This window comes from Diorhabda sublineata, chromosome X, assembly GCF_026230105.1.
Source record: "Diorhabda sublineata isolate icDioSubl1.1 chromosome X, icDioSubl1.1, whole genome shotgun sequence".
NCBI classification, from domain to species: Eukaryota; Metazoa; Arthropoda; class Insecta; order Coleoptera; family Chrysomelidae; genus Diorhabda; species Diorhabda sublineata.
In genome coordinates, this window is record NC_079485.1 from 12686490 (window position 1) to 12816325 (window position 129836).

At 30.6% G+C, this 129836-nt stretch overlaps 1 protein-coding gene across 1 annotated transcript; it reads left to right on the plus strand.

The window, feature by feature from the left end:
- The first annotated feature begins 256 nt into the window (after positions 1 to 256).
- On the plus strand, positions 257 to 111109 carry LOC130451133 (small conductance calcium-activated potassium channel protein). Its single transcript, XM_056789951.1, has 15 exons — positions 257 to 341; positions 4577 to 4843; positions 18346 to 18574; positions 53116 to 53340; positions 72291 to 72398; positions 84732 to 84859; positions 88603 to 88816; positions 90334 to 90429; positions 91264 to 91685; positions 97161 to 97296; positions 104553 to 104663; positions 105509 to 105636; positions 108104 to 108173; positions 108253 to 108405; positions 109177 to 111109. The coding sequence occupies exons 1-15, from the start codon at positions 262 to 264 to the stop codon at positions 109330 to 109332; spliced, it is 2523 nt and encodes an 840-aa protein (XP_056645929.1). The 5' UTR covers positions 257 to 261; the 3' UTR covers positions 109333 to 111109.
- Positions 111110 to 129836: the final 18727 nt, after the last annotated feature.

Genomic DNA, 129836 nt, shown 5'->3' on the forward strand with positions numbered 1-129836 from the left:
AAATAAAATTGTTCAAATTACAATACAATCCTATTGGCTATAAGACAGTTTTTAGAGGTCTGAAAATAAGAGCTTACATCAATATAAAAGTAATCAAAGAACGAATAATCATTGGAAGTTTTCCAATAGAGAAAATAGATGTTTCTTTGGAATGGAGAGTTTTCATTAATTTATTGGGTAGTTTTTTCAGATATTGGATCGAGCAGCTTTAGGATTTATTTCCTCTGCAATATAGAGTGTCTTGGTACACGCAGTGTTGATATGTACATGAATGGCTCGTTAGTGTACTCAAATTCCGTTGCAAATTTGATGAGCATTTGGATTAAACATGAAGATATCGGGTATGTACAGCTGCGGTTGTATTGTCCCCTACCATCAGTTATTTAATAGGTAAATAAGTCCAAGTTTCATAAAAATCACAACAAACCTGGAAACAGCGACATGTGGAAAATTATTAAAGGTCTTGAATAGGTTGTAGTATGGTAGTTACCTGATAAGAATAAGGGATTTATAATGCTAGACCATTATTTTTATGGATTATCTTTTTTGGCTGCTGTTAGTAAACAAAGTGGGAGTAGGATAATTTTCATTTTGCTCCACCGTGAAACTTTTTCAAGAATATTCTACCAAGTTACATTCGTATATATATATATATATATATATATATATATATATATATATATATATATATATATAAAATGCATCTAAATGTTCTTGATTTTAGGTCTCTTCTGTTTCAAAATTAGTTGTTTTGATACTTTTTAAAAGAAAGATAAATTTTGACGTTTCGACTTTTCTTTAAGTCCTTAACAAAATATGATATTGACACTGACAATTTGCTTATTTATATTGATCTATAGATCACCTCATGAATATCAAAATAAGAATAAAATCAACTTTCCTCCAATAAGAAAAATTAATTTTTTCTTTGGTTTCCACATCTCAAATATATAGCGGTAATAAATTAAATTTATTAGAATTCATAAAATAGAGCTATAAATTTGACTTAAATTATTCAGATCTTTTTTATCATTTATAGCTTTTTCGTTCTTATGTGAACCATTTCTAAAAATGCCCTTTTTCGTGTATTAGATTCCGTTTCAAGAATTTTTGAATCTTTATAATTGAATTTATGTTTTTTTGATATCTCATGGTTCGTCAAGGCAGTTCTATTTTTTTTATCATATTCATGATCTTTTAGTCTATTTTCTAAATACTGAGATGTTTGCCCTATGTAGGCAGCGTCACAATCATTACAAGGTACTTTATATATAGTACTTCTTTTGTTTTTTGGTGTTTTAGATTTTAATTTAGTGAAATGTTTGGATAATGTATTATGTCCTCTATGACCTATACTAATGTCATGTAAGGAAAATTTTTTATGTTTTGATGTTTCGTTTCTGTTTTGTTTTTAAATTGATTGTAGTATCTGCTCATCCTTTTCTTGAAAGTACAAAAGACAAAGAAACATTTTTGTTGTCAATTGGATGTCAATCACGACCTTATATGATTAGAATTAATTATGATTGGAAAAGTGAAAAAATAAGAGGCCATAAGCAGTTCACAACAAAACGTATAGTATTGTGCATTTTATGAGGCTCCCGCGAAAAATGTCACGAAACAAGATATATATTTTTTGATAGTGTAGTGTATGACGAATCTAACGCTATCCTTCTTCATAAGTATTATCGATCAAAATCTAAAGAAATTTGAGTTCAACGTTTGCCTCTTTAAAATGGATTCCTATGAGAGCCATAGTTAAATTCTTTGATTAAAAATTAAATCAAAACTGCCGTGATATATGAGTATATAAGTAAATTTGATTACTAAGAAATTAATCTCTCTAATGGTGTTAGACGTTATAATGGTTATCAAACAAAAATAAGAGTTATTAGCCAAACATTGTTATAATTCAACACATATCCAGTAACTGAGCGGAAATTAAGAAAACGGCCATATTACTTTTGTCACTCAAGGAAAGTGCACGAAATTTAACCACATTTTTATAGTTTCTTTTTGATTTTGGCTCATTACAATCACAAACTAAATATATTTCCCTGTAACAAACAACTATAATAACCGATGCCATTATAGACTGGTCGTTATTCATATACATACATACTGCATATACTATTAAAGTATATGCAGTCGAGCAATACTCGACGCTTATTGGCTGTTTGGATGAAATCAAACGAGCGACTATTTACTCTTAATAGAATGTTACCGTTCATTTTTTATGCTTAATAATTCATAATTAATTAATCTAAGATTTTTAAGCATAAATACATGCGGAATTAAAAAGAATAAATTTTAATATTAACGAATGGGTACTGAACAGAAAGCGCGAATGGGACAAACACATAAATAGAATGAGCGAGGAAAGAATAGTTAGGATAGCACGAGAAACCACCACCAAGTATGGGAAGGCCGCGAAAAAGTGATAATCTTACGAAGGTAATAGGCATGCTGCGAAGAATGAACAGGCAATTTGCCTAAAATGGAGTAGAAAGAAGAAATTTTAATTTCAATATGACTAGTTTGGTAAACGCAGGAGTTTCCTTAAAGCGGCGTCATCCTCTGAGACCCTTTTACTTTGTAATATTCACTGGCAATTTATTTTACGATTTTTAGCTGTAGTGAAACTAATAACAATTTTCACATAAGTAAAAGGTTTCTTTTCCGTGCAACTTACATATTTTCTTCCATCCAAAAATCAGTCCAATTATGAAATTTGATGTGTCTAGTTACATCCTGCAATCATAAACTTCGCTTTAGGGCCAGCAAGTCATTAAGAAAATGTTACGTAGAAACTGCTACCATACTACTCCTGTACCCAAGATAGTCAGTCGACTTTTTTATTTGGAATTTCATACATCTTGAATGTCACATTAATGTGGAAGAGCCATATGATGTCTATGTTTATGTTTTCAAATTATATAGCAAAAGAAATAATATTTACAATAACAAATCCCTTAATTAAGTTTCATCTATAAAGCGATAAACTTATTTTCAATTACATCCGGATAGAAACGTGGATTGGAACATTAGTGAGTCTGCAGTTTAAAAAAATATATATATTTGATATTATTGTTAAATTGATATTGTGATACTATATACGAGTATAATAAATAATAACCAATTTTTTGTCAAAAATAATTTAGAATAGTTATGGAATACAATACACAATGAATTTCAGTATTCTTACAAAGTAGTTTTGTTTATTGATGTTGAGATTTGAACCGTTATGAAATGAATTTAGTTCAAAATAAAATCTATCTCCTCCAGTTATCAGTCATACAAAGTTTGTACTATAAATTAATATATAAAAGAGTATTTGAAATCCATTCAACGTTGTTATAATACGGTTAACTGGAGCTCTCAACAACTCATACTGATTACTCTTTTTACTCAAATCATCTCATTTCATTCAAATCAAGTCCGAATGAAGTAAGAAACTGCGTACTACAGTTCGGTTGAATCGAAGTTAGTAAGTAAGGTAGGGCAGCGGCAAAGCAAGGCACCATCGTGTTTATTATTCAATAAATACATTGATCCAATTCCTGTTCCAGTGCCCATTCCCAAGCGTTTCATTGTTTTCAATGAAAAATATATAGTAATATACTTGCGTGTTGAAATTACGAAGAGAATTTAATTATGAAAAAATGATAATTAGTAAACAGACATTTTGTCGATAGGAGTGAATTTAATGAAAAGTGAGTTCCTAAAATGTACAATGTTTATTTTTATGGTTTAATGAATAATAAAAAGTTATCATGACCAAAATTTCACTACCATATGATCAATATAGCGCTTTAACTATAAATAACTCTAATTTCAATAATTCATTATACCAGTTTTCAGAAAATACTCATACCCACTAATAACTGATTAAATAACGCAAGTTTAGGATCTTTTTAGAGGTATCCTGAGGATTAACCTCAAAATTCAAGACAAGCAACAAACAGCATATCCTTTACTACTTCTGGCTAAAATAGCGAGATTGGAAAATTTGAGATCTAGAAGTAAGTTCATTTAGTACGTCAATTTTAGGACCGACATAAATATTTCATATATCGTTATGAAACAAATTACTGTGCAAGAATCTTATCAATGGCTAAAAACTATAGAACAACAATCAATTTCTCCTATTTCTTCTTGATTCTGCAGGTTTCTGGGATAACAATCAGTTTGTTCAACTAGGTTAAAAAATTTCCTCTATTCCAATAATCGAGAAATTGTAAAAATAAACTTAATGTTATATAGTTTAGTTTCTTTTGAGTATCTTCGTAAATGCGCCACTCTGTATTTAATTTTCTGAAGAGGTGTTTTCATATAGTGATTTTGCAATTGCCATTTCATATCTATACTGATTTACTTTTAGAAAAATGAATCAAACTATTCATAAGGACTATGGCGTAATATGATATTTACCATACAATATGTAAAATCACACGACTTCTCTTTAATAAATAAATCACTAATTGTTATTATATTATCGTGGTCATTTAGGTAAATACTGTAAACTCATATTTCATTATAGAAATATTCATAATAGCATTTAAATTATTTGTTACAGATATGAAAGCCCAATAGGGCCCAAAGGGCACAGCATGAGTAGTCAAGATGAAACCGCAAGCCTTTTAGTAGGCCAGCCGTCGTTGACGAGTGCTTCTTCTCCGGCCAACTGCTCTAAACCAGTGCTGATGCGTCAAGAATGTACAACGTTTTTAGTGTCTTCTCATCATCCTCAGTTGTCTGTTTTTTCTGACAGCGAGGAAGACGGTTCACTGTGCTTGGAAGAAAATAGCACTAGATCTGTTCCTGACATTGAGTTACATTGCAGGTAAAATAAAAATACTTTTGATAGGAGTTGACAAACCATATAAAAATACCCCTAAGAAAGATTTAAATATTTAAACGTGACCAAATTAAATATTTATCACTTAATAAGTGCTGATTACATGTTTCTGGGACAGCCTATGTCTATAAAGAACAGTTTTACTAGACATATCTTGAAAAGAGTTTAGAATATAAAGTGTGCAATATCTTTCTGGATTTTTATTGTTAAAATTAATGCATAAGAGGCCATAGTCATAGGTATATGGACATATAATATTTGTTATTAAAACTAAGCTATTACATTAATATGTACCAAGCATTTTTAATTGGAGAAAGAAGAACCTTATGTATTGAACCAGTTAATTTGTTATTGATAGTTAGCAGCAGGTATTGGAGCATCCTTCAACTTATTTATAAGAAGCATATTATTTCACTATTGGAGCATACGCCCGCTTATTCATAAGAAGCATATTATTCCAATATTCACGTCAGGGTCATATATTCAAAATACGTAGTAATTAACCGAGTAGTTCCTGAAATTTTGTCTTGACATTTTTTAATGAATAATGTCACGACAGCAATACCGAATAAAATGCTTCCAAGGTGAAGTTATGTTATTTATAGATACTTTGTTTATAATGTTGATAGGTGTGTATACTCATTAAAATCCTTTCACAAAACTACTATTTTCGATCCTTGTGAAAGTGATAACAATTCAGAAGAGATCGATTGGAAATGAAACTCATACTACCAGTGTTGTTTAATAGTCCTGTCAACATAGTTAGAAATGAGTTATTACCTCCTTAGGAGTACACCGATCCATATTAAAATTTTGCTCACGTGCTCATTTCACTTTACTGAACAATATGAAATTTGGGATTGTGTGTAATCCATTATTTCAAGTGATATACAATAAATTGTGAATGTAAGCCTCTTTCATACTTCAATATTGTTTGAATATTGATCTTGATGGGTAAGAGGGCGAAAGGTGGTCACTGAAGCATTGATCCATTTTTCAATTTATTTTAGGGACTTACGGCATAGGTAATCATTTATTTATAGAGTCTATATCCAAAATATTTTTTACATTTTCACCAAAATTAACTACCAAAATATGAAAACAGTTTCTTTTGTTTGTCACGAAAAACATGAATAAGTTTCACAAAATCTAACAAGCACATGGGATACGATAGTAAATGTATTTTACTAACTTATATAAAAATATATTCAATAATATAAATCACTTTAAGCTTATCTTTAACTAAGTTTTTGATTTTATAACCACAAAATATGTGAGTTTACGATTTTAACGTGACCGGCATTGCCCACTGACCATCATTCCCCCATCCCTACCCTTAAAAGCCACCCCTTTTAAGAAAGTATGTTTAAAAGTTTTAATTGGTATTATCATATCTATCAATATAAATTTCACTATCAGATTATATTCTCATAAAAATTAATATTAAGTAACATCTAAAATATCATCTACTGAAAAAGCAATTAATTGTCAAGACGATTTATCAGCAAAAAAATATAAAATTGATTCATTGGAGCTAGTTTCGTTGGCCTTCAATTTCCTAGTCGGTGAAATAATGTGGATATAATGTACAAATCCACGTTCCAGCTGGAGAATATAAGATAAGAGCAACACTCCAATATACATGCAGGTATATTTTCTCTGTATTTCTTTATCATTCAAATGGAAAATGAACCATTATCCATTTCGTATTTGTCAAGTTCCATAATTATAGATATTTTAAAAAGATGTGATGGATAATAGACGTGATAGGTATTTGTTAAAAAATTAAATGAATAGACATATCTTAAGTAATAAATTGAAATCAGCTTGGCTAGTTTATATATAAATATATGATCTTAATCATAAAAATCACCTACATAATAATACTTATATTTTATCGAGATAATATATATTGTAGAGAAGGTATACACACCAAAAATAAACAGTCGTCTTAAGAAATGTAGAATATTGATGATATTTTTACATTCACTTTGATTTGTTAAAGCTATCGAATCACAAAAAATTTTTAAGTAAAAAATAGGACAGTCTTCACAGGAACAAGAAGAAATCACAATTAGTAATCCCGATACTATTATTACCAAAACGGATATAACCTATCAGACAGATATAAACAGCCATTTACTAAAGTTCCAGATTACATAGATATAATGTTAATTAGTATCCTAATCAACTCTTTTGAATAAAATTTTGGAGAAGATAGATGACAAATTTACAATACTCTTATATTTTCAAGTTACTTTGAGCAAATTAATGAAATCATCGGATTTATCATTAAATAGGAATTGATTAGTTCTCATAACATTAGCTGGTTCTAAAATTTCACATACAACACAAATTTTCTGATACAACTGCGACTTGGGTTACATTCGTCCAATTCTGTTTCGTTTTAAATAAAAATTTATTATGTCAGAGAGCCTCTCTTGAGAGAACGTATTTCTTTCAAAAACAATAAATTTAGAAAACAATTCGTTTGGTAGCTTACTTTCTAATACAAAACAATAACTGGATCAAATGAATTATCACAATAACAGATATAATGATGAAATAATAGCTATTGTTTGAAAATATGTCATACAATGACAATGATTTCAATTTTTAGATGAATCGAATGTTTTGCAAAGTACAGATAATATTAGGTGTATAAACGTTTGTACTTATTAGAGTTAAAATAAATAATTTTAAAATGTTCCAATTTTCAAATGGTAACAAACAAATGCGATTCAAGGCTCTTTCTGTTTAACTACGCACTTTTACTATCACTACTTGGGTCCATCGGCGCCTGGATGAAATGCTCTCACTCGTCCTATGGGCCAATGAACAGGAGAAATTTTATCGTCCTCCAAAGAAACCAATGAGCCAAGTTTTAGCAGCAGATGGCAATTTGTCCTCCATTTTTTACGCAGTTGCTTCAGATACTCAACTCTCTATTGGAATCACAATTGCTGATCCATAGATTGCAATTTCTGCCATTTATCAAAGTGATGTCCCATAATATCAGAAAGATCAAATTCAGGTCATAGTCAAAGTTCGTCCGATTAGAAAATGGGCAGGTGTCAGTGCTGTGTTATCATCGGGATCACATTGCGCACTGTTGACGGGATTTCAATATACCTTCAAAAAAATCTGAAATTCTTATAAGTTGAAGATGTGTTACGCAAAACCCGATTCAAATGAGGTTTTACACTCTTTATCCCCGCTTCCCAGAGACCCCCAAATATAAGGGGGTTAGTCGGAACGAAACGATATTTTATTTTTTCTATAATTAAAACTTCTTCCCCTTCTACTAATGAATCTGTTAAAATCCATTAAAAAGGCTGCAGTCGTAAGCTCTGACACTATACGGGGTTATGCAAATGAAAAGTAAGAAGGCCCTCCATAAACAACATTTTCAAAAACGGAAAAGCTGTTCACTTCATTATCAGGTAATTTGCCTTTATAAAGTTCAGAGATAAGGACCTAGTTAAGTGGCAGCTAACGCATTGATTAATTATATATTTGCAAGAATTCCGTGCTGAAAGAGACCAGTATTTTTGTATAATTTATTATTTGGCAAAATATGTTTATAATAAACCATCTATTAGAGAAGGATTGTATGAAAAAATTTTACTTTTGTGTGAAATTTCTTTTATTTTGAAAATTTATAGGGAAAACTTCCATTTGCACGCAATTTAATCGCAACATTCAAGGTGGTTCGAGAGAACTAAAATTTCTTTGCAAAACTTTCCAAGTTGTCTTTTCATCCAATCAGTCAATCTGGACATATCCTCCATAATTTGTTGTTCAGTAAGTTCTCTAGACAGTAGATCAGCTGGATGATGTACTGAACGGACATGATTTCACATATTCCCAGTTTTCCGTCAAGTTTTGAATTTTCTGCTTCCTATTCGCTACAAACTGCTTACATCGACTGGCATATTTTTTAATTTAAAGAAATAGTCGAATCAGTCTAATAATAAATACTGTTGAATTTCATATTCAACTAAACTGTGACCTTTTTCAAAAAGTAAGTAATCCAGCTCCCCAAAGTTTTAAACGTGGTTGGGTTAATGGAGCTACCTTTGATTTTGGGCATAATAATTGACTTATATTTTCCAGAGGATGGTGAGCATCTCATAAAAATACACCAACCTTATGCCTTTATGGAGTCATGACTGAGCCCATGAAGTTAGGTACTAATATACTTTGATGTTGTTGTATGATGTGGTGTTATAAACTCATTTCATTCACCAATACAACATAAAGTTTTGGCTAGTTTTCAGTGACATCAACTGGTAATTCCTTATTCAAATCCACTGTTCTTCTTTAAATAGTTTGCATTATTAATTTGGCGTTTATAATCAGTGGACCAAGAAGTCCTTAAGGATCATATATTTGACATATATAAAGAATACTACGTTTAGTCCATTGAGATTTCTAACTAGTTATTTCCATAGTAATATTGTATTGTACAATATTCCTTGAAGGTTCCCATTATAGACCTACAGTCTTATTTTGTACTCCTTTTTGAAGAACAGCTACATAGAAATTATCATTCATATAGAAATGCTTTGAAACGTTGACATCATTGCATATCCATTTTTATAGTTCAAAACCAGATGATGCTGAAACTTGATAAATATTTCTTTGCATTTCAATGATTTCTGATTTTGAATAAGATGATTTGAAATCACGTCACGTCTTATTAGTTCTGCAATATTAAAAATATATCTTGTAAGGATGGGCTAACATATTGCACTCATTTATGGATCAACCTGAACTTTGGGTCGAACCGTCAAAAACCACACGATATTTTATCATCAGCCTAGATTGTTTGATTGAAGCATAAAGTAAAAAAAAATTCCTTCTTCGTTAGTCCGATCAATTGCAGACATATGATTTAATATTTGATTTGGATTAATTTGTTATCTAATAAGGCAAATCTCTGAAGTGCCATCGTTTCGAGTCTCCTAATTCATGGAGCGAATCGTTGAAAGATATCTTTACTATAGACTTTCCGGAAGAATAATTTTCAATGTTTCCTTAAATCTTAAAATATTCTTCAAATATTTTTGTTTTTTTGAAAGCAAGTAAACGACTCATTCCACATTCCAAACGGTTTAAGAACAAATATCCTGTTATCACCCAACCAAATTTTGTATTTTGTTAGATAAGCATGTCTGGACCAAACTTTTTCGCATAGAAAGTAAAATGAACCAAAAAATATTAGATCCTACAAGTAAATCAATATCTTTTAAAAAATGAAAATTTGTATCCGCCCTTGAAATATTTGAAGGAATTTTAGAATATTTTTATTGAATGAGTTTTTAGGTATTTTTCCGATATTTTGCGGAATCACATGAATTAATCGTCAACTTTATTGAATTGTTATTTTTTTGCTAAAGCTTGTCCTACTCCTTTTTCTTGATTAATTTTATTGAGCGGTGAATTCAAAATTTCACACAGTCTCTCAGTGACAAAATTGCTTTGAGAAAGAGGGACCAAAAGTGGACAACAAGAATCGTTTTGTTCTTATTTATTAAACGAACAAGAGAAATAGATAACAAAATCTCCGTAGTATAATTCTTAGTGGTAACACCGCTACTCGCTTCTCTGGCGTAATTGTGCAATGTGGTACTTGGATAGGAGTCGGCTGTTCTTCCAGCTCACAGCTAATATCTGATGTATTGCAGGCGCCACTATTGTACCTAACACCGTCGGGCTGGTGAGAATTTGCACCAGCAGAGAATTGTGTAGTTTTCGATATTTGATACACTTCTGTAATTTACATTTTCAAGTATGAGATGAGAGTTCAAGTATAGTTTTAATTTATTTGTTGCCAGTATTCTATTTAATTTCCAAAATTCTCCACATCTATAGATTGGATAATCTTTTCGACAGAAATAACATTTCAGTTTATTCTCATTAATAGTAGTAGCGCAACGATTTTGACTCGTACGGAACATTCCTTTAATAACCATATCAGCTCTTAATCTTATATCTAATTTTACACTTCTCTTTCAAGAAGCTATCAAATTTCGAGTTTATTATATAAACCAACCAACTGTCAGTTTCTGAACCTAAACAATTCAACGAACGAAAATATTTTGTTACATTATCAAATAAATCAAATAATATATCAAAAATAATAAATCTGTGTACGATTTTTTTGTAATCGATGGATGATCAAAAATAGCTTTTAGATGATTCTGAATTATGAAATTTTTATTTTGAACCGCTCTTCCACATCTGCCAAGCAATTGTATAGTTGCATGTAGAGACCTCTATAGATTTCATTACTTGTATTTCTAAACTAGAGCAGGGTTCGGCAGACTGCGGTTCTTTAGTTCTATTAGAGAATATTATTGATATTAAAAAAATATTTAGAAATCGTTCTGAATCTATTAATAAAGATCACGCATCGATTCTACCTCTCAGCGACTACTCGCTTTTTTTCGCCTACTCCCCCGTGACACACGCTTCATACGTGCATCTTAAGAACTATTTGGTGATTTTCAAAAATTTGAAAGAGATTGCCATTGTCCACAGTACAGATAAAATTTCTTATAATGTGACATATTTGCAGGTGGAAGTTATTCAACTTATTCAATTTTGCCTGATCACTTGATATTGACAAGTGATGCGACATAAAAAACACGACACAAGTTACTCTTTTTGTCAGATATATGTCTACCCAAAGTCCAAAAGAAGAACATCTAGGATTTTTACCGCTCTAGGAACAAACCAGATGGGAAGATACAGCGAATGATGTGCAAAAATGCAGAAGACAATGACATCAATTTATATAAAATCGTTTCAATAGCAACTGATGGCGCCAGAATATATTATGTCCTCTATGAACTATACTAATGTCATATTTATTGAAATAGTTCGATAATTATTGGGAAAGTGCTTTTACATATAGTATGATTCATTTTGTCAGGATTAATGTATTTTCTGAATTTTTTTATAACCACTTGCTTCATCTTCGAAGGATTCAAGATGTTACAAATAAGTTCCGAAAATTCCAGAAGCATAAGTTTCGAACTAGTACCAACGAACTGTATAGTAACTTCGTTATCGACGAATTAGATTAGTGGGAAGTAAACGTGGAGTAACTGCGAAATCTTGAAATACTCTTAAAATATAAAAAAGACCAATGGTATTGTTACATATTTTCAATAAGTATATTCAAAACTGAATGATAAAATTATATAAGCATTGTGTTAGCTGTTTTTGTATGACAACTATTATGAAATACTGCCTTTTTCTAAAACCATTTTTCATATGATCGATCACCTCGATTACTTAAGATATAGTCCAAATCACAAACTATTCAAAAAGAAGTATTTTATATTTAACAAAGTATTGTTTGATGAATGGGTCTATAACTATTTTGATAGCGTGTTTCTGTTAATGATGGGATTAAATATAGCAGTTTTAAGCACATTCAAAATAAGCATTAGTTTTCATTATATGAATGACGTACGTTTTTAATATAAATATGATTTCCATTCAATTATGGATCGATTCCTCAACTATCTAAGACATACTCGTATGTATAAGTATTCAGAATTTCATTCCGTTCACTATTTTTATCTTGCATCTTTACCAATATTTTTTGTATATTTTCAAGATAAATTTTGTCTTCTTCTGTTGTGTCTGAAGATGGAAAACTTTTTTGTTAGCTTCACTCAGTTCTGAGAGTATTCAATATTCTAGATCGTTCAATTCTGATTTGTATGGTACTCTTGAACTTTTCCGGGTGCTTCTTTTCCTGCAAATTTTTTATAATTGTTACATTGGGAATATCTGAACAGCTCAGTACATCGAAAATGGCAATAGCAACTCAATGGTTTGCAAAACATGGAGAGGTCGTTGGAAAACGAAATGTTCATACTTTCATACTTCCATATCGACTACAGTTGGTGTTAACTCCAAGTCTATAACATGAAAAAAATCAACTTCGGCAGTACCACTATTGACTAGCTTGGAATCAGGAATGCTATCGTCTTTGATGAATAAGGAGAAGATCAAGATGAACATTGCATTCCTCGATTTTTGTTAAATAACATGATCCCCGAATTTCTCCCCAATTGAACAAAATCTAGACAATGTTAAGAATTTCACAGCGTCCTTCTCAAACTCTGACGTACCTTCGACATGATGATGGGGTGTAATGAAATACCCCTGTAGAAGATTGATCACCTTATAAGTATACATAAGGAATATTGGAGCTTAAACACATTATTAAAGATGGTCAGCGAAACTTACATTAGTCTCACCTGATTGGATTAAAATCTTGATAATTTTCATACAACGAACTCGCTGATACGTACACCAAAATACCGAAATAGAAAAATTTTGAATTGAATATCAGATTTCTATGTTATAAAATTACGTTTTAATGTTAGAAATAAATATGCTCTGAAAGCACTTTATATGCAAATTTTTTATATTATTATTACAAATGTCAAATTACTATAATGGTATTTTTGTTTGTATACTTAAAATGTTTCAATAGAGACAAGTAAAAATCATAAGAAATTTGTTGTACAATGCTTCGACATCCGTTGAAATAAAAGGCCGTGGTAGAAATCAATAATGTGTTAAATATTCAAGTGACAACTTAAGCCCACCTTAAATTGAAAGTAGGGATTACTTTCATGGTGAAATATAAGCGTATATGTATAAAGTTATTCCCCTAAAGTATTAATCTCGTTGTCTAGACAAGAAATTAAATCCAAAAATTAGTGATCGTTAGTTGAGGATTCAATTTTTTTTAAACTTTTCCAACGTAACATTAACAACAAAAGTTGATTATAAATTTACAACTACCATCTTATTATTATTCTTAGTTTTGTATGTGACCTTCCACCATAAAAGAAAAATCTCATTTTGAATATCATATATTAGAAGAGTTATTGAATAGTCTAAACAACAAACACCTTTGTATGTTTTAAAATATTATCAAATATAAACTCAGTATTTTACGGGAGAAATAGTTCCCTCAAAAACCGTGACGGTAATAGTTCTTTATTTGCACTGTTGGCTTGTAATAACCAGGAGAAATATAACCTCTCGACCGTAATTTCAACCTTTGGGTTTCGTTAACAGAGGGTCATGCTCTCATAGGATATTTCATTTAATATTCATCGTAGCTGAAGGAAAAATGTGCATCGTTGGAATACGATAATATTTTGTTGATTATTTTAATCAGTAGTCACCTATTCGAAATTATTTCAGAAGAAGTCGAAATTCATGATAATATTTATCATCACTATATTTCCATATATTGAATTAAACAATTAATATTCCAAAACTAATTACTGTTCATTATTGTCTTTTAATAAGTTTCCATGGAAAACTTTTACTTCCTGTGCTAAATTATAGAACTGGTTTTCTAATTCCATTCCATTTCCTTTTCCCAAATTGTTTTTTAATACTTGTAACCTAAAAACCTAAAAGTAAAATCTTCTCTATATTTTCTTAAACCAATTCTTGGCTTGCTCTGATCTGATAATCAATTTTCCTCTCTATCATTTTCTTGCATTTCCGATAGATGTAAGCTATATCTTTTGGTTTAGTAAATTCACTGGAAGTAGTTTGTCCTCAACTATTTCCTGCTTGAGCTATTATTACTTGTTCTTTATACTCTTTTGATTGATTACTGCCCGCCATATAATATTTTTCCATTATTTGTTTTGTTTTTCTATTGAAAACAAATGTATATCCTTCGATCACCATGTCATAACCTAGGGTTTTTAATAAACTTATGTTGGGGAAATTACGTGTTTTTTTTTTTTGGAAAGCTAAGTTTAATTAAGTTGAAAACCTTAAGTTTTCATGCGCGTCATGACAACGACAACTGAATTTTTTTGAATATTAAATTAAGCTGAGCAAATATTTATATAAGCTGACCAAATATCAGCGAATTCTTCTCGATCGCGAATAGGTGGAATTTTTAATTTTTTTCGTATATTTGGTGGTGAAATATCTGAATGACCTTCAAAAACTTTAATCCTAAATAAAAAATTTTCTATCGGTGACCAATTAATAAGTCCAACTGACCTGTTATGACCAATTTCTGATCTTTTGGTATAATTGGTCAATTTCACTCATAAATTGATACAAATTTTAATTTTTGATAATGGTTCTTACTTTTATTACTGCACATCAGTATCAAAAGAATTTCGAAAAATTCTTATTTATTACGCAATGGCATCAAATTTTGAGAAACTGCTATCAAAAACTCAAAGCGGAAACTGCCACAGTCGCTGGATATTTCACATGTTTGAAATGTGTGACATAACAATTTTCCCGCAGTTTCCATTATTACAGTATTACAGAAATCAGTATTTTTTGATAATCTAAAACTTAGTTGTCTCATATATTTTGGGTCATTTTTAAATTTTTCCAAAAAACTCTTCAATTTATTGTATGTTGTGGTTCATTGCAGTGAAGTCCTTGGAATAAGGTCTGATCTCCTAATAATGTTGTCTGCATTATTAGGCTGCTTGCCTGTCACGAATGGCTCTATCTCCATTCTAGTAGTAGTTTCCTTCCGGTAATACATAGCAGTCCCTGGATGATGGTCGGAAGAAGTCTGTTCTGTGTCTTTTAACTCTGACCGGTACAGGGATTTCCCTCCCCTGCACCGTAAACTTATTTGAAGTATTGGACATCTTCATAACTCTTGCAAGAGCCCTGTTGGACGTTAATAGTTATTAGGAATCAACTTTATTCGCTTCGCGTGGTGGATCTAGGGTTGGTCTTTGTGATTCTTTGAAATTTTCTTGATTTTAGGTCTTTTCTGTTCTAGAATTAGTTTTTTTTAATAATTTTTTAATAGAAAGATAAAAAATGACGTTTCGACTTATTTCAGTATTTTTCAAAATATTTCGAATGACTGAAGATAGACTTATTTCTGATCCAAGTTACTGAAATTTAACTTTTAATTTGTTCAAGTATTGCCTGTAATTTATATTAAGGAGCTCAATCCAAATTCCTTCTCATGGGAAACTTCGGACTTTTCATTATTAAATAGCAAATTTTCGGGAGATCCATCTTAGATATTCATTTCTAATTATTACATCTGAATAGACTGAATCTGATTCATAATGATGCGTACTATGGAGCAATTTTACAATAAAATCTTATTTACAAGGGCGGTTTAACAGGAGTGTGACTTCTATTTGAAAAATTACTCTATTGCAAAATAGTATTTTATTTTCCAGCTCTGCACACATAGTCCAGGGAGCTTTCAGTTTAAATAACCCCCTTCGCCTGAAATCACTCTCCATCAAGCTATTTTCATGAGTTTGGAAACATATCACACAATTCGGCAAATTTTTTTCCAACAATGGTGGACGATCGGGCAAGCATATTGATGTAATAAAACAACATTTTTCTTCAACGGATGCGGTCATTGACCAGTTATCATTACTCATTTTATAAATAATCATTTAAGATTAACAGTGGGATTCCAAAACACTGATGCCAAAATCGCATATACTAAAAAATGGTTTTTGCTTCATTGTTTTGACTGAATTTTTCTCGACGAAAACAATTCACTATCTGGCACCTGACAGCATATTCACAAATAACTGTTACAAAATACTGCAAACCCGTTTGGTTCAATTATTGATTTCATTATATCATGTGCTTTTTTTATTTGACGATCGACAATGACATAGGGCATAGGGAAGATCTTCGATGACTATTGATTATTTCCAAAACTTATATTACTACTATTCGAAAAATGTGCTGAGAATTTATTGAAGGAATAAATTGAATGCGGTATTCAGATTGGAATAACGAACGAAAATCGACCAGTTATCTGCAGAGCTGAACCAAGTAACATTAGAAGGAATAAATTCAATATACTAAAGTCTAAATGAAAACTAACACACATATGGGGCAAAAACACCGAATTGTGGCTTAATTATGATTTTAAGAAAAACTTTTTGTATATTATATATACTATATAATGAATTTTTTTAGATTTGACGTTATTGATTAATATTTTAAATGCATCACTATGTATGTATAATCTTTTTATTATATATGATAATTCTGAATTTACTGATACCAGTTTTTGGGGATCTGTGGCTTCCGAATTACGGTTTAAAAACACCAAATTCATTTGTAAGTACTATTATTAATGTTTGTCAGTTTTGATATTTTTGTCAAATCACATTTATTTCCAATTTATAATTGGAATAGCTTCATTCGAACAATTAATTTCGAAACTCAAGTTTGTTTCACTTGTTTTATCAGATTTGATTTCACAAGATATTTCAAATTAATACATTATTTATCGTGTCGGAACTAGGTGGCCATAAATTAAATAATTTATTGATGATTCTTGGGCTTAGAAATAGAGAGAGATCGTTACAAGAAGCCGCTGATTTGTTTAATGATACATGTCCTGACAGAATTTGCCATATTATTAAGTCTAAAATGTCTCGAAACAAAAGGAAATTAAATGAAACTGGGATTGCCAACTTGTGTACAGGAAGAATCTAACAATTCAATATCAGAACTTGCAATAAATTACCATATTAGTAAGACATCTGTAAGATATTAAAAAATATGAATTTCTTGCTTATAAAGTTTAATTACACTAAGCATTAAATGAAGATGATCCCGATAAACGACTACAGTTTTGTGAAACAATTATGAATGGAATATGAATTCGACATTTATAAGTACCACTGTGTTTTCTAATGAAGCATCATATTGCCTGAACGGATTTGTTAATCGACATAATTGCTGGTAATGGTCGGATAATAATTCATAAATCGCATAGAATGGAAGGAGTTCATAAATTTTATCCCCAAAAGATAAACATTGGTGTGGAATAGTTAGATGAATAACCCTTTTTATGAAAGCATATTAAACGCTGATAGATATTAATTCGTTCTCTTTTCCATCGTATTAATCATTCACAGTTATTGGAAGAAATTTGGTTCCAGTACGATGGTGCTCCAACTCATTATGCTACTGGGGCTAGGTGATTTTAGTAAGATTCAATTCAAACTCTCCAAGAACTGGGAGAATCAGAGACGCGGTACAAAATATAACTCTTGAAATGATTCATAATTGGCCAAGTCATAGATTAAGATAGGTAGGTAGCCGTTTTCACTTTGAACATCTATTATAAATGAATAATGAGTTTCAAATTATTGTTGGTTCCGTGGTATTTGATTATATTAAACCGTAAGCCGGAAATCAGAGACTCGCCAAACATGGTATTATTAAATTTAGAAATATCATATCTACTAAAAAAGTATAAATACATATGCTACGGAAAAACATAATATTCTGACTATTGATTTTTCGTTTCCTATTCTATATGTTTTATTCCAGAAACGTTTTTGCTCTTTAATAACTTTATATTTTATTTCATGAAGATCTTCTAGAGATATGAAGTACTCGTATATGAGCGAGGAAAAATTAAAAAAAAAACTTTTTCCATTATTTTTCAGGTTAGACGTGAAAGGGTGCAAGCAGAACCTCTCGTCGAACGTACCAACAAGAAATAGAAGTTCCTCCAATGCATTTCAACTAGCGCCTTATACGTCAACATCTCCTAGGGGAAACCTTGAACGCAGAACCTCCCAAACACTTGCATCGAACCTGAAAATTGTTCGGTCGGTGTCTCGGGAGAGCATTCGCTCCATTCATCATTGCACCTGTCCTTGCCTTAGCGCGCCGGTAAGCTAGATACTATCACATACTCTTCTTGTATAAATTCTTGCTAGAGTATTATATTTACTTTGATATAATTTTGGAATTTACAAACCATTCTTTAATAATCGATACAAAATCAGAAAGTTATTGACAACTATCCCTAAAAAGGGATTAGAATATATTTTTTTCTCTTCTTCGAGTTTAAAATTCGGAATTATCAACTCCAGTTCATTCCAATACGTTGGTCTAGACTTGTATATCAACTACATTCTCTGGTGTCATATCCGTAAAAATCAATATTTTTCATTATTTATATTCTGCGAAATTTTTTATACTCCAATATCTAAAATATTTTATTATTTCCAAATATTTCCCATGGAACAATTGAATAAAATCCATAAAAAGTGGAGTTTATTTTCTTTTGTTATTGTATTGCGCTCTAGAAATTATTTTAAGACATTCAGATAGTGCAAGATAGTGGAGCAATAGAACACTTGTATTTTGCACTTCAAAACCGCACCATATTATACAGTTTTGCTATTCTTCTGATATAGCCTTGGCCCAATTTATCTTCTTACAAAAACTGGAAGATTCACTTCAAAGCACCAGGATTTTGTAACGAAATCTAAAGTCGAATCCTCAAAATACGATTCAAAAGGTGGATGGATAATTTATAATGTTATTCAAAGGAATGGCTTATGTTGGAGGCGATATAATAACGTAGGATAATAAAAGTTTTGTGGCTGTAACCGTTGGAGCCAAATATTTTTATCACGAGCATACTTTTCTCAGATAGACCTGAGCAATTTCAATTGTAATTTGAAGCATTCTCTAGGTGAAATAGTTGTTTTGTGCTTAGCTATGTCACCCAATGTATCTAATATCGCTAATGATTATAAGGCTGCTTTCATCCCTATCCCTTGACACAATTTTTATAGTAAATACATTCTTCATTTTACCACTTTGTTAATGACCAATTTTATCACAATTGAGAGTAAATACAATACTTATGCAAAATATTCGTATTGCATGATGCTATGAAAACTTCTTCGCAACAATGCTTGTGTTTATGAACTACCCAAAACTTGCTTCGTAGCATGCGCATAATTAAATTATTGAATCTTTATAAAAAATGTATAAGTTTTTCAAATAGAACAGCCAAAAACACTTCATCCAAAGTACTCCTCCTTAACTACTTTCATTATTCCCATTTTCCACCATAGTTCCAATTTCTTATCTACATGATACATGTACACCAATAAATTTTAGTATTTAATTAGATGCAAGGAAACCGGCTATAATACCTGACTCTCATTGATATTTCACTGAAAATTATTATTTTGTACTAAATTTTCATAACTGAGTATTGTGCTACACAAATTTTATTACAGCGATAAAATGAACATTGTTGGCTAACGAGAACATGTTTCAACATGATATATAGGTAGAGCAAATAAAGTATGTGGTATTTTACTTAAATAATTTATTTGAGGCATTTTGAACTGATAACATAGATGTACAACAAAAGTAACCCTAATAAAGACGATCTTTGGCGTGGGGAGCACGTAGGTAGTGAATAATGAAGTTATACAAAAAGAAATCTGAAACCACTTTGTGGTCGGTTCCCGAATGACAACTGAATCATTTATAGCATTTCTCCTTGTTCCCAATCTTCTTTTCCTTGATTTTATTCCAAGTTTAAGCTGACTTTAATCTAATGGTTAAGAACATGGGACGCTATTGCATTATTGTTTATCACTTTACTTTGTTAATACATTTTAGTTTTAATCGAGGTGTTCTACTGAGTGGTGTTGGGAAATATATAATATATAACATGAATAGAAATGTTCTTAAAAAGATGTTAACTTTATTATAACACCTCTTGAATAGATGAAAGAGGTTGAAAAGGACCGCTGTTGTTTTTTCCATCTCAGAATATCAATCAAATTCACAACAAACTCCTCTGCTCGTTAATTAAGCTGTTTCCTAGCCATTTTCTGTAAATAACTGTTGGTTAATATAAAATGTTGAAAATTTACATGTTGTTGATGTATTGCATTCGTACTTACCGATTTAATATTAAATACAAAGTCAAATTAGTTTTTAAAAGAACTGATTTTAACAATACATACATGTTCAATCCAAAAATTGGCTCAAAACAACACAGTAAGCAAAACTCACATCAAAATCAACCTTTAATATGGTCAGTTATTCACGTTGCGTCAATTATATCGTTGTCTTTTACGATTACTACTATCAATTTAAAGAAACTATTACGTATATCTTGTAGTTGGTCTTTTGAACAAGATAATCGTTCGTATATGGTTATGTTTGATTTCTATTGATAAAGGAATATAATATGTAGTAGTATGTAGAATAGTAGTAGTATAATAGTATGTAGAAAATACATCGTAGATTGAGTAATGTGATGGAAGACGTCCACCGATTCCACTATATAAACTTTTAATTGAAATTATGTTAAGCCCAACTGTATGTTGGCATCAAAGATTGTCGATACCAGATGCAAAGTTATAATTGAGATCAAAAAGGAGAAAATTTGTTACTCTACAATGTATGTATATTAATATCCTGAATATTATAAAACAGGAGCTAGTACCTATAATTTTTTTTCCGCAATTTCAGCGGAAAAGAACTACACACAGAACTTGATTTAAGGACACAAAATGGTGAACGAGATTTTTCTATAAAATATATACAAGGGGTCCCAAAGATTGTAAAATTTCGTCGATGTTATTGCAGAGTCCTGTTATACTCTTATACACGAATCTGGCTACTCTTAACTCTAAATTTAATAAATTGTTATGTATTACACAAGTTTTAAAACCCTTATCTCCGAAACTTGGTTAACATCAAAAGATCCTGATTCAATGTACGATATAATAGATTACTCTCTGTATAGATGTAATCGAAAGAATCGTCGTGGAAGGGATGTATGTATTTACTTGTCTTCAGATATAACAAAGCATTTTGCTGTTAATCCTCTTGATGTCTCTGTCAGTAATATGGAACTATTAAGTTTAAAAATTTCGTTTGTGCTCCACATAGTTTGTGTTTATCGACCTGGAGACTCTCAACTAGCTGATGACATATCATTCAGTATTTGTCTACTCTCGAAAATGTTCTCATCATCGGCGACTTTAATTTTCGAGAAATTACTTGGACAATTACTGTGGCACCTGGGGATTGCTTAAATTCTAAGAACCGGTTCATAGACTTTGTCCTAAATTCTAATCTTAACCAGCTGATAATAGAACCAACACGTTTCAGAATCAATAATATACCATCTACCCTAGGTTTATTATTTACAAATGACGAACAACTACTGACTGAGCCCGTGATAGGCTCACCAATAGATATTTCTAATCATGCAGTCATTACAAGCCAAATACAATTTAATGTTGACTTGCCATCTAAAAACAATAATGCTACAACTTTTGAAATAACCGATTTTGAGAAACTGAAATGCCACCTAGTTAGTATTGATTGGGGACAAAATTTAGATGTCTCACTGGATCCCACTATAGTATAGGATACATTTACAACTACTGTTGCGGACCTTAAAAACAAGTATTCTACCAGGAAAGTGGTGTACATAAATAAAGTAAAACCATGGATCAATGGTGAGATAATCTCCTTGATTAGATATAAAAGCAAATTGTGGCGGAAGTACACGCGCACGGTCAATCAAGCTGATTTTGAAATTCACAAAAATTTCGCCAAAGATTCAAAAAAGTCTATAAAGGAAGCCCGAGAAGTGTACGAAGAGTTTATAGTATGCAGCGACAACCCTAAAAAATTATACAAATACATTCGATCATCATTGTCAAAGATGACGGCATGGTTTGTCAAAATGACACTGACAGTGCCGAAGTTTTGACAAACACTACTGAAAATATCAAAAATAATTTACCCGACATTCTGCTCACAAGAATAATTTCATCCTTAGAGCAACTTCATTTTACTCCTGAAACTGTCAAATATCACCTTCAAAAATTATAAAAACAACTCTTCTCCCCGTCTTAATCTAATCTCTCCTCTATTTCTAAAAAGATGTTGTAATGCTCTCGCTCATCCTCTGTCTATAATAATGTCCTTGTCATTTAATACACACATACTACCTCCTATCTGGAAAACAGCCTTGGTAACACCAATTTTCAAGAAAGGCAATAAACTTGACCCCAATAACTATCGCTCCATTAGCCCCACACCAATCCTCTGTAAGGTTATGGAATTTATAATTTCAGAATATGTCAGTAAATTTGTTTTGATCGACAAAATAATACCTGAACAACAACAGGGATTTGTAAAAGGACGTTCAACAATGACGAATCTACTTTAGTGTGTTAATAAATGTTCGAAAATATTCGCTGATTCATCTCTTCATATGAATTTTCAAGAAGACTTGGATTCGATGTCTAAATGGTGCTCAGACTGGATGTTGCCTCTTAGTGCAGATAAGTGTGTAGCTCTTTACTTAGGCAAAAACAATCCGAGACATACATACTTAAACGGTCACGCCTTAAATGAAGTGAAACAAAGCAAAAAGTAAGCTGTATGTCCTCCGCAAGTCTTTCGGAAGGATATCATTACATAATTCAACTCGTTTATATAAAACTTATATTCACCCAATTATGGAGTATTGTGGAACTGTGTGGTGTGTCCAGAAATAGAAGATCTTCTCGAAAAAGTTCAGCGTCGATTTACCGACCTTTGAACAACGTCGTCTTCGTGACGATATGATAATCACCTATCGTATTTTAAATTTCAATTATGGTAACTTAAGAAACATATTTAATGTGGTCACTGATAATCGGCTTCGAGGACACAGATGGAAATTGGAAAAAGAAAGATTCACTTGTCGGACAAGGCAACATTTTTTGTGTAATCGTGTCAATATGTTGACTTTGTAGAGAAAATATTACAAGATTATCAACATGTCTATAAGTCTTAAAAATACATTTCTTTAACTAGCATTTTTCCTAAGACTTATAAAAATAAATATAAATATATCGTAAAATTGGGACATAAACTTAATTTGCATTCAATGTTATTTTGAACACATTGAATGCATCTATATAAAATAAAATAAATAAAATTTTTTATAACTATTCTAATGTAACGTAACTGCCAAAATCAGTTCGTTTGCAATCTCAGCATATTGTTCATTTACTGGAAATATTAAACATTAAAATACATTTTCAAAAATATGGGGACATATTTTAGCAATGGAAATTTATCCAAATTTTTTCTATCTCATTTAACATACCGATTTCCAAAATATTAAAATGTAAGAACTACCTTATATTCTCGATTTGTTTCTATTCTTCAATTTATAAATCATAATAATTTATTCTCTACTCTTTACTCTCTAAATTCTTTGGAAAAGTAGGAAGGTGTCAAACTCATGATTGTCATTTGTTGTGATGAGAATATCACGAACGATTTCAACGTCTCTCCGAATAATATTGGATTATTTGCCTTGATTAATAATATCCTTTTAAATCAAATCTTCCATTGGATAAAAAGTCACCTCTCATGTTAAATTGTCTACAAAGCTTGTGAATAACAAGATATTGGAGCAAGGTGTCATAAAGCGTCAATGCTTATAAAAAACATTCCATTTTATATGAAATGGGAGTTTTTCAGATACTCACTTGATTTAACACAAAAATTTATTGTTCAAAGCAAGAACCTAAGAATAAAGAAAAATGTAAAGAACCGAACAAGGAATAAAAAGTTGCCGCTTCTTTTCACCGCCATCAAAGTGTTTTTTATTATTCTACTTTCCTGGTTAGTATTAGGTTTCAAAATATAACTATATGAATTAATATCAGGTAGATAACATCTATAAAATATCTTTTATTATAATTAAAGACAGGAGGAAAATATGTTGTATATTGATAGCAATATATTTCAAAGTCAGATGAGAATAAATTTACATGGAATACAGGAAACTTAAACTCTTATCTGCAAACCCATATGACAATGTGAACTTTTAGGAAAGGAATTTACAAAATAGTGAAATGATTGTAACTACATCCACAGAGCCGTGTGTCTGTAGAGATATTCTCCTTCTATAATTCAATGTCTCTTTAATGTATTAATGAAGTACACAGTTGTGAAAAATTGTTAGTCTGCATTCTGAATATGACACGTTTATCAGGTTCTATACTTCCATTGAAATCTCGTCATCTACTGCTTATGATTGAACAAATTTATACTTTCAGTCTGATAAAAATCTAATGAAAAATGAAATATATTGATAAGCTGAGAGCTACCCAAAATAAGTGCATGTGATCCGTTTGTACGCTGGAATGTGCAAATAATGATATTGCACTTGAAGGTAAAAATGATTTCTCATTATATGGGAGGAAAGGCCATACATTTGGACACTAAAAATCGTTGCACCGTAACATCTTTTCTACGACGTATCTAATTCATTCCAAAAATTTTTTTCATCGTCGGCAGAACCGCGAGAGTATGAATCAGCTCACAAATGGAAGCAAATATTTTTGACAGAGCTTTTATAAATTTTCTCAATTCCAACCTTGTGGGTGGTGGGAAGCTTAATTGAAACTCATGAACAATTTAAAGACCACCGATCAATTGTGTTCGATACACTTCATTTTAATTCTTATATGTCTTCTTCAAATGAATTTAATGTGCCACAGGAACAGAGCTGAGCCCACTTTTTTTCAATACAATTAAAAGCATTCAGTTTGGGTAAACTAGTAGAAATAAATTGAGTCCGGCTCTAGTGAAAATTAAATGGGAAATCTTAGAAGTGTTTGCTTGAAATAGAAATTTCGTGGTGAGATTAGAATTCGTCAGTAAAAAAAACAATACAAGGAAGAATGCTATGCTCTCCGAAATTAAAAGAATCAACTGTACGCTCATTTTTATCAAGTTGTAAGCACTCTACTTCCAATTAATATCTAGCTTTCTTAATAGGTAATTTTTTATTTATTTTCCTATAGCTTGATGAATTATAGAGTGTTAGTAATATTGGTTACAAAGATAATCACTGAAACGATAAAACTAATGGCCAATTAGTCGATGGAAATTATTTATTCTGTGAAGATATATGAAGTAACGCACCAATGGAGCTAATATTTTCACATGTTGATTGGTTGTCTGTAATGCAACCATCGTTTCGGTAATGTAATATTGAATTACATTTTCCTACAAACATTCATTGGATTGTTTTCAATTCCAAATATAGTCAACGAATTTAATTCAGGGTATCATTTCATTGAATGTAAGCATATTTTTAGAAGTATCAGTTTACTTTGATGTATTTTTTCTTTTCTTTCTCAATAAATACAATGTACATCAATGTAATACTAAATTATATCATGTAAAATTTACGAAACAAAGAATACACAATAATTCGAATATAAAGTATTATGTAATATAATAAGGTTATAATCCGGTTAATTTAGACAATAGACCTTACATAAATTACCACCAAGTTGAAAATCAGTAAAATCATTCGTCCGAGTCGTAAATTTCAATTTTTTCTTCTTCTTCATCTTCATTCTGAGTGCATGTAAATAACGTGAATAGAGATGTATCGCATATCACCCCGTTGGAATCAAACAGATCCTCCATTTTTGGTGATTCAGTATTAGAGTTCTACTTTTTTGCAACCATATTTAGCACTGCATTCCTTTTTGCATATGCAAAAAATTGTGTTCAGCAGTTTTTCCGGCTCAGGAGTAAAGTTTGAACGGGTTCTAATGTATTGTTGACCAACTTTGAACTCCGACTTGAACTTGGTAATATACCCCAAAAAAAGATGTTGATGAGTAGCAACTGTGGTTGAAGGAAGACATGCCAATTGAACTTGTCCTTTACTTTTAGCATTTTGAACGAAACGCATATCAATACTTATTTAAGCAGGTAGTTTTTTAGGAGCTCCGGACATAGAAAGAAGAAAGCTAATGCCGAGTTATTGTTTTTAAAAACTTCAGCACATTTTCAAACATTTTGAAAAATGTTATTTTACCCCTAACTAACTTTTTGATGAATAGATCTCCGATTGATATTGAGCTATTACAACTCTAGAGATGTATATACATAGCGTATTCATGCATATTATGACGATTACAACTTTCACATCTTTTAGAATTGTTATATCTCAGAAACGGTGGCTTATAGGAAAAAATATTAATACGTTTTTTGTAGATAATTTCATGATTATATTTCTTCCAAATTTTTTTTTAATTATATTTTAAACAATTTTACTGATTTAGCTAGGTGAGAATTTGTGTAGCTTCATTCTTATTTTTTGGTCTAATTTGACTAATAAATCCGTTTTGGTTTTCAAAATCAAATACCACTTAACAGCTACAGTGATTGTTTTGGAAAAGATAGTCTATTAATTCAATCATTGTTATATTTATACATGTTATGGTAAGAGTACATTCTATAGTGGCCTCCTTGCTGTTAAATTTGAGAAATGTAATCTCTCTCTGAAACTCCGAAGTCATACTTATTGCCTACATTTAATGTGTTTTTCAAATTGGATGTAATAAATATACTTTAGTATATCTTAAGTTTAATTGTTGCTTTTATAATTTGAAAGAATCTAGAGAATGGGTTTCCTTAAAGTGAAACAGTCTTTTTATGTACATCTAAGAAAGAAATTTTCATTGTGAGTACAAACCTGTTTCACACATGATTCGAGGGATACACTTATTGTGACTTGGAAAATTTACGATTGATCCCACTGGTATTTTCTCATTATTGAACTCAGTAATAGCTTACGAAGCCTACAGAATATAATATTTTCACTTTATTTCATGAATTGCTCACGATTTCGAAGAAAATATCTAACTAAAGATGCAGCATGTAGAAAAGAATAATACCTCAAGCCCTCCATCCGAAAATATGTATGATAAGAAATTATCTTGATACAATTCAAATGAAATAGGCCACTGCTTCTTCACAGATATATCGCTTTTTCCGCACCACTACTTTTTAACTCTTATCTATGAATTTTTAGTATGCAATGAAATATATCGTTGAATAACAAAAAGTAACTGCAGCTTATGAGGAACACTCGATATCAAGTCTCAAACTTTTTTGGTTCACATTCATAAGTTATAACTGTATTTCAATATCCATTAATCTGTTCTTTTTTTGGTTGTATGAAATCCTATGCGGCGAACAAGAAGGAATGGTATTGGTGTACTTAAACCTATATATTATGTCGACAAATTTATACATTAGATATTTCACTTTTTAATTGTAACATTTTGCTTCTCGATAACTCTATTATCATCTGTAGAACTAAAGTAAAAGGACTTAATAAACATACTTTGAGGTACATGCATATGAACAATGACAAATGATCAAAATAAATTTGAAAACAGAATCTATATACTTATACAAGTTTTGTTTAAAGGCTAATATTTCAGAAATTTTCATTCAATCTTTCGAAATAGTTATACAATCAAAGCAGTATTATCATCAGTATGGCAAATTATTGTATTGAAAAATATATCATTACAGGTATTGAAGCTGAATATTATAGAAAAATTTGGAAAATTACAATATATCTTATGCTTAATCATTCGCTAGGAAATATAATATGGAAGTAAAATAAAAATAATTGAATCTGTTGTATTACAGAATGATTCACAGTAACAAACTTGTATCAAATCTCTGAAAAGAATATTTAAACAATGACTCAGTGTTATCAAAATGAAGATTGAATGTATAAAACTCCAAACAGTGTGTGTATTTACAATAATATTATGTAGCAATTAGATATCCAAGGATATTGTAATGCCACATTTTCAAATCATAGGAGAGAATAAAAATCAACAAGATCACCAAAACCGACGATTTAAATTGTTTATTTAAAAAAAAATTGATTTTGAGCACATCTAACGACAATTTAGGATTTTTCAAATAGTCCAAATGCTAATACTTTCGAATGGAGAAAGTTTACCTATGATTTGTTACCTAAATAGACAATCTTCCTTACTGGTTATACTTCTTTCACTAAAATTAAGCAGAAACAAATCATGAATATATTGAAATACAGCTCTGAATTGCATGTATGTTTGTTGGAATGACTAAGAGATATATTGAGGTCTGATTCAAAAAACACATGTATGAACGAACCCAAAAATGTGTAGTTTGGTAGATGAGGAATCCAAGTTTCCTGCCGAAAAAGTTTTCCCGCTGCAATTATTTTTCGCGAGAAGGCTCATTGATGGGAAAATTCAGTATAAAACAGGTGTGTCGAGTTATTAGATTTTAGTTCAGTCTCTGAAGACAATAACTTGGTTATCGAAACGCGCGTCAGACAGTGTAATTGTGAGTGTTGGTATATTGGTATTGTAAACAGTGTGTTCAGAATGAATGACTTCAGTCAGGAAGTACTTTGTATTCAAAAAACGCAATTATATTCTGTAAAGGAGATATTACATCACTTAGATAAAAATTCCAGAATAAAACAAATTATTGATACATATATTTTCCAGATATATAATTTCAGCATGTCATCCCCTTCTAATCTCATTTTCTCAGTAGTGTATCATCATTTTTAAAGAATATTCATTTGCATTTATTCAGTGACCTGAATATAACTCCTCTTTTTAATATCCTCATAGGATTTTGCCTTTTCTCGAGCATACCTCTTGTTTTATTATTGTGCTCCAAACTTTAATGATAAGACTACGTGCCCTTTTTTAATTTCATCATAATTGCTATGGCTGCTGTGCACAGTAAACGTAACGTATAACTAAAATTTACGTTCATATTTTAACATATATTTCATATTTAGATTTTCACATTTCTTTTAAATTTATTTAAAAAATATTTTTCTGTCCAAGTTTCCGATTTATTTTTCACTAGGGGAGGTGTATAAATTATTTCTCATCATTCTAACGTGAGAAAAAATAATAATGAATAATATTTTATACTATAGAATACCTAGTTGCACCAATATCTTTACTATTTTCTATGGTGTAATGTAAGGTATATGTATAGTTCTCCTTGAAATTTTTGTAATAATGTTAAATGATAGGTACTATTTCTTTAGGCACCTATTAATAATGAGTGAAGCAAAACTCCTGCTATAATAAAACTGAATTTCTGTAGAGTTCCGTAAAGTATCGATGATACTTGTGAGGTTTCTACGACTGCTAATTAAAACGAGAGCTAATACATATTGCTTGTTGAATGTTTTTCATGAGGGAACTGTTGAATTAACTGAAAATCACAATAATTAATTTCTGTACAGCTCGAATCTATTTCTATTTAGTACCCATATAACTAGAGAATGGCAGTTTTTGGTCTGCGTAGTTGATATGTCTTATTTTAGTATTTCATCGACTAGAAACTGCTGCCTTGATGTGATAATTTTGGTAAGTGTCAGCCGGATCCTATATCAGTATAAATCTGTTGAATTGTTGATCAGAAATGTATCGCGATGTTTGGAGTGGTCAAATACCCAAATATAGTTCAAAATACAACCAACAGAAATCGAACCGTTATTTTTGAACATTAACGACGATTTGATACTATTATCTCTACTAGTATTCTACCAGTATTCGATCCGAAGTATCCAAAATTTGTTGACAGAACCTCTCAAATTTTGATCGATACGTTTGAATCCTCTCTCCTTTCGTTCATGACGGTTTCAGTTCAATGCCAATAAGATAACCACGCTATCTACAGAGGTTTAAAATTCCATTTTATTTTATAACCTGTTCCGATACTAGTACAATGATACAAACAGATAAGTCCTATTCTCTTTTCATCTATGCAGAAATTATGGAATGTTTATATTTCCCCTTTTCCTCGACCTAGTTATTTTAACATTCTAGAAAGCAATTGATTCAGAACCCTTCCTGCGGATGTAAACGGAAAATAAAGAATTTTTCCGCAGTATAAACTTACACACTTAAAATTGGTTATCAACTCTTCTTTCTGGAGTAGTTAATAATATTTCCTCCATGGGGCAATTATTAATTATTCGCAATAACAATCATATTATAATTTCCATATGTCTCATTGAATTTGTCTTCGAAGAAAACACAGAGATGACAAATCCAAGATGATCTATTCTAAAATATTTCTTTTTTATATTCGATAACCCAATTACTTTTCTCATTTAAAATTGGCCCTGGAGAGAGACGTATCTACCTAGCTTCACAAGATTATTGTAATTAACTTTAGGTTAGTTTGGAAGTATGATCGATATTAACAAAGAGCGTCGTATTATTTTGTTTATAATGATGTCTCAGTTATTTATCCTCAGTCATTTAAACACGGGGTTATTCGTTTATAAGTAAAACGATTTTCTTCCTAAAGCGGCCAAAAACTTTCTAATCACATTGAAGTGTAAATATGGAACAAGAGAACTGTTGTTGTGAACTTTCTTAACAAGAAACATTGTTTTGTCTTCAGTTTTTGTGTTAATAAAAACTGAAATTTGTTGGTCTAACAAAAGTGGCTATGTTTTATTAAAATGGAAAGAAAACACAGAATCTTTCTGCTTATATAATTTTTCATTTTACATTTCATGTACATTTAAAGTAAAAATTGAAAAATGTATAATTTCTTATTAACTGACAGAAGGTGTGTAAGCATAAATGAGTGTACGGTTGCGTACAAAATAGAAAACACAGGATGGCCCCTTGCCGACAATCATAAATTATCAAGTCTTGTAATCCTTAATGTTATTTTCCAATAAATTGTTGAACTAATTTATTTAAATAAAACATAACTCTATCTCTATTTTGTTTCCATCCACTTGTGCCCAACACTCATGTAGCGAAACATTCTCGCTTTTGAAGCACTCTTTCATCATTGAAGTGTTTTCCAATAAAACCATTTTGTCAGGAGTAAAACAAGCGATGATCAGAAGGGCAATATCTGGTAAATATGCAAGTTTTGGAAGTCTTGCCAACCCCACTAGCGTATTTTCCGTTATTCTTGTAGAATGCGATCGTTCGTTAACGTGATGAAAAATTACTCCGTTCCGATTAATCAGCATGACTCTCTTTGTTTCAAAGCTGGGTCGGACTTTTCAATTGTGCACTATACATCCTCATAATTTATAATGGGATAGTTCATTGGTTAGTAATCATTTAAAAGTATTCTTTTTTATTACGACTAAATAAACATACATTACATTTTTCGCATGCTAATCAGACTTTACCATGGGTTGCAGAGCTTTGCTTCCGTCCAACCATTATGTCCTTTGGTTACAACTAGAAAGAAGTCAGCTCAGATTGTAACACTTTGATTTTAGTTGTTTTGGATTATTTCATGTATAACAGAGTTTAAGACTATCGTAACCTTTTGTTGAGTTCTTGGAGGATTTTTAACCTGATTAACCTAAACACTAAAAAATGATTTTTCCTCAATCCTTACATCTCAATATGTTGCAGTTATAATTAAATTTATGTTTTTTTGATATTTCATAGTTCGTTAATGCAGTTCTATCTTTTTATCGTATTGATAACCTCTCATCACCAATCAATTGATGGATTTCAATGCTGCAAGCGTTTTATCACAAAAAAACACACATAAATCATCTCAGAGAGATTTATTCCTTCTTACTTTCATTAGATTCGCAGCAATCTTTTAGACTGAATCATAGTAAAATAACTTCAATAAACCTAACATAATATAAATTCTCTAGATAAACCAAGTAGAACTTACATCTCCATAAAGGTAAACATTTACTGGTCACCCGATCACTTGATCGTTCAATAAGGTTACAAGGGTCGTTCCCCCAACATACCCTTCCCCCAGAACCTCTTATGCTCTGAACCAGATTGAAGTGACCCACGGGCGTAGACCACAGAGAGCTTACAAATACCTCAAATTCTATACTATATTTTACATATTCGAATTATTATTATTTTCATATATTTACAAAATTGTATTTAGGTTGATTTTATTATGTCTAAATGGATCAGTAATTAATGGTGTTAACAAGATATACTAGTGCATATTAGCAGATAATGCTATCTAACCCTTAATTGTTGTGCCCTAATTAAAACTCAAAACTGGAATATAGATCAAAAGCTAGCTGAAGGAAGATTTTATATCATAAGTTCAAAACAATGTTGTTTATCCCATTTGAATGATCGGATGTAACTTTTATATAAAAAATCATATTTTCTTTTATAATTTCTTTGTAGCGTTCCGTACTACAAAATTTGTGTTTGTTTGTTGGAAGCAATCATATAATCTGCTACTTTTTTTAGAAAAGATTTATAATAAAATAAAGAGGTCTTCGTTGAAATGGATCGTTCTGGCTTATTAGACTAAGCAGCTGCAAAACGCTTATTTTTATAGTAGATAGATTGGCGGCAGGGCAGCTTCGAATAGTTAGATAAAGTAATTGATGGTTTGAAGTTACATGCATGATATTTATGTTTTAAAACCTGGTTTTCAGGGCTACAAAATATTTTTTGTATGTTTCTGAAACACTCCAGAATATTCGTTAAACGCATAATCATATAGGTAAAGACAAGTTGAAAAGGAAAATTGAACATCATATCTAGCCTCGTTATAATCAATTCATATATGTATGTAGATAAAATGTTACCCAAAATAACACAATATAACGTATTTCCAAAATCAGAGCTGTATTCTGTGCATGCATTGAGCTGCGTTTGCACCCTAAAGTACAAGTTTTGAATGAAAGTTATAAATACCAGTTTCAAAACTCGGTTATGAAAGGGAGTGGTAAATGAAATTAAAAATAAGCATTATAATATTAAGTCAGGGATGAATAAACTTGGAATACTACAGGATCAAAAATATTGTGCGTAGAGTTACCAATTCAATCAACCAGATTTCAATATATCAATAGCCAATGTAAAAGGTACAATGAAGATACAAAACAATAATAATACCTGGGTACTTATGATTATATCTATTCCAATTTTTATCAATTATGTATGAGAATGGAGCAGAGAGTAAAGTACTGGGAAAAAGGGGGATTAATATGCTATTAATTGCATAACTTTTCAATTATTTCATTTATACTTTGTCCATTTCTACTTTTGATATATGATTTAAATTTTTCTTTAATAGTTTCCATGAATTTGAATATAATAGTAGGTTTCTCATATTCAGTGAGAGATAAGCTTTGGGTTGTAAGTAAGTGTAGCAGCGCTGACTTTTCGTTTTTTTTGGACAAGATGGTCCTGACAGTTAGATTTTGTTTTTGTCTAGTTGAATATCTATGTTCAAGAAAATGTTCTGTTCTGGAATACCGTGATAACGATATTGTCGAAAAATAATTGTCTAAGATCAAGGCACCCAGACTCTTTATACTTATAAAGTTGTTCTGGCTGGTACATACGATTTTTTGTAAATAATTTCTGTAGTACAGTAAGTTCTCAATTGACTTTTTGCCACACCACCCCATCTAAGTATTCCATATGTTAGTTGAGATTCAATAAGTGGATGATATAGAGTTTTTAGACTATTTATATTAAAGGTTTTGTTAAAGAACTTGAATTTATATACCATTCGTCGCAGATAACTTTACCATCATTTGAGATATTCAATTCTGTATAGTTAGGTAAGTTATTTTTATATATTGTAAACGGTATTGCTTTATCATAGTTCACAGTTAGGCATTTCTGATCGAACCAATTCAGAATGTTTTGGAAATCTAATTCGGCTTTTATTCTCAACGTGTTCCAACAGGTGTCTTTATAAAACACCACAGTGTCATCTGCAAGATGAAGAGCTCTCTTTGGCTATCCAGGGTAAAGTAACCTTATCAAATATGTGTGCCCTGTGGAACGCCGCAAGTAACAATTTTTTTATTGCTGACTTTTCCTTTTGTATGGACAGACTGTTTTCTGTCGTTCAAATAGCTTTCCTCTCACTCCTGTGTCCTCTAATGTATCTAGTAATATAGAATGGTTTATAGTATCAGATGCCTTCGATAGAATATACATAGGGTTGGCAATCGCACCTGAGTTGACATGCAATGCGGAATCCACATTGTTTATTAGAAATTCAACGGGCATATGCCAGATTCAAAAATTTTATTTATTGTTATAGAGAAAAGTGTGGAAATTTCTTCTCCGGTTTTTTTAAAGGTTTCAGCGCTAATACCATTATATCCGGAAGATTTTCCTGTGTTTAGGATTTGTATAGTACTTATTATTTCTCCAGGTGTAGTAGGTCTGAGGAAAGAGGATTAAGTGTGTTGCTTTCTTTCCGAGAAATAATTGTTGAAGATTTCTGCTTTATGTTGGTCATCTCTTATTGATATGAATTCATCTATTAATAGGTCCTCAATGTCATCTGTTGATTTTTTCCAGTTTTGAGAGATTTTTTAAGGTGCTCCACAAGGGGATGATTGTCATCAATTTTTTTTTATATAATAGTTTAGTTTTTGTTTCTTGTTTAAGTCGGCTTGAGAGTTTTAAGTAGTTTCTAATTCTGCTTTATGCAGTTCAGAATTTTGTTTTCTATTTAATCTATAGGTCCTTTTTGTGTGAATTGCTTTTACTAACCCATCTATCGTCCAGAATTTTCTTTTTACCTGCTCCCGTTTAATTTTTGTTTTCTTCGTATGTTTTTGAACAATCTCTATGAAATGTTGCTGCTTCTTGCGAGCTCAATTCTTGGAGGCTATTAATTTCTATATTCTCCAGTACAGAGATAAAGATTTTCATCTGAATGTATTTTTAGAAATATATGATCAACACAGCTACCGTTTCTTCCCTGGACTCGCGTACATTTGTTTATTATTGAGACTTAGTTGTGTTCACTAAGGATGTTTGTATAGTTATTGACATTTATAGCTTCTAAAAAAATAAGGAGATGTGCTCTATTGTTTTTCATACGTTCAAACTTAGTCGCAAGGTTTTGTATAAAAGTTTCTGAGTTTATATGATATAAATTATTCTCACAAGTGATGATTGAATATTAACTCCGAATTTTAGCGCTATAATAAGAGGTCAATGAATACAATACTTCAACCTACAAAATTATCGATATATACTCTTTGTACTTTCATTGAGAGATTATCACAACTATTCTACATGTTTTCCAAAGGTATGTAGAACCTGTGAAACGACATGTCATGAGAAAAATAAACATAATGAAAAATGATAGATATTACATAATACATTGTTGGAAAGAAACCATCGTTTTTTGTACTTTCCGTATCTCTGATATTTTTCTGTAAAAAAATTTAAACTTAAAGGGGAGAAAACTGTTTGAATTAGTTTGTCATTCATTTTGGAATTCCAGTGACAATGATATTATTTCATGTTCAATTAAACGATTTGTTACAATTGTTCTAAGAAATTTAATACTATTGTTGAGATTGGCTCCACTTAGTACAAAACATCAAAAATCCTGTGAAGAAATTTAAGCTCTGTAATAAGTAAATTTACTTCAATAATTAGAGCTTCTGTCATTTTGTATCACCTTCAACAGTCTTTTGGGGACACTTCGTACTAAATTAATTAAAGTGCTTTCATTATAGCGTGATGTATCAATTGACGCGTTATCCTGTTGAAAATTTATTTGCTCTTCTTCCAACAATGTAATAAACGGCAACGGGAAACTCTCCAATACATTTTGAGACATAGTAGCATTCATTTTGCCGGAAATGTGATTTGTCACAAACAAAAATATTGTCACTTGACGATATTTTCTATTATCTAAGGTCATGCAAGTGATAATTTAAACTATCTGGATCATCATTGTCAAATGTTTTTTATCTTGAAAATAACGTTTAACTACTTTTGGCTATTTTGGATATGATTTTCAGTGAAATTCAGTCGCTACAAATGGTGTCTTTATGTTACGACATTCGAATCACCTTACAATATTTGGAGATTTATAATTTCATTATCCACTTCCTGGCTAAGCTAGTATCACAACCTGAATTCAATCTCTGTGCGGAGCACGGCAATTCTTCCACAGCGAAATTTCTATCGTGGAAACAAACATTTAACCTCTAATACTGCCTTGGATTCAGTTGCCTCAGTGAAACTAGCGTTTCTTGATATATTGTCACAAACAATATCCACAGTAAAAATCGGAAATACTTAGTCTTGACTGAAAAATGAACCAAAAATATTTACCTAGTAAATCTGCAGAGCCATCAGCAAACAAACCAAGATTCTTTCAGTACGTCATCCACAATGCTAATTGAACTTCTACGGGGCCTATGGTCATATTTCTCTAATAATTGTTCAAATTTTTCAGTGTATGGAATGTATTAACTCTAATTTCAAAATTTTTTGTAATGAGAACTGTGCAAAAGCGTGCATAATAATAATACCTAAAGTTTATCTGTGAGAAATTATATAAAAACTGCGGTATATACTCGACAATTTCAGACCTCGCACAGTTTCTCCAAATAATTTCTCCTATTAAAATTCAATAACAAGTCCTTCCAACTATTCTGGAATACTTGTTATTTGTTCCCTATAATAGATAATCCCCGAATATATATTCTGCAGCAAGCGACATGTCTCTATAGATATAAGAATGATAATAGCATTAAATTATTCAATGTTCAAAAATGGTTATTGAAATATTGAAACAACTGACTTGTTGTTCAAATATAGAAGATAGTTACAAATAAACATGAGCATCAGAATTATTTTTGGTGTTTTGTGTTAGAATTAATTGAATACATACATAAAGTGCAGTGATAAAATAGAGTGAATTAATTTTTATATTTAATTTCTTGATTTCGAGAATTGTTTGCTTCAAAAAATTTGATTGACCAGGATTTTTCGTGAAGTATAAATTAATTTGAAAGAACTAACGTATTTAAAATAGGAGTAATAGTAATGTCAGTACAGTAACTTATTATAGAAAATTATACAAAAAGAAGTGGACCTTCAACGACAGACTGCTAAAATGTGAGCCGTTTTTTCATTTTTCCTTACGCTTTCCAATATAGTAATGTTATCAATTCCAATTTGAGACACACATATGTGTATATATGTGAGATGAAGGTTTATGAGCTCAAGTACACATATATAGTTTCTATATTTCTTGTGGAGTAAATTTCTACTATGTGTATATCTTTCCTTGAAACTCATTATGGTGTTTGGTATAAAAATACGCTTAAAAAGATCCGTTCTCTAAGGTACTCTGTTATTATTCGAATTTTTCATTGTCATTTCTAGGCAAATATCCAAGCCTCCCGAATAAAACTTCTATTGAGAATAATATTCTTATATTAATTAACATACACAAGGATAATTATTATCAATCTCTTTGCAAAAGTGTTTCGGCTATTTTTAAATTGATATATTTTAGAATTCACACACTCCGCGACTAAATCTTTGTATTCAGTTACTACATATATACTATATACTACGCATAATTTAATTGATGGCTACATATATTTAAATTATAGAAAAAGAAAAATTATTTGCTGTTGTTGAAACAGATTTTTGTTTCCATTTTGATATTCATGTTGTAGATGATCTGTTGATTTTTATAATAATGCAAACCAACAAGAGCCGAAGTAGGTCGAAACTTTAATTTTTACGTGTTTTTTGGAATTAATTCTCTACCAAAAGGCCTAAAATCAAGACCCTCAATCATTGAAGAAATTTATACTAATATATTCATAATACAAATTGATCACCCGTTTCATATAATGAAAATAGTCATAAAAGCGAAAAAAATATTCTGGTTGCTGGGAAGAAAATTACGGATTATATTAGGGAAGAGAATTTTATTTTACAGAAGGTACAACCAAAATCAAACTATTCGTTTACGGTACCACATGAGGATTCAATATAACAAATGAAACTAAAAATTATAAGATTATTATATTATTATTATAAATACGCAGTATCCAAGTCCAAAATAAATAATAAAAGAGATCCAAAAGCATCATAAAAAATTTATTTCAACCTATCGCTCAGCTTATTATAGCACTTCTTCATTTTGTAGATTGAGGCTGAACCAGCTCTTATGATCTCTCTTCAATTAATTACTTATGTTGAATTCTTCCTACAATATGGAAATTTCTAGATAAAATTAGGCCAACCCTGTAACTCTAACTATGTATCAATATTTTATGACCTCGTATAAGTATAAATTGAATTGAACATTATTATTTTTAATCAGCATATTTTATGAATTCAATTATCCAATTACCATAAACCGCAGAATGATGGAATTTTACCACTAATTCTTCGTTTAACATTATTATCTTATTCCGAAATCTATGTCATTTGAATTTCGTATTTTGTGAAACAATTGAGTTGCGCAGATAAAATAATGATATATTAATTGAATTTTTTTATAATTTAAAATTCAATTGTACTCCTTATTTGTTTAATAAATTAAGTAGAAAAGTAATACAACCTGAATTATCGATATTATTACCTGTTAAATTTAAGTTGTACGATTGGGACTGAATGTTGATAAAATGATACTAAAGTTACGGTCTAGTATTTTCGAAAATATATTTGTTTCAAATGAGATTGTATTTATCACTAATATATCTCCTGATTTATTTTAAAAATATGATGTAGGAAAAATTAATGAATTGACCTGTAATAAAATAAATAGAAACAAGGTGTTACTAATAAAAAGATAAAAAGACAAATATATATATATATATATATATATATATATATATATATATATATATATAAATAAAATATATAGATAAAAATATTGCTTAATTAATCAACATTTCCATGAATTTAAAAATTCTTACAAGAATTAATACAATTCAAAATCACCGAAAATCTTATTTAATTTAATTATTTACCAGACGATGAATACATGAGTATTCGAAAGCTCGGAAAATATTTTAAAGTTGGTCTTCTTTGGTGTTTCATTGCCACGCTCCCAATAAGAAACCGCTCATTAATCTTCAATGCTTCGTGTTGCCACAATTAAAGTGCAAATATGTATTTTGTTGACGTGTTGCCTACTTACAATCACAATTTGGCAGTACAAACCATTGAAAGTTTCTGTAGATTCAAAAAAATATACTCTACTCTTTTTAGTCGTCATGATATTGTAGTTTTGAAATGTTTTCTAAAAACTTGGTTTCAATTTTTTCATTCCATTTTTTAAATTTCCAATCCATTTCCAACAATGAATTCATTTGTCAATTCTTGTGAGCTTCTTCCAGGGATACTCTTTCTTTGCAAAGCTATTTCAGGGATAGGCATTTATAAACAACATGGTGTGCAAATATGAAAATTCAATTAGCTTCCCTCCTTTCATTTTCACAACTTTGTCTATTCAAAAACCACTAACTGGACACTTATTCCACTCACTACTTCCTCAATGATCCTTATAATCTTGCTTATTATTCCTTATTTGTGTATTTGAAACAAACCAATAGATATTTTGTAAAAAATGAAGATTTGTATAATTTGAGAAAATCTCTTTATTCTTCGGTATTAAAATTCTGATCCACCTCACTTAATTACAACAAATTTTTGATCATTTTTTTAATTTTTAATTTATGTATTTTTTGATCTAATATTTTTATTGGTAGCATAAAATATATTGACTCATTACACTTTCCAATGTAAATATTTACAATTTATATTAATTCAATCTAATACATCCACCAATGTCAAATTTTGAACCAAACAAAGAGACAGATACAAGAATAACCTAATAAAAACGTAAACAAAATGTTGATGATTAACAATGACATTTGTTTGAAGATATCATTAAAATTATTCATAATAGAGAAACCCAAATATTCACAATATCATCGATATTATATATTATTAGTTTGCTTGTATAGCTCTTTTTTTTCACTAGTTTGTCTCAATAATAAATCATTGATAATTTCGTCATACTAGAGAAAATTCCTGAGCCCTTATCAAGATCATCGGGGGAATTGCAGAATTAATTAAACCACCAGGTTTAATATTTGCTACAAATATTCATTGATATGATTTTGAAATTTAGTAAGGAAGCGGATAACTATTTCGTTATCACTAAAAACCAATATGGTGGACAAATCACACAACATACTACGAAGTGGTCTTAGCAACATATTAACGCCAGCTTCTTCAATAAATAATAGCCCTTCAAACTATTACTCTAATACTAATACTTACTCTTCATGACGATGTTTTACCCTTCTACGGTCACCATACATACTTTAACAGAATTTCGATTTGTTGGTGGAGAGCATTATACAGCATTCTGCCGCCTCCTAATGTTGCTCTGAACCAAATCAAAGTATTATCGACCGCGGTTCATAGTTAAAAAAACATTAATCGTAGACGGTATAAAAGAAGATAAAGGGCTACATTGCATCAGTATACATAGTTAGTTCTACTTCTCTCTCTAAACCCTTTAAGCTCTGGGTGGTATGTCTCAGTTGACTGTTGCTTTTTTTCGTGCTCCTTCGTGCTACCTTCTTCTGCCACAAACTCATTACAGTACAGTTAACACGACGGGAATCTTCGCAATAGGATAAAACCACATCTCGATAAACACCAATTGTACTCCTGTGAAAATCGCCAGCATAATGATAATTTTGACGTTTGTGAATTTAAGACTTTTTGTTACGTTTAAGACAAGTATGCAAGTCGCAATAAACAGTAACATATATATTATTTGGATTTCCTAAACAAATTCCTTCTGAACTAAAGTACAAGAAAAAATTAGTTTTTGTAAACATGGTCAAAGTTGAAAAGTTGCTATTATCATTATACTCAAGCCTAAATATGGTTTTGATGCTGCCAAATAATATTAATCCAGAGATTATTTTTTCTGTGTGTAACGCTTATAATACCACATGGTAATGGACAAAATAACTTCCCAAACTATTCAATGCATATCGTAAATCTGTCATAAGATAAAAAGAATAGAAAGTAACTATCACGTATTCGCTGTGAGGGAAGGCATGAAAGGGGAAATTAAATCGACTGAAGCGTTCGCAGGGGTCACTTTTAGCATTACGGGAGGCTATTATACCGAAATTATAAACAAATCCGCGTTAAAATTTTTTGTTTGTTTTAATTATAATAAAGTAAATAAAAATGGGTCACCAGAGTTATTGTGTAGTGAATTGTAAAAATAATAGCAGAAAAAGTAAGTGCAAATTTTATAAATTTTCCACCGCTACATTGAAAATAAATCAACGGAATCGGTGGATAGCTGCAGTTAAAAGGTTTAAGTAAGTAGTTACATAACCTTATCATTATCAAAAATTATAATTCGGAGTATTGTAAATCTTTGTAAAATTGTTAAGTTTAGTATAAGTACACCATTTTTCTGGAATTCTGTTATAAAAAAGTAAAACTAAAATTTATACATTAATAAATTTTAATACTATAAAATGAATTACAGTGAAAATTTTGCAAACAGTATAATTAATACTGTGATAAAATTAATAAAAAATATGATTTTTAGCGTTATGGATCACCGTGGGTTCCCAAGCCATATGATTATATTTGTAGTGATCATTTTATTGGAGATAAAACAATCAGATAAGAAGTTTAGTCCTAGCTACATTCCAACAATATTTCCTCCAATATACAGGTCTCCAAAAATAAATGAATCTTCGTCCGTGAACAGGTAAAAATGATATGATAAAACTAGATATATACATTTATAACATAATAATAATAATAATAATAATAATTTCAGATACAAGCGTTTATTTAATCGAAGGATGAAAATAACATCTCCTTCAAACACACAGCCTCCCGTAGTTCATATTCACTGTGGCGCTTCAGTTACATTCGGAGCAAATATGGCGGATTGCACCTTTCACAATACACATGTTGAACCTTTTATTTACAAAGTTATTTGCAAATGTTGACAGATGAAAGTATATTGCACGAAAACTCTAATATCTTTACTATTCACATACGTAGAATTGGAGTTGTAACCACCCTTATATGGATAAATTGTCCACCCCAGACGTTCTGACATTTTATTCCATTCAGAGTGGTATAAGAAAATATTGCTTGATCATCGCTCTCAAACAACTTTTGAAGTATAACGATTAGCTTAATCTTATGTTCGTATTTCAACTTATTTTTATCGGTATTGGTAGTTATGTGAAAAAAAATTCAGAACATTCTAAAAAGTAAAACGCATAAAGATCAAATTACGTAAACAACTGTCAGCATTTTATTAGTATAAATATGAATATTGTAATACTGTGTTTTTTGTAACTATAAAGTTTTTAAAAATAGATTTTCAAAAGTAAAATCTTTTTTTTCTGTTTTCTTTTCTTTTTCTGTTGTTTTTTTCTTTTTGCCATTCGACTTTTTTTAAAACTTTTACGATATTTTCGAACACTGTCAATTCAGTATTCTGTATGCGATGCACGATTAACATTCCTTCCCAATGTCGAACCTTTTGTTTTCAAAGATAAATTCTGCTGCTTCTATATTATGATCCACAGTTCGGGCACTTATTGGTAGCTTATTATTTTATACATCAGTTTAGCATTTCTACACATAATTCTCATAAATCTCATGGTCAAAAAAATTTCAAGTAACATGTACATAAATCACAATATTAAATTATGGTAAAAGCATAAAAGAATATACTTTCCGAATTTTTTTGGTATTTTTTCGAAGGATAAATCATATATCCCAATCCTGTTTTTATTTATAAAAAAGAGACGCAATGTTTTATAATTGAGTAATTTACCTAATCTAATCATAGAATTATGAAAGTGAACTGTCATAATAACCTTAAAATAAAAAGAGTTTATTGGTCTTGTCCTATCGTACAGTCAGGATTTTGATAGATTTTGTTATAGAAACAGGCAAAAAAAAGGAATGAAATTTAGAATTTAAATTGTAGAAATTCAGTTATTAGAATAAATATGGACTGATATCATAGACTTTAAATCAATTAAAATTCGGAAAAATTTAATTTCAAAATTTTGAAAAATCTGAAGAAATATCGGGGTAAAGCGTATAATGAGAAAGTATTTCAATAGTGGAATACAAAATTTATCAGTTTATTCCTGAAATAGGAGTGGTTCGTGGTGATAAAGTTTGCTAGTACCCTGGGGGAGAAAATGGGAAATTTACAGATATGGAGCACCAAAATATAAACTAAAGGTTGATACATAAATGCATGTTCTTGATTTTGATATTATAGATATGCCTCGCCCCTTGAAATATATGGTTTATCAAAGCTGCACAATCCTGATATTCCCCTTCGACCGATTGTTTCGAGTATTCAAATTCCGCTTACCCCATTATCTAATTCTTTGAAAAATATTTTGAAAAAAATTTTATATCAAAACAAGTACTATATCGGAAACACATGGGATTTCAAAGAGAAAATTAAAAATGTAAAAATTCCTAACGAATATGTATTTATTCCGTTAGATGTGGTTTCTTCATATACAAATATTCCTATCACCATTATGAAAAGTATATTGATAAAAAAATGGGACAAAATTAAAGAATATACAGAAATACCTCGAAACAAATTTATAAAAGCTATAGAACTCACACTAACAACAACGGAGTTTAAATATGAAAATGAAATTATACAAACAAATTGATGGTTGTGCTATGGGAGCTTCCATTTCAATTTCCACAATTAGTATTAGTATTCCATTCTGTTTCCGATATGTAGCTGATTGCAATACTGCCGTACCAAAGAATCAAATTGAAAACATAAATAAAAAATTCAATTCTTATCATAAAAAACTTCAATTTACAATCGAAATCGAAGAAAATAATAAAATCAATTTTCTTGATGTCATGTAAAATTAACAATAAGATAAAAACAGAATGCTATACGAAACCAACTTGGTCATCAAGATATTTAAACTTCAATTCCTGTCATCCTATGTCACAAAAAAGATGAGTGATAATAAGTTTGGCTGATAGATCTATCCAAAGATCAGATCCTGATTTTAAATTCTTAGCTATTCAAAAAGCAAAAACTACATTGAAAGAAAATAATTATCTGGAAAAAATGATAAACAACATGTTCAGGAAAAGGATATCAATTAAAAAAAGAACTGAAACGAAACATCAAAACAAAACATTTTTCCCTACGATATGTACAAGGACTTTCCCAGTAACTATCAAACTATTTTAATAAATATGATATTAGTATAAGTCATACAGGACATAAAACGTTATCCAAATATTTCACTACATTGAAATCTAAAACATCAAAAAACAAAAGAAGTAATATTATATATCAAGTGCTTTGTAGTAATTGTGACGCTGTCTACATAGGGCAAACATCTCAGTATTTAGAAAATAGACTAAAAGGTCATGACGCGCGCCAAAGCCCCAAAACCCGCCAACAGGTACTAAAATCCAAGGAGTAGTATTCAGACTCGGAGTATATTCTAGACTAACAATAAAAACTAAACAACTAAAAAGGTTAAAAATACTATATAAGCTAAAACTCGTTCTAACTGAAATAACAATGTCTGGTGATTACAAAATATAATGATTCAGTAGTATACTGTATATCAAGGTATTTAAATTATATATCACCTTCCTCATAAGATCGAGGGATCCCCTGGAAGTTGAATTTTATTTACTTGTAGTTGCACTTGAGTTTTTTCAGGTTTAAAAGTGTCTAAATGTATTATTTGAAACGGTTGTATAATAGTTAGATTGATATTGAAAAGTAGTTCCACTAGTTTCCTATCATATTTTGTTATTTGCCATATTTCACATTCACATTTTGGACTCAGATAATAATATCGAGATTTTATATTATTTTCTGTTTCATCTAGTCCTTCATGATTTTTTCGTGATATTGTTTTTATAACTTCTCCGATTTCATTTAGAGGGTTTCAATCAATTTTCTATTACACTATATGAAATTTGTGGGTTTTTGAAATATGTTTGTATAACGGAGCTGAATTTTTCATATAAGAGATCTTTAAAACAGATATAATATTTAACTGCTGGTACTATAAAACATATTCTTTTACAAAATTTTTCAAACCTTGTTCGAAATTATGTTCAGAAAATTGTACTACAATTCTTGGATCAGTTTCATATAATTTAGTAATGGTAGGTGTAGCTGGTTCAAAATTAACTTCAGAGATTATAATTTCATTTTTCCTATATTTACTGCAGATTACGAATTTGGTATTCCTGTAATAGAATTTTCTATATTGATATGAATAGTATTATCATCATCATCAATTTCGTCATTTAATTCTTCAGATTCAACAATAAGTGACTTGGTTTCTATATTTTCATTTTTAGTATTATTTAAGAGTGTCATAAAATTATTCCATTAATCAAATTTAGGGAGGTTCATCCGGAGGATTCACCTCATTCATATTAAACTGAATCTGCGATAGTCTGTTACTATTAATGTTAATTTACTTTTTCAATGTAAAATTGAACGTTTCTATATTTCCTCTAAAATACAATTTTCAGCAATAGATACAAAAAATAAAACATTTGTTCGTAAATTAAGATATTTTCTTAATCTTCTTATGATACTTCTTTCGAATCGAATAAATTCCTCAATTTATCCCATAAGTATCAGAAACATTGGTCCTGTTGAGGAAGTGAGAGCCTTATAAATTGGTACATAATCCCAAATATTTATAGATTTTCAGAACGAACAAGAAGGTTCTTTACAAAGTTTTCACGTTCAGAATACTTTCCGTGGCTACTGCAATTAAAGCAAAAATATGGGGTATTTTATAACCCTCTACTCTCTTATTGGCTCACAAACATATTTCACTATATTCAAATCGCCGTGAATGGTTGAACATATTTAAAAGATTAAAAGTTATATCTCTCTATTTTTACCTATTTTACCTATTTTTATAAACAAAGTTTTTCAAGAAGTAATGGATATTTCAGCATCAACTTCATTTATTACATTGTTTTTAAAGATACATCATTACAGACTGATTTCTCTAATTTCAATCCGAAGTGTTTCATTGGAAGCTTGTAAATAAATGAATTATGTGTGTAAAGACTAAATCTCAACAGAACGTTCTTTTTATAGTACAAATTTATAAATAGAGGATGATTACACTCTTTTGTTTGTATCCAAATAAGTTCTATTGCGTTAAGCTCGCAATGATATGATAGAACTCATAAAACTGTAATACCGGGTTTACGAGCTTTTTCATCCACAACGTATAGAATGTAATTGACTCGATTTAGTTCGAGAGCTCCACTAACTCTGCTTTAATTGCACTATCATAATATTCAACACCTTTTCCACGTAGCCATTTCTATTTCATCTTGTCGACTGTTGAAGTGGCAATGTGTGTGGTCAGACGTTATCAATTATAATAATAAACTGATTTTTGTCACGTTTCAGGACGTTTTCAAACAATAATTGGAAGCGATATGCGTTCATGCCCTCTTGATAGTTGCAAGTTTTTTTAAACAATGTGAAAGTGAGTCTAATTTTCAGAAAATGCAACTTTATTTAGTGTTATTGTACGTTGAAAATATCAATACCCAATCCAAATTTGACGTAATTCAAAATTTCAGTATTATGAACACCACACACATACTGTTCAAATTGTTCTTTCAGGTTGTGTTGAAAATTCAAAAAGTTTATCAAGAATGTGAAAAAATTTCTTAAAAAAAGGTTTATTGCTCCACAATTCTGTAATCAGCCCGATTATCATTGATTGAATGGAGTGATGTGAACTCACGTTAACATCTGGTTTTCATATTTTTAATTTAAATATTTTGGAAATTTCTTCTTGTCGTATCGCGAACACATCAATTTATCGCATTTAAAAAAAATTAAGTTAACGTACTCAAGCCCACATTCTTCTTAAATAGGTCTCATAATGAAATAATTATTATCAATCGTATGAGAAAAAATCATGAAATTCTAGTTGCAACGTTGATGAATTTATAATGTACGAGGTATGGCTATTCAATAACGAAACTAGTGATTTAAAATATTTGTTATATTATATATATTTATTTATTATCACCTTCAATATGTACCCCTGCTCTATCCCTACATCGCTCCAAGCGGAACAGTTCGAAACTGTGCAGGAAGACATCACACATCCACACTTCATCGTGAATCATGCTTAACATCTCGGACATTTTTAAAACGCTTAAACCACTCAAAAACACGTAAACGCCACAATCATTCATTGCCACACTTTTTTCAATAAATTATAAGTTTCAGTTTTTTAAGTTTCATGTGAAATTTCACAACAACCCGTCTCTCATTTTTACGGCAAAACTAAAAAGTTTCTTTACAAACAAAGGCTACACTGGTTTGTTTATAGACACGGTAGACATCATTTAAACAAGTAGGGGTTTCAGGCTTAACGCCTAACCTTTGGTTAGGTTAGGGTTAGTGCTAGTATCGTTACTTAATAGCCATGTATATATTTTAGAAAGTAAGATTTAGAGTAGAAGTAAAACTCAATGATTCACAAAAGTAGTACTTCGAGAAACTATTATCAATTTTGTTTCTAATTTTACAGAAATATCAGTTTATTAATATGAAATAAGTTTTAAAAAAAACTATTGTGTATTCGGAATGTGAACAAATCTCGATAAAATTTAAGTTACGTAATATCCTGAATTAAACACAATTGAGCTATAAAGCTATATATATAAAGTTATGGTAGAATTACTTCTTTAATTCACTCGTTTTCTCAGTCTGCCAGCCTAGTGGTTAAGTTAAATAAGCACAACTCGTATACTTACTGGGCATAAACTAAAAGTTAAATTTAGGTGAACGAGTAGGTATTTCAGTAGTAGATCTTTCTGAAAAATTGAGCTCTAACCTCAGTATTGTTGAAACCATATTCGGAGGTCAATTGGAATTTTTGAAATCGCTGGTGATATTCTTACTGCACATACTGTCTAAGGACCACCACACCAATACTCACAATTACACTGTCAAGGTGCGTTTCGATAACCAAGTTATCGTTTTCAGAGATTGAAGACAGTTTACCTTCAGTCTCTTAAAACGATAACTTGGTCATCGAAACGCGTGTCAGTCAGTGTCATTGTGGGTCTGGGTGTAGTAGTAGTGTAAACAGTGTATTTTGTACATATCTGAAGGATTCATAGTACTTAGTATCTCTTTGTATGTACTCTTGAGAAACTTCTTTCAATGAAAAACATCTTCACTATAACAGATCAAATATCGATTTTTTACTATGGTTTCCACGCATCACTTTTGTATTTACCTTAATTTTGAATCTGAATTATGGAAATTCACATTTCCAAATCTAATCTACAATCGAAATATTCTTCCTTTATTTATTGTAGTTGATACCATCCCTATTCATTATTATTACACATAATCTGAAGAAAAATTCCCACATACGAGTATACTATTCGTGAAAATATATTATTCAGTATTTCCCTACTCTGGTAAACTAAATGGTTTTCATTAAACTTTCATAATTATGAAAATATTTAAACAGAATATTGCAATTTTATTATGGGCGATTATAAGTGTAGGAATGATATATGCTGTAATTTAAATACACATCCCGAATTTAAAGTATTTTATGGTATTAGAAATTGATAAGTTTTTGAAAGAAGTTTCTGTCGTCTTTCTAAAATGTAGATTAGATTACTAAAGAAAATAGGTGAAATAGTTGTAAGCGTGAATAGTAATCTCTCTCCTAATAGTAATGTGAAATAAATAGTTTCGAACAAGCAGGCTGCACAAATTGAGCTGACTTATGTGTTGAGGGTTAGTCACAATATTAATATTTCATAGCCCCAGCACACCCATTGGGCATTTTTTGGAGAACTAGAGAGGTTAGGAACAGTACATGGTAATGAAAATATTACGAGTATTGTGTAACATGTTCAGTTTCGAATACTAAAACAGAAGTGCGAAGAAATTAGCCACTGTGTTATTTGATATTACAAGGTGAATCAGTAGAAGTGATATATCCATAATTCTATACTTCTGATATTTTTTTCATTAGAAAAAAAACTTCATAACGAGATTAATGGCAAACGTAATAGGGAAAATAAATTAAAAACTTTAATCAAATTGCATACAGGAAGATTGTATTTTGTTCAAGTTATCAAGCGAACATTTCCGCAAGAATTCAGTTGAATTTTTTATTTGCCGGTACATGTAGTAGGGTAGCCCCACTATTTGTTTTTTACTGGTTATAAATAATTGAGAAGCTTTTTGTGCATACTACTGAATAAACTATCTACGAGTACATTTTGGATACCGAGAAGTTCTTGAAATGTTAATCAGTATTCACGGAAATTTATTAATAGGTTGATTATTCAAGGACTGCAGCCGCCTACGTTTCGAAAATTTTTAGCATATACTTACAAAAAAACATCGCAATTTTTTGTTAGATGAGGTAATTTGAGTTAATATCATATGATCGTGGTTTTTCTGTTCTTATTGTTGAAACCATTTTTCTAAATCACCAATTACTAGGTGGAAGGAAAATATTGTTTCATTCTGTCAGTTTCAAGAAAATGTTGCAATGCATACAACCAAATAAAAAATAAAAATCTATAAATAATATAGTTTAATTCAAGGATCGGAAAATAATTTACTACTGTTACAACAGCCTTATTACAATAAACGGTTAATTTCAAAATTTCTGAAAGTCTCAACTGTTTAAAGAGAAGTCAAATATGCAAATAGAATGATACTATTTGGTTTTTTCTTGATTTCAGTAGATACAAAACTCATATATTTTATTTTAGTATAATCAATTTTTTCTTATGAATTGGTATATTATTTTTTGGAAAACGATTTTATACAAGTTATTGTTTAAATTGTTCCCAGCTATTTGAGAGAACATTGTGGCATTAGCACATAACCACATTTTTTCAATTTACTAAGTGAGGGAATTTATTTGTATTGGCACCAAGGGCAGACAAAATTTTTAAGTCAACATTTTTTGGTTACATAGTTTGTCGCGGTTTGCTGATTAATAAACGAAAAAAGTGACAACATATAATTACACTCCTTTTCAAAATTGTATGCCTTCACGACATTGCAGGTTCACGACAGAGTGGATGAAAGCTATTCCGAAGGAAACCTGTTATATGTTTATGGGATAAATAGATAGTTAGCCAAGCGCAGCACTTTGAACTAGACTTATTCAAACTTTTTGTTACCTCTGCACTTTCTTATTAGTAAAATAATTCACTGTCTTAATCAGGGCTTGTATATTGATGGCAGAAGCTATGAAATAAAGAAAAGCAGAATAGCAATATTTCTGACTATGCATTTGATTAACTAATTGAAGCCCCTTCACTACATTTGGAATAATCACTTAAAACTTGTAAGTGATTAGAATTATATTTGAAATCATAACTAGAGGTAGATAATTCACAACACTCATGGCTTTTTGAATTGAACTTATATTCATGAAAATCGATCCAGAAAATTAGATATAATTGTTCTTAGGTCATTGTAGAAAGTCCATCATACCACCAAAGAAAAGGTTGTAGATAAAAATTTAAACGAGTTTCTATCTCCGTGAATTATAGATTGTTGTAAAAATACAAAAACTATTCAAAAAAACAGTCTCAAACCCAAATTTCGATACTTTCATCGTAACTCCAAGTAATTCTTGAGAACAGCTCAACAAAACTCTGAATGTTTGCACTATTTTAAAACATAAAAATTGAGGCAAGTGAAAGAAAAAATACTACTTCCAAAAAAGAATGATTTTTACTTCCATAGCCCAGAAAATTACAATCAATAATATTTATTGATAAGGTATAAAATTAATTTTTCTATCCATTACGATATTCTTTGAGGAAAATAAATATCACCTAGAGCCATCACTTTATTAATTTTATTCTTTTGTGTGATATAGAGCTCGTCCCTTCAGTATTCTCCCCTACTTGCTCATTCTTGAAAACACATTATTCCTTATTACTATATTTAATAATGAGTTTGGCCTCCCCCAAATTATTCATAATTCTATGCAGCTTCTAGTCATAGAGGATTTTCAATTTTCGATAATTGAATACTAATTTACATTAATGTAATCATTACAGTATATATTCAATTATAAAAATTGTTATTCATATCCTAGGTCATCTACAGTTCGAAATGATATGAGATTTGTTAATGTCAAATTATATTTTGATAAAAAACGAAACGTTAAAAACATTTTCTATAAAAATTAATTAAATGAGACCTGAAACTAACGTCATTTATTCATGAGAGAACAATCCAGAAGTAGTTATTTTATATTGAATATTATAATATTTTTGTTTGTGCTGATATGTGAAAGCTCGCATTGTCGTGGAGGAAAATGATTCTGTAATTGGTTTCCCTGATTTTTGCGAACACTTCTGACAAACAAATGCTGGAGTACCATTCAAAATTGAGCACTGCTCTACTGGAATAGTAGCGACAGTTGTTCAAAAAATAGGCAACCATCTTCTTCGAAGCGCTTCGTGCGCGAATAACCTGTTGGATTTGGCTCGTCTTGAAAGATCCATAAAGGCGATTGGTTTTTATTTCACGTTCATATTCCATGATTCTTCGCCTGTCAAGATCTTAATTTTTGAAGCGCCGCGATTGAATCTTTTCAATTGTCTGGCACAACAGCCGATTTTTGATGACCTTCGCGAAATTCATCCTCTAGCAAAGTACGACCACGATTGCATTCGGAATACCAGCGAAACACGGTAGCTCGAGATGGTGCTTCATTACCAAAAGACGAAGTGAGTTGATCAGCACATTGCTGTTGGTTTAATCCACGTCGAGGCATAGAGAATGATCACATGAAAATGTTCGCGATTTACATACACATTTACTTCATTGTTACCATATCTCAAAACTTAAGTAGTAGCCCTTGTATTCTCATAGTGAAAAATTAATTAAGGATTAATTCTGCAATTTGGGGTCTCCAATTTTCTCATACCCACTATAGCTCAACCAAATTGAATGATGTGACGTACTGAGCAAAACTCATTTATTTTCCAATCTTATCAAGTAAAACCTCAAAATTACCTACATTTTTTTGAAAAACTGTTAAATAGAATCAGAATGCGAGGATCAACAAGTTGTTGGAACTTAATTTTATTGTTGGTTTTTGGTTTTTAACTAAGAGTTTTGAACAAAGTTCCTAATTAAGATATATTATTGTAAAGGAGAATTCTATAGTAACAATGTAGGAAATTTCAACGATGCAAAAATCTACATCAAACAACAGAATATGTACTATGTTAAATTTGGATTTCCTCTAGTTATTCCCCAGTATTCAACGAAATATTGTTTTCTAATTATTTATATAAACCTTATTGTTCTTTCAAGTTTTAAACATTACTTTAGCGTTCCATCCTAATGTATCAATAATTTGTAATAAAATTGTATAGTAATTTTTAGTCATCAAGTAATAGTAGATCACAAGTTAGAGATTAGTAGGTGGTATATATGTCTGGAATTCACCTATTAGAAAAATACACAATGGCAAAATAATTGTAAGTGTACTGCTTGAACTAACGTTATCTATCTTCTTTCTTCACTTTAACTACTTCTGCACTATCTTTCTATCTTTACTCACACTTTACCAATTCCAAGCAACGAATTTGGTGTAAAAAATTAGCCATATAACTGGTTTCACTGCACTTGGTTGATTGTATTTCCAGGTATCATGCAGTTCCTGTCCAGTAACAACGCCATCTGTAGTTACTACAAGAATAATTCGGCAAAGTTCACAGCCTGAGGCATCTGGTCCGTGCTGTAGCTCAAATTGCGTACACGGTACATCAGCATCGACATCTTTGAGACAACTAAGGGACCACAGTGACGGTATCGCTGGCATTGCAGCTGATTCCCTAAGAATCAATGGTGCTATGCGGAATTTCCGCCAGGTATGAGACGATGGATAAAGTCACACCGATAATAAAATTGTTATATAGGGATCTCACATATAAAAATTGGGCCATCTTGTGGCCCGCCGTAAAACTAACTGGATATTCAATTATAATTCAGAAATTAGTCCTTGAATGTTTGGATACATCAATTAGGGATTTTTAGAATGGATTTTTATTTTTATTACTGGATGATATCCATCATATTTTGATATAGTGTAAAAATAGAACAGAACAACAGATAAGAATATATAATTAGAAAAATATTCTACTGAAAATCTTAATGCACACTTAATCCACAATCATATATATTATTTGAATATTATTCTATCTTAAATGGAAAACATTTTAAAAATTATTACAATACTAATGATTATATTGGTTATATATATATATATATATATATATATATATATATATATATATATATATATATATATATATCATTTAATATTTGCCAAAATAACAAATATAGCCGTTATAGAATACATTAGCCCAGCTGAGAAATCAGATAAATTGTCGAAATGTCTTTCTCCATTATAGATCTGGAGCAAATTAACGTCTTTATACTCTAAACTCTAAACTAAATGATGAACCAGTCACTCAAAGGCTACTGATAATTTCTACATTACATCTTCCAAGTTATGAAACGTTTACTAAACGACATCTTCGTTTATAGGCAACTTGTGCGTGAGAATATTTTTTTTAAATTAAATATTAAATGTTTTTTACAACGTACTCAGCAGCCTAGGAACCTTCGAGCAGATTTTTTAAATTCAGTTGGAGGTGGATATTTTGAAATTTGCTACAAATTATATTATTTTTTGTTTATATTTATCGTAAACTTACTATAAGTATCAAATTATTAGGAACCACAAGAACTTTGTACCTCATTGATCGTATGAACATAAGAACAATTGAAAGAAGACTACAATAGATTACTTTGAAAAAATACTGTATACAATGAATGATACCTAGAAGACATTTTCGTAATTGACGTAGTTGATTTATCAACACGTCTTCCGATTTGTATTAGAATCAAATGGCTCATACTAAATTTTGTGTAGTTATTCTGGAATAAGGATTTGACCAAATGAATACCCAAAATGTTATAAACTCCAATACGCAAAAGTTTTGGCGATCATCACATAATAAAGGATATGTGACAACCTATTTTCTATAAAATCATAAATCATAAACAGCTTCAACGTGCTAATGAAACCCTTAAAAAAGTCAAGCTAAATTAATAATTGCTATAGAAACCGTCTAGTAGATTACCTCTGCGTTTAAGCCTGTAAATACTTTGATATAGTAAGAAAACCATTTATGCAATAATTTTTTTCTGTCTTTGTTTTGGTAAATTATAATAAAACGTTGAAACTTTTAAATTTGAAATCTTACTATTTTCATTCAGATGTACAGATATACGCAGGTCTATAATAGTCTATATATTCTATATATTTCAAATCAAGCACCCTGTATATTTTCACATTTTAGCAGCCTGACTCGTATCTATGAAATGTTTAATAAAACTTCTCCAACACGTTCTAAGCAATACTATTCGTTTCTTCAAATTGAAATAATATTTTCAGCAAATTTCCGAAGTAAGTCTTAGCATAAAGAAATTTGTAAAATAAATAAAATATATAATATAACTAAATAATGCCCGTTACTATCATTGATCTTGATTTTGTGGGAAATGTTTTTTTAATAGCTAAACCTATCCAGAAAGACCAGCAATTAAAAAAAATTGTTGAATGAGGAATGTTTACAGATTTGTTCATGTATTAAATGTGAGTGTTAAATAGTAAATTCCAAATTGAAATACAAATACATTGGCACATTTCATTTGATGTGTATATATTTCTATAAATTATTAAGAGTATTTGACGCATCGAGAAATTTTTTACATTGATCCCCTTTCTGTTAACTACTATCAAGTGTTCTGTAAGAATATCGACCTTATACTTTTTAATATTAATGCTATCTTGACAGAAATTATTCTGAGAATAATTTAATTTTAGATCAACATAAATTTTAAATTGAAATACAAAATACGTGTATATCCTTACCATGAACTCTTCTCGGTATTTATTTGGATACTAGGCCCCTGCATGCTGAAGAATATGATAGCTTGCTTCTATTTATGAAATAGTATACAAAGAAACATACCTGTACTTTTCAAATTTGATTTCAGTTAATGATATCATAATAGGACTCAGTTGCAGGCAAACTTTTTTTCATTAAAGACATTTTAGTTATCTGTAAACAGGTAAAAGTCAAAATATAGATGTCTTCGGATGCTTTAGCCTAGCTTTCTCCTCTTTCCAAGAAGACGTTATGAATTCATGTTTATTATTTTATTATGATTCATTGATATAAAAAAACTTTGTATGCCACGTAAGGGTTCCACACAATTTGTTGTTGATTTATAGTCATGGTACGTTTTGTTATTAGCTGTTTTTGAAACCTCAATTCACAATCGAACATATTCTAATATTAGTTAACTATAGTTCATTTATAAAACCAGCTGAGCAATAAATTAATCATTCGACAAAAATCCGTAAGGTTACTTAATAAGACTTGATTTTCTATTCATTTTTTATTGTTAATTTTTTAGATTGAATATTAGAATGAAAATTCTGCACATTGTTTGCATAAAATAAGCCAAAACAGAAACTACAAACTACCTTCAAATTATGATATTCAGATTTATTGATTATATTCAAAACATTTATTTCATTCACAGCTTACGGAACTGACTACCATAGATAATAATTTCATTTTAGTCTCGTGATAAAGTAGATATATAGGTTTTGTAAGAGTGTCAAAAGTATCAATTATTTTCTGTCACCTGAAAAAGGGGGCAAAAAGTAAAATGCTACTATTGCATTGAAACAACAAGAGTAACTTCCATTTCTGAACGCAGTTGTCTAATGCCAAACAGAATGCTTAATTATTATTTATAAAAAACCAGTGTTATTACTCTATTATAGTAAAGATGGGAGCAAAAAACAATAAAGCAAAAATTCTGAATTGTAATGTCTATCCAGTTAGGTAAATGTCCTTTTGGGATACCGGTAATTGAAGAGCAGATCCCATGGAAACATGACAACTCTCAACAAAAACAGTAATTAGCATATTTATACAGAAAATTCTAGTCCTTCACTTAGATATTTTACACAAATAATATGATAATTCGAATATGCAATTTGGTCATGGCTTTTCTCACATTCAGTATTTTAATATTGATTTTATTTATATAGGCAAAAGTTTAAATACGTCATTATTTCTATATGTATTGAAATTGGTAAAATATTAAAATTGAGAAAATACTTTTAGAAAGATATTCATAAATTAGCGGAAGTTCATCCCGCTATAAATAACTTGAAATTATTCGACCAACTCTTTCAATTGTGCAGTTTCGAACAATTAATTCTATTTCACAAAAACAGTTTAGGAAGCTCTTAATACAATGTCCTCCTCTTCAATGTTCATATTCAATAATCTGGAGTATGATTGTAAGTGATAGATATGATTAAGTGTTGCTGAGTACGAATTATATTAACTTTATATTTATTTACTTAAATTATGCAGTATAATGTATAAACGGTATTTTTTATTTCTGTTACACTGTTCACGTTCAAGAGTTGTTCACTACGTTTGGTTCTCTACAAGTTTTCTTGATTTCACAAGACAGGTACCTACGACGTAATTTGGCTGTATTATGGTACCAGGGGCGCTGAATAATTAGCATATACTAGGACAGCTGGCACACAAAGTACACACATTATTCAGTCAATAACTCAAAAAATAATGCTACTTTTGCAACAAAAACTCTGTTTTTCCCTATGCACTCTTTAGTTGAAACATTTATTATTATTCTCACCTTTTCAAGGGCAGCAAAGTTTATTAGCAATTTTCCTTCTTGAAGCTGAACAAATTTGATGTAAATCTTCATAATTCCACCAGACACACAACAATACTTTCCTTTTAAATTGACCTCTCTGTGCGACGGGTTCTGGTGATTGTCTTTTGTATAACCAGAGATTTTCCATGTTCAGATTGTTTCGATAAATACGTTATCCATTTTTCATCCCAAGTAACAACTTTTAAAAATTTTACCTAATAATTTTAAATGGCGATGTATGGTATCTTTGGAAAGTACAAGGAAATCCAATAATCAGCAAATGCTGGAAATTTGGTTTTCTTCTGATTCCCTTGTAACATCATTATCCCAGGTGGACGACCTGAGCGCGAACCATCTTAAGCGTCAATCCCACTATTAAAATGATTGACCAACACTGTGCCGTTCGCTCATTAACTGTTTCCCCTTGATTTCACATATTTTTCTTTCTGCCACGACTGCTCTGAACTTTTGCTTCCAATAATAGCTAAACAATTTCACATTTATAGCACTTCATACTATTTTTTATAAGAACGTACTGTGTCGTCAATAAACAAAGAGAGAATTACTATAAGGAAGTCAAACAATGGTACTCTTCATAGAATTATACACTAGTCTTAACAACTTGCGACATGTTTAAGTTGACACGTAGGAATTTTCACACATGAAAATTGACATTACTTATGAGAAACTCTCTGTATATATGTGGAATTTATACGGTGCGGTCAGCTAAACTTGTTTTCCACCTAACTCTAAGACAAAAATATGATTTACTTACAAATACACTTTAAGTCTTGTTTGTAGTTCATTCTAACACATTTTGTCTTGGCTCAAATAAATTTCGAGGTATTTATTTGAAATAAACACCAATGGTAGTTGACAATCTCAAAAAATAGTACATTTAAGTAATTATATAATCTTTACATACGCATACATTATTAATTCAAAACGATAATTCGAGTTGTTATTAAAATTTTTTATTATATCATTACAGTATATAATCTAGAGTAAGATATTAAAATATTTCACTTATATCAAAAAAGAAACATTAGTTAATATTTCAACTTATTAAACTGGAAAACAATCATTTAAATATGTAATTAAATGGTATTCAACCTAAAAGTGGATGGCAATGAAACCGAAATATTTACCAATATTTTTATAAATAGGAACCCACTATGCAATTGTTCACATCAATTTTTCAATTTGACAATTCTATATTTAAATTCTCATCCAATTCATTACACAATAATTAACTAGAATATTTAATTTTTCATGTGATATACTCATTTTATTATGGATACTATAGAAAGACTAAATAAATTTATGTATTAGGTATGACCCTTATTCGCAATGTACAGCTTTCCGAGTTTATTATTAGTTTGCCAGTAGTGAGCCTAGACGAAATATTTTGGAACGAACTTTAGATACAATCTAATTGGAATGTGAAAACGAACCCAACAACCACCAAATGCGTTGAATATTGATCTCGTTTATAAAAAATAGGGTCGAGCCATCGTATAATATAAAGTAAATTTAAAAAATAAAATCACGTGGTAATAATATTTTAGTTTCAACCGTGCGGTTGGTTTGATAGTTACGAAACGGCATCGGTATTTTTCTGAAATTCATATGGTCACGTAAATTTTATCAATCCCAGACACACCTGATATTTATTTGAAACTTCTTTGTTTTTCAAAGCCACAAAAATATTTAGGAATACAATTAAATGGATCCTATCGCGTTATAATTCAAGCTTTCGTGATTGTTTATTCATATACGGTGTCCAACTAAAAGAATCCACGCTAATGAGCTGCAGAAGTTATATCTAACTAAAAAAAATAATGGAATAGGTCGACCTTGATTTTGAGGGGAGACGTTCTATGATAATATTTTTACCTCTCTACTCTACACAGATTAAAAGGGGCAGTCCTGTTTTGAAAAATCTTCACAGCCTTCTCATTATTTAAGTTGTCAATTGGTTTGTGAATATTACTGTTTCAATAAACTAAATTTAGATGATATTTCTTTGAAAAATGATTGTTGGAATTTTTCAAATTCATGAGACTTCGGATAGCACACCTGCTGTTTGTCTTAATGTCTTCAGAATATTAATTCATCTTTCTTAATGTATTGTATTTATGTTTGGTAAGATTTCTAAATTATTTTGGGCCATCTGAATTTGATGAAATCCAAAGACCAAATCCAATTTGGATAGAATTGGTATTGTTCTATTTTATTTAAAGGGGTAACTATATTTGGAGAGGGATATCTATATCGCGAAGTTTTATCGTTGAGATTGCATACATTTAGGAGGACTCTAAACTAAAACGAAAATGAAGGCTCTGAAGTTTACGAGTATATTTGCTTTTTTCCTGTAAGATTTGTAGTACATATTCGATGTTTAATCTTACTTGTAAGGTTTTCGTGGGAATATGAATATTATTTTAGATAAGAGTATGATAAGCCACCCCACGACGATCATCATGAAACTCTATACATAGACTATGGATGATACGAGAAATCGATTCATCATATCTATGCGGAAACATTTACTTCCGGAGATAGCGAAAGTGGCCCTTATCTCAGGAAGGCTAACAGATATCGAGCCATGGATAAATTTGTTCGATAGATATCATCAAGATCTATCTGTATGTGAAAAGTTATTATGATTGACACATGTGCAGAAGAGTTTCTGTCAAAAAAGTATGCTATCAAAAAACCTCACCTAACCTTACAAAACTTACTAAAATTTCATTTTATTCATTAATTTTTATTATACAGGATAATTTTCATCGAAATATATAATAATAGAATTATTTTATATTTGTAAAATATCTAAATGAAGGTTCTTACGTAACATTCTATATGTTTTCTGTTGAATTTCAGGTCATACTTGAACAAATTTATAGTATTGACTGAAATTTGAACAATATTTAACGACTAAGTGTTCCTATATACAAAACATGATCCCTGTCGAAAATATATGGTACATTTTTATGGATCACGATGAAGTTCTAGTTATTATTCGTTTGATGGTTGAATTTTACGTTACTGCCTATTATGAGATGATCAGTATAAAACAGTAAATTTTTATGTTTCTTTTGTGAGTTTACCTGAAATATGTATAAAACGTTACTATCATGAACAAAGCAGACATAAACAAGAAGCGTTATTACTTTTATCGCGCAGTCCATGAATTTAACTGATATATTAAAGAATTTTTCCTTTTTTCGTTTGATTTTTATTTCAGATTCTGTCACTATGATCAAATCTTTGCACTGATTATTTTTGCAATTAATTCCGTTCGTGTAATTCTTATAAATTCAGTCGCAGTAGCATGGTAGATTGAAACTATTCTATACGGACTAGAATAGAAGTTCAGCCATGCATAAGTATGAAAAAAATGGATTATATCAGCTATTCAAAACTGGGGAAAAATTTATATAGAAATATATAATAGAAACATTCCAAATATGTTGTTAAGAAATTCCATCACTTTTCATGAATCTATGATAGAGATTCATCGTTAAACCGTTGTTCAGCGCCCCAGCGAAGTCTTTAAGTTTCTCATATAAAATGATTTAGAATTCAAATCGGGTGGAAAGGGAGGCTATTCAATATAACCTTTTGTACCAATGTCACATCTGAATAACCTCGAAACATTCATATTAAATTGAGTTAGCATTGAGAAATCCTTAAAGGTCTCAATGATTTTTTTGTAAAAATGTAATTTGATTATTAAGCAGCATTTTATACGTAAATCTTTCGGTTCAGTGAGGTACATGAATTATGGTTAGATCTTCTCAACTACATTATATATTTGAAAACCAATTTATGAATGTATGGGTGCTAGTTTTAGGGTCGAGGATGGTGAAGATGTAACACAATAAACAAAATTTGATAACTACTTAAACTTACTATATATACATCAGCAAATCAATATACAAAAAAATAAATACAAAACGTAAAACTAAACTAAGTCGCGCGTGCCGAACTTCTAGGAGCTGTGAGACTCAGCAGAGATCAAGGGAGTTCGTGAACTGCTCGCTGCGATGTCCCGTTTCAAAACGTCTCGCCTGGGTCCGTGTTATTGTGTTAGTTTTTCATAAAACGTGTACCAGGTATATAAGGTTATAAAAGAAATTAGACTAGGAATTCCTCAAAAGAAAGTAACTTGAAATTTCCTGGGTCAGGTATCGGTCAGACAGGGGAGGAAGGATTGTTGTTTTAATAAGGTATGTGTTCGGAGAAACGTGTACTTGTATCAAGTATTTGTGCGAGGGCACATGGCGTGATTGTAACAAATGAAGGGTCGGAGGGAAGAAGGGGAAAAGTCACATTGATCAAATTTGTCAAGAGAGACAATTTAAGGTTAATTTTAGGATATACTTATTAATAAAACATGAAATTATAAATTGTGTTTATTGAATAAGCTACCTTAATAATTTTAGAATCTTAATATATTATTTATATTAATTGTATTCACTCCTTTGCATGACAGATTACGTAATTGAAAAATGGTAACAATCTGGAAGAGGGAAAAAGGGGCAATGTGCAGGACTTGTCCCCTTTTTCCTCCTTCAAGTTAACTTTTAATGTGTCATAGGATGGTATTATAGGTAAAATTATGAAAAATCCATTAAAATCAAGAACATTATTTATTGAATGGGTAAAAAACAGTTTTGCTTCACTTAAAAATGAAAGACTCATTCTATATTGGCTGCATTTTTCTTCTTGTCCCTCTTTTTTCCCTTTTTTGTCTTGCTTCGTCGTTGTGTGGCAGGTATATATAGTAATCCTTTGCTTGCATTTCACTGCAGAATCTAGAAAGATGTACCAAATCCTCGTATTTTTCATCTGATATTGGCACTAGTCCTAAAAACATAAGCAAAATTTTCGTAGGCCTGCGCATTTCAAAGTACGCACATAATGTTATCATAAAGTAAAAACTTTTCGGTTTCATAAAACTTAAGGATCCCTGACATTTCTTAATATAGGAAACCTGTTTTGTATATGTATTATATAATGGAGGAATCGTATCATCGTAATGTTTTTGTTCTGACCTCCGCAAGAGTCTGCATATATTTGGAGATTTTCAACATTTTTGTCGAGGTGGTTGTTTAAAAATTTAAAGAGCATTTGACAAACATTGTCACTTCCCTTTTTACCTTCTGACTCTGGATAGATAAAAAAGTAAGAAGTGTTATTACTGAGAATTTGAATAATAAAACAAAAAACAGAAAGTTGTCTTCTGTAAAATACATCGTTTGTGGTAACATTAGGCACACACACTTTTTTTCCATAATCAATGCATATGGCATTATAGGTTTTTGTTTTCGATGCAGCCTTTTGGGCTCTTCTTTTCAAATCATTTCTCAGTGATTCGCTAGTTTGATATGCATTTCACCACAAAAACTACACGTATCTGTTCTTGAGTAGCCAAAGGCTATGTTAAAGGCTGTGTTAAAACCAGATCTGAAAGAGTCATATGAGACTTGCGTATTTGCATGTAGCTCTTGAAAAAGTTTATTCATTTTTGATATATTCAGGTCCTCTGGCAAATATTTTTTTTTGGAGTCCTTTATACAATAGTGCGCCCCTCGACGTTTGAATGAATTTATATGATCCTTAATCAGTTGTTTTGTTTCCTCAGGGATATCATGTTTTCTATTTAAATGTTTTCCTCTTTAGTCCTTTGGTGAATATCCTGACAATTTCAATGAGTTAATTAAATACTCTACCTTCTTTTTTGATATGCCATGTATGGCAGAAAACGCTTTCCGACAAACATCGTACTCATTAACTACCCCATCGACCATATCCCTAACTTTATATTTGCATGTAACATCTCTAAATTTCGCGTCAGCTGTATTTACCCTAGGCCTACGACGCTCAACAGGCACAACAGCCATCAAGCCACACAAATATGAGTTTTGTTCATTTGTATTGTGCATCAGATTAAATTTAGAAATAATGCTATCTCTAACCTGTAAAGCTATTTTTTCAAAGCATTTCATTCTACACTTACAGTCTGCCCCCAGCTCATGACTCTGCACCCTCATCTTCTTTGAAACTTCTCGCAATCTACCAAATCCTTTTCTTTTTTCAGTAGTCTTCTCCACAACACCATCATCACTTATGTCACTATCACTCATTTTGTACCAATATAGACAAATATTATTTATAGATAGCAAGAACACACTAACCTCAACCTGTTGCACCATTGACAGAGAACAACAAAACAAACACTGCCTTCACAATCATCTGTGATTCAAATCAGCAACTGGTTAAGTAGCAAATATCTTATTTGTATTTAAAATAATGCTTCTAAGATGTAAATACGTATATAATAAACTGAATTATCATATAACAATAATAAAAATCACGATTAATTAAGATCTTCATAGGTAAATTGCTGAATACAACGGCGTTTAGTTGTGCACTTGACCCCTTCTTTCCACTACGCTCTGGACTTAACCTCTTCTTCCCTTTGGGCCCATTATTTTAAGGAGACTTGACCCGTTTTTCCCACAAATCATTATATCATGTGAAAGTACTCGTCAAGAGCTACAACAATCCATCAATAACTCAATTACTAAAAAAAAATGGACATTGCACCTTTTTCCCTCCGGCCCTTCAAATATATACATCTAAACATACGCAAGAAAATTAGGCTTTGTCTCATTTCAAATTCCTAACAATATTAGAAACAAATTCTTTTTCAAATATATACTAGATATTATTTGATAAAGGTACCTAAATTTTTTGAAGATCATCAATACACTATGCCCGGCATTTTTTAGATACGTTCGATAATTTTGATCTAAACCATTTTTGAAGAAACGATTAATAATTGCTGTTTACAGTTATCACAATGTGAAATAGGTGTTTCGCCAGAGATATTTTTGACTATCAAGAATAATATAGGAGTATACTTTCGGTTTTTTTGTATGTTTTATGATATGTATACAGTCCAGTTTTGACACCAATTAATGAGAATGATTGGTCTGTAAAGTTGGATACAGGTGTTCAATGCCATATCCACTAGGTTTTTGATAGTCAAGTTGTTTTTCTCTCCAGGCACTCTTTTCTGTCCAGATGAGAAATGTGTACGGATAATTCTAAGACTAAGATTTTAATCGTTTTTATCTATCAAGCTGTATAACTCCAAAGAATTAATTTGGTTGGCTTGACTAAATTATGGAAAATTTACTTTGTCTAAGTGCGTCAATAAATACGTGTTTTATTGTTTTATAACGATAAAATAATTAGTCAATGCCTATCCACTGTATGTGTATCGGTGATCCAGTGCTGTGCTACTAGTTAAAAATCAGTAAATGAAAAAAGTTTAATCAATACATAGAATTTCATTTGAAAATATAGGAGCATTAATTTAGAGGTTTAGCTAATTTCTAAATAGCTACACCCTAATCGGACGTTCATACAGTAATGAATATTCTCCGAAGAATCTATAGATACAAATTTTATAATAGCTGCAGTCTATTTGAATTTCCTAACAATAGATATTCAATACTACTGATACTATTATTCAAATTAATTATATAAGCAAGCCGGTATTGGTAGTACCTCATTGTGAATCAAAACTCTCATCCGATTTAACAATGGAAACAGATGAATATCATTACCACAACAACATTCAAAGCTTCACATACATGTGAGTATGAGCATGGAATAATTTTAAAAATTATAGTACCTACGTTTGAATATGGATATCTCTATCGCCCTCACCATCTTTGAGTACAGATAATTTAAAAACCTCGATTTCACATTCAGTCAACGAGTATTCACTTAGATTTGTATATTGTAACGTTACACTGCGATCTCAGCGTATATAACAAGGTCCCATTCTCACTTGCAAAATATCAGTAAGCTCTAAATCAATATTGAAAGAAGTTTTTGACAGTGGTTTTGATGTTATTTGTTATTTCTATCGCACGCCACTAGCAAATCTTCCCCAGTTGTCTACAGTTGAGTATATTTTATACTACAACGAGGCTGCATTGTACTGTAGTTTTCTAATTTGAAATTACAGAAACGAATAACAATTCATTGTAGAAATTTTTCTCTCAAATAACTTTTTTTTCCTCGGTAAAAGTGTTTCATTATATAAAACGTTATTTTTAGGCTCTCAGCTCATTTTATCTTAAGATTAAAATTTATAAATTTATATTGTAGAAAATAATCTACTCCAAAATAGGAATCGTCGATATATCGCGCACAGTTCGTCACATTTTCTGATTTTTTTATTACTATAATTTTACAAAAAATAGATACAAAAATCTCACAAACACTATAAACTAGCTAGGTAGACGATGTAACAGCAGAAGTTATTAAAATAGTTCAAAAGAATGAATGTAGTCTTCCCAACAATCCAAATTAATCACGAAACGTTCACATTTTTAATCACACTAAAACTGTAAACAACTAGAACACTTCCGTAATTTTAGTTTACTCATTCAAGTGGTACGCCCGCTCAATGCATACGTCTGCTATCTACCGGGCGTGAAATTAGGTTTGAAATTACAACAAAACAAAATGAATGAAATTAAACAGCTTTTGGGATATTGTCGTAAGGGAGGGTACAGCTACGGCTATATTATTTCTAAAATCATTGGCTATTTGTCTGATGAACAAAGCTAGAGACAACCCCAAAAAACTGTCACACCGACTAGTGGCATGGTGGGATACGTGAATTGGATTCACCTAATAACTACAGAGGAATTGTTGGAACTAAAGGCTAGAAAATTTTCTTGGAGTTCTTCGTTTCTTCTTGAGTTTTGAGGAAAAGAGCCGTTTAGTAATAACTAAAGAGATGAGGAGGGTATTTGAGCAAAAGCACCCAAAATATCGCTCAGATCGGCAGTCCAATTGAGACTGTGAGTTAATTTCACTCCTAAATAATCATCTCCTATATGGATCTCAAGAAATTATCCCAAAAGCATTGAGCGAAAATGCCGTCACAGAAGTCTTACACTCAAGGATTTGATACTGCTTAAAACGATGACTTTGGTTTTTTGAGTGTTGAAATCACTTTTTATTTTTCCATTTCGAGAATTACGTCAAGAGATTTTGAGATAGGATGTTTAGAAATCGTATATCTACGAAGAAGTCATTAGAATGTGAGAAGTATGTTATGCGACTTGAGTATTATTTGAATTAAATGAAAAATGAATTAAAATGTATCAAATCGCATTAGTATATATTATGTGCTATAAAATATTTTGATTGAGAAAAATATATGCTAACCAAAATAAAAACTCTGGCATGTATATGGATGGCATATATTCAAATTCTATCCAACTCGAAAGCCTAAGTATATGAAGAATTTGAAAGCACCATATTTCACATAACACGTAATATGTAGAAAGTAAAAAATACTAGTACGTGAAGAGGAAAAAGTTTATATACCCTACTTCTTACTACAAAAAATCATTTTCATACGCTTAGCTAGCTAACTACTCACTTTATACGTGGAATAATGCAAATCAATTAAAAGGAGTCACTTCAACATAACTTTACACGTACCTAAGAAACATTTTATTTATATTTGTGTGATAGAATGACCTTTATTTGTTAGCAATCATGAATATACTTAGAATAGACTATAAGAAAACGTTATATGTACAGAACAGTGATTTATCGATAGTTTGGGAAGGAGGACAGATTTTGTACTATGGGTACACTATAACGCCACATTCAAGCCTTTGGTCTCTTTTCACGCCGTCCCAATTAGAGCTTATTTGAACTGTTTATTGCGCAAAACAACCATAGCAGAGTGAGACCATTTCACAGCCTAATCTAAATGAGCATCCACAATTTCTTATTGAGCAAGCTGCAGCATCCTCCACAGACTCTGATGTAGTTGATCCATGAAGATAAAAATTATAACGTCAAATACATTATTAGGTTTTTTTAGAATGCATGTTAATAAAATTTCTTGTTATACGACAGTAAAAGAAAAATTAGCTCATTACAATATTCTTTTTGGGTGTAACATTTCTGATCACTGACCATGTTATTACGGATTTTCGATAGTGCTGTTGAAAATTCATTTTTCTGATTATTATATGGTAAGAGCGGGGGCCCTGACGAAAATGAATGATTTGATTAAGTCAAGAACGTTGGATTTTCAAATTATGAATTGAACTGGTTATACTATACAATAGAAGTTATTAAATCGAAAACAAACATGAAAATTACTTATATGTTGGTATGGTATAGTTTCATAGTTTCAATAATTTAGGTATTATACACAGCATATTAAAACTAATTACATTAGATAACATGGGAGATTATTTATTACGCTGAAAATACATACGGCTATGTGTATTGATTAACCAACGCTACTCAAGCGGTTCCAGATATATAAACTGCTGACCAACACTAAGTTTCTATTTGGAACAAAAATAATTCAAAAAATACCTTCCTTTATTTGCAAAATACTGAAAACAGAACAAAATAGTGATTATAATTGTGTATTTTATAAGGAACAAATTAAGGCAGAACCAGCTAACGATATTGAAACATCATCTCAATTTCTATTAATTACATTCTTCCAAGAGTTCAAAATTGTGGAAAACGTAGCAGCTGAAGGACATCGTGTATTTTCATGGTTTTTTAAAGGCTGCATTTTACCTCATCCCTTGTGAGTTTCCTATATTTCAACAGCCTTGATGTTTTTGTTACTTCAGAGAAGTACCGTGACACAACGTCCTCAATCAGTGGCAGCTCCACAACTAGACGAGAATCGAAAAATTGGATCCCAAGTTATAATTTCCATGCAGTTTCACTTTATTCTCGTAGGCGTATTGGGAAATTATCATTTTTATTGTTGCACAAGAATGAATGACATTAATGCTTCCATGACTTGGTTCTTTTGGCACTTGGTTATAATCGTATATCTTCATGTCAGAACAATTCTGATAGACAAGCTTAATGAAAAATTGCGATAATGTCATTTCATCACGAAAAAACATTAATTTCGTAGAATTCTGGTCGACTTACACATTAAAAATTACTCAAATGTTATTAATTTTTGGCATAAAACAACAAAAGTCCGAACTACAATCATCAGGTTTATAACCTCAAAATAACTGTGAAGCATGTAGTCAGTTTTATGATACATTTGATTTGAGAATTAAAACAAAGTATTTGGAATATAAAAATTTTCTGAGCCGCAACAATTTTTTTTAAAATTTGTACTACCAAATTTAATGAATGAAAATTTGAAATTTTAAAAATCAATCTTCTATATGACCGTCCATCCGTAAAAATCTGTATATTTTCGATAGGTATGTAATAAAAAAACTAGTGGATTTGCTGTCGCTTTGACAGAAAACCTACTAAATTTCGGCATTATTACTTCAATAGTAATAATCAAGAGCAAAATTATTTTGATGTTTTTGTTTTATTTCTCTCTTTTCTCCAGCCTTGGCAGCTTCTGACTATGCTTATTAAGTGGCACGACTGTAATTTTGCTCTAGGCTTTCTGTCAAAGCTAGAATTCTTTCATTAACGTCTATCTATTTTGCTACCATACTATATACCACAACATATATTCAATACTTGTCTCTTTAAATTTCAATGTGACTAAAATTACTGCTCAAACATATATGCAATTTAAAATATTAAAAATTCAAGATAATTGTATCATGTAGATGAGCCATGGTCAGAATCAAAAGTCTAATCTGGAATAAAAAAAGGGTTAAGCCTTCTAATTGTTAACACAGAATTTGATATTTGCCGTACTGCTAGATTTACTGTTTTATGATGTTACGAGAAATTTCGTTTCTTATCAACACATTATTGTATCAATGAATTATCCGCTAAAAATACTAGTTTTACCTATTACTTGAAATTTCGTGTAGCAAGAAGATCTGTGATAAATGATACTAGATTTCGAGTGAATAATGTTGGAATTCCCAACATAATTATTACTTAAAAGTTGCAGCAGTTAGAGAAAGATTTCTAGGCTGGTTCTCAACAAAAAATAATAGAAAGGCACATTGATTAAAGAATATATGTATAATATAGAATACTTCGTATTTTCTTCAAGTCAATCTTTGATCCATGATTCTGCCGTGGAAACGTTAATCATCATAATTCCGAACAGTACCATACTGAAATACCACAAAACTAAATGTTTAGATCCGAACAGTATATATTTGATATCAAAAAATGGAAATGGAAATGTATGTGGGAAATATGTAATAATATGTAGTAATTTGTTAAAAATGGAATCACTAGTAATTTTTTATATTATTGATACAATCAAGCTTTCTGCTAGTAACATCAAAAAAATGGTATCTCATGTTTTATTGCAGATATCAAATGTGGAATCATCGTAACTTAAAATATATGCATTATACATTTCTACGACAATTTGTTTTCGACTTGTTACTTTACAAGTACAATTATTTTCAACACGAAAAATATTGCGATTACTGTGATATTTGAATAGAATGAGTATAAATGTTACAAAATGAAACATTGTGTAAGGAAATTCACCGAGTAATTTTAGTCATTCATTAATCTATAACATTTTGCAAATATTTTCTCATTTCTTCTAAGAGAGATAACTGTTCAGTTAATATTTTTACAACTTACGTAACATTAAGAAAGGTTGTTATTGAAATTTGTACTTTTAATCATGATATGCCTAATCGATTACTTTCAAGATATTATAATTTAAACCGCCGTGGACATCTTATATCCTTTATTATTTGCAGTTTTCAGGTGCAAAATAATAGGTTTATTCTCACAAGAGTCACAAACAATTAGATACAGTCCACATAATTTTTAATGATGATTTTGCAGCTTGTTAAAAGTGCGATTTTTTATTGTTAATTTTCATTATAAAACAAAGTATAATTAATTGGATAATAATTTTTTTCTATTATGTTCGAAATAAAAATCGTTATATAAACACATTTTAGAGAAAGTGAAATGAGTTATTTTAATTTATCCGAAGGATCTGAAATATCCGATTTCACTGTCTTGGAATTTTATTTCAATAACGTCGTGGAAGAAAGAGTTATGTCGATAATCCAAGCATTTTTTGAAGAAATATTACCCCAATTAGATGGATATAAATTTATGAAATATCTTAAAATGAACCCTATTAAGTAAATGAACATCTTTTCAGTCTAGGTGACATTTTAAAAACTAATGAAATGAAAGCAAAACATGTTGTGTGAAAATCACAAAAGACAAAGCTTTGATAAACTGTTGAGAGAAAATGAAACCTGGATATGCCGCTGATATTTCTTTCCACTCAAGAGATCACAAAACTGGCAGAATAACTGATACGCATAAAATAATTGTTTTATAACTGTCAATAACTATTTGCACATTATCTGAAAGAAGAAACCTAATAAGTGACGACATTTTTAAATGCACGCCTATGCCCGTTCACTATCAGCACAATTCGTATTTCTTTTTTAAATATTAAATAAAATATGGGCATAGATCGTTACAGTTTCCTTGAAAAAAACTGAAAGATTAACAAGAATGTGGCGGACTTTGGTTGGTTGTAAAGACTTTACAATGTTGTAATTTGTTCTAATTGTTGTGTCGAGGTAAAATCTGAAACACCCCATTAATAGATTGTACATTTATTATCACAAATTAGTTCAAAATTTCAATTAATATCTTTCATTAATATATTAATATATTAATTCATTAATATATTAATATATTTCAGATAGCTTTTTTCTGCTTACTACAAATTGGTAAAAATCAAATATTCTCCTATCAAGTAAATTACATATAATATCTACTGAACATATATTCATTAAAATATTTTCTCCTTAGCCACTATGGGAGTAGCACACTTGTATATAAAATTAAGTTAATGCTTATAAATGTTCTTGATTTTAGGTCTCTTCTGTTTAAAAATTAGTTTTTTTTTTAATTTTTGAAAGATTGATAAAAATTTACTTTTCGACTTACTTCATTCTTTATCAAAATATGATATTGACCCTGACAATTTGTGTATTTATATTAATCAATAAATCACCTACATCATGAACATCAAAATAAAAAAAATCACAATAGAAATTTGTTCTAATGAGAATAATTATTTCATTAAACATTCAAATTAAACTTTAAATTGATTTTTCTACGTTCACTTTGCATTGAATAACAATAGAGTATTTTATACGATGCCTCGACTTACCCTAAAAAATTCCAGATGTAATAAATAATATTCAAAATTTCAAGGGTTTATAATAATACTTAGTATACAAACGTCACCTCTCTCTCCTCTACATAGTCACTTCTAGAAAAATTTGACTTTCATTGAGGTCAAATTTACATATAAATTTTTAATAACCCTATTATTTGGTATTCTCATCAAAATTTCCAACACATACTAAAATATACATTTTCAATAATCCTATACATAAATTTTTTAACATCTCATATAAATTAAAAATCTAATACTCAAGTTATGTATATACACACACTGGTCTCTTAAAGTCTCTTAAATCTATATTTCATGGTATTTACTTATCGCTTTAAAATTTTATTTATGCAATTTCAATTGTTGCTTAATCGGAAAAATATTTTTTTCTAATGCTACAAACCAACACTAATCAAAATTGAATCTTGTAACCGAGAAGATTTATCATTTCAAAGTAGTGATATGTACTATGGTAAATTTCAGTCAGTTGTCTAATAATTGCGGCAGATTGTTTTTATCAGTCTTTCAATTAATTATACATCTAATTGTAAAGATTTACTGTTAAAAATTATGAATTTCAAATGCTAAACATAATATGGATTACAAAATATTCGTTGATACTTTAAAATATTTCACGTTAGCTTAAAACTCCGAAATTTATATAATATGTATTTAAAATGTTGTTCATTTATTTTTGACACTTTCTTTTGAATATTTAGTTTTTCAATGAACATTTAACTGAAAAATCTTTTTAATAACAACCTTCATTTCATCATCATACACGTTTTAAGAGATATTTTTACTTTCTGATGATGAAATTTATGTATATCTATGTAGGGCTCTGGCTTGCTGTGTTCTACACAAACTATGGCGCAGGCGCGCCGAACACGACTCAAGCGCGCTCTAACAGAAGTTACCAGCGATACTGTGTCCTATGTGAAAACGGTTGGAAAAATTTAGAGTCTCTTAGACTACCAGGCTTTTGATTGTCACTTAACCTCAAATACTACTCGAACACATAAATACTTGCTTCATTACTTCTTTGCTTATCGAATAATTTTATTTTCTAGAAATTTATATTTTAAGTTAAAGCATGATTTTGAAGACCTCGGATATTGATCAAACAGTATGCTTATATTATAACTTAATTCCAAGTTTAGGCTTAATTAATCAAATAGAACATAATTGTACTTTAAGAACATTCCAGAAATAATTCTTTCTTCGTGTATTAAAGATTTGATCAAAATTTTTTACTATTAGAAACAAATAGTTTCTAGTGTAGCTGCAAGCTGTGTTTTGTTATTTTTAAGAAAAAAATGTTTCACGATTCAACACTTTTTCTTAAAAATAACAAAACATCCTCTTTGATTTTGTAAATTGGAATGTTTACCTTAAAAACCAACTTTACCCTACGCTAATGCCATCATCATTCAAGTGGTAAATGAAAATTATACAAAACAGTATAGGGTTATATGTTGTCTTTAATGAAGGGGTCTAGAAACATTAAGCATGGGTCATTATTAAATATTGAATCCAATTTGTATAAACACTTATTTCCAGAATTCAAATTCTCTCATCAACCAACTCAACGTCTATAATGTTTGTTGATCCTTACAATGATTTTCTGAATTTGTGGTACCTTAGAAAATGATTTCTGTTTAGCTCCAAATGTTTTACGTGTAACAATAACCTCATCATTGAACTCTTTCTCTAGAACATATTTTTGAGATATGTGGACAGGTATAAGTTTTTATGATATTTACGATTAGTGGATCGATATTTTAACGGCGTCATCTGTATCAACCCTATAAAGTTGTTTCAGGTTTTTGTCTAGAATGAGTATTTTGGGTTCCAATTTAGTCAAATTTGTTGAGTAAAATCAAAAAGAGTAACCTTATTCAACAATCTAAAGTTCATATAGTCAAGATGCTAAATAAGACAAAAATTTTGAAGCGACTAATTATCCTTTAGAAATTGGAAATTCTTCCTTCCATCTACAAGGCGATGCTGTAACTCTTTTCGGTATAAATATTGATTACTCACATTAATTACATTTTACAAAAGAAGAATATTAGAAGGAATTTTGAATCGAATCGCTCACTTCATTCATATCTTCAAAATCATTTTCAATGAGTGCTAAGCATATTATGCATAATTGATTGTGCATTCACTTCTCCAGCAATCATCATATTTCAGTTCAGTTTGGACATAGACATCAAGTTTTTACTGAATTTTACATTTATCATAGAGTGATTGGACTATATGGAATTTGGAATACTACACCTAATTAATTCACATTAAGGTTATTATTTTAGTAATAATACGACGAAATCTATGTATCCCACTTCTATACAGGACCAAAGTACTTTATTCCTCACTTTACTACAAGGCTCACATTATTTATTTTCAATCTATGTTAATGGGTAAATATTGTTACAGCTCATATACTTGAGTACATTAGTTTCACTCATGGTTATAATAAACAACAAATGCGACATAAAATAAGCTTAATATTCTCGAATGCCACGTAAAAGAATTTGCTTACGGCCTGAAATTATATTATAAATTTTCTTTTCGTTTCTTCTAGCATGTTCACATTCCATCGAGAATTCATTTGAGGTTAAGTGAAACACTAGAAATTACAAAATTAAGGTAATGTTTTCTGAAAATAGTCTCTAATTCTAATATATTTAACTGAAATGGATAAGAAGAATAAGATTGGTATATGATCCAAGCTTTATTGTAGCTTTGAATTAAACACAGAGCATGTTAATAATTATGTGCAAATTCAAGCGTACAGGTACTCTATTAAATTTTTTCATATATCATAAATCTGGAGAAATGTAAATCAGTACACAATTATTTACTCTATACAACATTATTAATGATAAAATTTTCTCCATCAACTTGGTCTAGGTTTTATCTTTATAATTTCAATTAGCAGCACGTTAGTAAAACAGTTTGACCCTACTTAGAAATCACTACTTGTACACACTAGCTACATCATTACATCAGTATGAATAATTGCCATTTTAATCATATCGATTTTATGAAATTATTAGCTTCAAAACATCGGCTGCCAAGGAAAGGAACCTAATGTGTCAAAAATAGACTTTTCACGGATTTTGAACTGTGTAGAATCACATAGAAATGATGACATTTGTCGAAGAAGCTTATACATTATATTTAGCAATTTTTTATGCTATCGTAACACTACAAACGAACAAGAAATCTTGTGAGATGAATGCTCATGTAATAGTATCCAATCATAATGAAAAGATTATCTCAAATGAAGCTGCTAAAGTAGTAAAAATATGCTTTAGCACCATGAGTCCCTTTTTGGACGACCATTTATCGTTCCATAATACTCCATAATGCTCCATAAAACTAGTATTTCCGTAATGTGAATTATTTCACCCCCCCCCCTTTTCAACATAAAACGATTACTCCGACGAATTATCCAATTAAATATGCTGAAGTTATGTTTAGCTCTCATTTCCTTTTATGTCTGGATTTTTATTAGAAACTCTTTCACGTTGACTATCTGTTATTATATCGCAAATTCCATGAGTAGTTTTCCAAAAGTCTGGTCTTTTTTGACAAAAATGCTCACTAGTATAATACATATATAACAATATCGTGTCGGCTCATGGTCTCAAGGTTTCATGTATGTTGTTATCTCGATCTTCTATACTATATTTCTCAATTTGTTTCTGTTCTCTATCTCTTCCTCCCATCTTTCTATAACAAACTTTCCCCACTCTCAATATGTTTATCGGTATTCAGTAATTATTCATTTGTGAGACGTGTCCCAGCCATCCAACTTGTTGGACCCTTAATACCTGTGTAATTGATTATTGATCGTAAACGGCCATTATTTTTCCAGAGGCAACTATCAGATTTAATTCCTCCAAAAATTTTTCTTAAAATTCTCCTCTCTCACAGTTCCAGTTTATTTGCAGCCTCTTTCCTTAATATTCATAGTTCAAAGAAGTAGAGCGCTGCTGGATGAATAACTGTTTTATGAAATCGTTGTATAATACTAAAATAGTAGTATTAATTACTTTCTGTAATCATGTGTGCAAATGATAAAGTATACTTGAAATTAAGTTGGAAATTTTGGAACCGTTCGTGATATTCATACTGAACACACTATTAACCACCATGACAGCAGCACTTAAAATTACGCTGTCTGACGTGCATTTCGAGACCGAACGTAAAATTTGAAGACGACAATTTGTCTCGAAACTTGCGTCAGACATTGCAATTGTTAATACAATGGAATAGTAGATAATGTGTTAAGTAGAAGTAAACTAACGATAAGTATCAGATGCTGCTTACACTCCGCATATGGATGATAGAGTCTCCCAATTAGCAACTATAAGAACTTCGACAATCTATTTAAGAGTTCTTCGGTACTACTTCGGTGACTATATGTATATTGAAGTATTCGACAAAATAAATATCATTAGATTTGATAGATTATATAATAATTTCCTTCTTAGTTTTTCCACCACTTCGTATACTTGTTCTTTTGTTTAACTACCTGCATCTCCGTTTCTCCTATAGTTTCTAAAAAAAAAAAATTCAATTCATATGCACGTGGGAAATCTGATAAAATGAACCGACCTAGTTCTCATGGACTATCTTTTTAATTAATCAATATGATTCAACAAGCAGCTTCGAATTATGTTATCGTTATTTCGAAAATGTGAGTAATTACTAAAGTTCAGCAATTGGTGAAAGGTATTGTCTTCTTATCCAACTTCAACGGAATATTTAATAATAAATAAGTTAATATTTATTGCATATAGCATAGTAGATATTTAAAGAAAACAGAACCATAATTTTAACCTTGTAGAGCACCAGCACATAAGCATGAGGAAAAAATCTGTGTTTACAATTATTAATTCACGTCGAATTATAATATTATGCAACGAATTCATTGCCAGCAAGATTAAGAGCTTTTTCGTAGTGGGATTGTGGCAAGATTAAACACCAGAGTATTAAGTCTAAAATATTTTCGAGCTTTCGAATACGTATGTATTAATCGTCTAGGACTTAAGGTCAAGAACAATATAAAAATATGAATAAAAGTATAACAATAATAGAAATTAATCTCATTAATTAGTTAAGAATTGCGGGATTTTAAATTTCGTTGTTTATTAAATTTATCGATTTGAAAAATCAATTAGGTTATTGATTATGATTTTTATAGAAATCATTGTTAATTTTTATTGACATTAAATTTTTAAGGGTTAGATTAGGTTATTCGTTACGAAGGATGTTGAAAATTAATTGGTTATTTGATAAATGACATTTAATTTTAATAGGCTAGGTCGTTATATTTATTGGTTCATTATAAGTGAAGTTGGATTTCATAAGTTGGGTAAGGTAAATTGGTTAGTAAAAGGTAAAAATTTTTTACCGAAATAAGAGATAAAACAACAACCAATAAATTGTCTAACGTAGTAGATGAATTCTTTGGTTTATTAGCGACACATGTCCATCATGAAGGACATAATATGAATTATGAGTCTGACAAAGTTTCGACAACAGAAAAACTACAGAAATCGCATATTTTTAGAAACAACATATATTACCCAAAATGATCAATGCATCAATAAGAAAACTGCCATCGACAATCAATTAACTTTACCTAACCTATTACATTCAACTTCATCCATAACGACCTAAACTAAAAAATATAATTTCATTCATAATTAAACCAATAATTATTCAGCTTAAAAATTTAATGTCATTCATTAAATAACTAATCAATATTACACATAATTCATAGCAACTTAGCCTAATCCAACCTATAAAAATTAAATTTCATTCATAATTTAACCAATGAAAAATACAACGATTTCTTATACCATAATATGGTAAGGTTGATTATAATCAATAACATTAATATTTCTATCAAGCATCAATTTGAATACTGATTTTTGAAATCGATGAATTTAAGGTTTTTAAAAAGAAACAAGGAAATTTAAAAGGCCGCAATTCTCAAATAATTAATGTGAGTAATTGTTATACTTCCTTACATATGTTTATATCGTACTTAACCATAATTTCAGTTCCTGACAATGAATACATTTTTAATTTCGCTACAATCCCACTATGAAAGTAACGAAGTCTTTGCTAGCTGGACTAACTTTAATATATTTTCCGAGTTTTCGAATACTTATGTATTCATCGTCTGAGACTGAAATTATGGTCAAGGACAATATAAGTAATATGTATAAATATATAACAACGACAAAATTTTCCTCAATATAATTCATAAAGATTTGCGGTGGCTTTAAGTTGTATCAATTCTTGTGAAAACTTGAATTTCAAGGAATTCAAAATTCAATATTCCAAATGACGTGTGATAGAAATATTGATTCTGGTTACTATAGGAATTTTTATTATTTTTAATTGGTTAGATTATGAATGACGTTGAATTTTTATAGGTTAGATAAGTAAGTTGTGATGAATTATGTTCAATATATATTGGTTAATTTATGGATGAAATTAAATTTTACTAGGCTAGGTCGTTATGAATATAGCTAAATTTTTAAGGGTTCGAATATAAATGACAATAAATTTCATAGGTTAGGTAGTTGTAAGTGAAGTTGAATTTTTTTCATAGAATTTGTCTTTTCAAAATCTAAAAGATTACACTAAGGTTATTTAAATCAGTTTTTTTAATTCATATTGTGTCCTTCATGATAAACATTGGTGGCTAATGAACATCTATCAGGATATAATCTGCTATCACTCTTGTGGGAGATTATGAGTGACCTTTTCAGCGGACCAATGTACTTTTTGTCACAATTTGGACAAGGTATTTCATATACTATGTTAGGTGTTTTATCTTTTATTTTAGTAAAAATAGATTGAATATTAAGGATTTGACTGTATGTTATCTTAATATTTTGTTGTTTAAAGATTCCAGGAGTAACTGATTTTATATATGGTAAAGGTGTATATAGAGAATATGAGTTGTCATAAGAAAGTTTGAAAAGTATTTAGGATTCTTTTTATGAAATATTGGATCAGAAATTTTGAGCACTCTATATTTCATATGTTTGATTAAAGTAATTTTAGTGTTACGTGGGTGATATGAATGATAATTGATATATTTTCCAGAACTTACTGGTTTCCTATACCAGTCATTTAAAATTTTATTATCTTCGTTTCTTATGAATTTAGTATCAAGAAAAGGTAACGATTTTTCAGTATTCTCCTTTTCTAGGGGGAATTGTACATGGGGATCGAAACTATTGAAGTTATATAATAAATTATCAATTCCATTATATGAAAGGGATAAAATTATATCATCTATATACTTTTTAATGAAGAATAATTTGAAGGGTAAAACAGATATAAAGTCCAAAATATAATCCATTGCATAATCTCCTTATAGGGGATATTGAAGACCCTATTGGTGTTCCAAAAATTTGTTGGTAATTTTTATTATTATAAGAGAAATATGTATTATTAAAAATGAATGTAATTAATTCTAATAGAGTTTCTTTATAGTAACCAGAATCAATATTTCTATCACACGTCATTTTGAAGATTGAATTTTGAATCCCATGAATTTCAAGTTTTCACAAGAATTCATACAACTTAAAGCCACCACAAATCTTTATTAATTATTGTAAGTAAAATTATATTGTACTTGACCATAATTTCAGTCCCAGTATTCGAAATCTCAATCTCTGAAAATATATTAAAGTTAGTCTACTTTGGTGTCCTTGACCCAATAGGTGGAAACTTCAAGATTACAAGATTACACCTATAAACCTATATATACGTATATATATATATATATATATATATATATATATATATTGTATATATATATATATTGTTATTATTATTAATATATTAATATATTACTCTACATACATCTTAATTCTTCCTGCATGCCAGCACCTTAACTAAACGATTAACATGAAATATCTATAAATAGGAAGAAATATTGCAGCAATATTTTATCGTATAGCATCAGAGTTCAGAGATTGATAAACATACGATACTTTATTGGTAAAAATTCCTCATTATCACTATTAAGTTATTTGTCGTCAGTGAATTTCAAAGAAAATCTGACTTTTTGAAATATTTTTTTAGAATTCAAATTTTGTTTCATTTCAAGAGAACGAAACTTTTTTATTTATAGTTTATCAATAATTATTGGATTGGATAAAGAGAATGCTTCAATTGAAACGTGTGCATTATTCCACAAATATATGTATGAAGAGGTCATTACTTCTGTCTAATTTTATTGAAACATATGAAAAAATCAGCTTTATTCAAGTTTCATTATATTTTAAATCTGTTGATATAGAATTGGAACAACGTCGTATATTAAATTCTTTATGCCCGACAACTTTGCACATACAAACAGTTTCCACATGCAAATGAAAATATTCACGTATAATTTAGAAACACCTCTATTGGAAATTTTCTAAATTGTGGAAAATATGTGGTTAAATATATAAAATTTCAAACATAGTGATCAGAATTAGTCTAAAATAACAAACTTTTTTCACTAGTACTTCAGTTAATCAGTTGTCTTATACTTTAAATATTTTTACACACTGTTTGGGAATGTTTTTTAAAGCTCCAATTACTTTATATATACAAGTTCCCATATTAAATCCCAATATAATCATCAATAATATGGGGAGAAACACTATTTTTTGTTAAATCGCAAGAGTTGAGTTATCTGATACCTAAATTTGAATTGACAACATTTATACTCAGTGACGCTGGAGGTGTTATACCCAGAAGGAATAAACTAGGCATTCTAGTTTAGACGTTATTGACTACAGTGGTCCACTGTGAGAGGAAGCACTAATCGTGCACGATATTAAAAGTGATCCAAGCCCTTAAGTGACGATGTAGTATACGCATAGTAAGAAGTCTACTTCCTCTCCAAACAATCTGACGGGTAGTAGCAAAATGACCCGCAAGTTGCCTGAAACGTTATCTTGACCATCGGTGGTACGCATAGGTTAATCAAGAGGTCTTTCTACACCTTATTTTGTTCACACATTACACATGTGTATGAGATGAACGAATACCTCCATAGGTTACAATTTTGGCAGCCTCAAAGTTAAGGCAATAAGTAACAACTTTTATACAATTCGGCTTTTGTAGAATACACTTTTCTAATGTAATTTAGTATATTTGAAAAGAAATATCCATTAACTTAATTGATATTTTGTAATTATTATTTCATTTGTATGCAGAAAAATTTCCAATATATAATTTAATTTATACATATATAATAATATATAATTAACTAGACCAATTAGTAAGAGTATAAATCAAGTTTCTTAATTTATCACCAGTTAGATTTAGCTCTGATTCAGACTAACAGTTTGTAAATAAATGGAATATTGTTAATACGGACTTTTATAGAGATTTTATAACTCACATTCCTGATTCACCTAAAAATAGTATACATAAAATACATTTTTTTTTTATTTTATATTACGTAATTGAACTGAACTTTTAAAGTTACATGTGAAATAACCAAAACTTTTGTTTAAACCATATTATTCTGATTTTTTCAAATCCAAATCTAAGAATATAAGTATGTGAATTGTTTATTGTGTAAAGCAATTTCCTGAATTTTTACTATGAGGGAATTAGTAATTGAATAATTTCTGGAATAATACACTGTTCTTGTAGTCTTTTGTTAAGTATGTAACATACGGAATTGAATCATCAAGCAACATTATTTCCTAGAATCCAATTTCTAGAGTTTCAAGCTCAAATTAATGAAAACATGGAGTGACTGCTCTTATGAGATAAGATCTTCGTTTAACTATTAGGATAATGAGTGATAAATTAAATTTGAACACTTCCACCTCACATCTAAAGTTGGACAGATGATTTTGACATGTGGAATATTTAAGCCAAATGTACAAAAGGACAATTAAATGAATGTGAACTGGTTGAGAGAATTGTTAATGATTTAACTACTTGTAGCTTTTCCGTTTCCCGAAATTGGAACATTTGTCGTCATTTTAGATTTCTGTAGAAAATTCAAAAGACTATTTACGACCAGTTGAAAAACGTACCACTTAATATCGCTATTACGAAGAGTAGAAACAATATTGTTAGAAAAAATTGAAGCTTCGCCGTATTCCTCCATTTTATGAAGTAGATACAAATGCATACTTAATTTTTATTGGTTTTGTCCCTTTCCATCGTGAGACTGGTACTCCTTTCTTCCTGTTTCGAAAGCTAGTATATCGTATTTTATCATTGTTTCTTTTTTATTCTGCCATTCTGTTTGGCGCATACTTATCCAAAATTACCATTGAAATATTAGTTTATTTCTGCTTTATATCTATTCCATATAGAGTGTTTATAAAAATAACATAATAAAAGCCTACTTAAACAGTTAACATTTGAAATAGTTTTCTATTGACGAAATACAAATATTTTCTATGACTGCCTATTAATAAAATATTTTATTATTCAATTTACCCTCTAATCGAACTAATATTGGTAAAAATAAATATGTTGATTATATTTGTTGAAAAAATGTTTTCACGGTGATACGAGTACAAAAAGAACTGAGAACAAACTTTGTACATGTACATGTACATTTAGGTCGCCGTTTCATAATATTGACATTTTAGTTCGCAGTAATGGTCTTTCTTTTGTAAATAACATAATTAAAATCAGTAATTGATATACGACACCTGAAGGAGAACTATAGAATTCTCAGAGAAGTGAATTAAATTGAACAATATGTAAAGTATTTAGAAAAGCCGTCGTTATTATTCAAGATCAATTAAATTTCATTTAGATTCTTCGCTTCTAGATAATTCGTAGTTTGTTAATTTTCTTTATTATGTCGCAATATAACATCAATATATTCCATAGTATGCTTCATAATTCACTTATGAAAACATGAGAACTTTCTGAAAAAGTGATAAAATACATCTACCTTCATTTCAAGAGGTGTTTATTTTACCATAATAGTTGTATCCAATTTCCACAGTCCTCCCTTAACAAAGAAATGGTAAAGTCGATAAGAGAAGTACCTCAGGCTTTTAAGGACCGCATCGTAGTGCTGTCCTTTATTGCTGGTATTAATCTATAGAAGACGACAGTTATTTACATCTCTTTGAAAATCGCCAAATTTATTATATTACATATTATATATTATACAGGGTGATTCATTAAGAATGTCCAATCTCTGAACTGTAGATTCTAGACCTCAAAATATGATGATTCTGCTCAAGATGCCTTAGAGATTGCTAGTTTCCGAGTTCAAAGTTTGAATTCAAATTTTGATTTTCGCAATAATTTTTTATGTTTTCACAATTTCTCTTTGAAAATTTACGAGATCTTTACGAAAGCGGATCATAAAGTGTATTAAAGTATATGGTGGGCATTTTGAGCATTTGATTTGAAGTTTTTTATTTTTGTTTACAAATTTGTATTGTTACATAGTTAAAGAATAATAAATTTTTTTATGAAAAAAATAAAATTTATTGAACTTTTTAGAAGCAAATTACTATAACCGATAACCGATTGAGTTACACGAATTAAAGAACTTTTTAATGTAGAATTTAACACTTTTTAACATTTTTTTATTATTTTAGTTGTAAGTTTAGCCTAAAAAAAGTTTACTTTGATTAAATTAACACAAACAGGAGTAACTAGCGCCTTCTATTAGCAATGTTAAATTAGAGTGCAAATTATGATTCCTCGTGCCAAAAAACGTAAGATTGCCAATTTTCAAAGATAAATTGTGAAAACATAAAAAATTATTGCGAATATTAAAATTTGAATTCAGACTTTGAACTCGGAAACTAGCAATATTTGCATAAGGCATCTTGAGCAGAATCATCATATTTTGAGGTCTAGAATCTACAATTCAGAGATTGGACATTCCTAATGAATCACCCTGTATATATATATATATATTGTATTGTATATATTGTATTGTATATATTGTATATATATTATATACGTTCTAAGGTGGTTATTCGTTCATTGGTAAGAAGTGATCCGATTCCGTAGTCTCAATCTGTCTACTTCACACTGGTTGATTCCAAGGCCTCAATCTGCCTATTCCTTGGAATTTCACCTCATGAAAAGCTGAAACAAAAAATAAAATATAAAATAAAAATAATATACTTACCATCGAGAACACTGTTGACACTAACACAATCACTGCTAGTCTTGGGCTCACAATTAGCACCAAAGTAAATATCAAATTTCAAGAGAAATGAGGAGTCAATATGTTCTCAGATTACTGTTAGATATTACAGGGTAAACTAGAGAAATGAAAAAAAAACATAGTAGAAAACAAACGTATTTGGAAAACACCATGATTACGATAATACGTATAAATTATATTATATCATAGGTTTTTGAAAGTATTCTTTAAAAATTGGAATCGAAATGATTAAATTCAACAAACTTGAAATTTTTCTTTAGTAAGGAAATACTTAATAGAATATATTCATCAAATAATCAGTTTGCTATAATTAAATTAATATTTTCTCATAAATTTTATATATTCTACATAGAGAAAGCATGTTTGACAAACTCCTTATATTGTTCAATTCATTCACTTTGAGCTTTTTGAAATGATAGATTTTCAAACATTCATCAAATTAACAGGTTCAGATGTCTAATATGTCCCTATACCCTACAAAAAAAGAAATCACCAGTCCCTTTAAAAGCAGGGTGACAATTTTCAAGATTTTTATCCTATAACAACTATTATATATCGTAAAAATAGATGCTTGAAGACCTGTAGAATGCTCTACTCAAAAACTAATACGCTTTTCTCTAATCGTATATAACACTACTCGTTTTGGAAATATTTGGAGTAATCTTGTACCCTCTTAGTCGTTAGAAAAAAATAATCTAATTGATATTTCACAACTTCGAATCTCTCCAAGAAAATTACATAAATATTATTCTGATCTATATTTAAAAGTGAACAAGTGTTTTTTTGTATTTTTGGTTACTTATTACCTACTTCTACTAAGAAGTTATAAAATGGCTTTGTAGAGCTAGAATTTGAAATTTTGTGTAGAATATTACTTCCGGTGATCAAACAATTGCACAATACCACATAATAAAATTTAAATCACAGCTTGACTTTTTATTCTTTCATTTATGATAATAGAAAAGTAATTCTACATCCATGCTTACAGATTGATACACCAGCCTTGTAGATACAGACAACAAATTAATGTATATCACAAAGCATGAATAACAAAATTGTTTCGTTCACAGTTGCGCAAACCAGTGTCAACTCTTTCGATACCCGGGGCTGTTAAAAATTCAAGCAGAGACTCAGGTGGGGGCAAAACTGCACAGGACGATCAAGGAATGGCGCTGCCAGGACATATGGACTATCCAAGGTTATATTTTATTTTGGTATAATAAGTTTGCTGAGCTCATTATAATTCACTTTTAATTTAAAAAACGAATTCTCAAACATTTAAAACGAAAATATATTTTTTTAATTGTTTTCATGATGTTTAGTGAGTGAATGGATACCTGATACCAAACTCAAATATAAAACAAACATATTATTTACTTATAGATAACCAATTCTGCCAAATTTTTCAACTAATGCGAAAATTGTGACTAGGTGATTATGTAGTTTAACAAAACAAAGAATCAGTATTAATTTTGTTTTCAAGTATACCAAAATACGGAGCTGAATTTTAAAAATTGAAAATAATTCTTTTACTTTCGAAATTCAAAGTAAACCAAGTATATATATATATATATATATATATTATATTTTACTCGTACCAAATAAACATCCATTGCTACTATTGACCAAACTTTAGCAGACAAAAAATGTGAAAACCCGCAAGATTTTGAAAATTTGTCAAATATTAACTCATTTTACTGCGATTACAAAATTATTAAATTTTCCAATCTACCTGTTAGATTTTTGTGGTAGCAGCATAGGTGGATTAGTGATTATTAGTTATTATTGTTCGAGAATTTACGGTGTTATTTCGATATTAAAAGTAGTAGATTTTATAGTGAAGCATTTTTTAGTGAAAATAATAGCCTAAAGTGAGTTATAATCGCCAAGGTGTCTTTGGCTTAGAGGTCGGATTGCTGGGTTGGGTGAAGCTGGGTTATCGATGAAAGAAGTTTTCAATAGGACCAACAGATCTTTCATACACTATAATGCAATATTGATAGACGTGGACTTAAGAAGACCAAGGTCAAAAGCTTTGAACATAATAATACCACCGCAGAACAAATACATTGTTGATTGAGCCTTTCGGCTCTCAGAGACAAAAACACAGCATTACCCGTTTACTCACTAAACCATGGTTTGAGAATTATGGAAGAATTAGTATGTGTTCAATTTATTGATTAATACGACGTTTTGGTTTATGTTCCTACCGTCCACGCTGGGTGCTACCTCCTATAACTGATGATAGCTATCCACTCTAGTGTAGAGGGAAAGTTCAGTGAGCTTAATAGTGAAATAACGTCATCATCAATAACGAATCCTGCTTTTTTCGGGGATAAACTATAATCTGAAAAGTGGCAGAAAACAGCGTGAATAAATACGGGATCTAGAATTTGAAAGAGGGCGTCATATGCTAGTCAGTACAATTCAAATAATATTTCTTTTGCCTCAGTTATCATTGTACTTTTTCCTTCAGCAAAAAAGTAAGGAATTACAGAAGTTACTAATACCGTAATCATATTAAGAAAATGAATTGGGGATTGATAAAAGATTCTTCCGTTTCTCACTATATTATTAAAAATACACTTAAGAATATTTAGAATTTGGAATATTTTTATAAATTGGTTATAGTCTTCTTATATATATATATATATATATATATATATATATATATATATATATATATATATATATATATATATATATATATGAAGACTATAACCAATTTATAAAAATATTTTACTTACATGGTTCAAGAAGAGTCGTGGTAGATAATTTCAAATTATTGACAACAGGCTATCTCTGCAATGTTGATCTTATTTAAATATAGAAGGGGTCCCGTAAATAGTATCGTTTTCCAATATTAACCTTATTTAATAAATAAAAATCTTGGTAAACCATTCCTTTGGGGTTAAATGAAAAAAATTGCATTCCCTTCAGGTTCAAATTTTTTCCCACGCAAGAATTTTGCCATAGACCTGAGTAATCTGACGGTGCAAGATCCGGAATAAAGATTGGATGTATTCGGAGTTTAATATCACCAAGGTGTTCAATCTTATTCGGCATTATATGATTTCTCATTTCTCAGTATATGATTTAGCATTGTTGAATAAATTTGGATATTTCTCCGATAAAACCATACCATCTGGAATGGATTTCGATGTACAGTTAACCTTCAGCTCAAATCGAATTCTGTTTGCGAAGGGTAATGGTACTTGTCCTTCTTCTAACAACTGCTTTTCTGTTCGAGTTGTTTGGATCAATTCATTTTTCATCGTAAATAACAATGCGTGTAATGAAACCTGACTTATACTTCAATCTCGATTAATTCCTGTGGCACTATTCGACAACTTTTATAAATCTTACCCAATTATTTTGGCTTGTACTAGTTTTGTTACACAGTTCAGCCTATTACCATAACATTAACTCCTTACACATTTTACACTTTGATGTGTGTTTCCATGACCTAACCAACTTTCTAGTGTAATAAAAAAGGTTTATGTAGTCTTCAATATAGGCAATTCATAATATGGGAAATTTATTATATGTCTATAGTGATATCTATTGTATTATTTAACTCAGGAACTCAATATCCAATATACTTCAAGCAACTGATGTTTATTTGTGGAGTAAAAATTATCACAAAATGAAAATTCATAAATATGTACTTGTACAGCTGTGGTTCAGTAAGGTTACACGAAGTTTATGTGAATATGAACACATTTTTAGATTAAATAAAGTACCGGTAAAATTAAGAATTTACTTCAATTCTTAGACTACGTAGCGAGAAAAGAACTGAGAACATGTAATATCTTAGACAACATGGATAGTCAAATTACGTTCAGACAAGCTAGCAGTACACAAGTACGGAATCTTTTATTTCGGGATGAAGAATTTTTTTGATCGTTTATTGGATATAAATAAAAGTAATAAAAACATTGAAAATTTTCATAGTCACGTTTTGAAATAAATAGTACTCGTGCTTCTAGTTCAAAGCAACAGTGGGATATAGAAAATTGTTTTTTTACACTTACATAACATGGTTTTGTCGTTCGATAACAAAAATATGATTTTCTCATTAGAGAAGGATTTTATTATTCCGAATACTCTCTCTGAACCTCATTGTACTTGTGATGCTCTAACTTTGGATTCCTTCTTAAAAGACTGTGGAAATAAGCTTCCACAATTGCTAATACCTCTTCTTTGTTCAACGGAAATAGTTTTGTGCGAATGAAATTTTAAAATATCAAAACAGATAAAAGAATATAGAAGATGTTGCGATAACTAATAGTAGAAGTCTACAATACAATAAAACTTGAATTTATTGTTTTACCAGTATAGAAGTTATTCATAAAAGAAGTTCCTTTCGCATCGAAACAACTGATTTTTGGGCCCGCATTAGAGCGGAAGTATCAGTTTCGTAACGCTACCTAGCCTCTTGTTTTGATTTAGGATCATAATGGTAGATCCAAGTTTCAACTACAGTTCAAAACTTAAGCAAACAATTCTTGTGAAATACTCCAAATAATAGGTATTGATTAAGTGCATACCTATGTATTTTTTACTAGCGTCAGCGAATGCGGCACCCATGTCATACGAATATTTCTGTAATCCAAGCCTTCACTCACAATATTGCTCACACTGTCTCATGAAATGAGGCTTCCACTGTTTTTTCAATGGTATAAATATGCTGAGATGCGTTAAATTTAAACAAATGAGAATATACGAATGAGTTGACCGATCGCTATATTTAATTGAACGACAGAAATTATTGTACAGTTGGGTACTTTCGAGGTGATCTTCCCATATAACATTTAATCACATATTTCCCTGTATGAAATTTAAATTAATGAAATATTCGAAAATACAAAAAACATTCAATTTGAAACAAAATATTAACTGATAATTTATCCTGAAAATGAAAAGGGTATTCTTTTCTAGGTTTATGGAAGAGAGAGGATTGAGTACGGGTTACAAAGGACCTTCTTCCGGAAGTTTAAAACACAAACCAAATGTTGGTTATAGACTCGGGCGGCGTAAAGCTCTATTTGAAAAAAGAAAGAGGATTAGTGACTATGCCTTAGTTATGGGAATGTTCGGAATTATAGTCATGGTCATAGAGAATGAACTTTCAAGTGCTGGTGTTTATCGTAAAGTGAGGAAGCATTTTATTAAATCGCATTGAATAATTTAGTGGGTAAACTAAAAAGCATAATTGTTTACACATCTATACTATCCACATTAGTAATTATGTATCCCCACATCCAGTATTTCCCTTCGCTTTTGCTATTGTTTTAATTATAAGAAAATTTTTCACTAAAATATAGGGATTATTGTAGTTTTGGACTGCTTGATTTTGATAGTCACCAATTTCATAACATTAAATTGTATTTGAAACTTAGAATCGTTGCCTGTATAGTATTTAATAGTTATTAGAACAGTTCTTCTTGAGAAATGATTGGATTTGTTGCTGAAAAATGGGTAGTAAAACTGTACTTCCAAAAAACGAGAAAATTATTCTTTCCAATGAATTCCCCATTCGAACTCATGAGTGGGTGTGACATTAATTATTGAAATGCCTTCTAATATCAGAAGTTCAGGATATGCCAAGTTATATACGACAATTGCAAAATGTATTGATTGGGGGTAAAAATCCCGACACCAAAAAAAAATAATATTAGCATGAGATTTCACTCAGATAAAAAATTATTCGTGGACAAAATATGAAAATGAAAATTTATGAAGAATGAATGAAGCAAGATGAAAAGATCCTAGAAAAGCTATCATGGAAATTAAGTCTCAGAAAATGGTAAAATAATAAATACTTTTACTAGCTCTAAAGTGGATTAATCGACAGATCGTTACTAGTATTCAAATTGGAATAAATTGAATTTTAAAGATATAAAATCTAATGTTCACAAAGAATATCATCACCAAACCTCGCAATCCATTATACTATACTATACTTTTTTTATATAATTTATTATGGTCCTCTATCACTTTTGTTATTTTGTCATTATTTACGTTTCTGGTTTCTTTTCCCTACAGTTTATCATACCCAGTACTCCTATTTCTTCGTTTATTTGTTTCTAGAGCCTTTTGGGATCTACTTTCTTGACCGTTTGTTCTCTTCACCTGATATGTCTCAACTCCTTAATACTTTATGCTTTCTATATCTCATATTTTCTTCAACCATTTCTAGTTCTACATTTTTCGAAAGTTTTCTTTGTTATTTCTCTTTCTTGTGTTATATTCGTTGGACATATTAAAATTTCATTATCTTACCCTAGCTTACTTTCTCCTATTTTTTCACTTACAGCAAATAATGCATACTATTCCTTAAAAGTAATTTGAAGCTTTAGATAATTGCAGGTATTACTCAACAAAAAAATTTCCAGAGAATCAACAGCTTTTTAAAATTAATTATATTGTTCCTAGAAAGAGGTGCCAGTGAATATTATAAAGTTTAATGAATTTTCTAAAAAGAAATATTTTGTTGTCAACTCGCTTGAAAACAAATTATCTTCTTCCATCAATCAACTTAAATCAAATCCCGTTTAGATGTAGCAGCTAAAAAAATAAATAAGTGTATTATATTTTCGACCAGTGCAGTAGGATTCACGACATACTAGTTGATGAATTTCTTTCCAATTAATCAGAATATTCTTGCAGGATGAATTTTATTCAATTGCGCTCAAAACACTGATATCTGTTTCAACTGTGATTCTTCTTGGTCTAATTGTAGCCTATCACGCTTTAGAAGTACAGGTAAGTGTTTTCTGAAATGTATATTTTTTTGTTCAGTCCGTGGTAAACTATCAAAAGTGTTAGCCAATATTTTTGCACAATATTCTTATTGTGAAATAATATTGAATATCCCCTTTAAATCCAAACATATTTGACAACAAAGAATGATTCAAAAAAGACCAATCTACATTCAGTAACACTTTCAAAGGACTCAAAATGAACTCAAACTCAAACGATTTCAACTTCATAGGCATGGATATTGCAAAGTTGAAGAATTGCTACAATTAGTAAAATTTATGTTAATTTTTTTTAATTTATCTTTTGTTGCTCGTGAAAACATGACAAGCAATATATCATACGCCATAGTTTTCTTCTCACGGTCATATCAAACTTCACATTTCATTTGTCGTTCAACCATTAATTCTCTATATAATCTTTTGCCAAATTATTCTCCGTTTTAATGCTAGACTCCATACTGACACGTAACTGAACTGATCGCAACCACTCCAATGAGGGAACTGTAAAATATTGCGCCATACTAATCCCATACAAGGAAAACATAGAGCAAAACTCGCTCAAACTTCTATTCAATCAATGCGCAATTTTTCAATATTATTTCTACACCCCTAATAATATTGTGCAGTCGTCTTTATTGTGCAATATTATTGTTGATGAGCCCCTCCTAAATCTTGTAACAATCGATTACATCGGGTTTATTTGAATTTTGCCCTGATTTATGAATGGTTTATAATACTTCCTAGAGGCACTGGGTGTATTAAAAAATGGCTCTCGGCTATATCTTAAGAAATTATTATAACTTATAACAAATTTCTAATAACTATTGTATGATTTCAGCTCTTCATGATAGATAACTGTGCGGATGACTGGCGAATCGCGATGACATGGCAAAGAATATGCCAAATTTCCATGGAGTTAATAATATGTGCCGTACATCCAATTCCGGGACACTATTTGTTCGTGTGGACGACAAAATTAGCTAATAAAAATGGCGGTATCGGAAGAAAGTGTGTTCCATACGACGTGCCACTGTCGTTGCCGATGTTCCTGAGACTCTATTTAATTTGTCGAGTTATGTTATTGCACAGTAAATTGTTCACGGATGCTTCTTCTCGGAGTATAGGTGCGCTCAATCGAATTAATTTTAATACTAGATTTGTTTTAAAGACTCTTATGACTATATGTCCTGGTACGGTGCTTCTAGTCTTCATGGTTTCCCTTTGGATTATAGCCAGTTGGACATTAAGACAGTGTGAAAGGTGAGTAATATCTAATAACTGCATAATATTTCCTAAAAAAATGTAAATGTGCTCAGATTAATTCGTTAAACCGATCTGCATGTTATATCGATCTACATTTTATTTTTTTTCTTCTCAATCACTCTTCTCGGGCTTTGATTCTTTTGCTACTTAAGTTACGATGGTTCTCATTGTTCTAATGTTCTCAATATATTCTTGTTCTCGTAGGGAACTTTGTATCTATCATGTGTTTTTCATATTTCATTTCGTTAATTTTACTCTATAAGATACCTGAATACATAAATACTGTCACCACTTTGAATCGCAGCTCTGAGGACGAATTAATTGTATCTTTTCGCATCCTATTAATATTGATGTTACCAAGAGAATTACCAATCATGATATGGGTTGCAGGATTTGAACGCATGAGTACTGATGCTAAGCCAAAGCATAGTAATTTGGTTATACTGGAAAATATTAAAAACATCCAGATTATTCTTATCTTTATCTATTAAATTAAAGCTGCGCGAAATATCTGAGTTTTAAGATATCTATATCTCGATATCTCTATGGGAATGCTATCTCCAACATTAACACAAAAAATAAAAACATGCATCGATTGATAATCCTGAGTCAACTATTGAATGATAAGCTATTCATCCTTGGCTATAATGGCAAAATTTAAAAAATACCCATATTGTGACTGGATCCAATAAGATGTAACACGTGTTCCAAGGTAATAATTGAGAATAGAAAACGCGTCTTTTTTCAAAGATAGATCATTTTTGAGGAATTTTAATGTATTATTGATCACACCGGTATATCATCAACCGAAGCTAATCCAGCTGTTAATATGTTATTTAGAAATATCTTGTACGAGACCTATATAAAGTATACAAATAGCACATAAAATAGTTACCTTCATATTTACTGCTGAATCGCATAAAATTTAGATCCACAAAAACAGCTCCACCACTAAACCTGTTGGAATATACATTTACCATTCCAGTTGCTTTTATCATATGAAAGAACATAAATTTTTTGTATATCTCTGACAATTTTTATTTCCTTTTAAGACTCGCCACAGTGAAGTAACAACTATGAGTAGCTACAATTTTAACGTGAAGTTTTTTCGATTTTCATCGTAAATTACCTTTTAACGATCTAAACGGTATTCCACACTGACTTACTTTACCGCTATTCGAATCAAGTGAATGGAATCCTATCGAAAGCAAAATCAGCTTAGTAAGGCCAATTTTCCATCAACGCACACTAATCCGATTTTACAGGAACCAGAATAAATTATCGACGAAAATTGGCATAGTTTCACCAATTTGGATTAAATGGACAGTATAAGAAATTTTCAATGTTCAATTTTTGTATTATGAAGCTTGAAAATATAAATACGTGATCTTGTATTAATTCAAAATAATAATATAATTTCATATTATATTGATTCATCTCCATGTTTAAATTTGGTTGATTGTTTGATGTTTCTGTTTTTCACTTCATTTTTTGATTTTGACATGTGGATAATAAAACTGAAGAATAATTGATCACAGCTAATGTGAACAAGAAAATAGGGAAAAAACTAATTTTACCAGAAATTGGAGAGCACATGATAAGAAATAAGATACTTTATTTCTCGCCCGAATTGGGAAAAAGAGAATGGCGTAGAGAAGTGGTAGGAGTCTATATGATTTCACAGAAAACCGAAGTTCTTTGGAATTTTGCCGCTGCCACAAGTGCATATAATTGAACATAAGAGAAACCACGAGTAAACATAAATGCAACCAAGTAAGCCAGACGGGAATCATCGACGAAGTTAGAATTACAGATTAATTAAGACTTTAACCACTACTTAATCATAGCTCATCGTAAGATAAAAAAATGAGAAGAAAAAACAAAAGACTATGAAACAAAAGTGATAAATATAAATGCATTAACAGAAGCAAGAATTAACTATTATTTTTACAAAAGGGATTAGAAATTAAACTGAAAAAGAATGAAGTCTAAACATATCGAATAATGCAACAGAACACCGACAAAACTTATAATTTATAAAAATATTTAAAAAATAATACACAGTAACTTTGTTCAAGTATATATATATATATATATATATATATATATATATATATATATATATATATATATAAGGTGAAGATAAGCAAAGAAACTATTTATAAGGGAAGAAATGAATAGATGCTAGTAAGTGAAATAGTAAGAGAGAAAAAAGAGTACAAAACCCAGGTATAAATATCTAAGACAAGTAAAAACCCAAGATACTTATGGCAGACGAGTAGAAATAGATCAGATATTACACCGAACCGTATCAACATGAAGATACATATCCTTGCAGAGAAGATAGAGTCCAAAATACGCAATATGATATTATTGTTAAAGCAAGGAGGACCATGTGTCATGGGAGAATTCAAAAATTGTTAGTAAGTATCTGGGAATAAAAATATAAACCGAAAGAAGAATCATATACGAGGATGTATTGATATCTAGTTAGCCTAGACCAGTTACGCAATTAATTAAAAGAACAAAGATGTCCACCGAAATTGTGAAAATCGAAAAATTGGAGCATCGAGCCATCATCAAGTACCTGTATTTAAAAAGGTTAAGAGATAAGCAGATTTACGACTATATGCTTAATACCCTTGGTGATCAATGTCCTTCGCAAGCGACCGTGAAAAATTGGACTGCAAGCTTCAAAAGTGGTAAATTTTCCATTGAAGATGATGACCGATCGAGAAGGCCAGTTTCTGTGTCAGTCCCCGAAAATATCGATGCAGTTCAAGACATGATTTCATCAAACCGTCGAATTGGGCTAAAACGGATATCTGAAGCACTGATTATTTCATACAAACGCGTTCATCATATAGTTCACGTCAATTTGGACATGGGAAAAATTGCTGCAAAATGGATCCCCAATGTTTGAATGTTGACCAAAAGCGTGTAAGGCTAGAAGTATCGCGTTCGATCTGTGCTCGATTTGAAAACGATGTAGACTTCTTAAGCCGAATTGTTACTATGAATGAGACTTAGGTACATTTCTACGATCCAGAAATAAAGCAACAATCGATGGAATGGTGACACTCGGGTTCTCCAAGACCTAAGAAGTTTCGTGTCCAAAAATCTGCTGGATAAGTTCTTGCTTTAGTTTTTTGGGATTGCCATAAGGGTAGAACAATAACTGGGGATTATTATTCGACATTACTGACCACTCTACAGGAAAAAAATAAAGAGAAAAGACGCGAAAAGCTATTCAAAGGCGTTTTATTTTTGCAGGACAACGCCCCTGCACACAAATCTCATGTTGCCATGCAAAAAATTCGTAATTTAGGGTTTGAATTACTAGAACACTGGTAGACTGAAATAAACTAATTGATCAAATTATGGTAAATTTGGCTGAGGTTTTTTATATCTTGTCTATCATTCACAGAATATTTATCTTCTTTTATGTGTATCATTTCTTTGATTTATAATTTTTGGTAGTTCGTGTCTTGAGCTAAAATTTTTGTTTTTTTTTTAAATCGAATTCATCAGTTTTTTCATATTTATGTAGAGCAGTCGATGCATTTTTGTTGTATTTGTGTCCATTTATTCTGTTTTCTAAGTATTGTGTAGTCATTCCTATATAATTTTTGGGATAATTCAGACATGGTATCGAATATATAATATTTGATTACTTAGTGTCTTTAGTTTTGTTTTTAGTGTAGTGAATAGTGGTGATAATGTGTTGTATGATCTAAAACTTATATTGTTGTTATGTTTCGATAAAATGTATTTCAATTTTTCTGATAGTTGGTTTGTATAGGGGAGTACTTTTTATGTATATTTTTCTTTTGTGTAGGTGGATGTATATTGTTCTTATTTTGTAATTTATATGTGCATTGTCGGATTCTATTAATTTGATTTTCTGGATATTGATTATTCTTCAAAATATTTTTGAGTATTTCTATTACTTCACGGTGATATTCTGGAGAAGTTGATTTTAATGCTCTATCTGTTAATCTTATAACGACGCTGTTTTTTTGTGATTTGGGATGGCATGAGTTACAATAAAGATATCTTCCCGATCATGTTTATTTTGTATAATATTTAGTTTTTATTTTATTATTGATTTTAATAAGTGTCATGTCTAAAAAATCCATTTTGTTGTTGTTTTCAATTTCAATATACAAGTGAATTGGATAATTGGGTTATATTTATTAAAGTTATCAAGGAATGTATTGCATTTGTTAATAGGAATTAATCCTAAACAGTCGTCAACGTATCTTCTGAAAAACACTACATCAATATCCATATCATCCGTATCTTCTCTTCTACATATTCCATATAAAAATGAAAACGAATTACCATATAAAATATCAAAAGAAACCGACATAAGTCGTACTGTCGTTACGTAACGTAACGTAACTGGGGTTACGTTAAAGAACGAGTGTATACAACACCCGCGACTACTAAGGAAGACATGAAGAATTGAATTAAGGAGGTTTTCCGAACTGCTGATATCAATATGTTACATCGTGCTAGTAGAGCTTTTGAAGATCGCATACATTATTGTATGGAAGTAAATGGTGGTCATTTTGAACATTTAATAAAATAGTTATCTGAAGTTTTTAGTTCTTTCTTATTTGTTATTAGTTATTTTTGTTTAATTTGTTTATTTTGAGTTGAGATACCCTATTCATTTTATTACAGTATTTAAAGGTATAAAATTACTGGTTGATTTTATCACAAAAACTAGAAGTATTTTAAACGTCACATTCAGTGTTTACTTGTTAAAAAGATGAATATCTTTAAATCATAAACTAAAAATGCAATTTTCTTAAAAACAGTCAATTTTAGAGTGTACATTATTAGGTATAATTTGAAGGGATAAAATAGTTTTATAGGATGGAAAAATAATATACTGGATGTTCCATTTAAAGAAATGATGTTTTTGCTATTTGCTATACATACATAGTGCACCAATTTTCGTCAAATCTTCATATTTTTCGCTCTAACTAGGCAACGTCACAATTTATGGGAAAACAAAAGACAGGGCTAGATGCATAATTTTACGCTAAATTTGATGGTAAACAAATATTTAAAAAAACTTTACTTCATGTTATCACGCTTGGGCTGAACACCCTATAAATCTCAATATATTTTAGAAATGTATATCTGAGTAAATATAACAAATTTTATACAATTTTTTTTGTATATTTTATCTTTTATCTTAAGTAAGTTATTGCACTAATGGACCACCCAGTATATATATATATATATATATAAACGTTCTTGATTTTAGGTTTCTTTTGTTTTAAAATTAGTTAAGATAAATAAAGATTCAAGATTAATTGTTATTTATAAGAATAAAAGATAGTGTCCTGACGATACAGAGTGACTGATTAGGTAATGTCTCTCGTTCGGTCTCCTAAATTAACGCTTTTTTAAACATCTAAATAGTAGAGTGTTGTTAATTTTAACTATTGTTCTCAGGTTCCATGATGAGGAACACGCAAATCTTCTTAATGCAATGTGGCTTATAGCTATTACCTTCCTCAGTGTAGGCTTCGGAGACATTGTTCCTAACACTTATTGTGGAAGGGGAATCGCAGTCAGTACAGGTATAATGGTAAGTTTTTCAATACATATAATAAATATACACTGTTAAATATATTGGAATACGGTCCACCATCTAATGCGAGAAGTATATAGTTAAATCGTGGAAGTGATAAAGTAAAATTGTAAATAAAGTAATAATCTATAATTACCAGAAAGTTCAGAAATATTTTTTGTAAGTGCAAGTTGTCATATATTACTGGTGAGTAATTCCGAAACTTTAATATAAGAGATATAAAAAAAATCAGGATTATTAATATCAATAATCCAAATATTGATAAATATCAACACAAAAAAGTGATAAACAAATATCATTTAAAAACCAATAAAAATAAAAATCCAAATAAAAATATAGACGCGGAATGAATTCAAATAGAATAGCAAAATTAAACCACAATAACGTAGTTAAACGAGTTTTGCCAGCCCGGGTAAGTTTTGGGGGCTGAATCGAGAAGGTGCTTAGCGAAACTGAACGGGACGCGGAACTCGTTAAGGTGCGTTAAGCAAAATAAAAGAAAATGAATGATAAAAATGAAAAGGACGATATGGAAACAATAGAAGGAATGTTCTTACAGATAAAAGGTAGTCTCAAAAGCATAGAAGAATAAAAAGAAAAAAATTATAGATGAATTAAAACAAGAAAATCAAAGGCTTAATCAAATAATAGCCGAAAAAGAAGAAAGACTGGAAAATGTAGAAAGAGAAATGAGGCGCGATAATGTAATAATTCAAGAAATCGAAAATGGGGAAAATGAAAGTCAACAAAAAATAAAAGAAAAGATTGAATTCATAATGAGGAAAATAGAAGTAGAAGTCGACCTGGAAGCTGATTTAGTAGAATGCTACAGAATAGGAGGATTTAAAATAAACAAAAAGAGACCAATTACAGTTAAAATCAAATAATTAGAAATATGAACCAAGCTAAAAAACTCAAATGTACCAATATATGGATTAACGAAGACTATTCAAAGAAAGTGCAAATAGAAAGGAAAAAGTTGTTACCTAAGGTGAAATTAGTCAGAGAACAAGGACACAACGCAAGGCTCAAATATAACAAATTAATTGTAAATAACAAAATATATGGAGTAGAGGCATATATGGAGGAAAAGTCGAGAGAAAACGACGACAAGAAACGTGCAGCCAGCGATCTTTACCCAGAAAATGGAAGGGGTAATAAAGAGAAGAAGTCAAAAAACTAGTAATTAATGAAAATAGCATTGATATATTGGAAGTCGACAACGCAATGGAATAGATAATGGCTAAAGGAAAAAACAAGAAAAACAAATGGAACGATGTAGTGAGAATGGCACCATGGAATATCAGGACAATGCTGGCAATGGGAAAAATGGAAGAAATTGCAAAGGAAATACAAAATAGACATATTGGCACTCCAAGAAATACGAAGGAAGGGAAAAGGACAAATAAATGAGGAGATAAGAAATATAATCTATTTTATGGCGGAGAACATAAACAAGGGAGGAACGGTACAGTTTTTATGATCAGCAAAAGAATGAAAAGAAATGTTCTAGAATACGAAGTTATAAGTGGGAGAATATCAAAGCTAAGAATACAAAAAAGTATAGCAAATATAACAATAATTAATAGTTATGCATCAACAGAAGAAGCGAAAGACCAAGACAAAGATGAAATCTATGAAAATCTGGTTAAGGTATGCGAAGACGTCACAAGACATGATACATGATATGAATGCAAAAATAGGAAAAGAAGACTATTTAAGAAGTGTGACAGAAAAACACACCCTACACGAAACAACTAACAATAATGGAGGGCGAATATGCAGTCTAACCGAGGAATTCAAGATGTATATTAGTAGCACTAGCTTTAAACATAAGACAGAACATAAAATTACGTGGATGATACCAGGTAGTGGAAACCAAATAGATCACGTATTAATATTAAAAAGGAGATCAAAAATGATACAAGATGTAAGATCATACAGAGGAACAGGTGTTGAGACTTATCATCACTTAGTTATAATCAAAATTAAATTGAGGATGGTAAATATAGTGAACAAGGCGATAAAAATCAGAAAATGGAATGTGCAGAAATTGAAAACGAGGGAGAAAGAATACGAAAAAGAAATAGAAAAGCAACTACAAAAGTGTTTAAGAAAAGTGTTATAAATGCAAAGCAGAAAATCATTGGTACAAAAGATATTAGAAAAAATAACGATTGGTTTGACACGGAATGTACAATGAAAATTAAAGAGAAAAAAGAAGCTAGTTTGAAATGGATGAGAACTATGAAACAAGATGATTATAATATATATATATATATATATATATATATATATATATATATATATATATATATATAGAAAAACAGGAGAGCACAAAGATAATAAAGAGAATAAAATGGCTAAACGATAGTATGGACAACTTGGAAAATGACAATAAAAATAATGTAAAATTATATCAAGATATAAAGAAACAAAATAGAAAACGAAATACAACAAATATTGATGAAAGACAATGAAGTCAGTATTTCAAAAAATTATTAACGGAAGAACACAGTGAATACGAAGAAGATGATATAATTGACAATGGTACCATAATAGAAAGTGAAGCAAAACCGACGGAAGCGGAATGCAATGACATAATAAACAAACTGAAACACAATAAAACAGGAGGACCAGACGAATTAGTTGATGAATTAATAAAATATGGAGGAGATAAACTGAGGTACAAGATATTCAAGATAATAGAAAGAGTATGGGAAACAGAAGCAATGCCAAGAGAGTGGTCTACTAGATTGATTATACCTGTACTGAAGGGAGGAAATCCCAACATATGTAATAATTATAGAGGTATTAGTTTGCTTAATACCGTATACAAAATACTAACAACATTAATAAATGATAGACTGAAAAAGGTAGTGGAACACACCTTCACCTATGCTATCACTCACTGAGTGTGATTACTATGTTATTTCCTTTCGAGGAGAAAGATTAGTATTTGAAGTGAAATTTCGTCAAATCCGCTAACATGGTAATGGCCAGGCTTAGCCTGGACGCCTCAGCATTCCCACTATAGAACGTTAGAGCTATAATCAAAATTGTTAGGGACAGCCATTGAATTGTTGCTAGTAAAAATTCTAAGGATGCCAGCATATCAATTGACTTATGCCCTACAATTTTTTCGTAGGTTTTGTCTGATTGCAATATTTATCATAAAGTGGTCTAATATTGATTGGAAAAATTATCAAAATGCCCAGAAGAAGTAGTATATGGTTATGACGTCAAAACTAATGACAAACATTCCATTGGAAGCGGTCAGAATAGTCAATAGCGAAAAATGATAATCGGACAAATATGAAAGTTTGGCTCAATGTTTTCTTCGAAAACTGCTTGGTCATTAAGGAATATTTCAAGTCAAAGTAATAATTTTCGTGCATGTAAAAAGCTCATTTTTCTGAAACTCATTTTGTTTTTACATTTGTACTAGAATAAATTAGCTAGTTATTTTTAGTCCCAGAATATGTGGTTTGATGGATGACTTACTTTTTTTGTTATTCCGTATGTAATGCAAAGAAGTCTGGAGATGGTCAATCAACTTAAAAAACGGTAGTCCGAATTACATACAATTAGAAGCAGAATTATTATGACGTTGAATTTAGATTTGGTATTTGCAATGTGCAATGTTATTTGACAGAATCAAATTGACAGAAAGGGCTTAAATAAAATATTGAAAACTCTGGAAACAATTTGTTGTCTCATTAAAATTACTTTCACATACAGTGTTCAATCAAATTACTGAAACTACAGAATTAATAGTCTCTTCTGATTGAGTCGAAAAAATAAACTGTAATGCTTTTCTTATTTATTTATACAATTTATATTCGTGGGGTGAATTGATAGACACTGTCTCTGACGTTCTTTATTTATTTAAATATTATAATTAATAAACTTCTTATATATCCCAAAATAAATTTCAAACGATCTAAAAAAAACAAATAAGTAAATAGACCTTCCTAGAAATTATTCAATAGAAACACTGTAAATAAGGTAAAGATGGCGCCTTCACCGAATTTCAGAATTCCACTATATCCAAGCAGGCACAGCTTCAGAACGGAGATGATTTCCTAACATTACCCCCTCTTATATGCAAGTTCTTCCTGGAACTGATGGCTCGGGACTGAATGTTTAAATAGGCAACTGGACCCATTTCTGCACTTTCCGGTCATATGAGCATCTTTTTCATTAAGTACTGATGATCAGGCGGATAGTTACAAATTAATATGTGAGCCCCGGTGTCCTGGAATATCACCTCCACCTGTGCCTAACGACTCGCCAACCCAACTGGCTACTTGCTATCTTGGTCATAGCCAGTTTCTTTACGTTGACTTTCAAAACATGGTCGCGGAAGTTTTGAAGCGATTACCACACATTGCGGTAGGTGTATTGATTTTTAAATTCATTTTTGATTGCCAGGTAAAAGATGTACCGCGAACCATGTTTGATTCTCAGCGTCTTGATTGGAGCAGGAATCTGTTCATCAAGTTTCTCCTATTGACCAGCCTTCTTCCGGAAGACGGTTGCTAATTCTTGTGGTTTCTTGATACCGACAGGGATATTGCAGGCTAGCGAATAATTTTCTGGCAGAGTGAATAAATCTTGTTGTTGTTCTGTAGCAACTCCATATCTAGCTTTGCCAATACCCCGTACGCACCCATAAATTTTTCGAAGGCAGGTTCAGGCTCTTCTCGCAACTGGTTCACTCCTTCCTGTAGGTCGTAGTTTCCTTCACACGGCCCCAGTAGATTTAAGTGGACTACTTTCGATTTGCCATTGGGGATCTTGGTTATGCGATAGATGACATAATTAACCCTTTTCTTAATTATGTATGGATCTTCCCATGGTTTTTGTAATTTTGGAGAAAACTCTTCTCTCCTTGTCAGGCTGTGCAGCCATACTTTATCTTTTTGTATGTGTCTTCCGTGTCGTATCGTTATTTCATTCAGTCGCTCGCAACTTGAAGATTCGAGCGAACCAATTAATGTATGTCGTCCATTCTCCTTCTCAATAGGATCACATAATCTTCTCCCCCTAGGTCTTCTTGAGTTCTACAATCAAATTCTAGGCCACAAAAAAGCCTCCTTTCATGTCCAAACTGGATTTTCACAGGTGTTTTACCGATGGATCCATTAATAATAGATAGATAAGCCATTGCAAAAAAGGATAGATACTGATCCCAATGTCTACTTCGGCTACAGTTATGGACTTTTGAATCGGGAGCGAATAATTTTCGACCAATGTCTGTCGTCTGAAATGGTCCAGCGATATCTAAAGCAATCCTGTCAAAAGGATTTCCAACATTATACTGTTTCATGGGTGCCTTTCTCTTGTGATGTGGTGTATTACTCGTAGCGCAAATCATACATTTCTTACACCAGTCTGTCATATTTTCGGACCATTAACGGACTCGATGAAGGGTTTTCTTCACTCCCGGATGACCTCCCGAAGGACTGTCATGTAATTTCTTGAGTACTTCGCCTACTCTCTTTCTTGGAATGACTAGCTGTCTTCTGTTTTCGGAACCACCATCATTCTCAGAGATTCTTTTTAAAAGGCCCTCTTCCAAGACAACCGATTCCCACTGAGCCCAATACGCCGATTTTCTTTCTTTCATTGCCGAAGCATTTTTAGGTGAGGATCATTCTCCAGATCTTCTTTGATCCTTGTGGGTGATCATTCTTCGTTGACCACAGTAGCTCTTGAAACCACGGCTTTCTTTGATTCGGATCTATTTTGAAATTTGAAATGATTCAAAAGAAACAAAGTAAATAAACTGCTTGCTATTAAAACTTATATAAAACAAAGATCAAACGAATTCCGGGTATTTCATCAAATGCGGAGGTTTCACCGGGAAGCTGAGCTGGAAAAGATATATTCCAGTTATTTTATACACTATCATCTCACTAAACTTCACTCCCTTATCGTCGTTCCACCTTTTCCTACCAATATGTACTCAATAAAATTATTGTTCTACCTATCTCATCGATTCCTCTCAGTTGAGATAACCACAATATCCATTTATCCATGCAACTAGTTTTATAACCTTTTCTAATTTTGTAGGAAAGATGTATTTTATTTTGATAACTCAATGTAAATCATGAACACAATGACTACCATTACTTCAACATATAATTATTATGGAGGATAGAGGTAAGGAGAACCATCTCTATGCTACAGAAAGTGTCCATCAAATTTTTTACGTTAGGGAGGCGCTACTATCCCATGAGTGTAAATTTTAAATAAAGCGACGATTCTAATCATTTAGACTGAACTGAACGATCATATGATATCTCGTCCGACAGGAGCGCCATTCTGGTCAAATTTTGAATTATAATTTACCGTCTACAAGCGGACAGTATTTAAGCTAAGCCCCCATATGAGATGGTACTCCTTACCTCTACCCTCCAAAATAATTATACTGTGTGATGTGCGTTTAACAACCGATTTTAGATACTGAATATAAACTTTGCAACTAGAATTCTAACCTTCAGTTCACTTCATTGTTTATTGTGCTGCCTAATTATTTTCATAAAAATTGACGTGATATGTGGGTATACATTATTCTACATTGATATTTACTTTGGTAAAAATGAGCAGTCTTTTTTAATTTGGCTTCCTCCATATTTGACATCTAAAAGATACAACTAGTGGTTTATATATTCTTAAGAAGTAGTTATTTTATGTTTCTGATGAGCTTTATTTTTAAATCAGTTAATTTCAAAATTTGGAGGACGTATTTGGTTTCTTCTTTCTGCTATTTCCAGCATATAATTTACAATTGTTTTGTTTCTTGTACCCATTTTTATATCATAACTTCAACATTTTGTATTATATATATATATATATATATATATATATATATATATATATATATATATATATATATATATATATATATATATATATATATATATGTTCAGAATTTATCACAGTAAACTCTGGGCATTTTTGTGAAAAGGAGATGCAATGGTCTAAAAATAAGCTTCGTTTTTTATTTAATATAATATAAATAATAATTTAATATAATAAATTTGTCAAGACATGATTAACATTTGAAGGTAGTCTTCAGTAGCTCTTGATTATCTCCCATTTGAGGACCCTGTGTAGTTATAGGTGAAAAAGTGTTTCACAACAAACATACTCGTAATATACTGCAGGTGTGCAGTTTGTAATTATATTATTACTATTGTCACAATGTCATTACCTTCTAAATGATATTGATTTTCTATTTTCAGGGAGCTGGTTGTACAGCCTTATTAGTAGCAGTAGTATCAAGAAAATTAGAATTAACTAGAGCGGAAAAACATGTACATAATTTTATGATGGACACGCAGTTGACGAAACGGGTAAATAATTTATGTCTTTGTCACGCAGATAGAATGTTAATGACAAAAAGATCATTCATTAACACAAAAACATGCTTTCGCGGAGTGTTTAAATGTGTTATGTGAATTTATTAATGTGTGTCCATGCTTTGATCACATGAGTTTTTATATCAGCTAATATATGGAACAAATTTGAATCGTGAAATTGATTGATCGTGTCTGGAACAAGAACATTATGAATTATGAATAGACTGTAAAAAATAGTGGAGTATTTTTAACTGGTCCATAATTAATTCGCTTGATAATATGAGAAGTACGGACAAATATACGAGGCATGTGAGAAAAGTAATGGGACTGAGTTTTTAATTTACCAAAGCTTTTATTTTTATCAAATGTTATTACGGCGGAGTCCTTGTTCCCATCCTAAGTGGCCGCTGGCACTCTTCATTAGGATTTACTGGAAATATTCGAGTTTTTTATCGTTTTCCAGAATTTCAAGTGTTCTCTTTTTAGTTCCGGAAAAAAATAGGCACAATGATACAAATTAGAATTATTGGTAATTGATAAGCCTTTCAACAAGATCGACGCATACATTTCTTCTTCCTTCTATTCAGTTGTGATGTTTTTTGACAACATTTTGACACGAATCATTCTTGACCAAATCGTCTGTTAAAATTATATGTACAGGGATGGTTCAAACTCAAAGAATAATTATTCTTAATGGTAAATAACTCGCAGATTCGCCAAGTTTACCACAAAACGTGATTGCACAACACACAAGTTTCAGTAATTTGCTGTAGTTAAATCATTAGATGTAAACATTAACCATAATACTAGTTTTATTTATCTATTTGACTCCTTTGTAGTTAAAAAATGCAGCTGCAAATGTCCTACGTGAAACCTGGTTGATCTATAAACATACAAGGCTAGTGAAAAGAGTGAACCCAGGTAGAGTTAGGACACACCAAAGAAAATTTTTACTTGCTATTTATGCGTAAGTATACAATAGGAATAGGTTAAATGGAATAATAAAATATCTATTATACATAAAACAAAACCTTCTATACCAAGTTGGAATTTCTGTTGTTGATACTCATACTAAATACACTGTTTACTACTACCACTACACCAACATCATTCGAAAAATAATGGAGAGAAACTAAAAATAAACCAATAGACAGCTAGAAGAAATAGGTATACCACATGAAACAAATACCGCACTACTATTACACCGAAACCCACAATTAGACTGTCTCGATGCGTGTTACGATAACTGGAAAAGTTATGATCATCAGAATCTTCAATTTACCTTCGGTTTCTGAAGCAGTGGCGGACTAACAGGGGGCGGAAGGGGCGGCACGCCCCGGGTCTCCGATCTTGGGGGACTTCAAATGCCTCCTCGTTCCTCTGATCAAATCCTAAACAAGACTTTAAAAATGTGCTTAGTACCATCGAAGTTTTAAAATAAATAGAAGGGCCCACAAGGAGCGCACTTTTGAAGACGATCAAATGAGCTATAATGTCTCATCACCTATTACTCCTTCTCAGGACGTAAGATGAACTACACGTCTTCAGTGGTAGGGCAATAAAAAGAAACCAAAATTATGCCTTCGTGTGCTTCCCCCGTGGGGTAAAAACATAACAAAAAAGTTTAGGAGTCTTTTTTTATGAGAATAGAAAACTGGGAAAAATTTAAAACGTATCGTATACTCGCTGGAGTGCTCATTACAAGTCAGTAAAAGTTGTAAAAGAATACATAGAGACAATTGTGAGTAGTTTGGAACATTTTGAAGATCCAACAATAGCAAATCTAGATACAAGATACAAGATTTTATCTTTCTAACCTATATACAATTCTGGCTTTCTATACTGGAGGAAGTAAATTTAGTTCAACGATATTTACAGTTTCCAAAAATGACTCTGGATACAGGAATCATCAAACTAAACGCCTTGAATGAGTATTTAGTGACCGAAGGATCACGATTGTAGACAATGCTATAACTTTTGGCATAAAAAATGCAATAATATTGACATCAACATCGAGAAACGAGGAAGAAGGAAGATAAAACCAACGATGCCGGATGAATCAGCTCATGATACTGGAATATCAATCAAGAAGAAATACGTCGGTCAATGTATGAATGCATAGACCGATTTATACAAAAATTGTCTCACGATTAGGGGTGGGCAAAATAATCGATTAATCCAAAATAGCCAAATAATCGAAAAATATCGATTAATGTGAACAACATCCTGTGAGAATTCTTCCTGTACTCGTATATCGCTTATACTTCAATACTTTATGACCATTTGCTTCTCGGTTGCATCATGCGAAACTTAAACTGATTAAAAATTATCTTCGATCTACAATGAGTTAAGAACGACTGGCTAATCTGGCCGTGCTTTCTATAGAAAGAAAAATTTCAAAAGAAATTGATTCCACAGAAGTTATTGAGGAATTCAGTAAATTCAAGGCACGAAAACACATATAACACGCTACAAAAAAACTATCTGATTTATTTTATTATAATTTTTTTTGTCGATCGATTCGTATTTTATTTTCTTCACCCATATCCATTGCATATTGTAGGTATATATGCTTATTTGGCCTAAATAATTTAAGTCAAATTTAAATTTCGCTTGCCAGATTTTAATGAAATAAACATAAACACTTATTTATATATACAAATGTGAACTGAATAAAAAGCTTGTAAAAGTACATTTTTTAAATCTGGGGGCCTCATTCAGCTTTGCCGCCCCGAGCCTCTGCAAGGCTTAGTCCGCCACTGCTCTGAAGACCATAACTTGATTATCTAAATGTATGTCAGACAGAGTAATGTCAGTATTGGGGTAGTGATAGCAGTAAACAATGTGATCAGTATAAAGCTTCTATGTGTCGAAAGTTTTATTCATATTAAAAATATGTAAAAATAAAAGAGATAGTTACCTCTTTTCTATTATGATTTAATGTTTTCTTGATTCCGGAAATGCCAACAAAAATAATAATAATCTGAATCGGATAGTTTATCGAGTATTAATATTGACGTGGGATAAACTAACTGAATAGTATTTAAATACACATGATAGCTCTGCTCTGATTTAGGGTCTCTATTGATTCAGCTAAGAGTGATTTTTCCAAAATTTCAAAAGCTTGCTTAACAGTACCCAAGCTAGACTGTTTCCAATATATATTCCATTTCTTCTCTTATAAAATTCAGCTAAACGTCGTGTCCCTCAAAAACAGTTTTATAAGAAAAACAAGTTTACGAATATGTATTACCTCATATTTTCATTCACACAATTTTATAACACTTTCTATGAATAATTGTCTGGACTATCAAAAATCAATTGTCCAAATATTTTCAAGCAGTTAATCAAATAGTGACCTCATCAACAAAACTAACATTGACAATGTTTGTTATCAATATATTTATATTATATTTGTTTATTGTATTTTTTAGTTTAAGAAAAGTTAAAATGGACCAACGTAAACTAATGGATAATGCCAATACGATAACAGATATGGCCAAGGTAATAATCAAATCAATATTTACTTCGGAATATTATTAGTATAGATACAAAAATGACTACAAATTTTTCTCATTTTCAGACACAAAATACTGTATATGAAATAGTATCGGACATGAGCACAAGACAAGACAGTCTAGAAGATAGGTTAACAACAATGGAAGAAAAGTTACTAGCTCTTCAAGAGCAATTAGAGTTATTACCTGAATTAATTGCTACCAGAATACAGACTCAAGTAAATATTTTGTAACCGTTTCCATATCTTCCAGATACTAATATCCCTATCTGTATTATTCAATAGTTTCACAAGCATTTGATTGATCTTTGAACATATACTTACTTCCGTTTCTCAACTCCTCTATATAATATTATAGATCCTCAGACAGTAGTGAACGTTTTAGAATGAAAAAAAATGGTTAACTCGATCTGAAAGAGCGCCTATCATGACCATCTAACACACTGAATAAATATTTTATAATACAGTTCGACAAGCTTTAAAATTCCTGCACAGCTTGCAATTTCGTCGACTCAATAACGCTCACTTGCAGCTCCTCGTCGATGTCAAAACGCCATATTACTAACCAGAAGTTCATTGTTGGAAACAAGTGAAAATAACTAGGACTATAGGCCATATCAGGGAAAACCTCCCATTTGATTCGAGTGCAGTTCACCTTGTAGGATCGAGAATTGTCGTGCACAAACAAAACGTTGTTGTCACTTTTTCTCGAGCGTTTGTTTTGAACTGTTTTCATCTCGAGCAAAGTATGACAGTGCCTTTAGAGTTGATTATGGCACAAAAAGAGGAATCTGTTCTGTATTCAACCTTGGAAATGGTGTTCACAACTGGCGAGATTTTTTATTATATTATATTGTATTTTATTAAAAATTTGAGAGTCCAGCTCGTTGTAATGCTTAAACGCTGACTAAAATGCAGCGCACAAATTTATTTTTATTTCATAGAATTTTTGGGTCCCAATCATACATATTTATTTGGAAACTATTTTAGCAAGAGAAAATGGAACAGCGAAGAAATTTCCTTCATCCAGAGTCAGCTGCCGGACTCCAGCAAGCACGAAGTGTTCCACCTGCTTGTCCATGGCCAGGTCCAACATTGTTAGGGAAATCTGTTATTCCACCACCAGCAACAACAGGACAAAGTTGAGTTACTTGTGAAAGCCATTTATAATAAAAAAGATCTAATTTTAGCTGGGCACCGTGGATTAAAAAATTTAATACCTAGCATTTCTAAATTAATTCAAATGTCTAGTTAAAATCCTTGAAAACATGATGAAACGACGATAAATAAGTTTAACTATGAAAAGGTGAAATTATCATTGGGAATTTCTAAGTTGAATTTGGTCTATAAAGCCCTATTTGAGAAAATTAAAATACACTCAATACAGTATACTGTTTTTCATTTCATTACGATAATTATCCAAATAATATAATTTAGAGAAACTTTGAAGTTAGCTTTGACTTGTCAATGATATATTCTACGGAGGAAAAAATAGAATTGATTTTAAACTTTTTCGGCAGATCATGTTTTCGTTGGGACAGTGTGTGCTTGTATATTGATGAATGAGAATAATTAAAACAAAAAATGCTATGAGTGAAGTATACCAGTAAATTATTTTAACTAGCGAGTTCAATTTGCGAACATTTTATAACATTGATATAGGAAAGGAGTCTAAAGAAAGTTTCTTTCGTTAATTTTTCAAATTCAAAAAACTAATGGCGGTAAGAAATATTATCGAAGCGTATTCCATTCGTCATTTGTTCCTTTCATTTGGAGAATAAGACTATAGGGTATTGTATGCTTTAGTTGTTTGCATTTTTTTAATAGAAGTTCGGATTTATTCTGGAAACCAAATAAGGGAAATATATCAGAAGATTAATATTCTTTTGAAGTTTTGATTTTCGGAAAAAGTTTTAGTCTTATTGTTTTAAGATGTTTTGCGTTATTTTTATACGTACTTCAAAAATTGCTGGTAGGTATTTCAGTTATTATTGATAGAGTAATTAGAACAACGAAATAACGCCTTTGCTCTCACTCATCAATTTAATAACTTTATATTGTAATTTTATTAGATGATTTCACTATATGGATATATTCATTTGTTTTATAGAAATTATCATGGTTATAATTGAATGGTATAGTGGAGTAGAAAATATACAGTGTGTTCATAAAGTAATGTTACAGTCATTTGAAATTAAAATTTTTAAAAATTTATTTACCGAACAGAAAAGAATAATGATTCTAATAATAAGAAGTTATGGCGATCGTAAAAAACTTACCAACCAAATTACCAAAACTACAGTTTGAAAAATTGTACAATTATTGAAGAAGAAAGTTCAACTGGAAATAATAGACCTAAAACTATATGATTAAAACTGCAACTAAAAAGGATATCCTTGGATTTTAGGCAAAGTTGTGTAGTAACCTTAAATTGTACAGTTAATCGCCGAAATTTCAGATACTAGTCTTAGATGCGAAAAACAAAGGCTATTTAGAGTCAATTTTTAGATGTATTTTTAGCATTATCAGACCATTCTTTGTGAAAGCCAATTTGAATGAATCAAAGTATTTAGATTTGTTAATAAATCGAATAGTTACAACAATAATAAATGTTCCTTGTTTAAGTCTTAGTTTAATGATATTTGGTTCTAGCAAGATGGTTTATCACCACACTTTAGTGTTGCTGTTCGGAATTACTTAAATGTATTTTTCCAATACAGATGAATTGGACAAAAGGTCCAGCCAGATCTTCCGGTCAATCACGTTTCTGGTATATATATAAGATTAATTTGTTCTTGTTAATTGACAATTGCAAGTACAAATGGATACGTTAATAACTGTAAATCAGACCAGAAAAATAGGAAATGGTTCGACAACGACTATAAGAAAGAAATGAAAAAGAAAGAACATATTAAACAGAAAATGCTGCAAACGAGTGCTGATGAAGATAAGAAACAGCACGATAAGCAAAGAAGAATAACGAAAAATATGTGCAGAACAAAAGGAGATAGGAAATGCAGTGAAGATAGATTAGTGAAGTTGAAAAAAATAAATGAACAGAGCCACAGAAAAACAATTTTTATTAGATACAAACAATAGAACATAATAACATATGAAGATGGAATGGTGGAACGAGTACGTCCAAAAAATGTTAGATACAGAAAATGAGAAAGAAACATGAAATAGTGATTTTAATGCCGAAAAACGAAGAAATAATACAAAACAAAAAAACGGCGAAATTTATTCAGAACTTATATGGAATATATATATATATATATATATATATATATATATATATATATATATATATATATATATAGAGAGAGAGAGAGAGAGAGAGAGAGAGAGATATGGAAGTGACGTTCTAACAAACAAAATCCACCAATTGTTTAAAAGTATATGGGAAAATGAGGCAATGCCGGAGGCATGGAATATCGCAATAATGATGTCAATATTTAAAAAAGGACGACTGTGCGAATTACCGAGGAATTACTGAATACACTGTTTACTACACCAATACTAACAATTACACTATCTGACACGCGTTTAGACAACTAGTCTCTGAAGACGATAACTTGGTTATCGAAACGCGAGAATCGAACAGTCTAATTGTTGTTGTGTTGGTGTAGTTGTAGTGTAAACAGTGTATTCAATATGAATATCGCCAACGGTTCCAGAAATTCCAACTTACCGAGAAATTATTCTGTCGTCACAAAGTGTACAAAATAATGACAAAGTGTCTACATTGTAAAATGTAAGATTTCGAATTGAAAGATCCATAACAGTCAAATATCTTTGACGGAATATACGAGTACATTTAGTTTATATTATATTTATAAAGAGTGAAAATTTCCCATTTTTATATTTGAACCTACCGAGTTTCTTTTTACGCAGTAAGGTCTCAAATTATTAGTATTCAATACAATTAGTACGCGTGTATTTCATACATGTGTGAATAACTTTATGAACAACGAAATATCAATGAACAACATGCTTTCTAAATAAAAATATTATCTTCCCATCTACTGGACTCCACATGATTATAAATTGAATAAGTATTTGTAAAAAGACAGATTATCATGAAAAGGGCAACTATTCAAACGATGTACCTAATAATAAATTTTAGAATTCAAAAACTAAGGAAGAAGAAATTGTTTTTTTTTACTTAATTAATAACAAACTATAATGATAAATGTAGTAAAACTATGAGGACCACTTTATCAATCAATTGAAAATCATCTTATTGTGACCTAAAAACAAACATTTCCAATGATCTTATTAAAAAATATATAACAATTATTAATAAACTTAAAAAACTTTTCTATTCTTTCTGAATATAGCACGTAACAAACTATGTTGTGATTTTGTTATGTGATTGTCATTTCTTAAAATATAGTACAAATAACTTTTCTATCAAGATTCACACTTGTACAAATAAATGTGGAAAGAAATTTTATAGGTCATTAAGTAAATACACACTAGTTGTAATAAAGTACTAGTTTATTTTTATTATTTATATACCAATTATAAGATCACCTTTTAAGAAAATTTGAAATTTTTTCTAGGGTTAAGACCATGATAGCTATTAAAAGGATATAATACTTTATACCTATTACAAAGGTAGTTACAACCTCACTAAACCTTAAAATGTGCCTAGAAATGTATAATTCTTTGTATAACCAAAACGAAATACAACTACCTCATCTTTAAATTTTTAAAATAGTAACACCACATAATTCTGTTATTATGTGTAAGCTATAATCTCGTAAATTACATAAAAAATAAAAATTTGTTTATATAATACCGATTCGTACCAATATTCTTATTTCATACCTTGGATTATTTCACATATATCGATCCAGTATATTTGTTTTAAGTATACTCTGAGAGTTTAGAAATATTACACCTAGAAGGAATATTTTGCGGACCTTAATTTCTGTAGACTGTGCCTTATATCGATGATGAAATAATAATATTTACAAAAAGTCTCTGGAAGAGGGTGTAATTGTACAGTCTCCTCCCCATCAAATCCGACATGTACGTTGGAATTAAAATCTGGTGATCAAAGTGTCCACAGCAAAATTTAACATCAGCTTCTTGGACAAAGATATACAGCTGTCTTACTGCCTAGAATCAATACCAGTGGTGATCGGCTACCTTTCTATGGTACCTAAACACGATCATTACATAAGAAGTTCTACTCATATAATACGTACTATGAATTTTAAAAATGAACGGAGGATTCCATTCTCAATATAAGTATTGCTACTAACGATGCCTAAAATATTTTTCATCTCGTATAAGTGTTTTCCGAAACTGGAGGTAAATAGGTAAAGTACTAATTCAACTTTCAGTCGCTACAACTTCAGTTTGAACTGAACGCATCAGTGCTAATTTTTTTAGCTACTTTTGAAAGTTTTACTATTTGAAAAATAAGTATTTCACATTTCCCAAAAAAACGCTTGCAATGTGCAACATTAGAATTATCGTTCGAGTGCCAAGTATAAATATAAATTCTTCCAAATGGTTATGAAAATACAAATTAGACTAAAGGCACGGTCTATTATTGATAACTACAACAATAAACATAGGTTTATTTCATCACTATAATACAATAATTAACAAAATTAGCTTTATGACAAGATATTTATAAATTAACGCCTTTATGAATTCACATTTTAACTTTGTATTTACATTAGTAAATGAAATTATTGAATTTTCCAATATATCCACGTTGCCAGCTACGATGAATTTTAGAGCCTTATATTACAGTATTAGTTAAAACAGAATCACTTTAGATTTAGAATGTATCGCCTAAATTTGAAATACTATAATCATATGTGTTCACTTTTGATGTCGATATTCCCTTAATTATTATCGATAGTCAAACAGAGACCAAAAATCTCAACTCATGTTAAAATTTTATCATTAGATTTAAAGGCGTATCCTGGTCAAAACCGAAGGGAAGTACTCAACAGTTTTCTGAATTACAATGTCTTCTTGAAGAAGAAAAATTTTCCGTATCTGGAAAAAAATATATAAAAAAATGAGTATATCGTATTTTCCAAAAAACAGTCTTTGGTTATTAGTTCAGGCCACTTGCTTGCACATCTTCTAATAATTGCTCCTTGTTTACAAATACATACTAACGAATATCCAGCATTGTTAATCCATTAGTCCTCCTTAACTATTCATTGGATTCCTTGTTGTGACCTAAATGAACTCCCGATAGTTTTAGCGGTGAAAAGTTGTGAAAGTGAAAAAATCTTTGTGTTCTTATTCGATTCATCAAATGAAACCTGTTTAACCAAAGAAAAATGTCAACGGAAACAGCACAAAAAGCACATTTGACCCGTCTTGCGTAAGCTCACCATGATTAATATGTATCTAACAGATAATTGAATTACCTCTTGAGATACTTAACATCAGCCGTACAATCATAGTATTTCAGTGGACGCTTTACATTCTCAGTTTGCATAGTTCTTGTCATACCAATCACTTTCCCAATATCGTCTTCAATTTAAGTTATCAACAGTAATATAAGTTACAGTGGCAAGAAAAATAGAAATAATAATAAGGGTAACTAATAATTATTAAATGTTTGTTACTCAGATTGACACCCTCTGCTGAAAGGTTGCTTTGCAGATTTGCACTTACAACTGCAACATTACCTACAACGTTTTTTGCGATGAACTATCCACGTATAACTTTTAAACTCGAACAGGGCGAGCAAGATCTCAATTCTCTACTGTTCGCAGAATGATAATGTAAGCCGAAATAATTGTTTTTGAGTTAATTGGTGATTTCCATATTCCATGGCCCTTCATATCTTATTTTTATTTACAAAATAGTAATAATCCATTAAATAAATGAAATGAATCGTTTTATAACGTATTCTAGTTTAGTACGCTAATAAATATAGATATATACAATTTCGAAAATAAACCTATTTGATGTTTGAATATTTTATTATATTTCAAGTACATGATTAGCTCACAAAATGATTATAGTATTTTACCCTACCCATAATTCAACGAATTGTACATACATATTATACACAAAATAAAACTGATATTATTTACATATAATAAACCAATTATATATTGTTGAATGTGGATTTTCAAATGAAAGCCCAGAGAACTGCGGTCATCAATATATTAACCATTAACCCTATGTTTCGTTAGTCAAGCAACTATAGACTATTCGCAACGTGAGGGAAACTCTAAAATTATTTTTTAAATTACCTATGAAACGAAATCATATGTTTGAACTGATTCTCACAAAATCCGATTTTAAGGGCATCAAACAAATATTTCAGCGAAAAATATAAACACATTTAACCTTTTGATTGAATTACCTAGTATACCGTAATCCATATTCCATTTGATTTGAAGATCTTTTATTAACATGACAGAAAAAAAATTAATAATGTGCTTGGCAACCCCGTTGCTGAATACACGTCTAAGCATCATAAAAAATAGGTGATCAATATTTTCATCTGTCGATACATTATTCCAAGCAAATGATTTATATGGCATCATTAAAATGATGCGTAACTGTCATATTGCCCATAATAAAGAGAAATGGTGATCAGCTACCATAAGCAACAGACCCCACAGAATTACTCCAATATTCCAGTGTACATGCCATTCAACATCCAACCCAATATGTATCACGTGTCGCAATTCAGAGTTCTCATACGTACTTAAACACAATCAGAATGCATCGTTGAATACGATATAATGTCTGTCTGGATGTCTGTCTGTCTGAAATGGATAATAAACCAAAATAGGCGTGCAATTTATAGCTAGTTGAGTATACTGTAGGGTGATACTTTAGAAGGACCAGTTTCAAGATTCAAATATCACAGAAAACCTATGAAATTTATTTTGTACAAGGTAGCATTTTAAAAATGTCATTCTTTGTGATATATCGTTGTCTCTAGAAGAAAAAAAATTGACTTGGAGTGATTAGTCTTATTTTTGAAGTCTGCGTAGGTGACAGTAGTAGAGTCCTCCGTCAAAGAAATGAGACACTTCATCTAAATTGTCTGAAACTAAAAGCTAAATTATCGGTTAGATTTTATACATGGTATTGTCAATATCGATAAATATTTAAACATTCTTAAGCTATTTGTTACCCACAAATCCTCCCAAATCGTGGGAGGATTTTATATACCACAAGACGGAGGTGTGAATCATAGTTCAAATTGATTTAAAAACAACACACATTCTTAGACAAAGTCTCAAACAGTCCTAACCTACCGTCCTCATAAACTCTGTAACATAAGATATGAACGATGTGCGATATCGTGCAAGATTAGTAGAAGAATTGTAAGCTAGGCTTGGAGAAAAATTCACATTAAAAGATTGTGAAACTTGTAAATATAACGCCCAGGATAATCCATGCCGTTATCAAAACTAACGTCCTTATTATGCAATGGTTCGTTAACGTTTGTGAAAACATATATTATGTTTGAGGTTTACTTATATATAGTTATTGTTTTCATCGATTTTATTATTCAAAATAAGTCATAATTAGTGAACAAAGGCTAAACGAAAAATTAAAATAAAAACTGTTATTACATAACATGCAATAAAGAGGTGAGGCACTTGAAAAGGTAAGGGGCGGCTCGTTAACACATTAGGTATATTTCGACCAACATAGCTTTGCCTCTGAGAATTGGATGCGCAATAGTCTAGTCGACGGAGTGAGACGAGAGCTCATTAATGTCGAGGATCTCGTGCAGTCAACATCGGTTAGTACAGTCAGTGCAGAAATTATTTAGTGATAATTCTGTGTTCGTTACTTTGAAAATGCCTTTGAACAGTAAAGTGAAAAACAAGGTTCTGTGTGGACAAAGTAGAGAAATTGTCAACGGCAGATGAAATAAGGATTCTTCTTGCGAAGGTAAGAAGTAATGGTAGAAATAAGTCAAAATGTACTAATAATTATTTTTTATCATCGAAGGTTCAAGAACGAGTAGCAGAGGCTACAGGTGTATGCGTAAGAACCATAAGGAAAATTAAATCAGAGATGAAAAAAATAGAAAAAGATGAACAGGAAACGTTTTCAATTCCAAATAAAAAGAGAATGAAACATTCAAACCTCACAATGGATGATGCTGATTTGGCTATTTTACATAGGTGCATAGTTAGTTTCCATATCACAGAAAAAATAATTCCTACGCTCAGCGTAATGCATAGAAATATCCATCGCGATATGGACTATTAAGGTTGCAAAGAGTCTTTGAAAAAAAAATTCATTTGGATTTCGACTTCCATCATATCATCTGGATTTGAATCCAATCGAATCGGTTTGGGCCGAAATCAAAGACTATGTTGCAAATAAAAATGTATCCTTTAATTTCAACGATGTTATGCAATATTGCGACAATTTTTTCAAAGAATTTTTTCCAGAGCAGTGGAAATCTCTTAGCAAAAGAGCGAAGAAATTTGAGGACGATTTCATGATGAATGAACTCATAATAGACATAATCGTAGATGATCTGGTTATTGATTTAAATGATGAGGATAGCGACACTGAATCAGAACAGGAAGATGAAGATTGTAATCTATCCGGAATCGAAGAACTGCCTGACGAAAACCAATCTGAGAATGAGTCAACAATGGCAGTAGTACTCAAAACATTCTTAAAAATTGTTAAATCATTCAATCATCAAATAATCATCAATTTAAAGGTTCTCCATTTTCCCAAATACTTGCTCATAATCCGATATGTTTTAATCCTCAACTTTTATTTAAATGAATTTTGACAAGTATTACAATATAGAACAAGGATATCACTATGTGTTGTGACTACTAATCCATCTACAATAAATACTCTTTAGTGATTATCATTTTATCCATAATTCCTTTAATTATATTCTACTTCCGAATGAATAAGGATGTTGGGATCCTCTACCGTTTTATCGTTATCGTCAACCGATACCAAATTTGCTTCGACGTTGATTCAGGTAGTGCATTCAACAAACCGTTTCGTCTAAAATTCTTCTCTCGATTGTACTTCTCGGTGAAAGGGCGAAGTCAGTCTTTGTCGCACACTAACCCTCTCTGTTTATCGTTTGCGCATCTCAGAGGCAAAGCTATGTTGGTCGATCTTTACGTTGTATGAATGAAACTAACTGTCAGGTCTGTCAGTTTTCATTCAGTGTTGTTTCTTATTGGATAGGTTTGTCTAGTTCCACACATGAATTATCTTCTATACATAGGTGGAAATATTTTATTTGTTTATGAAATTTAGCATTGTTGATGAGTAGTTTTATCATATGGAAGCTAACATTATTATGTTAATGAGAGAACACGGTCTCCGACTACTTTAGAATAGGTGATACATGAAAAATTTTAACTAAATTTTTATGAGAATAGTACTGATATCTTTCGAGAACTCTAATCAAGTGATACACCGTAGTCATTTTAAACATTTGAAGCATAGAAAAAAGACCGCACTTGCCACAATTTCCATATTATTAATTCAAGTTCATAATTTTATTTTGGAAACTACATTTAACAATATTCCTCGTCCTGTAAAAAATTTGATATAGTTTTGAATCTGTAGTGGTTAAACATTTTGTGTGTGAGGACCTGTTTGCATGTATCAAAATTTGAGTGGATGTTCTAAAGAATATTTTTGTTCTATAAATATTTACAGCTACTAACTACAGTAGTCTGTATTTTTACCTAGTAATAATACTTTTATACTAAACGATTAATTCTAAAAAAGGTGAAATCGATAATAAAATTGTATATTTTGTTTTATAAAATGATTATTCACCGATACAAAAATGAAAATACAAAGTGATTTATATTAGCATTTTGTTTAATCTGCTGAATATCAGCAACATCACAATTTTAATTTATAAATTAGATTAGTTACATATACAACTTCAGAGGTAATTAATATTTTCTCCCATTACATAAAAAAATTTCTTGTGAAATTATGACCAGAAACAGTAGCTTATTTAAACCTCAAAAATTTTTACATTGTTTTATATGTTGTACAGTTTGATACTAGTCAGTAAGTAGCATTGGAGTAAAAGACTTAGAACCTTGAATTTATTTTCAGGATATAATTTCCACAAAATAGATAACGAATGTGAAAACGTAGTTGAATAGTATTACAGAATGCCAGTTGGACGAAAGTCAAAGTTAAGAAGGTTACAAAATAGTTTAATGAAAATTTTTTTAAGAAGTAATATGTATATATTTACATACGTATAAAAACACATTTTCAGACCAGTCATTGCATTTCATTTTTAAGAGGTGTTTGAAGAAATCGGGATTTTTTCGCAAAGGCGGTATAAATATAAAAAATCAGCATATGCTTCAATTCTCTTACCTAAATGTCTTCCTAGTGATGGGCCACACATGGTATATTTACTATCTAAAAATAAAGGATTGGGGAGCGGAAATGAATTGAGGAATAAAAAATATTAATCTATTGTAAAATTATTACCATTATACAACAAACAGGTATATTAATTCAATTAATACCGATATAGCAATTTTTATTATCGATTCCCACCTTAACGTAAACTATTCATACCAAAAATTTCTGTTGTTCTATTAGAACTACGCAATGTGTTACTGTTGTACACCTTTTTAGGGCTAAAATACTATGTCAACATATTTCTTATCCAAAGAAATAATAATCTAAATCTAAAATTTTTATACGTCTTTTAACTAAAATCAATTCCATCAATTCATGTTTATGACACGCTGTATACGAACTGTTGGTATTTATATTATTGTTTAATAACAAAATTTGTTCCAATATACAAACTTCTAACACTGTCCAATTTCAAGCTACTTGGTTAAATAGAATTTAAATCTTAAACAAATAATTCCAATAGTTGGATTATGTTGAAACTATTTAAGAATAATAGTGGAACTAGTTATTATTTCCAAATACGTTTGTATCTTACTATCTCTGTTATCATTTGTTTTAAGAATTGAAGAAAATTTTGTGATTTGCATAAACGATTTCTCTGCCTCGTCCTATCTATTTGTATGAAATCGCTTTCCACCAAACTATCCTTGTAAGTTTTGATACAGAAAGAGCGAACCAGCTCAAGTAAATTTAGAGGATAAAGCAATAAATCGTATCGAAGTTCATCTAATTTTTCTGCAACAAAAGCAGAATGGGCAGACGCATTCTCGTGGTGGAAAAAAAATTCTTTTTCAACAACTGCAGTTGTTTTTTTTTATTTCAGCATGAAAAAATGTCAGAGCATCAGCATAAAATTGGCCAGTTATCGTTTTCTCTTAATCTACATAATTAATAAGGGTTATAATAATGTAGCAAACTTTTTTCGGCGGGAAAATTCACTTGTTATACATTTGAAGGTATACAAACATTCATATTAATTACTAATACAAACAAGCTGGTATCAACATAAATAATCGCGGTCCCCAACTTACAGATATATACCCAACTTTCGTGTTCGTATGAAATATTTACTTCACTTCACGTATCTTCATCCGAAAATCTCTAAATGCAAGGACTTTTTTTAACCATTTCTAGTGTAGTTACAGTAAATGATGGTTCCGGAGTTTGAGCATAATCTGTATATATCCCAACTTTTAGAATCAGAGAACCACTTACAAATCATTCCACGAGACGGATTATTTTCCTCGGTTTCTTCAATTGTTTTTTCACGTAAAAAGATGTTTAATTAACACTCGAAACTATTTTTCTCATTATTCATCCAATAATGAAAATCATTTTCTATATATAAGTATAACTAATCTATCTAACAGATGTATGTAAAATTTTTAAAGATGATATCAGAAACATAACAGAAACTAACAATATAATCGTTGTAGCGGAAGTGTCTGAATACCACACTTTCGTTAAAGCTGTCCTCGTATTATGTTTATATAATAACATACCCATCTAATAATTTATTGATATAGGGTGTATTTCACTAAGCACTCGCGAAAATGACGTTCACGACCATTATCTTTCCCGTTCCACTAAGTCCAGAGAGTTATAATCGTATACCCAAGTGGAATGGCTTGCAAGGCGTTTCGAGTGTTGAAATAAATATGAATGGCAAAACAGAAAAAATAAAGCAAAATCTTTGAGAAGATATGTTTTGTTTTGTAAGTCATTAAATTATTTAGCGGAGTAATTTTCATTGAAGTAAAATAAAAATACATTCTGCGGCGATAGTAAAATATTTGGTGGTGCATTACAACAATGCTTCACAAGTACTCATAATATAGTATCAAATAATGAGATAGATTCTCAAAGTTGCAATCTGCTTGAGCTTTGAAAATTCCGCAAATTACTTCAACGGTCACGTCGTGAACGGTAGTCATGTCATCATGAGTGACGTTCTCGCCGCGACCACAACGATCGTAGTCGCTATATGGAATGCCCAAAAGAGTATCTCTGGCGTCGTAAACGCTTGGTGAAATGTACCAATAGTATCAAATTATATTTATAGTATTAAAAACAGTAGAGAACTTTAAATTCTGTTTTACGTAATATGCTCGACTTCAAAATAATTTAATGGTGTCAATCTCAGGAAAGCTAATAAAAGTTATTGCAAATGTAATTTCCAGCTCAAATTATATTATTAATGGAATATAGACCTTACGTAGAAATTATTTTACAAATGGATGTCCTACTATTGAACATATTGCCAATGTATTTATATTACACACAAAATTATCTAAACAGTTTATTGTTAATAGTCCGGGAGCCAACTGCATTTTCAACTAGTCATTCCGTTCCACCTGCTTGTCCTGACGGAACTCACCTTAGGAGTGAGCGTAATGACCTTCAGCTGGCAAGGTAGTGCCGGGTCCGTTTGATCCAGCTGTAGTAAACACCGCAAATTCAACTTATTCCGGGATGGCTCAAACTGAATAATTTAGTAGATTGTATTGTATATTTAACAAAAAAAAACTTCAGCTGCATGTAGGGTGACAGAAAGTCCTTCAGCTGATACGCTGAATGTCCCCATGAGTGCGCGTGCGTAGGTACATAGGTATCAGCGTTGATCGCATAACAGAAATCCTTTCTGCCCGTGAATTACCGGCTGAATGTTTTATTTTTGTTAAATACACTACAAATTATCGGATACTTCAATTTCAACCTAATATTTATTATTTTAATGAATTTATTTATTAAAAAAAACTACGAAATAATCTTATTGCAGCCCGGTTATTACTCTTGTAATGATTTTAATATACATTTTTTTTTTCGTGTGTGCCAATACTTATCAAGTGACCTTTTGCATTAATAATATAAAAAGTATTATTCATTTTATTATAGTATATTTAAAATTACTTATGAGTAGCACAAAAATTATATTCAAATGCATACAATGTAATCAATTTTTTCTTTACAATTTTTTAAATGGTTTCATAATTACACATAAAACACAGTACATTTTTTTACCAAAAATATGAAATTGGAGTGGCAAACTACCACAGTTAATCCCTATTGCTTTCTGTTGACTCATCACTGTCAAAGCCACTGCTATAATTCTCATCCGAAGACTCTTCATCGTCATCACTTCCCGAGTCATCTCAGTTACTTGAATAAATAAATTTAATAAACCATTAACTATCTAACTGAAATTAAAGTGATCGATAGTTTATAGTGTATTTAACAAAAATAAAATATTTAACCGGTAATTCACGGGTAGAAAGTATTTCAGTTATGCGATCAACGCTGATACCAATGTACCGTCACCCTACATGCAGCTGAAGGTTTATTTGTTAAATATACAATATACTACCTATATACTACCACATTATTCAGTTTGAGCTATCCCGAAATGAGTTGAATTTACGGAGTTTATTACACCTGGATCCAATGGACTCGGCGCTACCAGGTCATTTCGTTCACTCCTAAGGGGAATTCTGTCAAAACAAATAGGATTGAGTGGAACGGAATGATTATTCAAAATATGCAGCTGACTCCCGGACTATAAGTGTTGGTAAAAGAATTAGATTGAATGTTTGAATGTTTTATATGTTTGTTAATTGTAATGAATGTTTATTAAATCACACATTTTTGTTTTTAAGGTAAATTTGTAAGTATGTTGGATCTCAGAAAACATATTATCAAGTTGGTGTCATGTTTATTGTTTATGTGAAAAGTTTACTTGCTTTGAAAACACAAATATAAATACAAGATTTGTCCAAACGAAAATGAAATAATTGTCTTTAAAAATTAACATTTTTTATTGTATTTAATGTTATTTAACTCATGTTAAAATTTCAAAATTAGTTTCTATTACAGTTACTGTCACCAAGAATGGAGAGGCCTCGCCGGTCCTAGTTGACTAGAAAATCCCTTTGCAGTCCTCTTATATGCCCTCGCTCTAGCCCATGGAGAAACTCCAGGATTGGAGTATTCTACTAGCTGTCTTTAAATCAAAGTTCCTCCATTAGATCAAATCCTAGAATTTTCATCTGTGTGTTTGTTTCACCTGTGAAGGTTTTGTCTTATCTATAGGCATATGAGTCATGCCTTTTTCCAATATTATCATTGTCCCTAAGTTTCCTATGCCCAGGACTCCAGGGATCCAGAACAACTCTATCACTTTTCCGCCAGCTTATTGAGCTCCAGCTCCTGTCTATACTATTTATCAATATTTTAATCTGGATAACATTACATGCACTTCTTTCAAACCAGATTTCAAACTTCCCCTGAATATTTGCTTTTCAACATGCTCGCGTAGTTGATGTTTCTAAATGCCGGCTGTACTATGGAGCATTATCCGACAACAGCCTCCAGTTTCAAAAATTGAATGATACTCCCAGACCATTTATCAAATACCACCTCATCCAGGTAATTGCCAGTTTTTTAGATGTAAATATTTTGAATATTTCGATATCATAATATTTCGAACCTTTTGACGTGAAGGCGTCTATTATTTTTCGTGTATAATAAATTCAAATTATGTAGAAATGTCATTTTAGACACTAAGACTACGTTTCACAAAAAGTTTTGATTTTCATTACGTTTACTTTCATGATATTTTTTTAGTTATCGTTTTATAATAATAATTATCATTGAGCAGTTATCAACAATTTAACCCAACGCGGACACAAAAGGACAATACTAACAAGCTATTTTTATGCTGAAATACCGGAAACTATAAAAACCACAAACCTCAGTAGCCCTAAATAAGCTGATCGCATTATACCCACCGGTCTACCAGGGTAGAATATGACTACGACCCAATTAACTCGATCGATTAATAATGAACGTGATACGGGTTAGTTTTCAAACATTCAGATCATAATCGGGTTAATCCGATCATAGTTTCTTAAAACTTCTATAATCATCCTGTATCATTTGCCATATGTTCCGTTGGTTTTTCTATTGCGTTCACTTTCCAAATCATTTGAGTATAATAATTATGCCCAACAATCAATATAGTGGAGAAATTAGACAAGTAGAGTTTAAAATAATTTATACAAAAGTATTAAGTAACGAAACGTAACAATCTCGTTAAAAAAATAAAAGGAACAAATGGAATACATTTGAAATATAGAACAAAAATGTTAAATTCATTTCTAAAAATCATCATTTCATACGATTCGATACAGCATACATTTATAAATCTATTTTATAATTTTCAAGTCAACACGCTGGTCAATGTATTTCAGAACAAATCAACAGTTGGTGCATTCCACTAAGCGGTCACAACGTCTGAAATAATCTTTTGGGTACTCCACATGACGACCCACCAAGAGGTGGGTCAAAGTGAGCGTTGAGAAAATTAGAGCAATTTCCAGAATTCGAAGCAACAAAGATTGCAATATCATTATTTGATAAGAGATATTACAACTACTTTGAAACATTTTTGTGAGACATCACCAAATATTTTACTATATTTTGATTCTACTTTAATATAAATAAGGAGTTAATTAGGGTGGCGCTTTAGTAGCAGGTTGAAATATTCCAAAAGCTCCAGAAAGTCAAAAATATCTCAACAATGATAAATTCATGTCATTTCCACTTGCTACACCAGCGCTATTTTGGTGAGTTTTCAAACAATAATTTGCTGTTTACCGATGGACACTTTTTCAGCTTTTTTACATATTGTGACATAACCTCTTAAAAGTTTTTACTCTATTTGTTCTCTTTTTCTATTTTTTATTAATTACCTCAACACCCAAAGCGCTTCATAATCCATTCCACTTAGGTTTACGATTATAATGCTCTGGACTAAGTGGAATGGGAAAAATCATGGTCGTGAACGTGATGAGTGCTTAGATGAATGCATAAAAAATGGCGGCGATTCATTACATCATTACTAGTGGCATGTATACTGTTTTATATTTTGGAATGCAGAATATCTTTCTCTATCATACATGTTCCCCTATTATTGTTACAAAAATATATACATGTGACATTTATTTTATTCTTTGTTCATACCACCAACATTGTTCAATAATTTATTTATTTCTGTATTTTGAATAACTAAATAATTAAAAATAACACATTTAAGGTAGAAATAAATTATTTGTAACAAAAACATGAGTGTCGAGCACGTTATTTTTTCTAGATTTCTCGGATATAAGCTGTAAAATATCCATTTCATTGATCTAGTCCTATGTGATATTCCCTGGATAAGAAAACATGTAAATACTCTAAAATGCTTCGATGATGACTAAAAATCAGTGAATATACTGGTGTGATAGTGTATGGTGCACCTTAGGCAGTATATATAAGAAAAATATTTATTCAGAGGTCCAAATTGTTAAAATGTTAGAGGTTTCTGCAAGTTCACAAGTTTTATAAGCATATATGATTTATTATATTATACCCCAAAATATACAATATCTGCGTAGTTATAGCATGTTTTCAATTCTTTGGCATTATATATTTTCAAAATGCATTTTCATGTTATCCTACTCATGTTACCAACGAATAAACTATTAGTTTCCTACTTAGTTGTTTGATTTTTTCTCCACTAAGTTAAAAACAACCTGAATTGCATGTAAGAAATTTTTTTATGTGGTCATCATACATAAGAATAAGATATTTAAAATATGTGCCAGATTTCGATGGCAATTCAAACGACCTATACAAGAAATTAATATAATAATGTAGTTTTAACAACATTTTTATCGGCACTAAAAGAACCGTTAAGTACTACTAAGCCAAATAGTTTTGCTGAAGCCTAATAATATGTAATGAAAGGAGACAATATATACTATTTTCAGACTTATACTCATAAAACAAATATAAAGCAGCCACATCACTCTAATAAACCATTCAAACGGCGTCACAATCATAATTTACCAAAACCAACACTCACAAAAAATACACTGAACAATCAACCAATGAATTCATCTATTAAGAACTCACACCCATGACTGCAAATCCAAATATTATTATTATACTGATGATTCATTCAAAAATATCAATTTGAAGAACAAAATAATCAAGATTCTAGAAATTCTCCCAAAATGCCTAAGAAGTCAGACAAGTTCTGACATCCAAATCAATATCTTTGAATTTAAGCATGTAACTTTAAGTTAAAGTATATAAATAACTGGTACTCAGATAGGGTGAACAATTAATATTAAATTGGACGCCACCAACTTTTTAACGAACGACGTTAAAAATAATGAGAAAGGCGGAAAAGCTGGAAACACCTTATGAATTAAATTAAAAATTAAAATTAAACAAAATAAAACTCTTCCCGGACACGATTATCCAAATTAATATTTATTAGAGCAATAAGGAAAGTTTCAGCAAGAAATAAATTTATTGGAAAAATAAAAAATTCGCATTAACTGCGTATCCACAACGAACAAAAGCAGTTATAAATTAAAAACAACTCTTACTTATATATTAAAGATAAAGCTGGGACTTATCTATGGAAATCCCGGATGGTTGCAGCTCTAAACTGAATTCCCAGATATTGGAGTGAGTTCAATTTGTAGTATAGTGGTTGTATCCTTTGTCGTGGAAACTCCCAGCCTGGCAGCTGTAGAACAGCGAATATAAAGAATAAAATCACCACATATGGTGACATAAAACTTAAAAAAACATAAAATTTACTTTTACTCGGAGAGTAGATAGGTACAGGAAGAATTCGAATAAATTTCGAGGTTTTATTGAATTTCTCGAATGAAGTGGGAGTCGATAACAAATTAATTTCTTCAAAAACTCGAAAGTTAGAATAAATACATCCGAAGTAACTACTGTGCCACAATACGTGAACAAAGGAATATTCAAAATGTTCGAATATTCCAGTAATAGTGAGTTGTCCTATATAATATTCCCCGAGTACAACATTAAACTCTTAAAAGATTCTATATCAATAAGATATTTCATAGGTCCCGAAATTGCATTTCAATATTTTTCAGAAAATTTTATTCATGACTCATTTGAATATATTGTTTACACCACCACTCACAATTACACTGTCTGAGGCGCGTTTCGATAACCAAGTTACCGTCTTCAGAGACTGAAGGTGAACTCATTGAATGTAAACTCAATCTCTGAAGACGCTATCTTGGTTATCAAAACACGCGTCAGAATATCACCAACAGTTCCAACTTAGTCATGACTCATTTACTATAAGATCAGTCTTACAAGAGGGTTTGATTTTAGTTTAACCTCTGACAGCAACTTTTTTTGTTACTTGTATTTATATAGCGAGGCCAGTCTGAGTCTGAACAGTAGACAGACCGAACGTAGACCACCCTTTTTAGTGCGTTTGTAAGAAGCTTTTGCTTCAAATAAAATAAATAAATGTGATTTTGTCTCATTTGAAATACAAAAAAAAACATTTATACAGTCCACTTTAATCAAACCAACAAAAAATCGGCCTATAATTATTGTAATTTAAGTCCGTCATCAGATATTTTAGACCATTGGCCTTATTGGCCTAGATAACTTAAAATTGTTAAAAGCCAACTTAGACCTTTCTTGTGAATGGTTAATTATTCCACTTAGCAGAATAAAATATTAATAATAAAACTGATATAAATTCTGTTACTATCGAACCTACCATGAAAAAGTTATCAAAATTAAAACCAATGTGAAAATGGCGAAATTATAGTCCCACATCAAAAATTTCACGGTTGTAAAATACCATAATCTTTATCAATCGCAAAAAACAGAGAAGCTATCACCAAAATCTTGAATGTTACCACGAATCTAGTTAAATTCAGTTTTCCAGAACCATTTTCTGTAGAAATAATTCAAAATTAGACCCAATCATTTAAATGGTGAGGAGAAATATGAAATACCTTAACTTTGTGCTGAATAAAGTGACATATTTTAAAAAGAACACTAGTTACTTTTATAAACAAAATTAAATATGAAATACGAACCTCTTACGAGATACCTGTTGACGTTATCGATATTCTTTTGTTGACAAAAATGAAGCCGGCAAAAAAATTCAAAAATGTCTATATCACAACATTATGCGCTCGTGTGGGTAGTTCCGAAAAGTAAGACGCTTCCGGAAAACCTAAATTTCATGTAGTGATCGACTATAGACGCCTTAGCGAAAAAACGATTGACGTCTAATACCTTCTACCTAATATAATCAACTTATTAGCCAAGTTTGGCAGATACCAATATTTCACAACTTTGGATCTAACCTCAGACTCGGCTCGAGATGACCAGAAAACACATAGAGAAAATAATGTAATGTTTTCTTTTCTATTTATACGATTTCTATTCGATTTTTGATTTAATAAGTAGAGAGCTAGAAAGCATCGGGTCAAAAATGGAAAAAAAAAGATAAAGTATGTCATATTTTATTAACTCTTAATAAAGCGTATGACTCATTAATTACAATTATAGAAACAATGAACAGTATAATCACAATGGACTTTGTGAAATCCTGATTTCTAGATAAAGAACTGAAGCTTAAAATGAAATAAGGTCAAATGGTATCTTTTAAAGCACAACCTTATAATTGCTGTACAAGTGGGAAATTTAGACATAAAATTGCAGTGTCATCAAAATCAATCTAGAGGACAATTTAGAGGTCGAAGAAATACTTTAATAGGTTCTCGTACAAATAGTAGAGAAGGAGTACACTGAACATTCAATATTCAAAGTCAAGCAGTATCTCATACAAATCAGGCAGATAAAATTGCCTTTATTTTATTAAGTCTGTGTAATTCATCAAGGATGCGGAGCCGGAATATAAACTATGAGATTTCAAGACAAATATAATCTTTTATTCAAGAGATGTTAGGTTCAATGAAGAACAAACAAATTATGACATTGAAATGATAAACGAAGATAATAATAAAAATGATATAATAATACAAATTGGATAAGAAATAGAAGGGCGAGAAGACAAAATCGAGATTGAAGTTTGTGATGAAAATGAATCAAAAGACAGTAATGAAGAGGAGTTGGATAGTTTTAAAAACCTACAAAATACTACACCAACAATACATGAAATAACTCAAGGTAGAAAGATCAGACCAAATATCTAAATTAATATGAGACATACTGTCGAATATCTACAGTATCACAGTATTCCAGTAGAGTACAATGGTGCGATAAAAATCAAAGAATGGAGAGAGGCTATCAAAAAGAATTAAATTCTCCCGAAAAACTTAGACAGAATCAAATTTCATTTCATTTCAGTTGAAAAAGCAGCTAAAGATGGTACTAAA

Coding starts and splice junctions, on each gene's coding strand:
- LOC130451133 (XM_056789951.1), top strand. CDS start 262: ATGTACATGAATGGCTCGTTAGTGTACTCAAATTCCGTTGCAAATTTG. Junction 4,844..18,345: donor GACATTGAGTTACATTGCAG/GTAAAATAAAAA, acceptor ATTATTTTTCAG/GTTAGACGTGAAAGGGTGCA. Junction 18,575..53,115: donor GTCCTTGCCTTAGCGCGCCG/GTAAGCTAGATA, acceptor TTGTATTTCCAG/GTATCATGCAGTTCCTGTCC.